Source organism: Aulonocara stuartgranti (assembly GCF_965226115.1).
Source record: "Aulonocara stuartgranti genome assembly, chromosome: 10".
Lineage (NCBI taxonomy): Eukaryota > Metazoa > Chordata > Actinopteri > Cichliformes > Cichlidae > Aulonocara > Aulonocara stuartgranti.
In genome coordinates, this window is record NC_138946.1 from 6,350,701 (window position 1) to 6,482,147 (window position 131,447).

General features: G+C 39.8%; 4 protein-coding genes and 1 long non-coding RNA gene across 9 annotated transcripts in view; 3 read left to right on the forward strand and 2 right to left on the reverse strand.

Moving 5' to 3' along the window:
• Nucleotides 1–29,752, forward strand: part of tmem132e (transmembrane protein 132E) — a 440,362-nt gene extending 410,610 nt beyond the window's left edge. For all 3 annotated transcript variants that reach the window (XM_082549921.1, XM_082549922.1, XM_082549920.1), the window contains exons 7-9: nucleotides 3,028–3,307; nucleotides 17,251–17,445; nucleotides 24,771–29,752. In XM_082549921.1, coding sequence (XP_082406047.1) covers nucleotides 3,028–3,307; nucleotides 17,251–17,445; nucleotides 24,771–25,841 — 1,546 coding nt within the window. In that variant the 3' untranslated portion in view covers nucleotides 25,842–29,752. The remainder of the gene's footprint in view (nucleotides 1–3,027; nucleotides 3,308–17,250; nucleotides 17,446–24,770) is intronic.
• Nucleotides 29,753–55,570: 25,818 nt separating this feature from the next.
• rad51d (RAD51 paralog D) lies at nucleotides 55,571–77,588 on the forward strand. Its single transcript, XM_082549302.1, has 11 exons — nucleotides 55,571–56,218; nucleotides 56,301–56,362; nucleotides 59,712–59,830; nucleotides 70,074–70,155; nucleotides 70,338–70,472; nucleotides 70,549–70,644; nucleotides 70,768–70,858; nucleotides 74,390–74,460; nucleotides 74,933–75,100; nucleotides 76,112–76,248; nucleotides 77,476–77,588. Exons 1-10 carry the CDS (start codon nucleotides 56,137–56,139, stop codon nucleotides 76,205–76,207), a joined length of 1,002 nt encoding a protein of 333 aa, XP_082405428.1. The 5' UTR covers nucleotides 55,571–56,136; the 3' UTR covers nucleotides 76,208–76,248; nucleotides 77,476–77,588.
• On the reverse strand, nucleotides 76,958–96,041 carry lig3 (ligase III, DNA, ATP-dependent). The gene is made up of 21 exons (XM_082549301.1): nucleotides 95,930–96,041; nucleotides 93,730–94,310; nucleotides 92,453–92,581; nucleotides 91,532–91,750; nucleotides 91,272–91,423; nucleotides 90,979–91,145; nucleotides 90,175–90,252; nucleotides 89,185–89,353; nucleotides 87,059–87,214; nucleotides 85,980–86,111; nucleotides 85,789–85,868; nucleotides 83,516–83,603; nucleotides 83,361–83,438; nucleotides 83,108–83,231; nucleotides 81,315–81,457; nucleotides 81,136–81,210; nucleotides 80,726–80,872; nucleotides 80,102–80,252; nucleotides 78,958–79,037; nucleotides 78,749–78,832; nucleotides 76,958–77,702 (listed from the first exon to the last, which is right to left on the reverse strand). Exons 2-21 carry the CDS (start codon nucleotides 94,280–94,282, stop codon nucleotides 77,469–77,471), a joined length of 3,039 nt encoding a protein of 1,012 aa, XP_082405427.1. The 5' UTR covers nucleotides 94,283–94,310; nucleotides 95,930–96,041; the 3' UTR covers nucleotides 76,958–77,468.
• Nucleotides 96,042–97,609: 1,568 nt separating this feature from the next.
• On the reverse strand, nucleotides 97,610–101,355 carry LOC309716046. 2 transcript variants are annotated; one of them, XR_014279356.1, is made up of 5 exons: nucleotides 101,254–101,355; nucleotides 100,490–100,555; nucleotides 99,984–100,139; nucleotides 99,439–99,531; nucleotides 97,610–99,140 (listed from the first exon to the last, which is right to left on the reverse strand). It is a non-coding gene; the product is annotated as an uncharacterized lncRNA (long non-coding RNA). The 2 variants fall into 2 exon arrangements; XR_014279357.1 differs by lacking the exon at nucleotides 101,254–101,355 and adding an exon at nucleotides 101,098–101,247.
• Nucleotides 101,356–103,945: 2,590 nt separating this feature from the next.
• tmem248 (transmembrane protein 248) lies at nucleotides 103,946–120,996 on the forward strand. 2 transcript variants are annotated; one of them, XM_082548621.1, is made up of 7 exons: nucleotides 103,946–104,308; nucleotides 106,056–106,214; nucleotides 106,932–107,220; nucleotides 111,370–111,520; nucleotides 112,540–112,723; nucleotides 113,713–113,894; nucleotides 116,136–120,996. In XM_082548621.1, the coding sequence occupies exons 1-7, from the start codon at nucleotides 104,306–104,308 to the stop codon at nucleotides 116,188–116,190; spliced, it is 1,023 nt and encodes a 340-aa protein (XP_082404747.1). In that variant the 5' UTR covers nucleotides 103,946–104,305; the 3' UTR covers nucleotides 116,191–120,996. The 2 variants fall into 2 exon arrangements, with proteins under 2 accessions (XP_082404747.1, XP_082404748.1); XM_082548622.1 differs by having other exon boundaries at nucleotides 103,947–104,308; nucleotides 113,713–113,856.
• The last annotated feature ends 10,451 nt before the right edge of the window (nucleotides 120,997–131,447 follow it).

Below are 131,447 nucleotides of genomic sequence, written 5' to 3' on the forward strand. Positions count from 1 at the left end.
TGCAGACATGTCCAATGACCCATGAGAGCCTAATGGGGGGCCCTTTTGTTTCTAAACATCATATAACCTGCCAGTGCTGAAGTGATGTGCTGTGGAGAGGAAGCGCGCTGAGATGAATGAATAATCACACCCAGCAAGTGGGACAGGTCTTGAGGTAGATGTGTTACGGTACAATATAATGCATTTTGATGTTAAAGTAGTCGATTCAAAGTGTTTATGAGACCTCTGGATAGAAGCGCTTAGCCTGGTAATCAAACCCATTCCTTAAATTAATGGACAGGTTATATACTTTGTCATTGGCTGACGGGCCAAAGCCTCTCCTGAATCTTAAATCTTCAGATAGTTAAGGCGAAGCAAAGATTAAGCAGAGGAGTGCTTTTTAAGCGTAAACTGGCAGATTGTCAAGCCTGCTGTGGGAAGTTGGGTAACTCATACATCTTGTTGTAGAGCAGATTGCACTCAGTGGGGGATGCACCTGGCATGCTTAACCTCACTGCCCAGGGCTCCTGTGAAATAAAAAGGGCATCGGTCCAAAACTCTGCTCCGTGGTGCTTATCATTCCTTCCCTGCTGGCTCCGAGGACTTTTTACTCATCGCCACTGCGTCAGAACAGATAATGTGATGGATTTGTACGGAGTGGTGCTGAGTTTGTCATCGGAGTTGTGTCAAATTATGAGACGAGCAGACCCCTTAAGAACAAAAGGCAGAAATTGAGACATAGCATCATGACACAGGACTGAGCGTAACTTAGCAGTGAGCAGATGCTCAGTTTGAAGAAGTGACAAGTTATGATTGGTGATGGTTTAGTCTCGTGGGGTTTTTTTTCTGATGCTCTTCATCTTTTTGGCAGCTTATTTGGCCAGAACAAGGGTACCGGGCTTCCATAACATTCTCAAACTCCACAACTACCTTAAACTTCTGCCCTTTCTTACTCCCAGTGTGAAAGAGGCTCCATCCATCCACCCATCCATCTTCTTTCATTTATTCAGTTCAGGGTCTGGAGCCAGTCGCAGCCGTTAGAGGCTGGGCACAACCTGCACAGGCCACCAATCTGTCACAGGGCTAACAGGTAGAGACAGACACCGATGCTCATATTCCACCTTAGCCTAAATTTTGACACTTCAACCTGAATTACTGAAGTCAAGGAAGAACAGACTGAACTCTGCAGACTAGCCTGCATGTTGAAAAGTGACACTAGAGTGACAGATAGGTCTGGATTTACAAAACGTGCAAAATAGTGTGTGAGAGGGTGATTTACAAAAGAACCAAGGTCTCAAACTAAGACATGATATTCAACTAATAGGGCAGGTGTAGCTCGTTCATTGTAATTGAAAAAGCATATAAATATAGGTTAGACATTACGGAGGCAGTATGGCAGACAGAGTCATTATAATTCAAACAGGCTTCAATAATGAGTGAAATGAAAACCTTGTGCGCTGTCTATGGTCCTGAAATTATAACGGTTTCCTTTAAAAAGATTTATTCAACTCAAAATTGAAGCATATCGACACAAATACACTGAAAAACAATCAAACCAATTCGAAACATCAAAATGAAAATGGACCACTGTTAAGACTTTCCAAGCCAGACTTAAGATAAGATAAGATAAGATAAGATAGAACTTTATTAATCCCTCGGGTGGGTTCCTCTGGGAAATTCGATTTCCAAAAAAGCACAGCACCGACAGAAGTTACAGAGTTATACACACACATATATATATAAATACAGAGACAATATAAATAAAATATACGAAGGGGATAAATAGAATAAATAGGAATAAAAATAAAAATACAAGTGAATTGCACATTTCAAGTATTGAGTCTATTGCACTGTTGACTATTTACAAAAGTATTGCACAAAAGGTATTGTACAGTGAGGTGAAGAGGCACTACAGCTTAGTTGTTCCCCCCTCCTTTGTCCTCCTGTTTCCCCTCCCTCTCCCCTCCAGAGAGGAGTTAAACAGTCTGATGGCGTGTGGGACAAAGGAGTTTTTAAGTCTGTTAGTTCTTGTCTTTGGGAGAAGCAGCCTGTCACTGAACAGACTCTTCTGGTTGTTAATGGCCGTGTGCAGAGGATGCCTGGCATTGTCCATAATGTCCATCAGTTTCTTTAATGTCCTTTTCTCTGCCACTGTCACCAGAGTGTCCAGCTTCATGCCGACCACAGAGCTAGCCCTCCTGATCAGTTTATCCAGCTTGGACTTCCATCCAAGTGCTCATTATGTTCAGAAAAGGGTCCAAAGTTAATGTTGTCGTCCCTCCGTTCTCTTGATTCTTTAGCGATGTGGAAGTCCTGCCACAGAAGCCACAGTAGAAAAGAACCTGATACCAAAAACTGAAGAGTTGCAAGAAGTTTTGTTACCTTTGGTGTTGCGTGACTTGTTCTAGGTTAACTGAGCAAATTCAGAATTTGGTAGCTTGGTAATGTAAGGCTTTAACACCGTTTCCTGTGGAATTCCAAATAAATTGACATGAATCAATAAATGTGTAATGCTTCCTTGGATGTGCTGCGGTGTCTCCTTCAGGCAGAAATAACGGGCACGATATTAAGCGTAAAAGCAAAAATCTGAATTTAGTGCAATTAGCAATAAATTGTGTGCTGTGAACGTTGATAAATAAGTTTGCAGCTTCCTTTTTTAGAAAGGGAATCCTGTGAAGGTACACTTGATTGATTGTCTATAGGGGCTTAAATATTGCTTTCATGCCATTTACAAATTCAGTGTATTTGTAATTTTTGTGTGTGATTGTTTGTGGTGTCATTCGAACCGCTTGATTTCTATTGTGTGGGTTATTTTTCTTTGTACTTTTTTGTTTAATCTGTGACCGCAGGAAAAACGGTTGTTTCTGCCGTAACAAATGATGGGGATCTGAATAAAGAGTGGGGAAGGTTTGAAGACTCAGACTGACAATACTCATACTCAGCTCATACTTTATACCCCTCTAATGTCCCGTGTTCTGGATTCTTAGCCCTACTGCTCAGTCCGATACAGCTTTAGTTTAACCCTGTACTTGTTCCTCTCTTTCCAAGGAGCACTAGAGACAGCGACGCGGACGACGAAGACGACGATCGCCGGGTGAGTCGAGGCTGCACCCTGCAGTACCAGCGGGCCCTGGTCAAGGTGCTCACACAGTTCCACACCACCTCCACAGAGGGCACTGACCAGGTTATCACCATGCTGGGACCCGACTGGCAGGTGGATGTCACAGACCTGGTGCAGGACTCCCTGAAGGTGGCTGATCCCAGGATTGCGGAGTTGGTGGACAGGACGGTCCTGGTGGGCCTGGAGCTGGGATCCACTGTGCTGAAGGTAAACTCCTTTAGACACCCAGAGATTCACATTAATCAACAGGGAACAGTTAGGAGCCTTGTAAATGACAGATGATGCATGCGTTAGCTTAAAAGATGAGGAACAAAGCACATTACTCTTTACAGTACTCTTACGCCAGCGAGCAGAAGGGCGGTTCTTTTGAAGACTCTTAGCACTTTGATTAAAGGATAATGCTAGGCCTCATGTCCATAGCTGAGGCCATCGTTGCTGGTTAATCTACTAACATTGCACAGTGCCAACCAAATCAGAACAGGAAAAACAGACCAGTAATGCCTGTAATAATCCCGCATTATTAAGGTAAACTCAGTGCATGCACAACTAAAGAAGCTGTGGTTGATAGTTACACCCAGAAGACAGACGATAAGCAGTGATGGTGGGTTGCTGCATACAATTCGGGGGTAATTTCGCAGCTCATCTTTGTTTTCACTTCTTCCCTCAAAACCCTTGTTTGTCGGTTTGATTGCTTCTTTTTCATCATGCCGTGTTCCCTAAATCTCAGCAATAAATTTGACTGCGGTTTAATAACATGGAACATAACGCTGAGGTTGTCATAAACAAGATTTATCCTTGAAGTTTATAGCCTCCAGCCCTTTCACAATCATGCCACTTTTTACCCTTTTTCCTTTTCACTTGTTGTCGATTGTGAAACAAAAGCCCATCAGTCCGTCTGTAAGCGTATGATGCTGTTGATGTCCGCTTCTCTCAAGCAAAAGAGCTGCTTGACATAAAGTGCATGTAAATGCGTCAACCGAGACAGGTTCAGAAGTCCTTATAAAGAAAGCGGCACAAGTTATTACTCCTGGGCTGTGATTTACGATTGCTTCACTGGTCATTTATGGGGACAGAGAGAAGTAACGGTTGGTGAGAGTTTTGCTCACCATGAAAGATCACAGTTTCCGCCTGTCAGGGGAAAGAATAGTTGCCTGATGGATGCATCTGATGGTGGTGAAATAGGGAGAGAAGATATGAGTTGCCATTCCATCATTTTAAATGAGCAGTAGATCATTTGTAATCTGTTGATGGGTATGAATAATTATATATCAATTTACCACCAGATGTAACTTGCCACATTGACTCAAAGCAATTGTACTAAATAAATAAATTAAGTTTTAAGAGACCGTGCCATCATTCATTTTGAAAGTTTTAAAAAGAATAGTACTGAATCCAGGATGGTATCATTCAGCAAATGTCCAGAAGTCAACAAGACGTCAGAGCTTTGCTGGCAGCTCTAAAGCTGCACTTAAAGCACACATGGCAGTATTTTGTGATCATCAGTATACACTAAATACTACTGACACCAATGGAAATGCTGTTTGCAGGTATTTCTAACACATTTTTAAGAAGTCAGATTTGTGTCGCCGCTGGAAAAAAACAGTGGCACCGCCATGTCGGCACCAGATTCCGTGATCATTCATCCAGGAATCATGGAGACAAATCAAGGCATTGTTTTCCCAGGGTTCTGTCACACTAGCAAATAAAAATAGGACAGCAACCTTCTTCCAACTAGAAGGTAACCACTTCACAGTGGTTGCCAACTGGTGGGAGGCAACCAGCCACCGAACAATAGTGTTCTAATGCAGGCTTAGTAAATCACATGATAGCGTGGGGCTAGGTTTACTTAATTGTGACCCACACCCATTTTCGCACCTTGGCACGTGTGATTAGGCAGAAGAACAGTAAGAGGACCACGGCCCTCTTTGGGACACTCCCACAGGACTTAAAAAATCTGGGACACCCCACCCATTGCTCTTAGAACTGAAGAAGCATCTCGGAACGTAAAGAAATCTAGACGCTTTTTTTCCCAAGCTCCTTAGACTAATGCATGTTTGCTGTTTAATTTATACATGTAGACAGAATGCCAGCATGTTGAAGTTAGTCTGAGTCGGTTTGATGAGCAACACATTGCTCTGCAATCGAGATCTTGACCCATCTGGTTATATTCTCATATAAAAGCAAGGTTGCCCAATGTCTATATCAGGGGTGGGTAACTCCAGGCCTCGAGTGCAAGTGTCCTCACCGTGAGACAACACAGCTGAATCACATGATTAGGTCATTACCAGGCCTCTGAAGAAGTTAAAGACATGTTGAGGTGGACCTTTCGTAATTTGAATCAGCTGTGTTGGATGAAGGACACATCTAAAACCTGCAGGACACCGGCACTCGAGGCCTGGAGTTGCCTAACCCTGGTCTATATCATTTTGCAGTTAAACTGCCGTCCTGTAGTGACGACGTCACTGTTTGTGGAGGATTTTATGAATCTTTTTGAATGTCGGCACAGTTTTAATTGACCTCAGATCAGCGGGCAGAATAGGAATGCAAGCACAGATCTGATCCAGGAACAGTTAAAAGGTCTGCGCCTTATAAACAATGAGCACTGATCATTTCTGTGCATGTAGATGACAAGAAATTAGCGATTTTCTGCGATTTATCACAGTCAATTCTGACTTGACCCCATTTACTCACGAAGTAGTAGCAAACGGATTCCATTTTCTCGCCATATTGATGCACCAAAGTTGATTTAAAGGCAACCTGGTCCCTGTTTTCCAAGCAACCATTTCAAAGCCAACAAGACTAATGGAAAAGACCGGTTTAGACATTTAGAGCCGCTCCTCTGACATCACCAGGGTGGACGTTATTCCCCATTTACTTTGCTGTAAGTTTAAGCTCCAAGCGGGACGTTAGCTCTTCATCAATATTATTATTAAGTCAAATGATCAGTAAGCACTCAGACAAAATTAAAACTCCAGCTGCTTCGAGAGTCCGCCTTCTGCCCCTGCAGCTCAGTCCCCGTAGGTGTTAATGAACAACTGCAAAGTGGAAGGCAACTTAATGGAAAAGTGCAACGTTAAAGCAACTTGGAGGAAACAGAGATTAGATGTCTGGGCACCAGCTGTTCAGTAAGACAGACCGACGGCTTACAAAACTGAAACTACAAAGAAGTTTAGAGATCAGAGCATGTTTTACTAAGAAGACTTTCTGAAAATGAACTGCATATATCTCAACAATGGTCCTCTTGCTGAATTTTTCAGTCTGTCAGAGGCTCAAATTATCTTTGAGCCTTATGAGGCTGATTCAAATTGTTCACCAGCTCATGAATAGGAATAAAGAGAGGAAACAGCTCTTCACCATTTAGTGCAGTATTTCAGACAGTCATTTGATTTCAGGCTTTTTGTGCTGGCAGTTGCTGATTATTGCATGAATTAAGCCCTTCTGTGTTACATCTGACAGGTCTCTGCTAGGACAGGGAAAAGGGAAAAAAACCCTGCCCTTCAAGAGGTTCAACCATAAATGTAACAGATGCTGTTTTTTGTGTAAATGTTATCTTTACGTTCCGAGATCAACAATCAAAACGATGACTTTCAATGAATATCCGCTAAACCTGTTGGGAGCCGTTGGGGAGGGGGTTTAATCCAGAGGATTACTGAACAATAGCTGCTTCCTAAAGTCAAAAGCCAGACTTGGACAGTATTCAGCGTTCGTCCTCAGATCCGCATTATTCATTTAATATGTGCAAACACGCAATCACCCGGCGACAGACGGCAAACTAGAAATAAAATTGAGTCTAATCTACAGGAATTTTAATCAGTATTTAAAATATATAAATATTAGCGCACCTTAACAATGTGAAAAGTTTCACAGACAAATTAAATGGATTTGCTGGGCAAATGGTGGCATTCATTGTCAAAGAATCCAGCTGGAGTTGCACAGATCTATACAATTAATTCATCTTTCTGTGTTTATCACAGTCTTCAAATGCAATCACATCTTTAGTGAAAAGTAGACGGATGTAAATAATTTAGCGGAGCTCCACAGGGGAAAGGATCAAACATGCATTAAAGTGTTCGACGGCTCAAGAACTGCTGAAATATGCAGGAATATCGGCACCCGTATCACATGAAAGCAAACCTGCTTACAAACCCGTTGCTGAAAATGCATACACGAGGGCGTGATTATACGGAAATGTATTATTAGTCCCAGCATCAATCCCGAGACGTGAGATGCACAAGAGCAACGTCTTGTGACTTAGGACATTTGTCATGTGTCATTTCCCCCTCCCATCTCTTATCTGTGTGCTTTAATCCGTCCAATAAAATTGAAGATGCCCCCCGAGAAGGTAATTTTACTTGTGTGACTATCAGGGACACTGGGCAGACCGCTCTGCTGCGAAGCTCTGTAGCCGCCGAGGGAACCCTTGCCTCGCAGGAGGAGGACGAGGAGGAGCAGAGGTTTATTCCGCAGCTGTTGTACCCACTTACTGAGAGTGTGGGAAGCTGTGTAATTGCCCGAAAGTTTACATGACAGTGAAAGTTGCAAGCAGAGAGGTCATGTTTAACTTTTTTCCACAGCGCTTCAAGAGGTATTACATTTGTATTTCATCAGTTCATCCTCTTGGAAGAGAAACGCTTTATGTTTTGTGCAAACAAGCATAAAGAGGGAAAAACATCTCGCCGCTCGTCGGTGTTAATTACCCCGATGGAAGGCATAATGAAAAATGCCCATCATGTCTGCGAGATGAAGGCGAGAGCTGGGAGAAGTCAGAGTGCAGCCAGACTAAATTGACCTGTCGTGCGAGTCCACAAAAACTAAAAACCTGGCTTCAGCTTATTGCGCGCTCTGAATATTAAATCGCATCAGAAGTTTTCGTGATTCGAGTTATGTGATGTTTTTAACCATCGCCGCCTCGCATGTGTTCTACAACAGCTAGGTACAACAACTGGGTTCGAGGTGAACTGTGAATGTGCTGAAGTGTATTAATTATGCAGTGTTTACTTCTCCAAAATAGAAAATCTATTTGCTGCAGAAAAATAATAAATAATACTACTTTTTTTTTTTCACTTTTTCTATTTACAGTACCAGTAAATTTCCAGCTGGTTGGAGCTCTCTGTATATTCTATAAAAACAAAGATAAAACTACATCCTCACTCTTTGGAGGTCCCAAGTGGCAGCAAGAGAGAAAAAGAAAGAAAAGCTGTTTGACTTGTAGAAAATGTAAAGCGCTTTCAGTATGCGGGGTTCATAGTATAATGTCACATTCTGTTTGATAAGATTCCCCACTAGTCTCAGAAATAATTTTTATGCATACTGTGTGCATATAGTGTCTCAATTAGTGGTAGCGGCATGCTCCTACTGCAGCTCAGCCTGCATGATTCAGACGTACTTCTACAGTGCAACTCTGACTTTCAGCCAGCGAGGGTTTCTTCTGGGGTAATAAAGGATAATGAAAGTCCAGGAGGTTTAAATTGCCTTGCAGATCCCTGCATCGAAACCTTTGATGAAACAGGATTTAGCTTTCACTTCACAAAAAAAAAGTCTATTGATAATCCTTTCTCAAGGTCCCTTTTCTCTCCAGACTGATGTGTAGTTTTCTGGAGGGGTGGGAGGATGCTTTATTGCCTGAAAGGTGACTTGTTTTCAGATGTGTCTGTGCTGCAGCTGACACTGGGATACCCATAAAAACTACACCTAGCATGAATAAATATCCCACTGGATATTATGTAGCATCCTACATCCCAAAGTATGATTTATTGAGCACACGATTTGAGGAGAAAAGTGCAGAGGTGTATTAAGGACAAGATGGTGGGATGCAAGTAATATGCACTAGTATGGGGGGGCTTTTTTTGGTCAGCGTCATTTTGCTGCTTGGGCTCACCATTGATCTTCTGTTTGCTCTAAGCATCAGCGAAACAGTGTAAAGCCTCGCAGATCGACAGAGCAGCCTCCAGTTTAAGAACATGTAAAGTGTGACTGCTTTCCTGCTTCACTTCCCCTGCCTGCAGCACCGATGACAAATCCAGCTGGGAGCTGGGCCAGAATGAGCTGCATAACCACAGCTGACCTGTCCTCTATGGCAGAGAAAAACGCAGATGAAAGACATCATCATTCATTTCTCGGCGCAGCTATGAATCAATGCTTGTCCCTGCTTGTTAAATATAGTCAAAATAGCTCTGTTTACTTTCTGGTGGGAGGTTCTGGCTTTTCATACAATAATTATCGCCCACTGTCAGCAAGGGAGAAAGTATTCTCGAGGTGAAAAGGATTGGCATTTTCTGCAGTTTCTCAGGCTCTTTTTTTTGTTCCTGATCGGTTAGATTTTATATGAACCACGGCAGGAGATGCAAATTGTGGATAAAATATTCACTCTGTTGTGGAAGCATATAAAGAATTGATCACAATGGCAAGGACATACCATATGTAGAGTATTTAAAATGATTGCTGCCTGCCTTGGCTTGATGGTGGGTGCTTAAAGTCACGACTATTACAGAGAGGGGTGGAAAAGGAGCTTTACAGTTATGTGTATATTGAGTTTATATGTGCACGAGCAACCTCAGTGGGTCTACAGCGCTATTTAAAAAGATTCCAACACAGGGTGTTTAACGTCTTGGGGCGCATCAACTATAACCTGTTACAGATCATAAAAAGTCGACATTTTTAAACAAAGTTATCATCGAAGGCCTTCAGGACTTGCGGATTGTCTATTGTAAAGCAAATTGTTTGCCAGTTTAGCACAGCTCAGCTCAGTGTGAGTCATGTTTCAATTCACTGGTCCACTGTGTTCCCTTCACTTACTTTAAGTCAGTATGACCTTCTGAAGGGAAAAAAAAAGATCTTACCCACCCCTGAGCTACACTAGCGACTCAGGTTATCGCCACACTGAATCCAGTTCATATTCTGCCAAATGTGTTCTGACAAATCACTGGGAGATCGGAAATATTTTTAGCCTTGGGTTTAGGGGAGGTTGGTTGTTCTGTTATCTTAGTCTGGAGTCAGGAACTCACGCTTGAGTTATGAAAAATTTTAAAACCAGTAAACATAGTCCCAACTCTTCCTTTAATCCTATCATCAGGTTAAAACAACTGAATAAATTACGGTTAAAGTTGTTACTGCTGTGCCTTTTAGGCTGCAATTTTTGGCTTTTTTTTTTTTTTTTTAGTTTAGTGCTGCCAAGTCCTTGCCACAAATCAGGCAGTTATTTTAAGCCTTCAATGGCTCGCTTATGCTGGAGTAAAAATAGGGCCGCAACAGCACCGTAAGTAATTAAGGTGAGTTTTCAGTGTATGCAGATGGTCACAGATTTGTGATCACAAACAGATTGCATGTAAGTCGACCTTAGTCAGTCCTTAAACTGATAGCAGACAAAGTCTATCTCACTGCCATTTTATTGCTGTCGTGATGCACCAAAGTTGCATTGTGCAGTGTTCCCACACCTGGTTCCTGTCTTCAAAGCAACCTTTTCAAAGACCAGCTCACAAGTTCGCTGCACACCCTCGCAGTCATTTTATAGGCGGTCGGCCTGAAACTGTGTTCTATAGTCTCACTGTAGTGTTAATGAATGGCAAAAATGAATGTTTATTTCAATGGTCACCAAGAACTACATGTACAGGGTCATGAAAAAGCATTTCCTCCCTTCCCGATTTCTTTACATGTTTTAAACTGTAGAACAAATGTTAATATTAGTCAAAGATAATCCAAGGAAAGAAAAACCACAGTTTGGAGTGATGATTTCATCATATAAGGTAAAAAAAAAAAAAAGGGGGGGGGGGAGAAACAAAGAAGAAAGAAAGCTATCCAAACCTCCTGGCAGGTAATTACCCGTTTCGTTGAATTATGAATTAATTGTGGTTGACCAAATTTTTTGAAACATCCTATCTTTCCTCGATCAAGGTTCTGGCATCCATGGAAGAGTTTCCAGGTGAACAAATAGAAAGGCTTGACTGACATTTGTCCAAAAAGACTGACAAGACAAAAGCTGAACTTTTTGGAAGAATAAACACTGATTCTGATTTTTGGCTTAATTACCATGAATTCTGCTTTCTATCAAAAGATCCTGAATGAGAATTTCCAGCCATCAGTTCATATCCTGAAGCTCAAGCTTACTTGAATTATGGAGCAGGACAATGATCCGAAACACACAAACAAGTCCAGCTCTAAATGTTTCACCAAAACAAAATGAAGGTTTTAGAGTAGCGTAGTCAAAGTCTGGACTTAAATCAGATTGAAAAGTGTTGGCGTGACCTCAAACAGGCTGTTCATTCTTCAAAACCCTCCAATGTGGCTGAATTAAAGAAATTCTGCAGAGACGAGTGATTGCAGTTTAAATGTTTCATTGCTGTTCTTGCTGCCAAGGTTGGCACAACCAGTTATTAGGTGTAGAGGGCAGTTACTTTCTTATATTAAATAGCTTGTTTTCCTTAAGAAATGAAATTAGCATTTTAAAAACTGCATTTTCTATTAACTCGGGTTACGTTTGTCTAATATTAAAATCTGATGATCTGAAACATGTAAATGTTACCAGTATGTCAAATGGGTAAAGACTTTTTTGCTACTCTGTATAAAATTTGATACATAAAAAATAAAATGTGTTACATGTTCCCTCGTTCAGCTGTTGATTGGCGGGGGATCATGATTTCTATTCATGCCTCCTCGATGTGCTTCTGGTGATAATTAGAAAATGTCATCACGACAACAAACCAAACTAGTGAACTTCACTACCAGTAAACAAGCTTTTTTTCCCTCCTTGTTTTCACAATCAGCAGCGCTCTTTCTGTGTTTACACACACATCGAATGTAACATGTAGCAGAGCCTTCTGTGGGGCTTTTCCACAGCCAGCGTTGGAAACATGGGAAATCAGTAACTGCGGTAAAGGAAAATGAGCCAATCTGAACGAGAACGAGAGACAGTTTGCTGCACTTGATAAGCAAATGCACTCAGGAATACATGACAAACATCAGAAACGGCTAACAGCCAGGGACAAATCTTTCTCCTGGGTTTTCATTTTTAATGTGTCAAAAGCAGAAGCTTCATTTTCCTCCAGAAGTACCAAAAGTTCTCAGCTGTTCTCACCCTCATTATTTTGAAATCACCAGATTGCATCATTGTCCCTGGAATAAATAATAAACCTGACTAGAGAAGTCCTCAGTTTTTCTCATTTGACATTCTGGATAATTATTTTGAGACACATTACAGACGTCTTTTTCCTGGGACACTTGGGATTCTGGCAATATAATTTTTTAAAAGACTAGACGGAAGAATCTGCTGCTCGTGTTTATGCCAATTATTTATAGATTTAAAGCTGACAGATTCAATTAACTTGAGTACCAAAAACCATCCTCTCCTGCAATTGAGCTATTTTCAGCTTCAGACGATAAAAATTCATTCATAACTAAATACAAACACTTAGATGTTGTTGACTAAACCGCTCTCAAACAACAAGTGCGTTTCATTTTTGCACATAATAAAGTTAAGAGCAGAATCCTCTCCGTGTGCCGTAACTGAACACAACAGACGTCAACAGAATACAAATCAGGGCGTATTTGATGCTGGAGAACTAAAATCTCTGGGTTTATGATGTTTTTGATCAGCGGTAAGACTGTAAACCTACTTAAACTTAAATATACTTTTATTTATTTTTTATATAGAAACACATACTGTGAGTAACGTGCGTCTGCCACCCACCACATCCTTTATAGCTTGAACTAATTTCCCTAGATGGGGAAAGTTTTTGACACACAATACTTGACAAAGAATATAAACAATCTAATGAAACGAGAAGAACGGCGTGTGTGTCGCTCGTTATGTAGTGATGAACACGCCTGGACGTTATTTGCAGGTGTTGCCGTCATCTGGCTGTGGAAGCGCAGGCTTATTTGTGGCTCCTAGACTTTCTAAAAGTACAATAGAGGTTGAGCCTTCAATTCTCCAGCTACAAGGCTTCCTATACCCACTCTACTAAAGGTTTAAAAGTATAGTCAGGGCTGGATCAGGATGACCCGTAAGCCTTTGCTATGCTGCTGTAGGCTCAGGTTGCTTGGGGACTTAAGATGATGCACTGAGCACTTCTTTACCCCGCTCTTTCCACACCTGATGCTTTTTCTTTTCTTTTCTTTCTTTCTGCATGTTATTAACTTCCCGAGATTAACGTTAACTCTCATGCAGCTTGTGTTTTGTCCTGTTTGTTGTTTTGTGGTCTCTGTGCTCTTCTTTTCCCTTCTCTTTCCCCTAAACCTTCAACCACCTGCACCCCAAAGTTAGCCTGTGTCTGATAGAGGTCTCTTCCTGTCAAAAGGGAGATCTTCCTTACAGCTATCACCTAGAGCTTCCTCATAGGATGTCATTTAGCTGATCGTTTAGCTTTTCACTTACAAACTTCTATAAATGAGACTGAATTGAATACATCTGAGCCAATCAAAAGTTCTCATTGTCTTGGTTCGGGGTAGAATGTCTGCTCTATAATAGAAGGTTAAAAAAAAATATCCTAATAAATGAGTTGTAATGGTACCAAGCCCCTGCAGTGCAGGAAAAGGGAATATTCTACCTCCCACAGCTACTAGAACTACGGAGAAGTTCCTGCGGTCCGAAGTTGACTATAAATGATATATATGGGATCCTCATTACCTTCGGAAAAACATCCATCCACAAGTCCAAGTTTGGCTCAAGGGCTTCAGAAATCCCCGTCTTTCCCATCCACTCCGACATATTTATTTATTTTCCAAAAATCTGTGATCTGTACATTACCTCCTGGTGATTATGCACCGGTGTCATAATGCAATGATGGAGAATGGAGGATTCATGTACAGTAAAAAGGAGTAATCGTGCCATAGACAGTGTCTTAGATATGCATCCTCGAGTAGATCACTGTTACTAACTATACCAATAAATCAGCTCTCACCAGTGCCTCTCTGGCCCCCAGTCAAAGAGCCTGCTCCATAAATCTCATTATCACATATGCAAGAATTCTCAGCGGGCACTGTGACAGTAATCATACATAAGAACAAGTGCTAGTAGTCTAGTCATGAGCAGATGTCCACAGTTTAAACATGCTCATAAGAAAAACGATGAATCAGCTCTTTCTGTGCTCATATTTATTCTTTGGGGTTTCGTTTATTTTATTTTATCTTATTTCACTTTTTGTTTTGTTTATTGTGACTTATGTGCAAAATTATGATCCTGTCTGTTTGAGTGTGGGTTTTTTCCCTTTATTATTTCATATTTCATATATATTCCTGTGTTTTTGATTTAGTTGAAAAGTTAAAAGATTTGATAGCTCAATTAGATTGATGGTAAAGAATCTGTAGGCAGTATAGAATGCAGAAAAAGGGGTTTATGAGATTATTGTCAGGGTGTATGTGTGCCAGATAAAGCAACAAAAATAGCTTAAACCGTGGGAGGTTCAAGTCTTCATACCAAACTTCAGCTTCAGCAGCTGATTTATAGCTCCAAGTGATTTATTTTTCTTAAGCTGAGTAAATGACAGCTGAGGAATAAATGGCTACATAATATACATTTCCAGCATGGATCATAACCGTGAACGAGATTACCTTTTTTGCCATTACAATTCTTTATTTTAAACAATCGATGTACAGTGTGATCTATTTGAATTGTGGGGGGGTTTTGGGAGCATAGTTGCCAATATTGATTTTAAGCAGTGTTAGCGTTTCTTTTTAGTCACTATAATTGGCCATTGAAAATATCAGCCACAGCTGACTGGAACGTGAAATAGCAGAAAATCAATTGTAAGTAAACAGATTTCCCTGGCAGAGTCGCACTCTGTCTGACCTCAGCAGGATTTATGATTAGACATGTTTTTACGCAGAAAGTGACTTCTTTTCGCTCAGGACGCATCCTTCAGCTCTGTCGGCATTCATCAAACAACTTCAGGCCTTCACCTGTATTTACTCTCCTCTTAAACCGAAGGAAGAAGAAATGAAAAGTGGAAATGAAAAGTTTGACAAGTCGAGCTAAATGCAAATGTTTTTGTTGTTGTTCCCAAAAAGAGAGTGATCCATCATGCAACTGAGTTTTCCTCCAGAAAAAAAAGTTTTTTCTTCTTCTTTTCTTTTAATTCATCCATCTACTATCACGCCTTAGGGTTCTGCACATTGGTGTATTTGTGGCTGCATGTGTGCATGTTTCTGGGTGCCCAGCAAACCATAACTCTCTTTTCTGGCGCATTAATCCATCACAGGCGAACAATATGGATATGGATATGGAAGTGGAATTTGACTACAGAATTTAATAGCTGCGTAGAAGATTTTTCCCCCCCTCGTATTTTTAGCCCGTATGCATTTACCGGTATGAAAGATTACTTTCGTTTCTTTATAAAATATTCACCAGTACTTTAGTAACTTTATAATACTTTACTGTGATATGAATGCGCCATAGAGGGAAAACTGTGTGTGTATGGGAAGCACATTCAAACGCAGAGCAGCTCTCGGAGCAGCATGTAACTGATGCCAGCCATTAACCTCCGTAGGTTAAAAGGACATTAGCAAAGAACACTGTATCATTACTGTATTAAGGCGACGCAAAGTTTGACATCACATCTAATTAGCCCGGCCTGCTACGTTGTAACAGTGCCCTGACTAAGAAAATAAAAGTGAAGGTGTCATTGGAGGTGATAACATGAAGTTGGGGAATGTGAATAGCGTTTATTTAAGATAATAAATAGCAATAATAGTTTGGAACAGCTAATAAATACCTTTTTAATTTGCTTCTATTACGGGAGTTTTCCTTTTAAGCTCAACAGAACTCATAAAGAATCGAACCCAAATTAATAAAACCAGACACCTGCAGATGCATCTGCTTCCACTGATGACTTGGCTCAAGCCTTCATATGACAAATTACATAACAAATTATTGCTCCAAATTATGCAGCACTTCGATGTGAGCCAAAGGCGACCAAACAGTGAAGAGCCATTTTATTTATATCAAATAATAATAATTTGATGGATTTATTTGAATCCAGATTAATGTCGTGCACTACAGGGCAGCATTTTTAATTAAGCGATATCACCCTGAAATATCCCCAGCTGATTACCTGTGATTACGAACAAGAGTGTCTTTCTATTAGAAGCTTTCTGGGATTATATGTTTATAAATGTTAAAAAAAATAGGCATTTATCTAAATATGAAGTCTTAAAGTTATTGCTTTGTTCTGTTAGCAAATTACAGTCATTGTTCTTTTATCACCTAATAAATCAGTGAATTCTGTAAAAAGATTCTTTTTTTTTTTTTTTGCATTTTATTTGGTGAATATGAAATAATCCTGTTATAAAAATGGAAAATAATGACAGGTTTTAGCAAGAAAGGTACAATTTTGCACATTAAAAAAGAACAACAACCAAAAAGTGTTGCGTGGTAACACATTTTTTAATGTGTGTCTCACTTTAACCTACAAATGAGCCAAACTTTGAGCTTTGACTTTTGTTTTAGCAGCATGACATTTGTATCGATGGGCATAGCTGACTTGCTGTTTCAAGGTTGCACTTGATGGTGATTGGAAAAGCTCGTCGGAGCACCAAACTCATCTCAGGTCTAGCTTCACATGCCTTTTGACTCTGGCTGGAGTTATAAAATGCTTGAGAGGAAAGGATTTCCCCGTCTGACTCTAAGGACAAGGCCACTGCTTCACTGAATGGCTCTTTACTTTGTTCCCGTCCCTCGTGACCTCTGGTTGCAATTGCAAAGTGAAATGATGATATTTTAAAAGTGCTTAAACTACTGGGTGCAGAGGCACCGTCAAAAGCACAGGATTACCCGCAGAGGCAGGACAGAATCTTTAAATGGTTTTGGCATTTCATTTGATGACACTTAGATGGGCAGAAGTGTTTTCTGCTAACAGTGACTTTGATAGCGTGCGGTTGCGTCTTCGAATTGTACCTTGTGTCTGGTTGATGATAGATTCTGTCTCGAGTGTGCCTTTTTTTTAGGTTTGTTTTCTCACTGTGATAGACAGCGAGGCATTGACACAGAAGAAAGTAGATGCACTGGAACAAACAACAGCACAAAGCACTTTAATCCAAAAGTGGCTTGTCATGGGCTTTATGCGCTTCAGAGAGACAATAAAGCTGTTGTCTATTCTGGACTTAAACGATGTCCCTGTGTCATGTGGGGATGCAATAAAAGCACATCTTTTTCTCTGCAGGTGGAGTCTCCTCTGGCAGTGGATGCAGTATTAGGAGAGGCGGCATTCTCGGTCACAGATGACAAGGTTTCCATCACAGAGCTGCGTGTTCACGCCATTTCAGGCCTGACCCTGTCACTGCAGCCCAGCCCCGGCAACAGCCACACCATGGTGGCCAAGGCAACAGGAATCCAGACACTCGCTGCTCCCAAACAGGTACAGAGACGAGTTATCACACAGTGCAGAGTCATTGTGCATTTTTAAACTGCTTTACTGTTAGGTTTAAAATCAAGCCGCAACCTCAGATGAGCCAAAAACGGCAGATTCTCAAAGGGGAAGGAATTCCCAGAGTTCACAGTAAAATTCCCAACTTTACTTCAACCCTTCATCTAGTTCTACGGCTTTACAGAGGTTTCACTTCTTTAAATTGTATCAAGGTCTGCAGTTGTGTCTGAGACTTACGCTGCTTTGAGAGAAAGGTGTGCTCGGTGTCACCTCTACTAATTTGAGTCACCGAACTCGACTTCTCAAGTGCATTTCTAGGGTTGTTAGAGTTTTGCTCTACTGCTGGTTTATTGTGGTTAATTTATTAGAAGCTAATCTAAAAAGGTGTTTCACTCCTGCCGAGTGAAATTCTTCTACCTTCTTTTGTATGTTATGTAACACTAATTAACAGTTATCTACAAATCCCCAAATCCTATAACAACTTTAAGCTGTGATTTAAAAAAAATAAAAAATCCCCCACAAAAAAAAGAAGAAATGCCACAATGATGCTGAAGTAAACAATGCCAAGTCTTTTCCATTTCACTGAAAAATTCATCCTAATTGGAGGCTGGCTGAAAAATGACCCTCGCTGCAGATGTTTGGTGTTGTTGGTCTTGTGGTATACGCAATTTCCTGGATCATTTCTAATTCAGAGCTTACAAAAACAAACAAAATACCAACACACTTGTACAAGTCAGCATGTCCACATGCAGTCCAATTAAACTGCCATGGCAACAGGACTGTGCTCAATTTTAAAATCTGTATTTTAGGTACATATTAACTCATCGGAAAAAACAAGATAGTACACACTCTTATTTAAGGTCTGAATATAATACCAAAACCATTTGAGTATTCCCATTACCAACAGCTTAATTCAGTAGCTCAGTAGGAGCCTGGATTATGTGCTACTGACTAACACCTAGCTCTTACCATTTTCCTTATTTATGTATCCAGTCTGGTGATATTAAGTTTACTTGTAAATATCATCAACTTACTGCATTTAGACATGAAGACATGCACAACATAACCTGCTGAAGTTCAAACCGAGCATCAGAAAAGGGAAGAAAGGTGATTTAAGGGCTGTTTATCTGTTGGGATTTTCCACCCAACCGTCTCTGGTGTTTGCAGAGAATGGTCTAAAAAAGAGAAAATATTCAGTGAACAGCAGTTCTCTGGGTGACAATACTTTCATTTTCACCAAAGCTCAGAGGAGAATAGCGAGACTGCTTCAAGCTGATAGGAATGCAACAGTAATTTAAATAGCTGGTAGTTACAACCGAGGTATTCTAAAGAGCATCTCTGAATGCACAACGCTTTGAACCTTGAAGCCACGGTACACCAGCAGAAAACTACAGCAGGTGCCACTCCTGTCAGCTAAGAGCAGGAAACTGAGGCTACGATTCACAAGACTCAACAAAATTGGACAACAGACGATTAGAAAAGCATTTCCTGGTCTGATAAAACTCAACTTTCAGACCCTGCCATCTGCGACTTTCAGATGGCAGGGTCAGAATTTGGCATAGGCAACACGAAACCATGGATCTGTTCTGCCTTGTATCAACAGTTCAGGCTGGTGATGTTGGCATAATGCTCTCAGGCATATTTTCTTGCCACACTTTGGACCCTTTAGTGCCAATCTAGCATCTTTTAAACAGCACAGCCTTTCTAAATATTGTTGCCGACCATGTTCATGTCTTTATGACCACAATCTGTCCGTCTTCTGATGGCTGTCACCAGCCATGTCACAAAGTTCACATCATCTCAAACTAATTTCTTGGACATTTCAGTGAATTCACTGTATTCAAACATATGGAAGCCTGCTTCCGCCCCCAAAAAAAAGTATCCATAACTTGAACTTTCAAGTTATTTTCTCGAAATTTCGACTTATTAACTCGAAATTTTGAGAACAGTGACTCAAAATTTTGAGTTAGCTCTGCCAATTAGTAATCTACGTGAATGACGTCATTTTCTTGTTACCCAGAAGGATATGGCGCAGAGGAACGCGCACTCAAAACTGGATCGCAACAAATTGGCGATAGTAACGCCATGTGATTCAGCTAATAACAAAAGGATTTCATCAGTTGTGAAGCCACGCTGAAAATACTCAGCAATTTGTGCATTCATGACTGGCCGTAATACTGGTAGCTTAGCTATAGCATTTGTAGCTGAGGGCTTCAGCTTCCGGGTAACAAGGAAATGACGTAATTCACGTAGATTACTGATTGGCAGCGCTAACTCGAAATTTTTCTCAAAATTTTGAGTTAATAAGTCAAAACTTTGAGAAAATAACTCAAAATATTGAGTTATGGATAATTTTTTTTTTTATTTTTTTTTTTTTATGGCAGAAACGAGCTTCCATACAAATAGCCTCCACAGTCACCAGATCTCAATCAAACGCTGTCAGTCAAGCATCTTCGGGATATGGTGGAATAGGAGAGTCACATCATGGATGTGCAGCAAACAACTACAGCAACTGTGTGGTGCTATCATGTCAATGTGGATCATCTACACCATGAAGAATTTAAAAAACAGGAGTCTAATCCAGTACAACTGAGGTGCACTTTATAAAATGTCCAATGAGTGGACATCAGTCAGGAGGTACTAGTTTGATTTTTGAACAAAATGTCGCCAGTTTGATGCAGGTTTAACACGCAACATAGACAACAAAACCATTTCTATGCTAGATTTTTTAAACTGAACCCAGCATTGTTAGCAAGGGCACCATGTGAGGGCAGCTGCAGAGAACTAATAAGTATCTTTGGTCCCATTATATATTACAAAACTGCATATTAGCCAAGCCTGGCAAAACACTTCTGATACGTCCAAATACATTTCCCAAAATGGGTTTTATTGCTCAAGTGAAAAGCACGAAGATGTCTGTGTAAGAGGGGGAAAGTCTTTGCCACTGTTTCTTCACACGGGAGCAAGAGTCTCTGCAATTCTAAGCTAAGAATTAATTGGCAGCCCTGCTTCACCTCGGGAGAAATGTGTGTATGTGTGCGTCTGACTCGTTTTCCCGCTTTGCCCTTTCTCTGGCCTGCAAGTTGCTAAAAACGCAACGACAACCACATCAGGCATCAGTGAGAGAGAAGCGAGCATTAAATTCCAATTCTTCTTGCTTTCCGCTTCTTGGCCACCTTGAAATTTAATTATTGTAATGTATTGTCCTAAGTGCTCTCCAAGGCCGGGCCATAAAAGGCAGCCAATTCCTCTGCCGGCAAAGCTCTCAGAGGACTACTGGAGCTATTTCAAGCCATTTGATTCCGTTTCACAGGAAAACTTACTAAATGTCCTCTATTACTCCAGAAATGAATGAAACACATAAACTATGTATGGAGCGAGTTGGACAATCAAGGTCTCTTTGCATTATTCTGTTCCACATGACAAAGTTCAATCCTCTTTGAACTGAAAGGCTTCAGCGTTTAAGGGATCTTTGTAAACCACTCCTGTTGCTGTTGTTGCTGCGTAGCGAAAAAGTACACATCGCACTTCTGCAACCTTAAATTGATGCAAATGTCACGGAATAATATTTGCACTGCTTATGCATATTTTATAATCCAAGCTGTTCATGTTGCGTTTACATCCATATATATATATTTCTAGATGCCACAAAATAAAAACTTGAGAAAGTTACTTTACTATCATCCATATTGGTAGCTTTAATTCATATCGTGTTGTTCAGATGAAAGAGTTTTGCTTACTATTGCTATACCCACATGTCAGTTCTGAGAAAACACAGAAACACCGTTAAAATTCTTTCTCCACTAAAGTGATGAGTGTAGTTATTCTCCTAGCTGTTACAATCAAGGGCAAAGGCATCCATGCAAAGGAGAACTGAGGTTGAACAGAGGACATGAATTTTTGACAGTGGAGTGTTTTTTCAAATAAAACATGGCAAGCTGCTCACTTACTTTCATCTCAGAAATTCATGAAAAAAGTAATTCTAAAACAGCTGGGTGATCATCTGCAGAGGAATGGTTTATTTGAGGAGTTTCAGTCAGGGTTTAGAGTGCAGCACAGCACAGAAACGGCACCAGTGAAAGTTATGAATGATCTTCTTATGACCTCTGACTGTGGACTCATCTCTATGATCGTTTTGCTAGATCTCAGTGCAGCGTTGACCACAATATTTTACTACAGAGATTAGAACATAACTTTGGTTTTAAATGAATAATAAATAAACTGCACCGGTTTGAATTGTTTGTATCTAATAGACTTCAGTTTGTTCATGTAAATGGGAAATCTCCATGACTAACATCAAAGTTAGTCATGGAGTTCCACAGGGTTCTGTGCTGAGACCAATACTTTTTACATTATAATTGCATCGCTTAGGCAATACTATTAGAAAACGCTAATAGTACTGCATTGCATATTGCAGGTGATACCCAGCTTTATTTATTCATGAAGCCAGATGATACAAATAAGCTAGTTAAACTACAGGCATGTCTTAAAGACATAAAGACTTCTAAATTCAGACAAAACTGAGGTTATCGCAGCGGTCCCCAACCTTTTTTTGCGCCACGGACCGGTTTAATATCAGACAATATTTTCACGGACCGGCCTTTAAGGTGTCGCGGATAAATACAACAAAATAAAATGATACGACCAAGACAAAAACTGTGTTATTTTGTAAATATAATAATAAACACGAATTCGCTGTGTAATTGTGTAATTTTATTAGCAGCATTGTCCTGAAATGAGTCAACAAAATTGAGAGTAACATCCTCCTCTCTGCCCCTTAATGCTCTCTGGTCACTATGGTAACGTGTAAGCATCTCTTTCAAAATAAGACGCACAACTACAACGCGGGAAAAGACCCAGGGAAATGGAGTTAATGATAAAAACCCTGAAAACCATAAATTTCACACTGGAGCTTCAACTCTAGTGGTCCCCCCGGGGGTTGACCAGGTCCGGGTTGGGGGCCGCTAGGTTATTGTACTTGACCATCTTATAAAGATGGTGTCTAGCCCAATACTTTGTCTTGATAGCATTATCGTGTCATCCAGTAGCTATGTGAAGAGTCATTTTTTACCATAATATGTCCTTCAGAAAGGAAATGATACAAATATGTAGGACTTTCATTTACACAATATCTCTTTGGATTAGCAACATCCTGTCTCAAATTTTGTCTCAAAATCCTGTCTTGAATAATCAGGCCCCATCTTACCTTAAAGACTCCACAGTATCACCCCAATAGTGTACTTTGCTGTCAGACTGCTTTTGCTTTTGGTTCTTAGAGTTTCCTAAAGTAGAATAGGAGGCATATATTACACAAATATTAGTTTACACAGTTTATGTTTATGTCTGAGCCACTTAGGACTGCATGATGAATTTTTAAAGGTGAATAATGTTAATGAAAATGTCGACAGGTAGAATGACACCCGAATAGCACATTAAAGGACCCTAAACCAATCTGTTAGAGGCTTGGACCAAACATAGGGTTGATATTTCCCTACTTGATTCCCTCCATTCTTTCGAACCAAAAACATCTTTTTTCCTTCTGTGCATTTGTTCTGCACCTACAAACAAAATCTTCCCTCTCTGTCAGTTTTTCCTAATGGTTGGTTCCTGATGTTTAGGCAAGCTGTGAACAAAAGGGACTGTCAGATGCATCCTTGATTACACGGACACCAATGTTGTGGTTTATTCTGCAGCAGATGAATGTTGTCAGGTAACTGCCGTGTTGGCAGTGGCACCCGGGCTTTTTATCCAATTTCTCTATAGGGGAGAGCAGACAGTGAAGAGTGATAGAAAATACAAAAATAAAACCAACACAAGAAGCAAACACAAAGAGACGGGCTCATCATTTGCAGCGCACACCACTGCTGTTTGCGCCTCATCTGTCTGTGCTGCCAAACGAACCTGCCTTGTAGCCTTCAGGACAACACAGTCATTTCTCTGCCACCCCTTCCTCCTCTGTGCTCGCAAGTGGTTCGCTTGTGTGCACATCAGAGGCAGGCCGTTTTGTGTGCATGTCGAGGCTTGTACTGAGCAAGGGGCACTGCGGATGCTCACAAATGCTCTGGAGATTTAGGAATTAGAGCAAGTCCAGGACTTCAAAGGCTCAGTTGGGAACAGGCATTCAAATCACGATCAATGCCGTGAAATAACAGGAACCGAACTGTTTAAATATTCTTTGGTGACGAATAAACATCTACAGAATGGGTTATTGTTTTATCAAAATTATACCTTTGCTTCACCTTGGCCATCAGTCGTCTCTCATCTTGATAAGCGTTGTTATTAACCCATAAATAAAGGGTCATCCTGCTATTACTCATAATAGTATTTAACAAATGCAAGTACTTCACACAAAATAAATGGATTTTCTGTATTTGGTAAAACTAACACATAGCATCATCATTATCTTACATTTATTTCTGCTTGAGATTTACAAAAATCTTTTTGCTTTGTTTTTTCAGTGGATCTATTACGTTCATTCCCAACGTTTTGTTTTGTGTCGGACTCTAATTTTCAAAATAAACCTTGTTTATTTCACACTGGGTGTTGGTGCAGCTCCCCAATCCGTCCACTGCCTGTAACAAGCTGTTATATAGAGAAGCTTGTTTCCACTGCTAAATATATAAATAAGTACATTTATATTTTGAGGGACATTTTGAGATAATAAAAGTTTGACTTGTCTCTGCTGGGCAGAAATGTGCTTCCACAGTTTTAGCTCGTCTCCCATTAAGGATGCTGTCTTCTGATTGGCTGAGTGGGGTACTGTGCTGACAGTTGATGACTAATATGACCATATTAGGGATAACTGTTCTTTACTGCATCGTACAGATGCAGGAGTTGAAAATTTGTGTTTAGAGCAGTCTGAAATCTGTCGAATGGCTACAAGTGGGGACATAAACTGACCTCAACATTTGAACTTGGGGTGTATTTAATATAAGCATCCATCATTGCTTAGTGTGTATAGATATTACCCAAAAGAAGGAAAAACACAGTACGTGTAAGAATAACCATAGCTGTTTCTTAATATGTAAAGTAAGTGCAGCTTGTTTATTGATTTTGGTGCAGTTTTTTATGTTCTTCACTTACTTTCTCCTGACATATTCATCGCGTTGAAATAATTAGAATAACTTTTCTTTGTTTTTCTCATGAACCACAAGTCAAATTACATTCTCAATGGAAAAAAAAAATCTTGATTTCAGATTTTTTTTTTTTGTGATCAGGGCATTTGATGCATTTTCAGAAGTGACATTTTGATACTGAAACAAGAAAAAGTTAATTTCTAGAAATTTAAAATGCATTTCTCTGTTTTTCTCTGACAGGAGGCCAGCTTGTCTGTCTGGATGCTTTTTAGTGACAACACAGCCGCCACTCTGACTTACTTTGATCCCAAAGACTACAACCTCAATGCCTCCACATTGGATGACAAAGTTGTGTCAGTAACCCAGGAGCCTCAGCAACGCTGGCCTGTGGTGGTGGCAGAAGGAGAAGGATCTGGCGAGATGGTGCGTGTGGAGATGACCATCTGTGAGGCCTGCCAGAAGACCAAACGCAAAAGCGTCATCGCATCTGCTGCAGTTTATGTCAAGGTCCGCTTTGGCCCCGAGGAGGACTCTGAGGAAGAGGCGACCACGGAGGGGGAGATTGAGCTGGCACCCGTCACCAGGCGTCCAATCGTCGATCCGAACATTAGTGGACGAATTTATGAGACATCTAACGAGCAGCCTGCCAGTGTTCCCATTGATTACACCAATTTACCTACTATGAGTATCCAAGAGGAACCGACTGAGGGTGAAGAAGAGGAGGAGGAAGACTTTGTGCATTCGTCTCGCAACATGACTGACCTTGAGATTGGCATGTACGCTTTACTGGGAGTCTTCTGCCTGGCCATTTTAGTCTTTCTCATCAACTGCATTGTCTTTGTGCTTAAATACCGCCATAAGCGGATCCCACCTGAGGGTCAGGCCAACATGGATCACTCCCACCACTGGGTGTTCCTGGGAAACGGCCAGCCGCTGAGGGCCCAGTGTGATCTGTCACCACAGCAAGTGGAAAGTCCCACTAACCCTCTGGAGGGCGTACAGACTTGTTGCCACGGGGACCACCACAGCAGTGGCAGTTCCCAGACTAGCGTTCAAAGCCAGGTACACGGAAGGGGCGACGGCAGCTCTGGGGGCTCTACAAAGGAGAACGGCGAGGATGCCAGTTCACCCACCTCTAAGCGCAAGCGAGTCAAGTTCACCACTTTTACCACCCTTCCCACAGAGGAGCTGCCCTATAACTCCATCCCGATAGCAGATGAAGAGGACATTCAGTGGGTTTGCCAGGATATGGGCTTTCAAGACCCAGAGGAACTGCACGATTACATGCGCAGAATAAAAGAAATAGCCTGAGATACGAGGTGCAGCGTCGAGCCCCACTCTCGGCTTTCTAAGAAGAACGTTCCTTTCTATTTTTCTCTTTTACACCTAAGTGAAAGATAATTTTTTCACAGACTAAAAGGTCAACTGTTGTTTTGGTTAGTTTCTTTTAGTTTGCACAGTGCTGTAATCTCATACACGCTCACACAGAGGAGGACGCGAGGAAGCCAAAGACCTGACCAGAGGATCTCGATTGCTAGAGAAATCTGTAAATCTTGGCTTTTGCAAACCTGTTTCACTGGGAAGCCGAGCCATGGGCGACGAGAGAGCTGCTGCGGCTCTCTTATTTTCAGGATCTGATTTCAATGAAAGCCTGATACGGACAGGTGTATGGTACCGGTCGTGGCTCGGTGGGACTCTGCAGTACTGTACCTATTCCAAACAAAGAGGCCTTTGATGAGTAAATAACTGTCAAAGACTCTCATGAAAGCTATGTTTTAAAAAAAATCATATTTTTTCTTTTGTTTTTTTGTTTTTCGCCAAAGTAGGAAAAGCGTTCTTTTAACGGTAAAACGTTCTTCATAGTTGTTGTTGGTGCGGCACACTCATGATTTGTACTCATGTTCATTCCTTACATTTTTCTACATTTCATAGGTAGTCAAAAGCAGTGCCCTACTACTACTAGTCCTCATGGTCCTGAACAAATCTTAATGCCTTATAATAAAAAAAATGGTCACAGTTCACTCGTATATCAGCGCGGACACCCTGTTTTCTCACGACGGCTAGAGCCAGTGTAGTAAGAGCTACTATGTAAAATACTACGACTGCTCTCCAGCATGAGGAATAAATACAAAGAGCTTGTGCATTGCGAGGATCTCTAACAGTCTTTGCATGGAAGGGGATCGTGAGGCACAATCAGCAACTTTTTTTCCAAATTTGTAAATGTTTATATTGTAATTATATAATCATTCATACACATAACTAAACTGAATATGTTATCATGCATTACACGCATGCCATGCCATTCCAGGCCAGGCTTACATACATGCAGACATTCCTCTCTAGTATATGTATATATTGCATCGAGCTGGAGCCAGTTCCAGCTCGAACATTCGACAAGCTGCTTACTCCAAGGTATACGAGTGGAAGCTGGTTGAAGTCTTGAATATTTTATAGTCTTGTGGTGGGCTGAAGGTTCCCCTCGGTAATGTTACAACAGAACTGTAGATTTTTATTAAATGGTATCACATCTGACTGTTGAACGAGGGGATTTGCTATGCATCAGACTTGTAATAGATTCTAATCTTTTGATGATTTACTTCCCTTCCCCAAGTTTGGCTGGCCCTCCAGCCTTTTGGAAAAATAATAAAAAGAATAACTTCTAATGGAAACATTCTCACTGAGCACAAGATCCTCTAAACTCTGCAGGAAACGCCATCCATCCTTAAAGAAGGTTACGGAATAAATCATTGATTCTCTTCCATCATTTAAGTCATGACCATCTCATGCTGTCACACTGTTTTCAGACACACCTTTATGTGGGCCCTGTTTCGATTCTCTATTCCGGTGAACTTGTGTGTAGAGGTCACAAATTTACTTCAAATATGAACGGTGCCAGAGCGTAGTAGCTTTTGCGGGGAAAATGCTAAATGTGCTTCTGTTACTCCAGCTGTGAGGATGATATGGGTGCGGGTGTGAGATCATGTAAATGTACCTCAGGCTTTACTGACAAATCAAAGCGGTTGAAATCAACACAGCCTAAGTGTTGTTGTGCAGAAGTGTTAATTGCTGTCTTTTAAATGTTTACTGACGTGGCTTTCAGGTAAGCTCAAGCAGAAAAAATGAAAGCTCTGGAGAGTTAAGCGTAAAATATCTGAAGACTGAAAACGTCGCCAGGCAGAAAGATGCATAGTAACCAGGAGCAGGGCTGATAGTATTTTTAATTACACTTGCCCTGTTAGCTTGTCTGCTTTATAGTACTTAGAGAGAATAACTAGAGGCGACTTTAAAGGTTGATGTTATTCCAGCTCTGATCTCACATAAAATAAGTTCTTTTCAGGACTAATGAGACAAGCAGATTTGAAAAATGGCTTTCCATGTAACTCTGCTTAACTTCTGTAGTGTGCATCTAAGGGCTTGGAGTTTTCTTTTGTGTTAACTGTCTAATTTGGATCCTGCAAATAAGCAAACAAATGTGACATGCTTCTTTTTGTGACTCTATTTGTCACTCAAAATGTATTTTGTTGCCATTTTACCGCCTTTAAGACCCTGGAAAGGGTCTGGGTAAAGACCCAATCCAGAATTCCTCTCACTGTGGCAGCTGTTATGCAATACCAGCTTCTTCAGATGAAAATATAGAATTAAAGACATACTTTATCTGTACTTTAAAAATTTCACTGATTGACAATCTGAAGACACGGTCACTCGTAGCAAATACAAAAGCTGTTACTTTATTTCCCATTGGAAAACCACATGTTTCAACACTCAATGTGACTACCTACCAGCAGCTGGATTAATCCTTTCAAGGGGCCAGTTCACCGCAAAATAAATACAAAGACATATTTTAAAATGGTATTTCCAGGTATAGAGGTATCAGCAGGAGCATTGTTCTCCTTCTCTTGAATATAATGAAACCAGATGGCTCTTGTCTTGAGGCGCTCAAGGTTGTTAAAACCTCAACAGCAATGTCTGTTTCAGAAATCCTGAACCAGTTCCTTGAAAAAACCTCTACAAACCTCGCTTGGAGCGATTTCTTCTTTCTACTGTCTGCAAACACTAAAAACGAAGCGTGCAGCTTGTTAACATTGCAGCTCAGCTGTAAATGAAGGCTTGACGCTATTTATGTTGTTTACATGATGTCACTCTGTCACTAGGGTGTGCATCGTGTCATGGGTAGATTGATGCTTTCTCCTGCACTGTGTTATGGTTGGAGGGTGTAGTTGGGTGAAGAGAAAATAGTTCCTGCTGTACATGTAAGTGCTCACCACAAGGTTTGTGGATCGCTTTGTGTAATCAGGTCATGATCTATGTGATGAGAGCTTTTTTTTTTTTCTATAAAACTGGGAAAATCCCAAAAAAATGACATGATTAAATATCACTACAACCCAGAGGTTTAGTGTAGGGTGAACTGTCCCTTTAATTCTTGTCTGAAAGTGGGCGTGAGATTATTTCTCATCACTAAACTGTACTTTTCCATATATTACTTGTATATAGACCCACAGCTGATCTACATAAATCCTGGATTGGGACTTTAAGGGTTTGATTTGCTGCATGCCCTCTCTGTGTTCCATGTGGTTGAAAAGAATAATGACCAATTCTGGTTTTAATAATTTTTAAATCTGTGTTATCGGCTACAAACGAGACGACGGTCCAAGCCCGACCTCCTTCAGCTACGACATCGACATGTTTTCCTGTGAACTAGAGAGAAAAATCAGTTTGAGTTTTGACTTCAAATGACGGTCTCTCAGGATGAATGTAGAATTCCTAACTAAGCCTGGTTCTTTTGTGATTAGTGTTAACCTGGTTAGTCTGATCTGGTGACTTTACAGATTAAGTGTCTAATAGCAGCTTCGGTTTTCACACGTTTCTTCCCCTCCTCGCTGACGTACTCACACAGTATTTAATACGTTATTTTTATTATGATTTTTACATCCTCCAGTCTCTTCCTGCTTTGGCAAAGTGTAGATATTGCTCATTTTGTATCTTCTTCAAGCTGCTAATAGAAACTTAGACTGCTTATAACATGTAAATGAAGATTTTGAATTGTATCCCCACCCTCACCCCCGCCCATGGTGAAATGTGCACAACGTGCACGGCTCGGTTGGCTGTGCCAAGTAACCACCACACTGACTATAATATTGTAATGTACAGAGCACTGTTAAATTTCCTGTATTCTCTTGAAAGCAAACCCTTGTATTTTCCCGTTATATGTAAAGTACTAAAGAAAATGCAATACACAAATGGCAGTGTCGTCTTTACTTTGCTTTCCATTGTTAACACGAGTGGGAATTTTTTCATCATCTTACATGTTTTTGGCACGATGTGTGCTCCATGTCAGCGTGAGTTATGTCAAGAATTCAGCCTCAGTAGCTTCATATATGAAGGGACGCTCTGACCTTGAAGGATTTTGGCTCATTGGGTGCCTAATATCTCACAGGGGGACCTGATTTATACAGCATGTGAAAGTAATGGTGTTACGCACTTTTTTGGAAGTTATCATTTGTTTATGCCGATTTAAAATTCAAACCTCTTTTTATCTTACGGGTAACAGATCCATTCAAGGGCAAGGATGTGGAGACAAAAGACGAGGTTAATTTAAAGCGACTGCTCTTTTCTTTGCGGTTTTTGTATTTTAATGATGCATCGTCTCCTAGTGCGCGTCTGCCCGTGTGTCCCTGATAGAGAGTCCAGCTTATACTTGAAGGTTATATATCAGTGCTTTTCACCCTGCCCTCAGCTGTGTGCATCTCCCGCAGCAGCAAGAAGCTTCTGCAGAGGTGGGTATAGAAACCTACTGTAGTGTGTTTCGTCTCATCCAGCGGCTCCCATCCATTAAAATCCATACTTGGAGGTGTTTACTCAAAGTCTGGAGTGTTTACTCCTTTAGTTCACTTCACTTGGGCAGCTAAGATCAAAGCCCTTTGAACTCAGGTGAGACGCAGGTCGTTAGAGAGCAGTAAGTGGGGTTTTGGAACTTGGGATATGGATGCTGACCGGATCGTTGGAAGCAAACGAATGCACGATACAGCGGAATACGCTCCACACTAAATGGATCTTTATATATCTGAGTCATACCAAATATTTTCAGCTGCTACTGCTGATCAAATATGAGTCAGTTGTGTCTGGTTCTGGGTTTTCTTTTAGGTGTAGGTGTGAAAAATGTATAAAAATCTATATAGAGAGAAAAGTGTGTATCAAAGTATGCCGATTCAAATGGTTGATTAGCTGGAGTTTATGAGCTCTTATGCATCCAAAGCTTAAATTGTCCTCATATGCGTTTCATTTTAGGATCAGCTTTAACATCTCTGAAGGACTTTTATTACAAATAAACTGTGTTTACATTGATCTGATTCACACAGCACAAACATTTGTCACATCAAGTGATGCCACAATAATAAAACGACGGGTCGTGTTTATCGTCATCCCATTTGCACCTTCTCCAGATTCTCATAACAGATTCAAAGGAACCTCTTACAAAGCATAAATACATTTTTAAGGAGAAAACGCAGCCCACTCTCGGAGGTGCTGCCACACTGAATCCATTTGCGTCTATGAGACTGAGTGCCCGAGGCGTCTGGGCTCTGGTGAGCAGTGGCCTCTCTGCAGCTGTCAGCAGCTTCTATAATCGTCCACCATACAGTGCGGGGCAATATGTGTTAACTTGCTGTATCTCACCTTTTGGTGATTGAAATCTATTATGTGTTTATAATAAAAATAGCATGAAGTACTATTAATACACATCTGACGCACCCCAGACATGGAAAATGTGACAAAGAAAATTAATCTGCTTTTCACTTAAATAACAGAAAGCTTTACCCGAGAGTCCTGTGGAAAAATGAGCATACCCACGATTCAGTACCTTCTAGAACCACACTTAGCAATAACATCAAGTAATTGTTTACTGTATGACTTTATCAGTCTCTAATGTTGTTGTGGACGAACTTTGGCCCACTTTGCTTTATAATGTTACTGCAGCTCATGCATTTATATATAACCTTCCACAGGTTTTCAATCGGGTTGAGGTCTGGAGTCCCATGGCTGAGGAACAAGCCCAAATCGTCGCCACACCACCACCATGCTTCACAGTTGGCATAATACAAGTGCATTATTCTTGCAGTTTTTCAAATCTGTAGCCATGCTGCCATGTTCTTTTTAGAAAGAAGAGGCTTTCTTCATACAAGCCACACTTATTCAGGCTTTTTCTAACAGACCGTTGTGAACTTTAACATTTAACATGCTAACTGAGGGCTTAGGTGTAGCTCTACATGGTCTGACCGTGGGGTGAATTTGTTAGAACATCCGCTGCTGAAAAGATTATGGCACCTTGTTAACACACACCTGAATGCTTCAGAGCAGCAACCTGCCAACATTTTTATTTTATAGAGGTGCTCATGCTTACTCATGATCACCTGATCAGGTGCATTTGATCAGTGGCTCTATTTACGCTCTTAATTCCCAGGGAAGCAGGAAGGGTGTGCTTTTTTGCAGGCTTGCATAGAGTCCTGTGGAAACTGTCTTGTTCACATGACTGTATATAGCAATGATGCTCAAATAAATCATTGCCAAAGTTTCAAATCATCAGTGTAAATAATCCCTGTGAGGCCTTCCGGCTGCTCAGTTTTGGATTTGTATAATTTCACCGAGAGCCAGTTTCCCCAACATGGTCATGTTGGGCACACAGCTCTGGCTGTGAGCACACAAGCTCCACCGATTGGTTGCTCAAATCTTTTGCCTGCACTCAGAAGAAAGCTGGGTGAGAGGGAGAAGGTTAAATCAGACCGAGGATGAAATAAGGGGCTGCAGGAAGGCTCAAGATGAAATAAATAAGAATTATTTTGAAGCATGACTCATGAAAAGCTACTTTAGTCCAAGAATACAAATACGGAGCTGGAAATGAACAGAGCACGTCCACTTTAAATAGCATCATATTGTTGATGATGAACTAACTCCTCAGCCTTTTTTAACAAACTGCAACAGTTTTGTAATATTCTTCTTTTTCACTGCCAGCAAATTGTTTTATACAACACATGAAGTGATCGTAAGAATTACTTCCTATTTTTCACCATGATGGTGATGGTGATGGATTGTTGCAGCATTAAACGTCAGTAAATCATGTTCTTGGGGTTAAATAACACATCCCCTCTATTTATTTATTTATTACTGAGTCAGTCACACATAAGTACTTAATGCCAGGTAAGTACACTATTTGCTGTTTTTGAGTAAAATTGGACAAAAAACTGTCATCGTTACCTCTAGGAAAAATAAAGCTACATATTTTGTGACTGAGAGCTGTAGGTAAGCAGGAAATGATATTATTCATGTGTGTTTTTACTATTTTTTTCAGAATTTACAGTCAGTCAGGAGAAATATGGCAGCACAGTCTCTCAAAATATCTTTGCACATACATGCGTTTTCAGATTTCAGCTTTAAGTAATGAGTTTAATGACGTGCACTTCAGACTAATAAACAATCTCCATAGTGAGGATGTCTACAGTTTCACTTCCTGCATTAACAGTCTGGATGCAGCTTTCAAATGGTCCGGCCATACTTACAGGCTATGGTATGATATAATGCTAATATATGGAAAAATGTACAGCGCACATTTATGCCATTTTGTCATCCGATTCTCTGCTGGAAATCTAATTTAGCAAAATTACGCACTTGATGCACAGACAAAGAGTACAAGTGCACCTCTGGCAATAACAGGACTTCTTTGTCTAACTTATTATTTTTCTGATGTGGCACGACTGGCGTTTCAGCAGTCGAGTAAATTTAGCTCAGTGGTAATTTGGTTCAGCGTGGAGTGCAGAGTTGACTCAAAGTGAAATCAATCTGCAGCCCCGCTGTGACTATACCAGCCATTTATGCCTTATCTAACCTGTAATAAAGGTTCAGTTCTGCACTGGGGGTGCCAGAGTACCAGAATTCACACCAGACCTCTAAGGAGGAATCCCACTGCCGAAGAAAAATGTATGATATCCGCAGTGCACTAATGCAGCACTTAAATACTTTGACTTTGGTTTAATTACAGCTATTTTCTTTATATTTTACAGATAGATTGATGGGAGGAAAAGGGGGGGAAATGTGAATTTCTGTAGCTGGTGTTGCAGCTATATTTGTGGCCCAGTTTTTGTGTTTTGTAATGGCTTTGTTATTTTCTTGCTGTGGATAACAGACCAGTCATAGACACTATGATCTCATGTCAAGATATTTCCAGAGTGGCTAGAATGAAACCTGACAGCAGAAATATCTTTAACTATATAAACCATCAACGGCAAATGTCAGATTTTGGTGTCAGTCCTTCCGAATCAAAGACACGGGCTTCTTTCTAGACAATTTTCAAAGAGGTTCAGCAACCATACAGGAAGAAATCCATCACAGGAGAGGCGGAGATAATAACTTCACACTGACAGCTGCCTCTATAGACTAGAAATACAATGCTGAGACAAGACATGTTGCATTTTACATAATAGGCGAGCGCCACAACTCATTATGTAACTGGTGAAACTATTGATGTGGCTTTGCTGTTCCTCGTCTCCTCTGGAGAGATGACAGTAAAACATCACAACCTGAAATGGACCCGAGAGAACATTTTTATTCCCTTCAATTATAACTCCTTTTGTGCAATATACAATGCAAGTTAATGGAAGTTGTGTGTCTGGTGCTTTTTAATGTTTCCGCTACTCTCAACTAGCTCCTTTTGGAAAAAAAACAACCGTTTTCTTATTAGTAGATCATGTTTGGTAGCCAGTTCTCATGAAGTGGTATAAGACAGATCAAAGTGCTGCAAGATTTGTGGACTGACCAGTTCAAAGCACATTGGTGTAATTATCCCACAACAGTAAAAGACAAATATGAAAATGCAGAAGAACTAACGGATACGTGATTTCCTGTTTTCTTTCCTGACATTTCCCAAATGTCTGCACCGTCAAAATGATAAAATATTTTAGTTTATATTGATAAACAGTGATCATACCATTAGTGATAAAAAGTTCACGAGGATTAATTTGCATCTGTAGAGCACTGTGCAAATGTCTCGAGCGACACCTTGTTTGTGTTTTGCTATTTTGCTGTACGATTTTACGAAGCTACGTTTATTCTAACACACTGTGAACTATGTTAAGAAAGCTTTCTTGTAATTTCTTTAAGTAGTCTTCTTGAAGGACATTCAAAGCTTATCTGTGGATCTTTGCTGCCTTTTGTTCCATTCTCTGTCAAGATTATCCCAAACTACTTCGATGTTGTTGAGGTCCAGGCTCTGGGGAGGCTACTCCATGACTGATGGGGTTCCATTGTGTGTTTTTCTATCCGAGTATGCTTTGACTGCTCTGGCAGTATGTTTTGAATCATCGTTCTTGTCACAGAACAGGTGTGGGTGTGTTGGGCCCAAATGCAGGACTCGTGAGACAGGATATAAACTCAAAAGAGCAGCTTTAATCTGGAATTCTCTTTCAAAGTAACACAATACAAAACCAGGCAGAGCTGGAGCCAGAAAAGCAAAAACTTAGAGACAAAGGGAAACCACACAACAAGGGAGCATATAGCACGAGGGAGGACATGACAAAAAACTGGGGAAAACTGAGGGCTAAAGTACACAAATGAGGCAGTAAGGAAGCAGGGAAACAACCGGTGAAATCAAGACAGGTGAACAGAATCTAACTAATGATACAAATGGATACACAACTATACACAACGCACATGAGAAAAGAGACTAACACACATTTTTGTTATTACCATTTTTATTATTACAAGACATGATTTAGAGTATAGACCTGTCTAGTGGATGGTTGTGGCTATTGATGAAGTAGCCACATCCATTAAATAATATTTAATGGTTGCAGCTTGCTAGCCAAGCATTCTAAAGTATAGTGATAACCAGTGTTGATCAAGTTAATTAGTAACTGATTACTTCTCCAAAAAAGTAATCCTATTACTTAAAAAAAAAAAGCAATAGACCTTTCAGTCCAATTCTATTTTTTCTGCATAATCCATCATATAAAATTGAATCTAATGAAAAAGTCTCTCTTTAAAACTTGTTTTATTAGTTTTTAATCTTTTAACTTTATGCACATTGCATCAAGCAAAAATTAATTATCATGCAACTGTCTTTGACTTAAAGAAGTTTGTTTCACATTTAAACCGATTGTCTGCATATTCGAGCATATAAAATAAAATAATTAGAGTGTGTTTACACTCACTCTTTCAAATAGATGCAAGTAAAACAGCAGAAAATAAATAAAATCAAAAAATTCAGCAGCACTAAGTCCTGTTGCTCTTAAATTTATCTTCACCTGTTTAGCAGGAGTGGAGCAGGTGGAGGTTTGCCCGGTGCAGCAGCGGTCATGTCAGTGGGAGGATCCGGGGTTTCTCTGTGAATTTCACATTCCCGTGGCAGTGTGCTAAATTGCTTGCTCAGAAGTTTAGGGGTTTTTTTTGCTGTTACAGTAACGCGTTACTCCCCATCTCTGGTGACAACTCAGCCTTTTATGCTCTCATCCAAACGTAGTCACTTCTGGCTCCAATAAACCAATGTGACATGTTGAGGTTTCAAAAAATGTGGATTTTAGAGAACTATAACTGCGGCCACCATTCTGGAAGCACTAATGATTTCCACATCCTTCCCATATTTGTCATATTTACTGAAGACCTTGAAATTGATCAAATCAAACTCTGCACTCTTCCATCCATCCCTGTGTACTTAAAACCACAATTAGATATTTCGTGCAGCTTTGACACAGACATATTGCACTTTAGGTAACAGACATAATTCACAGCTTTAAGTACTGTGAAATCATTAGCTGCTGTGAAGCAAGTGTGTCCTCCCACTACTTAACTTGCAGAACTCCAGCATGCATTACCTTTTTTTTTCTTAATCTGAGGGATTGGCTCTGCAGACCGAGCGCACCTTCCAGCTTCCTGGTCTTTTTGTTTTTTTTTAATTCCTCTGTCTGGGTGTTTGTTTGTTTCTTTGTCTTTTGGGGATTGTTTTGTTTCATAAGGGGGGGGGTCGTTTTTGCTACCAAGGACAACAAAACCACTTTTCATCACGCTGGGGAAGACGGCTTTTAAAACTTTTATTGAGGCTCAAGGTATGCCTTTGTAAGCATGTCATGTCTTCAGCCTTGGTTATTAAAAGCTTAGTAAATTGAGGGGATTGGAAGCTCACCTATGGGAAGAGTTTCAAGGCTTTCTTGTGTGTGGAATCATATATGCTCTTAAAGATTTAAAAATCATAAAGACAAACACTACAGCTGTTATAGATCTGGTTTTCATTCAAGCGACTTTATTACTTTTACTGAAATTGCAAAGCAGGCTTGGAGACCTCAACTATACGGCACACAAAACAAGCATTTATATTCTATTTATTTTAATGAAATACCAAATTAAATATTTAATTATTCTTTCACAAACACAAATTGTCTTTTTTTTTTTTTTTTTTTGTCTGGAATCATAACTTAGATGACAAGGTTCAGTTATTATTTGCTGGAGCTTGCATGCACAACAATAACAGTGTTGACAGCTCATACCATCACATCCTGACATACATCCTGAGTCACTCAGTTTCAGGGCATTTCTCAGTGACCAGTAGCGCACACTGATTGTTCAAGCGTATGTGTGAGGAAGTCTGTTGGGCTCCTCGTGCGTTTTTAGAAAACAACAGTCAGTGCGCAACAAGATCTCACTGATACCTGATATAATCTGCACTTGTATATTTAGACTGTTGCTCACTGCTATGTTAGCAGACACTCTGAGCAAATGCCACCCCAAAACACCTTCTAGGCATCATCCCTGCGGTGACCTAATCTCAGGGATGATGCTCTTTTCCAGCTGCAAAAGGGCTAACACATTCTGCTGGAAAATGAGAATCGTATTTAGACATTTATATATATGTGACATTTAATAACGGTAGGGGAAATAATTATTTGAGCTCCTGCTGAATTTATAAGCTGACTTCCAAAGAAATGAACAATCTCTAATTTTTATGGAAGTTTTATTTTAATGGCGAGAGACAGAATCAATCAAAAACCCAGAAAAAACACATTACATTAAAGTTATAAATTGATTTGGATATCATTGAATGAAATAAGTAATTCTGGTTCCCACAGATGGCCGTGTGCCCATGCTGCAGTCAATCACTAAAATCAATAAATTACACATATTCCCTGTCCACAGAATCAATGTCACCATTCTAACCTCTCCACCACCACGGAAAAGACCGAAGAGCTCGCAAAGGGACGTCAGGGACTGGACTGTCAACCTGCACAAGACCATCAGCGAGAAGCTTGGTGAGAAGGTGCCATTCCCTGATGCTGTTTAGCAAGAAATGAAAGAAAAATTAAATTACCATCAATTGCCCTCCATGTGGACCTCATGTGCTGAAACCACATGGAAAGATCTTGTTAATGGTCTGAAGAAAGTTGGGATCACAGTCACCAAAAACACCATTGGTAACACACTACGCATAAAGGACTGAAATCTTGCAACATCCGTATGGTCTCTCTGTCCAAGACGGCACATGTACAGAACCACTGTTTGCCAAAGAACACCATCCCCACAGTTAAGCATGGAGGTAGAAGCATTACGCTTTAGGGCTGTTATGCCAGGGCAAGAAAAGAGCATCTAAATAAGAGGCAAGAAGTCAGTGAGTGGCCTAGCTAATCTTCAGACCTTAGTCCTGTAGAAAATAAGTGGAGGGAGCAAACCTAAGGAATATACAGTGTCTTTTAGTGATGGGTCGGTCGCGAACGAAATGGCTCTCAGAGCCAGATCTTTGAAGTGAACGATGCGAGCCAGCTGTGGGTTGTTGTTGTTGTTTTTTTTCTCCTGCCCTCTCTTTCACTTTTTTCCGGTTCACGCTGCAAGTCACCCTTGTGTTTGCGCTGAGCAGAGACGGCACATTGGAAAGGTACAGTAAAGAAAATGAGTGACACCAAGAAAAGAAGCAAAGTCTGGAGCCATTTCAATCTTATTGACAAAACAAAGGCAGAGTGTAGCGTCTACAAGAAAAGGATATCATATAGAGCCGGCTCCACAAACAACATGCACAGGCACCTAAGAACTGTCCACCCATCAGTGCAATGGGAAGATAAAACACAGTCAGTTGAGTGTGATATTAATATTTCTAAATGCCAACCTTTCCCTTAATTAAAGATCTGGGCGTTCCCCCCCCCCCCCCCCTTTTTTTTTAATTTAATTTATATTTTACTGTGTTGTGGTTTGCAGCGTTTTGTGTTGTTTCACTTTAAATTTGTTTAAAAGGAAAAAGCTGAAAATGTAAGTAGTTAAAAGTTGAAATGTATGAAATGTAAATAGTTGGATTCTGTATTTTATAATTTATTTATTACATTTTATGTGGAGTGAATAAATAAAAGTATATTCACAGTGGCCCCTAGAGACAAAGCACGTACACACTCCAAAACACAACGGAAGTGCTCCAGGATGCTAGGGGCCGTGTTGAGCTTTTGTTACCTAGTGGCTACACAAGGCAGGAAGTACCAACAATCAAATTGGGTGTGTGGTAATAACAGGTAATTGAAGTTTTTTTTTTTTAATTATTTGAATATAAATATATATATTAGGGGTGCAACAATACTGTATAGATATTGAACCGTTCGATACAGTGCTTTCGGTTCGGTACGCATATGTAATGAACAATAAAAATGTTTAATTTATTTGATCAACTTTCCTTCTGACGATGCTGTCTGTGTTGAGCGCTCAGTGGATCGTCGCACCCCTAATATATATATATATATATATATATATATATTAGGGGTGCAACGATACACAAAATTCACGGTTCGGTTCGGTTCGATACTTTGGTGTCACGGTTCGATATTTTTTCGATACAAAAAAATGTTCATGCCTTTTTAATTTGTCATTTATTAAAATTATAAATATATATTTTAACTCAAAAGTACAGTTTTTAAATTTAACCCTAACCCTTGTGCGTGTTTTTTATTTTGACAGCGAATGCGCACCTGCGGACCACTTATGTGCAGCCCTGGTTATTTAGCTCGTCATATTGCAGCCACAGAAATTCTTTTGTCCATGAAACCATAAAGCTGCACTTTCTTTTTGCCTTATAGTCTGATTTGTCATAACTTCTCCGTTTTGTGGTAAGCTTTTCTTTGGCTGTCACTTCTTCTCCCTGACCTGTCTTATTTGGCTCAGCAGAACTAAAATATATATCTGTCTGTGAAGGTTCTCAGTCATCCAGGTCATCGTAGTCAAATATAAATCCTGCTGCTTTTACACACTCACTCACATAAGCTCAGCGATTCTCTGCGCGATCAACCTCTCACATGTTTAAGCTGCGGGAGATTTCACTTGTCATGTTTGCATAGTAAGCTAACGATTAATAAGACGATGTCAGAGGAATTGGTGCACAAATTATCATCACTCACAGATCAGTGCTGTCGCTCTCTATACACAGTTCGCACGATTGCAAAGTGAAAGCAAAAAAACGAGCGCAAATTCAAACGCGATTTCAATATGTCACATATTGACAGTGGCTCACCGATGCCAATGACATAATTACCCAGCTACATTTCTGAAAGAATGCAAAAGCATTGACATATATTTTTCCTACAATAGCCCGACGGGCAGGGCAGAGATAGATTTTGGTAGCCCGACTGAAAAAATCGCTAGCTCCGGGATGTCGGGCTAGCGATATTGCGAGCCCTATATCTGATTGAGGAATCACTCATCTTTGGAAAAGAGAGTTTATTACAGAGAAATGTCTCTTTCCAAAATAAAAGCTATACTATCCGCTTCTTCTGGGCTATATTCTCAGCAGCATAAGGAGAATCATGTGCTAACAGCTGTCTAAATGACTCGGCTAAAGTTAGTAGCATGCTTGCTTTTTTTGTCTGCTTCCACTTGTCTTTGCACTAGGATGATGTCGGCGTAAATGTGCAGTCATATTCGTTGTGTTCCCACTAGTGCTTTCAGGTTAATCTCGTTGAAATGACCTTAACGCCACAACACGGCAAATCTCCGTTAACGAGCTACCGCCGATCGCTCCGTGCATGGGGCTAGACGGCCAACACGTTAACGAGCTAACTGCGCTAGCACACTAGTTCACACCAATGTAATTGAGCATTGGGTGGCAAATCCAACATACTGTTTTACTTTAGTCCATGACTCACTTACCTTCAGGGTCATACGTCACATGAAAACCAAAATAATTCCAAACGCCAGATCTGAATGAGGGTGGGGGAGGTGCCCTGCGCTCTTCCTTCTGACTATGCTGTCTGTGTTGAGCGCTCAGTGGATCTGCGCTGGACAGTGCAGCCTAGGTGGAGTAGTCGAACACAGATTCACTGAGCGCTCAACACAGACAGCATCGTCAGAAGGAAAATTGATAAAATAAATTACAAATGTTGTATTGTTCGATACATATGCGTACCGAACCGAAAGCACTGTATCGAACGGTTCAATATCGATACGAATATCGTTGCACCCCTAATATATATATATATATATATATATATATATATATATATATATATATGTATATGTATATATGTATATGTATATATATATATGTATATGTATATGTATATATATATATGTATATGTATATATATATATGTATATGTATATATATATATATATATGTATATGTATATATATGTATATGTATATATATATGTATATGTATATATATATATATGTATATGTATATATATATATATGTATATGTGTATATATATATATATATATATGTATATGTGTATATATATATACATATATATGTATATGTATATATATATACGTATACGTATATATATATACATATACATATATATGTATATGTATATGTATATATATATACATATATATGTATATGTATATGTATATGTATATATATATACATATATATGTATATGTATATATATATGTATATATATATACATATACATATACATATATATGTATATGTATATGTATATATATATGTATATGTATATGTATATATATATGTATATATATATGTATATGTATGTATATATATATATGTATGTATGTATATGAGTGTTTGTGTATTAATACAAAAACAATAGACATATGAATTCAATTGTGTAATTTAAGTGATCTGGGTAGCTCTGTTTTGGAAGTACAGTTAATGCTAGAAATGTGCTTTGGAGTTTGTACGTGTTTCGTCTCTAGGGGCCGCCATAAATATTTATATATAAACATACATAAAGAAAACCACGTTTTTTACATTACTAATTCCTTTTGTGCATAATTTTATATTGTTGTTGATAATTAATTAATTAACTAAAGCAACAAAACAACCCAAAGAGCCGACTCTTTTGAGTGAGCCGAGCCGAAAGAGCTGTTTCTCTAAAAAGAGCCGGAAATCCCATCACTAGTGTCTTTAAAGAGCAGTGTACCAGATCCATAATGTGTGCAAACCTGGTGACCAACTACCACTGTGCTTGCTAAAAAGGGTTTCTCCTGATACTAAGTCATGTTTTGTTTGAGGATAAAATACTTAGTCGCTGATGTGCAAATAAATGAATAACTTTTATGTTGTGCTGTTATTCTGTTTTTTTTTGTCCATCCATCCATCCATTCGCTTCCGCTTATCCTTTTCAGGGTCGCGGGGGGCGCTGGAGCCTATCCCAGCTGTCATAGGGCGAGAGGCGGGGTACACCCTGGACAGGTCGCCAGTCTGTCGCAGGGCCAACACACAGGGACAGACAACCATTCGCACTCACATTCACTCGCACATTCACACCTAGTGGTAATTTGGATGATCCAATTAACCTATCCCCACAAGTTGCATGTCTTTGGACGGTGGGAGGAAGCCGGAGTACCCGGAGGGAACCCACGCAAACACAGGGAGAACATGCAAACTCCACACAGAAAGATCCCGGCCTGATGGTGGAATTGAACTCAGGACCTTCTTGCTGTGCAGCAACAGTGCTAACCACCGTGCCGCCGTGCTGTTTTTTTTTTGTTTTGTTTTTTTATGTTTGGTTGATATTGTCTCACTCATTGAACTGAAATGTCTTTCAAAGTGAGCAAACTTACAAATTCAACAGGGTATCAGATAATTACTTCTCTCACTGTACATAAAACACAGCATGAAAGACAGTGATAGGGTTGCAAAGTGGCTTGCGGGTGAGCAGCTGTTGAGGGCAGGCTTAAATAGTAAGGTCTGCATGAGTATAATATTTGCCAATTAGATGTATAGAATAGCTGATTTGACAGGTTTATGGACATGTTCTGCTAAAATAATGCACATTCTTCAGTTCCTGTACCAGTAAAAACACCAGTTAAACTGTGCTGGACTGCTTTTGTGGGTTGCAGCAGCCTGTTGCTCTACTTTATGAAGGATGACAGGTAAAGCCCGCTTTTTAAAAATTATTTCTTGTCTGTTGCCATTGGGTTTTGCAGCAATCTCCGTGTAATGACATGCAAATGCACCACTCAGACAGTGGAAATGTGTTTTTAGTCCATTGCCACCTTCACAGCAGGTCTGGGAAGCTCAGTCTGCTTTGAAGTCTGAGCTGAGCTCCTGATGAGTTCATGTCAAGTCTGCAGAGGCTCCAACGTCACCTACTTAGTGTCATGAATTGCAGAGCGTTGTATCACAGGCAAATGTGGCACTGTATGCTGATTTTTGATGAGAAGAAAAAAGCGATCTGTTTTGATTACTTAAGCGAAATTACATTTATTTGTAAAACATATTTTCTATTGTAGTTATAGTTGATTTTAAGGGATTTAATGTCCGAGCTGCAGTGATGTTAGGAACAAAAGAATACAAACTAAACTGCCTAAAATATAGACACAACACTAACAGTTTTAACATTTTCAGTCATGACCATTGCCCACAAACATGGTAGCGGTCAAGCACACACAGACTTAATAGGAACTGTTGGCAGCCTCTATTAAATGGCTGAGAAAGAGAGGGTTTACAGCCTCCGTGGGAGTCAGCGTCTTGTCAGGGTCCATCGGCAGCAAGCCCTCTGCAAGAAGGTGATAACCCTGAGCCTGTTTCCCAGCCAGCATGTCCAACTTAATCATGAGTAAGAAGAGGAAATGCAACGAAAGCAAATAAACCCTCAACCGCAACAAACCGACCCCATGTTTATGTAATCCACATGACAGCTTGATGAGATAGATTCACGTATATTGGGTGCACAAAAAGTAAACACAAAAAAGTGAAAAGAAAAAATAAAGAAATCAAAAGTTTAAAAAAAATGCTCCACAAACATAATTTCACTAATCTCCTGATTTGACTTCTTTTGTTGCATTCCTCCTTGTAAACACTACCAAAAAAATCTTTTTGAAATGTGCAAATAAATATTGGAAACTCTTTTCAGCATAAGAAAATTGCTTTGTTCTGTGTTTCCACTATTGAGCTCAGATTATCATATGTAAATATTGCACTATAAGCACCTGTCCCTAAAAAGCAACAAGAAGTTGCACACAGGGATAAATATATAGGGTCAAAATTGTAAATCAAAGCTCCATGAAAAAAAAAAGCCTACTCACGTACATTATCCAGAATATTTTCACTCAAAAAAGGTTTATTGGATAAGGTGTTCTTTACACATTCATTAATGTGTAAATAAAGATGAGAAGGACGGGAGGGGGGAAAAATCAATAATAATTTTTTCTATAGCGATATGATTTTATTTTTTTGTCCACCTGTAAATGCCAACAGCAGGCATTATTGTGTATTAAGGAATATATATTTCTTACCCACTGTAAGGTATGTGTGCTATGTTTGAAGCATTTTAAGTTCAGAGGAAGGATGCCGCATCTAACGTCTTCGTTAGATGGGATTACTGACATTACATTAGAAGGTGAAGGGTTAAACAACCACTGCATGCCACCATGCCCTGCTCTGCTTGTATATTAAGGGAGTCCATCATGTTACAAGACTGCCGAAGACATGCTTTACATAATTCATGCTTCATACATGATTCATCCCTACCTGTAAAACTAAGTCCAGTCAGGCTCCCACTGAAAAGAAAACTGTCGCAGTGGTTAGGATGCTTTGAAAAATGCAGATTTTATTAACAAGTTTACATTATAAGATTTTTTCACCTACCCAAGTAGCTGCAAAATGTAATGTTTCAGCTATGCAGGGTTGAGGCTGTGCTGTGAATTTGTTCTGGGTTATGGAATGCAAAGATAAAGCAGTTCACAAAGACGGTGTCCTTGGGTGTTTCGAAAGGCAACTATAAATAAAACTTTATCCTTAATATTATTGTTATTATTTTTTGTCCGTTCCTGTGGGAGGAGAGAATTTGTTGCAATGGCAAAAGATACATAAATGTGAAAGCATAAAAGAAGAAAACGCAGTGGCAGGTTGTCAGAGAACCTTCACAGAAGTAACAGAAGTACTGTAGTGTACCATAGCACAGCATATATACGCCAGTATATCAATTCAACAGCTAATGTAAATGCTTTCCTTTTTGAATAGTATTATATAAGCTATATTTTCATACGTTATTATTATGTATCCACGTTATCTTCTGCAGTGCTAATCCCACTGTTTTCCAAACCTCAATATGAAACAGACTATGTATAATCGTGACTTTGATTAAGTTTGACAGACTCAGCGCTGCTCTGCTAACGCTACGCCGCAGGTGACTGGGTATGAAGTACTCTCAGAATCCTTCACCTTTGTCTTGCAAGTCATTAAATCCAAAAAAGGCTCAAAAACTTGCCCTTTTTTTTTTTTTTAAAGAGAACTACAGGATAACGTAACATCTTCATGGTTGACATTTGCCTTCAGTCTTGATTTTTTTTTGTTTTGTTTCGTTTTGTAATCCACTCCTGAAATGAGCTTCAGTTATTTTTTCCCCATAGTTTTAGATTGTGATTGCTTCCTTACAGATTGCCTGATAGTTGTTGTCTTAACTTTTTCTTTCTTTTCTTTTTTTTTTTTAATAAAAATTGTACATTTTTTTAACACAGTCAGTCCCGAACAAAAGTTTAAGACCACTTGAAAAATGGCAAAAAAATCATATTTTGCATGGTTGGATCTGAAGGTTCCAAGTAGAGCTTCAACATACAACAAGAAGAAATGGAAGTGAGAAAAAACATTTTTTGAGCTGCAATTTATTGAAAGCAATGCTTAAACTGAAACAGGCTGTTTTTTTTCAAGTGGTCTTAAACTTTTGATTGGAACTGTATTATTTTTAGTACACCCAACCACCACATTAGCAACTGATAACTAAAAAAACAAAAGCTGTAGCTGAAAATCCGACATTTAAATTGCTTAAAATAACTCCAAAGCATATTTCTATCATCATGCAATGACAATGAGATAACATTGTCGTTGCACTGTATTTAGTATCACTGATAAGTTGCAATTAAAATTTTGTAAGAATAAGAGGCTCAAGTAAGGCAGCTGTGATCAGACTATTTTCAAAGCACAGTCTGTTTCTTTGTCTGATCAGAGTCCTTGCAGATAAGGAAGCTTCACACAGATATGTGGATAACCATGAATCCAAAATGGCTTCCCGCTGATGGTGAACCCGATTGCTTCTGTTGCTATCGTCTTCTGTGAGGTTGTTTGGCACATGACAATTTGTGAGTCTTTAATTGAACTAAAAATAGTTTAAGAGTTGTGCATGACTGATATTTTTTTAAATCAACATCAGAACAAACTAAAGTACCCCCTCGTGGTTCTCCAAAGTACACCCAGGGGTTTTAGTACCTCATTTGAGATGCACTGTTTTAGATTAACTGGAAGGTTTAAAGAATTCATTCGTTGGCTAAAATAGCAAATGAATCTTCTTTAAACACAGTGGAGCCTTATTAAAGTAATGGATCAACAAACATGCTCTGATCTTAAACAAATTCATCTAATAAATAACATAAATTAACATAATTTCTCCTACATTAAGTTGCAGATATAAAAATAAACCGGTGACCAAGTGGACGTGCTTTCCTTGCGACAGCCCTGTGTCTTCATAGCGAGGCTGTAAAAGAGTTGGCCTCCTGCGCCGATGAAGAACTACGGGTGCTTTCTACTACATCAATCATTCCTTGGAATCCCATGAATAATTTCAACACTCTTAATATGTTGTAGTAATTTTCATTTATTATTGATATCTAATAGCAAACAATGCACACTACCTGCTAGTTAAACAGGCCATCTTTAGCGAGCAAATGGCCTGGAAACACTATAAACATTCGTTCCACGCTGGATATAATAAATCATTTACAGAACTGGCTATGCCGCTCTCCAAACGGCACCGCCTATGCGATCTGTTAAGTCAATACTACCCCACAGTAGAGTTCTTTTTATTATTTGTCCCATTTGTTTCGAATAAGACAGGTAATCAGGTTTGGAGATTGAATTGTTGCAATAAAGGTGGTTATTCTAAAATGGCCACGGGGTGCAGCGATTGTTGAGGCTCTTTACACATTTAGGCCCAATAGACTGAATGTAACCTGCTGGGATTGATGTGCAGGTGTGATGTATACTGTTTAAAATGGAGCCATCAATAAAGACAAAAGTTAGCTGAGAACTCAATTGATGAGATGGGATCCTCAGAAGAGCTGTGTGATAGATGGAGAAATCTTCCTCCCTTTAAATTTCCCTTCTGTAATTTATCTTTCCTCCTTTTGTGGTTTCACCTGAGCGACATACGAGATTTATAGTAGCATCGGTACAAACTCTGGATTGTTATGATTATCAGTTTCCACTGAGCTCCGTTGATATAGCCTAATGAGAGTCCCCACACTGGCAGACAATCATTATTATTTTTGTTTTTCTTCCCTATCCATCCAGGGCCAGTGGTAAATCTTATAGTCTGCTATGTTAACAGGCTTCTATTAATTTTTCTTAGGGTTCTGGAGCTTTCAGAAGCATGAGGCTCACCTTCAAAACATCCCCCCATATTCTATCCTCAAAGCTCTGCAGTATTTTGCATTGCGCTTCCAGGAGCATCTCATTTTTGACCTCTCTGCCCTCAACAGCAAAGCCCTCCTTCATAACATGTGCAGTGAGTTTTATGCTGTTTTTTATAACTCCTCCCTTTGGTGAGGCTTTAAACGGTGGAGTCCAAAACCAGTAGGTGATGTCATTGACACTGCTGCCATCTTTTATATGCAATTTGTACTTTTAGCAGGAAAAATGTGCCTGACGAGACCAGGCTCAAGTTCCATCTGCTGGATGGTTCACACATGAGCTGCAGGCTTGAACTTTTCTCGACAAAAAATGTCCAACGGCTCAGACGTTATGTAGACTAACCTGCCAGCAAACAACAACAAACTCTCTGTCCACGTGAGAGAGAGCAATAAATTCACTGTAAGTGAGTAGACGTCATGTGCCCTGAATCCTGGAAGCTACAGTGTACCCAGGCGGCGCCCTCACCCAGACCAAACGACGGTATTATCAGGAGCGAGAAAGGGCAACGACTGACGATGTCTTGACATGACTGTTTCAGCGTGTTGGCTTCATGTGTGAAAACAGCCAAAGTCAATAAAACAATGAACAATATAACAATAACCACTTGACAGATTGCAGATAGTGTAAAAAAGGTACAGAGAGGAAAATCACAAACTGAGAGAGTGAAGAAGCAAATTGATGCACCAATAAATTCTAAATCCACAGAAAGTGAAATAGATAGAAACAGAGAACATATTTAAGCCCTCCACCTCTTAGTCACAGGCGCTTTGTATTTCCTGGCATCACTTTACAAAACACTCATTTGAAAATGTTGGCATTAAGTATGTGTGAAAAAGCTCAGAGGTTCACTCACCAGCTTTTCAGCGCTTTTCACATTTATCTTACACATATCTTCAGTAAACAGTGCTGATTCATATGTGACTATGTTAAGTGTATACATCTAATCAAGCTGGTTATATTAAAACCAAGGGCATGACAAAGCAAGTCTTTTCTTTTGCATCATTTTACCCTGAAATGAAAGCATCAACTGACCAAAGGTGCTCCCAGCATCTTCTGGAAAAAGTTCAAAGTCATCAACCAGCAGTGAAAGATCAAAGAAGCAATTCACATCTGACCAGCAGGTCAAAACTTTCACTTACATAAGACTGACAGGCAGAAATATTTGTACAGATAGTAATGTTCCCAGGAGAATGAATCATAATGGCTTTGGTGATTACCTGGCTTTTCCTCAGGCAGGGTCTCATTTGTATTTCAGAGTAAAATGCCTCTATGGTATGACTTTAGACCTTTGCAGTCTGTTAACTTGTCATTTTGTTCCATAATTAGGTCAAACTTTTAATTTGTCCAATTCACTCAATATTTTAACGGCAGTTTTATAGAGTTGAGAATTACTTTGGTATTTACATACTGGCATTTGTTCCAAAATCCTTAAAATAACCTTAAAATAATCCAAAATATGAAGAAGGCATTTATTAAAAGGTAAGCTGAAGAGAACTGAGACCATACAAACTTTCCCTGAAAGGGTCCCAAGTAATGGTGCTTATTAACAGCTTTTCTGAGCTAGCAGTGCAAAAAAAAAGGCCTCTTGATACATTGCTACACCTGAGTTAAGTGGGATTTCGTCTCATAACATAGGTTATAATATTGCTCATAACATAGGTCAAAGGATAAGTAGGCCTTGTTTAATTAAAGTGGACCTATTTAGTTCATTTTCAGTTCCAGATTTATCTTCTTGCACTTAAGTTCAAAATAATCAGTTTTGCTTTGATACTAGGTAAAGGCACAGCCTAAACAAACTCTTTTAGCTCCACCCCTATTAAAGCCACCCTCCCTTTAGGCCATCTTTCTTCTGATTGGCTGCCCCTCTCAAAGAACAGCAGATGGGCGGAGTTTCTGTGCTCACTGCAAAATCAACATGCCTGAGTCTGAACTCCACATGTATCCAGTTTTCCAGTTACCATTTAGTATTTGTACATCGACAGACCTCACTATCTGAAACTTTGATTTTGTTTAATATAAGCATCACCCCCGTGTCAGTGTAAATTAATGTCATAAAAGGAGGAAAATAGGTCCTTCCAAATGAAATGCTGTAACGTGGCTTTCACAGACTCCTGGCACAGATAAGTGTCTGGTGTTCTACAAGTGAGATTTGACACCACTCCCTGACAAAAAAAAGATCTGCTAATAGAAGCCGAAACATCTCAGACCCCAATCTCTGCTCCTCTGCATGTGTGAAATTGGGTGGAAATGTGATGACTGGGACAGCTGTGGTGTTTGTTGTGAAAACAAGCTACGCGTAAGTGAGGCTGAAATGGCAACATTGCTTCCATTTGGTAAAAATGGGACTGAGCCATTATTTACTCTGCTGGGTTGATATGCTGACAGATCACAAGGGGGTCTCTCTTTTTCTAAGCATTCATACTTCAGACATCGAAGCCATTTTAAGTTTTTTCCCATACTGTCCCATGCATATTAACTTCCGCTCACTGGGGTTGGTGCAGTTAGAGCAAAGATGGTGCTGCGGCCTCTTCATTTTTTCAATATGCTCTTTTAAGATCAATCTACAAACTTAAGTATTTTCTTTTTTCCTGGACATACCTAACACTTTACGAGTTTGACTGCATTTCAGTTGCCTTCTCCTACAACTGTTTTAGAGACCGTGTGTTGATAAGATTATCTTCCATCAAAGCAGATATTCTTTGCCATATGATTTCCAACAAACAGCGTCACTTTGTGTGACTGGCTTTTGCCTCAAACTAATTAAAAGCACCACAGCTCAACATTTAATTTCGGTAGCTTGAGAAGACGGTGAATGGGTTTTTTTAAACTCCTGTTTCATCTCACTGGTGACAGATTTTGTTTGAACTCATTCATTTATTCAGATGTTGAGAAATGTTTGAGCTCATCTTTTCATGTTTAACTACTGGCTGCAGTTCCTTCAAGTGTCTTGCTCTTCTACAGTAACACTGAAGGCTTCACTGTTCCAGTCAAGCTGCATTTGTATGTATGGTTTGGGTTGAGTTTGTTTAAGGAATTGGTTTTGTGATGTCACACCGGATTCGTTTTACAAGGCTTAACTGAAAGTGCTGAAATATATTTGTAGGAATTGCGGTTCAGAGTAGAACAGCAGAAAGAGAAGGGCAGAGCAGATCCAAACCGCAATAATACCTACATGTTGCAAAAAGGAACCTGAAGTCCTGGTAAAAATAAATAAATAAAAAACAGCAAAATATTTTTAAAATTTAAAATGTTTAACCGTGCATTCTAGACACCGTGCCATCACCCATGGGTCTGAACTCATCATATTGAAGACTCTGGACATTTATGTTGATATCATGTTGGCTTTTTGGAGCCAGAGATCGCCATAGTTGAAAGAGAGGGTGGAGTTATATGCACTAGGCTTACAACTAGCCTAGTGCATATATAACTAGCCTGCTAAAGCAAGCCTGATCAGCAAGCTGCACTCATAAACTCTACTGACATCACTCACAGACACACATATCTACTGAATGCTGCTTGGTTACATGTCATGTCTATGTCAGCACACTTCAGCCACACTCCTAACTTTAAAACCTAACAGATTCCACACAGGTGAGCAATATTTTTTTATATCTATATCTATATATATAGATATAGATATATATATCTCACCTGTACTCTCAAATGCCCCAAAGGCTTTTTAATGCTAGAAAGTTAGTCATTTTAATGTCAGAGGGTACGAGGATTGACTCACTTTTTGAGTCAGCCTCAAGTGGCTACTCCAGGAACTGCAGTTGTTTGTTTGTTTGTTTGTTTTTGGGGGGGTTCTAGTCCTGGTTGTTTTTTCTTGCTTGTAACGAATATCTTAGCACCCTGCCAGCAGCTCAAGCCATCTTGTCTCATTTGAAAACCAATCACGGTTCACAGAATCCAGCATGAGTCACTCTTGATCATCTGCTTAGTCAAATACAAGTTAAGCCTCCCTTTGCTGCGGCGCTGCGTCATTTTAAATAGCTTTCTAACTTTCTTTCACTAAATTTAGGTTTATAGTTACAAGAACACACACACACGTACAAATTTAAAACATTTCACCTCATTTTCTTCAACACCTCTGGCCCTTATCCTGCTTTCAGTATGAATGAGATCAACTTTAAGCCATATTAGTAAAACTAATGAGAAAATATTTTCATGCATGAGATTTAAGTTAAGTGCTTAAATAAAAGGGCGTCTTACAACATACTGTGCACCTCACGGACCAGTTTGTTTCCTTTATTTATGCCCACAGTATGTACACAAGGATTTGGTTCAGGAAACAAAAATAACCTTTCAGAAAAGGCCTTCGGTAATGGAGTGAACAGCAGAAACTAAACCAGTGCAAACCTAAACTTCATCATTTATTCAGCAAGTGATTAACCTGTATCTGCTCTTTATCCGTAACTTTAATGTAATTCATTTAGGAACATAAAAGGTTTTTAGAGGAATCTTTATAGCTCTCTGACATAATCATATTTTGTCTTGTATCCCTTCCATGGGATATCAGATCTAATAAATCTAATTTTATTTATATAGCACACAGCGAATGAAATTTTAAACTGAGCACACCCTTCTCCCTGTAGATTAGGAAAATTATTACTTTGAATAACTGAAGAAAATAAGATTTTTAGGTATAAAAAAATGACAGCTTGTCTGCATAGTGTCCTTGTTTCATACAGGCTGGGAAATATTTGCTTACAGAAGAAATTATATTGTTTATGGACAAAATAAAAGCTGTACTAATGATACTGCCCTTTCATTCCAGAAACACATCGGAGCAGAGCACACATTCACTGATAGAAATCGGGTAGATGTGCTGAAAGAGTGGCCAGCTGAGCATCAGTCAGTTCCTTTTTGAGCTTGTGATGATGAGCATGTGACAGAGTTATGATCGCTGTATTGTTCGGTAAGAGGTCACTCTTAAGATAAGTGCACTCAGGGCACTCAGGACACTCAGTGCCCAAAGTGCTGTGACTACTTCTGCACTTGAGATAACTCTGATTCTTTTTTTTTTTTTTTTTTTTTTTTTTTTTCTAAATGACATCAGAAACAGCAGTATGCGACATTACGTGATGGCAGAGCTTCAGTTCATCCTTTGTCATTTTTTTTTTTTTTTTTTTTTTAATAAATAGGACAGGGGGAATGAATGAGAGAAAGAGGGGGAGAGAAAGAAAGAAAACCAAAGGGGAGAAGAGACGGTGAGAAGGGGGGGGAAGAGAGAGAAAAAAAAAGAACTCCTGGGTCACCTGTATGGAGAAAAAAAAGGAGACAGCAAACAACAAAGAGCAACATAATAATAGAGAAAACAAAGCACCATCACAATAAACTAGCTAGTCATAGATATCAATATTTACTAAATAATAAACGATATTGTGCAGCACGCAAGATAGACAGCGCACAGTGTGCTTTGAGGCAGCAGCCAAGAAAGCTTTAGTCCGCGTCTGTGAATACCCATGTGTGCATACCTGTGTGGATCAGCATGCTTGCATTCCAAAGGTTTCTCCATGTAATGATCTGCTAGGGAGTGTGGGGGGGCCACAGCCCCGTCCTCCAGGGTGTGAAGCGGGTATGGAGGAGATCAAAACTCCAGACATCCAGAGGCCCCCAGAACACAAGAGACCATGGAAGACCAACAGAGGGGCAGCCGCGCCACTGTTCCAGTAAGAGCTGAGGAGAGTCCCAGATGAGGGCTCGCCCAGCAGCCGCGGAGCAGAAGTCAGGGGGAGTTGCAGTGACGCGCCCGTGAGCTCCGCCGGCCCCCAGCTGTGCCTGAGTGACCGAGCCCCAGGCCGAGAGGCCGGGGGCACCCCACCTCCAAAGGGGCCCGAGCGAGCCCCAGGCCCCAGGCCCCGACAAGCGGCCGCCAAGGAGTGAGCCGGTGTGTACCCGGACGCCCACCCCCAGACACAAAGAACCACCAACACACCGACACCTGAGGGAGTCCGCCACCGGCAGGGGAAGTGGTGGTGGGTGGAGATAGGCCTCCAAACCTTGGAGGGCCTGAGGTGTCCCCAGAGAGGTGGCGTCTGATACCCAACCTGACATATAGACACAGACATACAGGCACACACAGACACAAACATCCATTCCCACCCTCATGCTCTCTGATTCTTGCAGAAGGGACAAGGTAAAACCTAAAAAAATTCCTTCAAATCTATAGACCAAAAAAAACAAAATCCAAAATGGAGTTTGTGTGAGGCTTTATTTCCTTGAAGCAAAGAATAGAAGAATATAGATATTCTTATGTCACGGCTGTAACACTTGTTTCTCTTCATTTTCTTATTTATCACGTGTGTAATTTTATAACAGAATCGCTTTGGGATTAAACAGCATTTTGAGCCAAGGACGGAAATTTTGACTTGCTTTTGTTCATGAAAGTGAATTCAAGCGTCTCACCAGATAACAAAGGCTTTAATGCAACAGAAAAAAAGGGAATAGTTGAGTGTGGAAAACCATCCCCTGAGACAATAAAAAACAATTTACTATAAGCTGGAAAACTGCATTCAAATAAATACATATTTTTCTTTTCTGCCAGAATTTGTTTTTCATGTGATTGATTGATGCCAAACCTTTCACCCGTATAGACTGTCAGTTATTATTTTTATCCAAACTCAATCTGTGGAAGTTTGTCACTGGAAAAAAAAGCTAATAACTCAAAACTTTTTAGAAAATAACTCAAAAAGTTTTTCGTAGTTATTTTGAAATTTAGAGTTACAAAACTTTAGAAAATGCCAAAAATCTAAGTTTTCCACTTAATATGTTGAAAATTCGAGTATCTAAGTAAAACAAATACATTTTTAAAAAAAGAAAGGGCTGCAGAAACAATACCTTCCAGATCCCAATCACCTTGTTATCCACTAGAATGTAGCATTTTCTTTTAAATCCTTTTGCAATCAGAATTATGATCTCAATGTGCTGTTGTCCCAAACACAGCTTACTTCTTCAAGATCAGCTCTACAAATTCTCTACAGGCTCCCTTGTTCAGGGTTTATCTGCTTATTTCTTCATTTTTATTCCTGTTATTTCACTTATTACATTATATGTGGTATACACAGTATGACTATGTCTAAGACAGGACAGGCAAGAAAAAATGAGGGGGAAGACATTATAAAAGGATAGAGTACAAATAAAAATATACAAAACAAATATACAACACCTGGGACACTTCAATAGTCTTTTTGTGGTGTGTGTGTGAGAAAGAGAAAATGTACCTGAAAATGAGGGTGGGAACTTGCAATAACGCCCCCTTGGTGCCAGAGGCAGACAGAGATAAATCCAGAGGAACCCCCTCCCCCTGACACGGATGAAGTCCAAGCCACTCTGGATCACCAAGGGAGTTGGTCAATGACCACGCCAGAACATCCAGCCACGTGCCCTGGAACCAACATGTGCTTGCAGCCCAGTGGGGGGTAGCAGTGGCCAGCAGGGAGCAGTGGGGAGGATGAACCCCTTCCTCCATAACCATGTTCCATAGAGGCCAAGGCTCAGCAAGCCTCAGACACAAGCCCAGCCATGCACACACACTCACCATTCCCTCACTAACTCACATACCCACCCACCAAACCACTAATGACACGCGGAAACATACAGGGACATGCACACAGATCTAATGGAGATGCAACCAAAGCACCAAACAAACCGCCCGTAGACCACAGTACCTGGCAGGGTGTGTGGAACAGGGGTTTAGGAAGATGCCCCTCCAGTCAGTGTTGAATGTGCTATGTTGTGCAGGTGTGCTGTGGAGTGTGAGTGTACAAAGTTTACAAGATGAGTATTGCTGTATGAAAACTAGTGCTGGGTGTGACACAAGCACCCCTCTGCTGAACAGTAGTGCTAGTCCCCACCTCCACCCATCCCCAAGACCCTCCATGTTTAAGTTGCAGATAAAATTAAGGGACAGATAGCAGTGAAGGGTTGAATGGTGCTATGGTAGTAACCCCACCCATTAGTCTCTAGTTAACACACCTGCCCCCAAGGCTCTATGGTTGTGAAGCATAATGACTATAGTGTAATTAAAAAGGAGGGGCAGGTCACCGCAGTACAGCCAGCAGAGCCACGTGAATGGCTCTACCCACTGTGATCTACACCACTTACAACCCTCCATCAAGACCCTGCATGTATGAGTGATGTGTTCTATGAGGGAGGGAGAGCCGGGGTATGTTAGACCGGGAGGTAGAGAGCCAAGAAAATTTCTTTTTTTCTACAACTTTATTTCAGTTTTTCGTTTAAGTCAAAGATTTAATGAAGACAAATCGTTTAAGTCCACGACAGTTACAGGTGTGTTAAAATGCTATGCAAAAATAGACTAACGTACGCCTTAACAACAGTATACTACATTACCCACAAGCGAATGAGTGCAAAATATCCTACGGCAAGCAACAAGCCTTCGCGTATTTTCCCTCGCCTCCGCGTACGCTAATAACGAAGTTAAGCAGAAGTTTTTGTAGAAGTGTGCCTGTGTCAGTTCACCTGGTGTTGTTACGTTTTAAATGTTAGGAACGGTTATTTATACCGACTTTAACAACGCAAACAGCGGAAGAGTTTGCCAAAGTTAGCCGCAAAGCTAAAACAACTGGCTGGGAAAGCTAAAAACAACTGTAGCTAGCGGCATATGTATAGTTAGTTAGGTAACCTCTTTTTACTAGAAGCTTCATTATGCGTCCTGATGTTTTCAGTCACATATGAATTAATCTTAAAATATGCAAGACCATGGTCGTACTAAGAGAGGGGATGTGTCCTGGACTGGATGAAGACTTATTACGCGACCTTCGTGCTGCTGATATTAAAACAGGTGAGTTTGTGGGGCAATGTGTCCGTTTTAGCCTAATCACAGACAAGTTATCGATAACACATCTGATTTCTTGGTTTCACAGTGGAGGACCTGGTTTCATCAGACATTGAGGGCCTTGCTCAGAAATGTTCTGTATCCTATAAGGTATGTATACTTTAATCCTAATCATAGATCCCTAAAAACACGAGATAGTGACCCTTACAAGAGTGCACTGTCAGTTTCCAGCTTACCCAACATATTACTCCAATTTAATCGAGGTGCTGCCTCGAAATTATCCCTATCACAGCAGTTTATTTAGTGGTGTTAGGAAGGAATTTAAAGTGGGCTTGTAATGCTGCTCCTCATTTTCTGCCACAGTCCATATTAAACATGGCCAAACTTTCTTATAATGAGGTCCGTGTATGTACAAGTAATCCCTATGAGTCATAAGCTCAGGCAACTGCTTTAAACCTGCAATTTCAGACAGTTTTTTTTCTACTCTTGGCTGGGTGTGATGTCAAAGAGAGTAAATCTTCTTAATTTGGTCATCTCAGGTGCACAGCTTTTATGAGACCTGTTTGTTTGGTCCAGCCAGTCAGCAGAGAGTTGTCTAAAAGGGCATGTTTGAGAAAGTGGATGAACTAAGGAGCTGCACAAAGGTTAGATGGGAGATAAGATAAAATTTTGTGGGTGTGAGTCCTGCAAAGCTATTCTAGCATAAGTCCAAGAATTGAAATTCTAGATTAGGAAATTAGCTTAAAAGATGCCCTTTAAATTAACACAGAGATCACCCACATGTTATAGCTGGCATAAACACTGTAGGCCAGTATCTTCCTGAGCTTAGATACACACTACCACATGCAGCATGAGTTTCCCATTGTGTAAGTGGTTTATATTATTATGTGGGATACCTTCTTTTTTAAAGTCATCCATAATGGAAGCAGACCTCCCACTGGGTGCATTATATATATACCCACTGCAAACAAGCTCATTTGGTTAACAAGCCAGGAAGGGCTGTTTTTTATTACTGGGTTAAATCAAGGTTAAGCATCACATTTGCTTCCTATCCTTTCCTATATTTTTTGTCCAGATCTGCAGTTAAAACTGGTTTTATGCTTTGTGTTGATATAATAGAATATCAGCATGAAAAATGTATCTAAAAAGAAATGAAAGCGATATCTATATTTCCACAGAAAATGATAAACGGTGAAAAACTTTCTAGCTAAAAAAGAAGCTAAAAACCTCCTTCTGAGTTCCCCCACAAAGTCCTTCATTATCAGTCTGAACCTGCAACGATAGGTCAGCTCTCTTAGTTTTAAATCAGTGTGCAGTGAGAACCAGAAAAAAGGCAGAGATCATGAAAGAAATCCTGTCTAACTCAGAACTGGCCTTCTGGGCAGATAACGGTAAACTATGTTTTTTAGACCATGAATAGTGTTTTCCACCAAACTTTTCAGAGATATAAGAACACAAATGATCATGAAGGGTACCCGCGAGGGTTTTATAAATAAAAGTGTATCGGGGAGTACTTGTGTGGGTGGATGGGACACTGAAGCCAACCCAGACTTTCTTGGTAAAAAGATGAGTGAGCATTTCCGTCAGTCAACCATCCTCTGTGGTCTCTGTGTCTGGACATGCAGACTGAACATGTATAGGATGAAAATTTTGCAGCCCCAGGGGGATTAAAAAGCTAAGAAATTGCAAGAGAACATTTAGAAAGGTGCAAAATAAATTATGCCGTCTCCATACTTCTACACTTGCACCATATCTCTCCATATAGCCTCGCTGTAATTTCACTTTCTACATTTTTAAAGCCAGTTTCATGGAGGAAACCTGACTAATTTGAAAAACATCTTCCTGTTTCTGTACAGTAAAGCGTGTAAGAGAAATAATGACCAAAATGCATTTTTATAATGGAGAGAGACTTTGAAGATGTTTTCCCCATTAGATCATTATGCTTTTCAAATATTGTTTTTTTTCCCATCACTGCCTGCAGCAGGCTCAGGCTCATCCCAGTGGCCGAGCTAGACTTTCTAACCAGCTTGCTCAGCCTGCAGGCATCCCCTGAGCTGATTACCGGGCATCCCTGTGCTCCATCAGACTCCTGCTGTTGATCTGAACCGTTGTCCTGCCCACACAACAGAGATGAGGTCAATGCTAGGTCACCTATACATTTATCTGACTAAAGCGGCCTCCTACAGTTAAATTAAAGCTACACAAGACAAAGTTTTCATGTAAAAACATACCTGTCTCATGAGCCCACAAGCCAAATTTGGAGTGCCAACCTTCTTCCCACTAATTGAGACCCAACAGATTTGTCTGATTTCCCTAAATAAATTTCAGCTGTTGGGCATGAAGTCTAACAGGAAATCTTCTCTGCCCAGAAAGAGAGACTAATCAGAGTTTAACTCTGCTTAACAACATTAAGTGCTCTTTCTAGAGAAAGCTGGACTGCCCAGCATTTGATATTTTTGCGGTTGAGCTTCATATGAAGCATCACACATCAGCCTGGTTAGTGAGCAGTGTTCTTGTGCAGCTGTGATGCTGGAGGAGCCAGTGGAATACGGTCGGAGTTTTACAGTAAACTTGAAGCTAAACACAGCTCTGTGCACTGTCTATTTAGTGACGTCTGACATGCATGTTTCCTACATGTTGGTCGTGACTTTGCAATTCGAATTGATTGCTGGTGGTAATGAGAAAGTCAGACTTTGAATGCCACGTTACGACTGACTTATCTTGAGACAGTGTTGATGTGGTGGAGGTGGTGAGCATTTTCTAACATGGACGTCATCAACTGTGTTGAGAGTTTTTAACTTCAAAGTTAGGATACGATTTGCATCATTTTCACACACACCAAAGCATTCTGGGGCAGCTGGTGCCCTTTGGATGGGCGGGCATTATCATCCTGAAAAGGTCGCTCCTATCAGGATGGAAATGTTTCATTGTAGGTTAAAGGTGATCACTCAGAACAACTTTGTACTGATTTGACTTTATGTCAACAGAAGTGGATCCAAACCATGCAAGAAAAATGTCCCCTACAGCTTAAAAGAGTCAAGAGATCGCCTCACAGCTGGGGTCAAGGGTTCAGCTCTTTCCTTTAAGTTGTACTCATTTGTAGCGGCTGAGCTGGAATACTGGCAGAAACTGAGCTGATTCGCTAATTAAACTAACTGCTAGTCCCTGCAACCATTTGGATAGTATGCCCAAAATGAAGCTTAAAAAATAATCCACGATATCACTGTCTCAACTTGTTTTTTTCCATCTAAAGTGATATGACATGGAGCAAAACCAAGATCTGGCATTTACTTTAATTATGAAGCAAATGATGAATGAGGGCATTATTAAAAAATATCCTTCTAATCACATGAAGACAAGCTGAATTTTTGCATTTGGATTATAATTAAAATGGCCTAGAAATAAAACTCCCCAATCTGGCAACACTGAGTTTTTTGTGTTGCAGCTGATCCATGCAACATTTGTGTGAGCCTCATATGCTGTAATTTTTCTATTTCAGGCTCTGTTTGCCATCCGCCGAGTGCTGCTAGCCCAGCACACAGCATTTCCTGTGTCAGGTGCTGATCTGTATGAGGAGCTATTGAGCTCAACAGCCATCCTCTCCACTGGAAACCCCAGGTAAAGACAATGCTGCTCACACAGCAGAGCACGCTTCTTTGTGTTTCAGCGGCTGGAGGGGATTTAACGACAGGCTCGATGCCATAAGGAAGGTTCATCTCGGGAATCAAATATGCGTTCCTGAGGACACATTCTTAGGGTTTGAAATGCACTGGCTTTATTTTTTTTTATCTTTTCCACTGGATTAGAGTCTTTGAAAGTCTAATGCCATGATCTTTGATGAACAAAACTTTCAGTCTTTGCAAAAATAAATTTAAGCAGCTTTGTTGGGGGATAAAAGTTTTATTATGTTTGCCAGCTTTTCTGTTCATCTTTGCAAACCTACACGGACACTGCAAAGCATGTAAAGTCAATAGTATCATACATTAGCAAAGATGTTTTGTATCTTACATCGATCCATTTTTATCAAACTAGATTCTTCATTCTCAATCAGTGCTGAAATTCAGTTTGCGTTGAACTACGCCGGATTATCCATCTGGAACATGGCTGCTGCTGTTGTTAAAAATACATCTGAGCAAAAGAGTCTTTTAGAAAAAGGCCTGCGTGCCACATTCCTGCACTGAGGAAACATTTTAGCAGCTAAAGCTGACTTTTTTTTCTTTTTCTTTTTGCTTGTTCTTCCATTTGGCTGGTAAACGTAGCCTAAAGTGGTTTCTGATATATCAGCTGCATTAACTTGGCCTCCAGCTTGACTACTTTCCTCTGAAAAACAAACACCACTGGCAAGTCTTTCAGAACATTTTTTGTGGTACATCAAAAAATTAAATTTTCATGATTTGACAAAACCTCAAGTTCCCTCTGCAACCAGCACAACATTGTATTACAGCAGTACTTACAATTAACCTGTAAAACTGAGACACTGAATCCGATGAAAGGTTTCACACAGAGGTGTGCACTGGAATCCGAAATTCAGCTGTCTGTATGCCGTCAAAGAACAAAGCATTCCGCATAAATATTCCACTTTTGGATGGGAAGTACTCTTCAGCCAGGACACAGACGTATCTGGACGAGTCTGTGAATTGGGGCAGCATGGCATAATTTATAAGCTGCTACCTTTTCCACAGTTAAACTCACTGTTGTAGCATAATTAATGACCACAGGTGTTTTTTGACCTCCCCATGGTTCTTTTTTTGAAAAGTGGTTTTCATAAATTAGTTAGTGCCTTGGATTAGTGATATGAAACTGAATCAGTCGTGTGAGCACAGTAGTGGGATTTGTGTGTGTCTTGGCTGCGCTCTACTGGTGGAAAGGTGAACTGGTGAATGATGCGTTTTGATGTCCATCGTGTCAGTTTGTACTGTGAGTACGCTGTTTGCTTCATGCACAGACAGAGAAATGAAGCACACACTTACTTAGCTTTAAGTTTATTAGAGACTACAGCCTAATGTAGGTTTAAGCCTAAAACTGTCTGAGTAATAGTCATTTCTGTTTAAATTAAAATAAATAAAAAGTTAGAGTAAATATCACGAACACGTCTTGTTTTCTATGTGGTTTTTTCTTGTTTTTTTCTTCAGTACATGTGTGTTATTAACTTAAAGCCTGAATACAGTAGAGAGACAATCAGTAACATTAAAAAAAGGAATAATAGAAGAAAGAATATGATAACTTTTTTTGTCTGTTTGTTTTCTGTTTTGTTATTGGAGTTCAAAATTAAATAAAAATTGTTGAAGATAAAAAAAAAAAAGGAACAATAATAGGATGATGGGATATCTATCATAAGGCATAGGATTTAGATTTAACAGGACCCCAGTTCCCACCTCTCCCCCTTTAAATTTGTCATTTTAATCGCTTTAAAATTTGAATTACAACATTTTTAGGACAGATACAGATATTTAGTGATTTAAAAAGCCGATATTCCAAATTATCGGATGTTATATCCCAATATTTGGTATATCAGTTTAATTATGTACTCATTTACATAGACTTCCCTGTTAGTACAGAAAATAGTCCTTCCCAGTAGTATTTGTTTATTTTTCTTTTTTCACTCGTTCAAAGGCACTTATCCCTTTCAGAATCAGCATTATTTTTAATGTTGGGATTTTTTTTAAACACTTTTTTATTTAAAGGAAATAGTGATTGAATCTGCTGGCTGCTTCTGTGGAACATCTGGAATTTTGTAGTTATTCCCTTCCATAGTATCCGACATGAGTGGTTCCAACTTTTAATGGTGAATTGTTGTGTTGCTGTGCTTGGGCCCACCAACATGTGGTAAATTAGTTCTGTTTTCTTGCCACAGGCGGGTTGATTGTAGAAAAGACATTAATTTTAATGACAAATAACTAACTAGTGCTTCTTCTGTTTAATTTCAGTTTTAGAGAAGAATCCAGTTTCAATTGAAAAATCCAAATATTTCGTTTTTATATATTTTCTTAACCATGAACACTGGAGATGCCTTTAGTGCCTGAAAGTTGCAAAAGCCTTTAAACACTTTCCTTTCTTCTTCCAGTTGTTTTGATGTACACCCAGTGAAGAGGAAACTTTTTTTGGTTTGATTTCAACAACATAAATTTAATGTAAATAAAAAATCAGGTTAACTTTCCTGCTAAAACATTGTAAATATGGAAAACTTTCCTTGGACTGTCAAAAAGTTTTGAGCTCCTTGGCTATAGCTGAACGCTTACTGTACCTGTCTCATTAAATATCAAAAGGGAGCTACTTTTTGTCTTTAGCAGCACAGAAATACTCCCGAAACTTGCATTTAATAGACTTCAGTCGCAGCTCAAGCAATAAAACTCAAAAGCAGTTTAATAGTGAATGAATGATAAATAGTATTTGCTTGTGTGGCTGCTGAATATCAAACAATATGTACAAAGTAAGGCTAAACAAACCTTATCAGATTTTCTGGCCCTACACAAACGGGATGTGTGATGATGACTGATAGTGATTCAGAGCCATCTCATGCAGCCCACGAAGTAATTGTGCCAACACTCGATAGGGCGGTAATAGCAGAATAGCGTGTATCTGAACCATTGTAGAGATGTTTGGCTGTGATCAAGTGCTGAAATTCAGCACCAAATCAGAAGAGTCACTTAAAACCTCATTGAGAATGGCAGCGATTTTCTTCTGTCTGAGCCTTCTCATGAGGAATTCAGCCTTGAAGCTCAATGTCAATGGTTAGTTAATGAAGCTTAACACAAGTATTACACAAGTATCACAGCTCCCCTTAAGTAAGATCCTGCTAATTCCCACTATTTGTTTAAATAATCATTCTGGAACGGGGTATGGCCGGCAGAAAATATCTGTCGACGGGAATCTTAAAATCATCTTTTATAGAAAAGCAGAGTGCAACAAAGGCTGAGCCTCTTCATTGCTTCCTTTCCTTGGGGTCCAAGGACTGCACAGTCTTCTGAGCACACTGATGAGGGCAGCCTGTGGGAGATTTTGAATCTGTGACTTTTCAAGGGCAATCACTTTCATCCTTCTGAGTCCTTACAAGAACCTAACTTGACGATCAACAGTGCAGCTCTCACAGCACTGTTGTCACAGAAGGCAAGAATAATGCAAATACATCCATACCCACCAATTCTTCTCTTCAGAGTCACGCCATGGGTGGTGAGAACTGCTATCAAGCAGCCACAGGCTTCCAGCGATGCTTAACCTTCAAGCTGGAGGACCTTGGTTATGTAAATTAAACTGCATGTCTGTCACATCCGTCATCACGAGAAAGATGAGATTCCACAAACTGCACAGATCACTGATCTGAGCTTCAACAGACACAAATCAAAATGCTGAAAGAGAATAGTTCTCCGTTTCCCTGACTTGGATTAGGCCTGCTGTGAGACCATAAACTTGTTTTTTGGTTGGTTTTTTTTGGTAGAGATCTTCATTGAATTTTTCTTTTCTTCTGGGACTAGACTTCAACCGTGTCTGGAAAACTGCCTATGATAGAAGTCATGAGAATATAATCATTTATATAATCATTTTTTATTACTTTTGATTTTTACTTTCTTTGTCATTTCTTTTGTGAGTCCAGTTTAGTTTCAGCTATTTTCCAGAGTGGGTTTGTTCATTTCACTTTGGTTTTAGAGGTCTAACTGGAGATTTATTCTTCAGTATGAAATGTATGCTGTAGCTACATCGTAACCACAAACGCCTCTCAAACCCCGTGCCAGGGTTGGGGAAGTCCAGGCCTCGAGGGCCGGTGTCCTGCAGGTTTTAGATGTCCTTGATCCAACACAGCTAATTCAAATGGCTAGATTACCTCCTCAACATGTCTTGAAGTTCTCCAGAGGCCTGGTAATGAACAAATCATTGGATTCAGGTGTGTTGACCCAGGGTGACATCTAGGCCTTCAGGCCTGGACTTCCCACCCCTGCCCGATGCCATAACCTACAGCGTAACCTGACGTTCTCCTGTCTAGAAATGTAACCACACGTCAGGTCGACGCAGACCAGAACTATTGCGATTGGCCTCTTCATCAATTCCTCCTGTGCAAAATCTCATGATAATAAGAAATACCCAGCCAATATTTATAAAGGCTATTCTGATCATTGCAGTGGATGCATCAAGACACACTGGCAAAGGGTTAAACCAAACCAAACCAAGTGTTTTCAGGTATTTATTTATTTATTTTTGTTTGTCTTTGTAGTTTTACCTTTTATACCAGCGGGCCATGGGCCGATACCAGTCTGTGAGTCGTTTGGCGAGAGTTGAGGCTCGGGTGTGAAATATTGTTACTGGTTTTATTTTGTTGTATGTATCTGTGACACCTCAAAGGCCGGTCCGTGAAAATATCGTCGGACATAATCCGGTCCGTGGCGCAAAAAAAGGTCGGAGCGCTGTTTTATACCACCACAGTGGATTTGAAATCAAACAATGAAGATGTGATTGAAGTGCAAACTTTAAGCTTTAAGAGGTTTAACAAAAGTATTTCATTAACTGCTGAGGAATTGTATAGATTTTTATAGCAAGTGCCCCATTTTTAGATGCTCAATAGTAACATAATTTTATATATAAGGATTATTTTTAATACCTGAAAATCTTCAGCTGTCAATGGACTGCCTGCACTCTAGACTCCATAGACATTAACAAAGAGAAACTCTGCTAGGCCTTTACTGCAGCCACCAGCAGGCATTGCTTGTTTAAGAGTCTCTCTGCCTTCGGTGTTGTCTTTAGTAACTGAAAGCATGCTCTGTTGGGTCGACAAGAGGTGACTGACCTGGTGTTTGAAGAATTTCCCTTTCCATTCCTTTGAAAAATGTTATTTCAGTATGATTTAGGTCATTATCCGTTTGCACTGCGAAGCTCTGTCCCGTCAGTTTTGCAGCGTTTGCTTAATCTGAGCAGAGCATTTGCAGTTTTGGGAAGCTGACTGTTTGCCACCTCTCTATATGTCTTAGTTGGTTTTTCAATCTAACGATGCTCTGCTTCACTTCCATCGTCATATCTTTGTGAACAGTGAACAGCTACTAAATGCAACTTCAACACTTGGAATAAAGTTCAGGTTTTTTGGAAAGAACGAGTCTCATCCAGCCATAACGCTGCTTGTCAGTTAATTCTCCAATTACTTCTGAGCCTCTGAAAATGAGGGACTTTGTATAAAAATGGCTTTAATTACTGAACAGTTAATGCAATACTTTTGCTAAACCCTTTGAAATAAAGGTGGAATTTGCACTTCAATCACATTCATTGTTTGATTTTAAATCCATGGGGGAGATGTAGCGGGACAAAATGAGAAGACAAAATTGCCTCATTGTCAACAGACCTGACTGTATGATTAAAATATAAACTGATACTGCAGAATAAAATGACTCTATTTTTTTTGGTCATTAAAGTAGAAGTGATGTAAGAAGAATAAGAGGAGTCTACATGTGACTTTGTATTCTGTTACCAGCAGCTGTCAGTTTCTGAACCAGCTGACAGTTTTTGGTGTTGTCTGCTATCGACATATTTGGGGCAATACTCAGTAAGCATTTAGGCTCAGCCGTCAGCGTTGACACAAAACACAAAAAATCGACCAAAACACACCAAAAACTCTGTTTTTCTCGCCTGCAGCAGCTTCTGGTTTCCTCAACTTTCAGCTGACAGTTTTCTTAATATTTCTCAGTGAGGAGTCGTCTAAATCAGCGGTCCCCGCCCCGGGCCTCGGACCGGTACCGGTCCGCGAGAGTTGAGGCTCAGGTGTGAAATGTATGGTTTTCAGGGTTTTTATTGGTTTTCAGCGTTATTTTGTTATCGTTTTTATCGTTAACTCGGTTTTCCTGGGTCTTTTCACGTGTGTTATGAATAAATCTTCTTTTTTTCGGTACCGGTACTAGTTTTATTTTGTTGTATTTATCCGCGACACCTTAAAGGCCGGTCCGTGAAAATATTGTCGAGCATAAACCGGTCTGTGGGGACTGCTGGTCTACATGATTGGAGAATTAGCAATTTTATGGCCATTGGTCGTAGTAATTCAGTTTGAGAGTGAATGCTCTTCCTGTTCTGTATTTCATACATATTGCTTACCTTTTCCATTTAAATTAAGTGAAAATCGGAGCTGCATAAAATACTTTGTCGTTACAGTTGGGAACAAAGGTGCACACTATGGATTTTAAAATAAACATTGAGGTGAAGCCGCTCGAGATTTTATCAGGTTTCCATAAACCATAGCGATGATTTGATGCTTCTTAATGAAGTAATGCAGTGAGAGTTGCAGTTGGCTATTTTTACATTTTTATGGAAATGGATTTGTACCTTTTGACTTTTTATCTAAAAGACATGTTTTTCTGCTAATGGAGTTGTTCATCGTTTGTACTGATGACTCAGCTGGGAGAATCGTGCATCATTGTCTGTGCAGAACATGGCAGGGTGTTTGTACCTGCTGTAACCCCTGGCATCTTGAATTACTCCTCCCACCTGTCAGAATAATTTTAGATGCATAAGACATAACAAATCCAAGCAGTAATGAGCCCAAATGGTCATTTGAGGTGATTAAGAGATATTATAAAGGAGTTGAGAAACACTGCTTGATGTGTTCTGCTTTGGGAAAAAGCTCTGATAGCATCTTCAACTCTATTGGATTGTTTTTGCTTTTTCAGCGTTGTTTATGAGAACTTGACAGTTGCATTACCCCGTGAAGTTTGATGAAGTAAGCACTTAGCATTAATTAAAAAGAAAGATACCAAAATCAGCTGACTCATGTGTGAGCTTATCGGTGCCCCAGTAAAGGACGGAGCAGCCCTCCAAGCACAGATGTGGAATCATGCATTTCTGTAGTATTTCAAGCGTTAAGTTATGGACAGGGCTGTAAACAAACTTGACAGGCGTTCTGCTCCTGCTCGGCAGAACTCTGATGTGAAGTCAGGTTGTAAGGATGAGGTTAAAAAGCAGCTCCAGAATGATATGAGATGTTGACAGCAGGTTGTGAAACTTTTGACCATGGCCTTCCTTTTAATCACATCTGTAGCATCACATAAGTCGAGCCCGCTGCTCACTCAGTTCAGTAGGAAATTAATGGAGCTCTGGTGATATACCGCTTAAGTTTCTTGTGGCATGAACGCATAAAGAGAGCGGATACACCGGGGTCGAAGAGGTTGCGTATAAACGACCCAGGGCGTGCAAAAGGGGAACTCGGGGGAGATTTACTTGCACAGCAACAATGAAACCCACAGCAAGACTGACAAGTCTGTAAATCCTAAGCACACTCTCATCACTCACTATACTGATGTGAAAAAATATAGTTGAAAGTAGCATCTCTGACTGGCACTTGAATCTATTTGGGATGGAAACAGTTTAATATAGAAATATATAAGTGAGGAATGATTTCAGAACTGTTTGCAGCTCAAAGGGTGTCGAGTTCAAAAACCAAGTTTGGTGTGAGTAAATAAAAAAAATTGGTTATCTTGAGATATTATCTCACTTCCTGTTTGTCTGCTTCATGTGATAATAGCTCTACAGGACTGAGCTGCTGCGGTGAATAAACAGCCGGTTTTAGGAGCAGCCTTTTTATTTATGCCCTTGTTTTTTATTCATAGAGACAAAGATTCTTTATGAATAATTAAAAAAAGGAGCTGTTTTAAGTGTCTCAACTCTTCATGAAACTATCTTTGAACATTTAGACATCATAGCTGTGCCCACTATCAGTGACTGTCATCCTATGTGCTCACATCAGTCACCCTGAATACTGATGTGTCCCCAACAGATTCCATATCTTGTGGCCACAATTTTGTCATCACGTCGCCATGCATCGCTAACTCGAGGCCACACAATAATATGTTACCGGGATGGTTTCCACTGAGAATGATAATGTGAAAGATTTACTTTTAAAGTACTTAATTACACTTGAGAATATTTCTGCACACCATTTAAAGGCTATAGTTTCAGTTTGTGTTGCACATGAGATTTTATGATGTTCATGCCACAAAATTAGACTTTATATCTTCTGTTATTTATTTAAATTATACTTGTATGTCTCAAAAAAACCTTTCATTCATTCATTGATCCACGTCAAGCCCCTCCCTGAGCCTGATTCTGACTGAGGTTTGTTTTACGGTTGAGAGTTTTTCCTCCTCGTGTCAGAAGAACGTGTTCAATCATCTGATTGTTGGGGTTTCATCTCTAATATTATCCAGTCTTTAGCTTACAATGTACAATATAAAGCACTTTAAGGTGACAGGTGTTGTGATGTGAAGCAATATAAATCAAATTGAATTGAACTCATTCATTCATGACTTCAAGCTCTTGAAAATCGGAAACCCAGTATCTCATATTATTATAATATTCTATTTCAAGTTTGAGTAAGTTATTGTTCAGTGCACACAACCATACAATCATGGGGAAGACTGCTGACTCTGCAGTTGTCCAAATGAAGATCATCAACACTTTCCCAAGGAGGGTGAGACACAGATATTAATTGCTGAAAAGGCTGGCTGCCTGCAGCATTCCTTACCAAAGCATGTTTGTGGAAAGTTGGTTAGAAGTCCATTTAGAACTTTAGGAAGCGTCACACGGAGTGGACTGAGGCCGGTGTGACTTCATCACAAGCCACCACTTACAGACGACATCAGGACCGGAGCAACAGCTGTCACATTGCTAATGTTAATTCCTAATATCGAGCTAGTCCTGAACTAGAGGCAACATCAGAAGTGTGTAATCTGGGCTAAAAGGAAAAAGAGCTGAACTCTTGCTCAGTGGTCCGAAGTCCTTTTTACAGATGAAAGTAAATTTTGCATTTCATTTGTAAATCAAAGTCTTAGTCTCTGGAGGAAACATGGCAAGGAACAGAAAGGTGTTTGAAGTCCCGTGTGAAGTTTCTGCAGTTGGTAATGACTCGGTGTGGCTCATTTGCTGGTGCTTTTGGTGACTGGGCAACTTTATTTGGTCAAAGTCAATGAAGCCAGATACCAGGATCACTTCCCAGCACTGCTGAGGAGTTTTGTGGAGATACCGATTTCCTTTTCCAGCAGCGCTTTGCTGACCGTGCTACTACCGTGACTGACCACCCAACTAACCTGCACTGTGGGACCGCTATCAAAGCAAACCCTCAATACATTAGCAGGTGTAGCAAGCTGATCGCCTTCAAATGACATTGATGCTTTGGTGCAGTAAGAACTAAAACAGTTCCAACCAAGGACTATAACCTCACAGAAGTCGGACTCATTTTTGATTGATCATAGAAAATACTCCATGAGCCATCATCATGAAAACACTTGAGATATTTCACTTTACATGTACTGAAAATAAAATATTTGAAAATTTTTCTTTTGGACTTTTTCTTGACACTCTACTTGTGTCCTGATTTAAAGTTAGAAAATTGTATCTTTTTGTATCTTGTACCTTTTTTTTTTTTTTTTTTTTTTTTTTTTTTAGGTATATGTAAAACAAAGAAACAGACTTGCAATCCCTTTTGCTCTAGGTATAGATCATTGCTGCACATCTAAACCACATCAGACAATCTTAATTGTTTTAATTAAAAAGCGAATGATGTTTTGTGATTCACTAAAACTCGGGCTCTATAGATTTGCAACCTGTAGAAAAACAACAGTTCACTTAAGCACTGAGGAAGATACAAAATCCTTCAAAAAGCAGTTAATGAAAAACCAACGATTTCTGAATGAATTTGAAAGCTGCAGTTGGTGCCTGAGCTTGACAAGAAGCAGCTGGAATTAAGAATTGGCCGAGTATCTTAAGAGTAGTCTGGAGTCAGGCTCAGTTTGTATTATGTTTACCCAGCTGCAGTTTTTGCCGGCTCTACGGCTGCACTTAATGGTTTATTACATTGGATGGCAGTTGTGAGTAATGAATTGTACCTTGTTTCTTGCAGCTTAGATAAACTGCTGGATTCGGGCTTGTATACTGGAGAGATAACAGAGCTGTCGGGAGGCCCGGGAAGTGGCAAATCTCAGGTGAACATTTCCTACCTTACCTCTCCGTCACTGATAATTTCAGCCTCATAAATTCACTCCTTTTTAGAATTCCCCGTTCTCCCGTAGAATAAGAAAATGCACCTTCCAGAGTCGCTGTTTAACCGAAACAAATTGTTCATGTTAACTTTAACTATCCCCGACATGCTTCCCTTCGCTTGTAGGTGTGCTTTGGTGTTGCAGTGCACATTTCTTACCAGCTGAAACAGAGTGTGATCTATATCGATACGACAGGAGGGCTGGCTGCCAGCCGCTTGCTTCAGATGCTGCAGGCTGAAACCAGCAACACAGAAGAGCAGGTGAATTACCTGAAGCTGCATTGAAAATTTTGGGTTATTTGAAGGAAAATAAAAACAAGCAACTTCTGCTTTACAGATGGAAGCTCTTCAGAGGATCCACGTCTTCCGTTTATTTGACGTTTACGCTCTGCTCGACTGTCTGTACAGTCTTCGCAGTGGTGGGCTTCAGCAGGTTTGTTGACAATTGCTTTTTTATTTCGCTTAAAATACACCAGCAGTCTTTCTGTAGCTGGGGAACCTTTGTAGAAAGACGAATCAAATTTCAGCAATCTAATTTTGTCACATTTTGTATTAGGCGTCTGTTGGCGGCGGCTCTGTCAAGGCGGTGATTGTGGACTCTGTGTCAGCTGTTATCTCGCCTCTACTGGGAGGCAAACAGAATGAAGGTGATATCTCTCTCTGCTGGTCCATCATAGTCAATCATACCTCAGGCTGTTTTTACACCTTCAGCCATAAAACTGAAAATAAATGTCACAACACGTTTAAACACATCTGTGGAAGCATGACAGCCAGTCATAAGAAAGTGGCAAAATAACACACTAATATTTGTGGTGTCACATTAAACCGCAAACCATTACAGTTTAAGCATGAGCTCGAACCTCTGCTGTCAGTTATAAATAGAGCTGTTTTCATTAAATATGTAATTGCTTAAATTCGAGTCTGGCCTCTTGGGACTCAAAATAATTGAAATTCGTAATCCAAGTGAACTTCATTCAATTTGTAATGTTTGTAGAAAGCTCCAAAACTGTCATCTAATTAAACTGACAGTCAGTGCACCAAAATTCAAAGGTTCTTATCTAAAATAAACCTGCCTGTAAAAAGACATAACAATGCAAGCTATTAGCACTCTGCAATCTCTGCTGGTCTGTGTAGTGCAGCTCCTGATTGCTGAATAACTCGATTCAAAGAGAAAACCAGAAGAAGAAAATCCAAAAAATGAAATCAAACTATCGGATAACATCACAACACATGAAGACAATAACATTTCTCTTACCTGGAAACCTTTCGGCCTCATTTTCAACTCCACATTTTTATTCCTGGAATCCTCTGTAGTACTGTATTTTTCATACATAAGGCGCACCGGATTATAAAGCGCATTAAGCGAAACAAAACAGTCAAATAAGTCCAACTTTACTCAACTCATTCTTCTTGCTTCCTCTACTTCCGTACCATTGATTCATTAATGCTGAATTCTCTCGCAGCGGCTCTATTCCCATGTTGTTGCAGTATATTAATGACTAACCTCGTATTGTGGATGGATTATCTCAGTTGTTCTCCTGACTGAAGTTTGGTCCGTTTACAACATCCTGCCATGCGATTGCATTTGTCCCTAACCATCAGGAACCCTCACGTTAATTTTTATCAAGTGGAAAAAAGTTAGCGTTCATCCTCCAGCTTCACTGTGTTTATGTTATGCTAACATCGCTGTGTTGCTAGCGGTCACGTAGCACATCATTATATACCAGCTGTCCAACTTCAGTAACCCTACAAACGTCACTGCTGTTTAGTTTCCTGTCTTCATTTATGTTGGAAGTGATAGCAGAGCTGTACGTTTTAATTTTTTCAGAAATCTCTCAGTCAGAACATGCTATATCATGTTTAGGTGGAAACTAGCGAGCTAACTTCCTGCTAACTTCTAACTCTGTTAAATTTATAAATTCTGTTTTCATGGATGCCTGGATGTTAAACTTAATTGTTAAAACCTGGTAAAGGAGCAACACTGATTATTTTATTAAAGATGAAAGAATTTAGACAGTTTTAAACTCTCAGTGATGCTGCAGTATTCGTTTGACTTTGGAACCTGAAGAGATGGAGTTTAGGACCCAGATTACTCTGGGAGGCTCCTGACTAATGCTCCAACAATCCATCAAGCGGTGCGGCTTCATAGCTTCAAAGTCGTACTAAAACATTTTTTGACAGATTTTTGAGCGCCGTGTACCACATAAAATCGGTTCAAAGTCAGTAAGTACAACCAGAATTCATACATAAGATGCACCGGATTATAAGGCACTGTCGATTTTTGAGAAAATTAAAGGATTTTAAGTGCGCCTTATAGTCTGAAAAATATGGTACGTTTACATGTATTTGGCTCCTCTTCCTTTAAGGCCACCTTAAACCAGGGTTGTCAAACTCAGTTTTAGCTGGAGGTGCTATGTGTACAGAAGTATTTGGCTAAATCTCTTACCTCTGAATTCAGGTGTTTTCAGTCACAGGTGTATTAAATCAAGCACTTAGCCATGCAGTCTGTCTTTACACATATTTGTGAAAGGATGGGCTGTTCGAAAGAGCTCACTGAATTTGAGCACGGTATGGTAATAAGATGCCACAGCGTGAAATTTCTTACATCTACACTTCCTGTAGGTATGAGGTGTAGGTGGTATTGTTCATTTATCCTTATAGTTTATGTAGTTCAGTGATGTGTTAATGGATTAAAAGAGTAAACAAATAATTGATTTTAAGTTTGCATGCATATAAAAAATAAAAATGAAAAAGTTGCATAACCATGATTCTGTTCAATCAAGAACAAACACTGACAGTAGGTGTTTGTTTAGCTTACTGTTGGGAATGTTAATAAACCTACAGCCTGCAGTTTTCAAGAAACTACACTGATTGATAGGCCACATTAAAATTAGCAAAGGACTGGATGTGACCCACAGACCTTGAGTTTAACACATGTGCTTCAGGCAAACAACAGTGAGAGAGGAGTGTTGGTGAGGAAGCCATATTAAAGTTATCCACACTCGCTCACGTCATCCAGAGCTGAGAGTAGAAAACTGCTTGAAACAGTCTTCGGAGCAGGTTGAAGCTCGAGATCATTTAAATGCTGCGTTTAAATATGAGCATCCAGCAGAAAATAAGAAAAGCATAATAGGTCCTCTTTATAGATGAAGCAAATGCACTCCTTTCAGTAAATAAGGACGTCTTTGGTTTTTACAGCCCACCATCTGTGTAATTCATTGAATGTTTCCTATGCACTCCTTAGAAAAGGAGTCAGCCCTTTACTGCTGGATTATAATTCCAAATGTAATTTGTGAGCTCGGGCACACTGCTGCTGTGCTCAACTAATTACAGTAATGAACAGCACAGTGGAAAATTTGTATCCAGTAATTTGGGTTTGGCACACAGTAGAGTTCATATTACTTCTGAAGAAAAAGGTAACATTTTTAAGGTTTTAATTAAGGAATATTCAAAGCACAGAGTAATGTTTGGATTGTTATGGTTATGAATTTGGTAAAATATTAAACATGCAACAGATCACAAGATGATAAATTTAAAAGCAAAAACAGTCAGGAAGCAACTGAAAAACATTAAAAAACGCATTTTAAAAAATAGAGGAAGGTGAAAATCTCAACGTATGTTGACATGATCCGTGTGACTTTTATACTCGCTACAATTAAAGAGTGTTCCTTATATTTCATGCACCATTTCAGCCTTAAAATGATTGAAAATGAGTGGACCATCTGTAGTTACTTTCTGCCACATGATTACCACCACATGCTTTTGTCGTTTTATTTTGTCAGCTGCGACCAAGCTTATTTGGTAGTGCTATACCAAGACACCAGCCATCGGTTAGCCTGCTAATATGTGTAATTTAGCACCAAATGTAAAGGTTAGCTTGCTACTTTTGCAGATTTTTATTAGGAAACTTTGGAACAACAAGCTTTTACAGTTCGATGCACTGGTGAAATACAAATGTCTGTACCTAAAGTGACAGATCCGTCATGGGCATCGCTACAAGCTTCAACAAGCAACCGCAGCTTTTTTAAGTCAACTCGAGCAATTTTTAGGAATGCAAATTTCGCTGTAATAAATTTAGCTTGAGCTGCTACTGTTGAGTTGCTTTGAAAGTTCCTGTGACAGAGCCTGAGAGTATTCTGTACATGAACTAACCTCTCTACAACTTCCTTTGCCTCCAGGCATGTCCTTGATGATACAAGTGGCAGGAGCTCTTAAGACGATGGCAAAGGACTTCAACGTTGCTGCTTTGGTACGGATGACTCAGTCTTTGATGTGTGCTGCTCTAAATGCAAGATGCACTTCCAGTGTCAATCTAAAGTCTACACAAACTACTTCTTGTTATTCTTTCTGAGAAAACTAAACATTTTACTGCTTTTTTGGGTTAATAAATAGGATTATAATAATTCCAAAAAATAGTTTTAAAGTAAAATCAACCCTGTTTAGTGAACTGCAGGTTTTAATTATGTTTAAAAAAAGGAGTATGCACGTTTAAAAAGCATGCACCAAAGAAAACTGATCTTCACCTCAAGTGATGAAGTTATTTGAAGGGAGATAAAGATAATTTGGTAGCCTTTCAATAAAAGTGGGACGATCTGCTTGTCCCACTTATATCTTCCGTCTTCTAAAGCTTGTGTTACGCGTGGGAAGCTGTACCAAAGCATGGTGCGATAATCTCCTGAGAGTGAGGGAAGAAACTAACACGATGGTGTCTGGGCCCACAGGTAACAAACCATGTAACGAGAAGTGGCAGCGGGGAAGTGCAGCCCGGCCTCGGCGTTTCGTGGAGTCACATCCCGAGAACCAGGATCCTGCTGGAGCGAGTAGAGAAGGCGGCGGCTGTCAGCCAGCCCAGTCTGCGCTCTGCAAAGCTGATCAAGTCTTCCAGACAGGTACAAGAAGCAGCATTAACTTGCAGAGCAACCAGCTCAGTGTTGATTCTGTCGAGGGGTTTCGTTGTTGTCAAAACATCTTGTTAAAATGGAGACTTTGAAGTCGTGTTTGCCCTTTTAATAAGAACCGGTCTGGTTTGATAAAGACATGTTTTATTCCTCCGCCGAGACACGAGCCAAGGCGAGGAACGTTTTCCGTTTGTTTGTCTTCGAGATTAAAAACACTACCAGATCAGATTTGAGTAAAATTTCTGGAGAAGAGGAGCATGGGCAAAGGAGAAGCCTATTAGTGGGGATAAGGATCACTTACATTTATGCTTAGCGTCCACACTCCTCCTGTATTTAAACTGGGAAGGCTATTCCAGTAACGTAATGTTGCTTTATCCATTCCAAAACCAGTTTTGATGTTTGTTTGGGGTCATTGTGTTGATCCCAATTCTACATAAAGTTTCATCTGTCTAGCTGCTGATCTGAGGTGCTAAGTTCATCCACCATGAGAAATGAGTTGGTCCGTTATGGAAGCCACGACAGGTCAACTCGTTTTTCAGACTTTTTGGATGTTCACTTAGTTCATCCCTTTTTTTTTTCCTAGCACCACGAGTTCACCTTTGGTCTTCTTCAGTGGGATTTTCACTGTAATTTTCAGACACAGGCCTGTGTTTGTTAGTAAATGCAGATTATTTCTGAAACTGCACTAAAACATGTCTCAGTGGGGATTACTTTCATTTCACAACTGAATTTGATTTGATAGCATCTTAGTTTGAACGTATCCTCTCGGGTTTGATAACGATCACTGATATTTCTTCGACATCAAAGATCTTTTAAACCAACATTTTTGTTAAAAATAATGGGAGGAAATTCACTCTGCATTTTCTGCTCCGGAGTTATAAAAGACGGTCGTCAGCGGAAACAAAGCAGCTTCAGAATGAACCGAGCCAGTGAATATTTAATATTGTGGCAGCGTTGTGTTTAACTAGGTCTAAATCAACTGTCATGTGCTCTGTTTCTTAGCCTTGTCACATCAAAGAGGAATTTGACTTGCAGTGGTGGAGTCGCTCAGAAAAAGGGTCCTCGGGAAAGAGGAAACTGGATGAGACGGATTCCTGATGAGAGCAGCCGTAATCCTCTGCATAAATGTCACACCAAAGGTACACGCATGTTTCTGGGTCGAATTTGGGAGAAAGTGTCTTTTTGAAGTACTCTGCTAGCATTCAAGCGATAACTAAACTTTATTCCAATTAAAAACGGTCGCCACAGTTATTAGCTTCAAAATTGACCTATTTAGATACTGCCGGCGTCATGCTCTGTCAGTCATCTGCTGCAGCTTTGGCATACTGGCCTGAGATTTTATTCTTACCTGTTGGAAAATCGGGAGGAATATAAAGGCTTTTCTCGTGTTTCTTTCAGGCATAGCTGGGTAGGCTCATGCGAATTCTTCTCAGAGTGTGAATACGTTCGAACATTTAATTAAAGCCACCTCATAGCCTGAAGTATCCCACGGATGAAAAAGGCAAATCTGAATTATCCCTGAAAGCCATTCTGATGCAGCAGGCTGAAGGGAAAAACCTCTCAGCATTTCACTGGATCATACAAGGAGTCTCACGATCGAGAAAGGGAAATGTATTTGGTTTAGCTGGAGCAACGCCTTTTTAAAACAAATTCTCTCCATATGGTTTTGGGGAAATCTGGCACAAGCAGAGCTCTCCGGAGATTCGCGCATGTTCATAACTTGTAGCTTCGGAGGCCAGCATTTATGCCATTCATCTCTGTGACACCACAGCTTTTATTGCAAGTGGCTCCAATGCAAATCAGTGCGACGCTCCAAACACAAACCGATGAAAATGAGACACGCTGGAATGATGTTACAGGGACATTTTTATTGTCTTTGTCAGGTTTGTTTATTCCTAAAGGCAGACAGATTTGTTTGTTTTCAGTGCAGGAGCTGAGCTTTAATATCAGAGTGTTCTTCAGGCAGTCGAAAGTATTGCTTGATGCTTATTTAAAAAAAAAAAAAACTGGTTCATATCCTAGACTTGTGTGTAAAATCAGTGTCAAACTGTACGTTACTCATGATTTAGAGGCTATATTCTACATTGTTACAAAATATTCTACACCTCATATAATCATAGACTAATCTAGCACTCCACCTCCAACCTAAATGTGTGTTGCATCTGTTGGTCCGCATGAGCAGAAAGGTTCAAAAAGAATAAATTAAAATGACCTGAGAGCAGTGGCATTTGAAAACATAGACAGTCACGGTAACATCCCCAAACTTAGAGCTGCCCTCTGAACAAATAACATCACCAGAAAACCAGCAGTTCATGGCTGGGTGAAAGCAGTGTATAAAATGTAGTTTCCTCCTCTTTTATTAACAGGGAGCTACGACACGCCTCTTGCGGATACATTCCCAGATCCAGCTGGGGGTCACTTTCTGAGCCTGGCTCTGTTCTTCGGGTTCGGCCAGAGTGTGCGTGGCGGAGGCTGCGTCGTAATCTGGCACGAGGTCCCCGTCGTACGCCACGAAGTATCGCCTCAGCTTGTTAAAGTCCTGCACAGAGTCGGGCAGGAAAAGCTTCACGCCGCTGAAGATGTCCAGCAGTGTCTACGGGGAAAACAGTGAGGTCAGCAGAACAGACACCCTGCAGCAATACTTTCCCTACATTCAAGGGAGCAAAGTGCTCTGCTTTTCTGCACTGTTCAGGCTGTGTAATATTACCATGTCACTGATGGAAATGAAGAAAAAGACTATTTGATATAAAGACATAAAAAGGCTTTGTAGAGCTCAGTCTGTGATTAATATCAGTCCAACTCTAACAGTCAGTAAACCTTAACAGAATCTCTTCACGTCCAAAGAAGAATTTACAAACTCTGAATTTGTTGCAGTCTCACAGGGGACACCTGCATTAAAGGATGCACACCCAGGCCTTGTTGAAATATAAACTATTGTGGCAGTAATTAAGGAACAAACAGCCAGTTTCCGCTTGTGATTGCTTGAGATAGTGGAATGGTGTTAGTGAGGTGGCCACATTTCACAGAGTGAAGACAAACTCTGTAAAGGTCAGACCAGGATGTGAATAAACATTCAAGTTGGATCTAACAATCACAGCGGCTGCTCGGCCAATACTCAGCACAAACCGGCCTGTTGACCTGGTTCAGTTAATGACCTCATATACGCAACATTGTACATGTAAACTTTTCTTCAGAAATTGGGAATTATTGGCATAATTCTAGCTTCAAAAACAGTCCATAAGCTGGTTAAAGGTTCCCCTGCCCGTTCCTGTTTCTGTCCTTTGACAGCAGTTACCAGAGTTGCAAATATAAAGAGCCACTAAACCGCCAAATTTGGAATATTTGTATCTTTAACACTGTACTGAAAACGAGAAAAAAGTTTTAAAACTGTCAAGATTTTATTAGTCAGCTGGCCTCTGAGTGTTGTAATCTATAACCTGTCAAAGCCATAAACAACGCACTGATGCACTAATTTTAGAACAGGATTACAGTTTTTAACAAACAGTTACTTTGTTTTATGATTGTCAGACCTTAAAAGAAACTTAAAGATGGATTTAGTTTAATAATCCTAAATAGCATTCGTTTCTTCACATTAACTGCGTCCACAGAACACATTTAAACACACGTTGTGTTACTAACCTTGTCATTCCTTGGCTCCAGTTTCTGTGAGGTAGCTTTTGCTTTAGTTTGTCCGTTGCTGTGGACACTCTCACTCTTCTTCACCTGATAAGAAACAGTCTAACGTTAGGTCATCACTGCAGCTTTGGGTTTGCGCCTTGTGCAATTCTCGTGTTCTCTAACGATGAAACTTTTCTTTAATGTAGCACATGAGATGTAAAGAACATTACCTTCTTAGCACTGGGTGCGTCTGAGCTGGGAGTGCGAGGCTGGGATTTCACCGCCTTGGCTTTGGGTGGAGTGCTGCTGCCTGCAGAGTGCATGTTATTGATTACACTTATAACAAAGCAGCATTTGCAGCACTGGGGTCACTTTAAAGTGTCCACAAATTTATTTCTGCATTATATTAACTTGAATTATGAACCAATGTCTAGAATAAAGGACATGCATATAAACATATCTGTGTGAGCCTGCTTCTTTAAGTAGAGACATTAAAGGTGAACAGAGTTACTTTACTCTTAGATATCACTATTAAATTACTGCAGTTGATTAGTTACGATAAGAAATATTTCCTGTATTAGAAGTTTCTGAAATGTTGTGTTTAGTTGCGTAAACTAAGTTTAAAACAGTTAAAGCATCATGCAAATATTTATAAAGTTTTGCACGATGCGAGCAAACCTGCAGAATCTAGACAGGAGTGTTTGGTTTATGTGTAAAATTCTATTATCATTGGTGGAAAACAATTTACTGGTTAAAAAAAATATTTTTATCTTCAAGGGGGAAAAAAAAAAGCAATGCTCTAATAAATGTCCACTAACCTGCAGATAAATCTTAAAATCTCACATATGCATTTATGGAATTTTCTTAAATAAACATCTGCATGATTCCAGGAAGGGCAGAGACGCCTGCAAGTTGAAAGCGATTCATTTGAAATCTCAGGGTCCCTCCTCAGTCTCAGGCCAGACTGTCAACAAGCTCAGTGCATATTCTGCACATTGTGTTGCAGACACAGTCAAAGCATCACCTCAATCATAACTGGAGGGTTTTACTTATTGTGTGTGCAAAGATGCTAAACTTTAACCCAGTTACAATGAAACAACGAGGCCTCAAACATTTTAACAATACCTATTCTGCCTCAAATACAAGGTTATGAATTTACTGATTATGTAAACAAAGCTGTATCAATAGCATTGGTGGCATTTTAAAGGGAAGTTTCCAAAAATTAAAAACAAGAGTCTTTAACCACAAATAAATTGTGGTCATTTGAATCTTCACTTTTTAAAGTATTAAGTGTAACTCAAACCTAATCTTAGGTAAATCCGGACACACAACAACAATGTAATTTCCCTTTATGTACGTGACTTGTGAACTTACTCGTCTTCTTGGGCGGAGCGCCTTTGTTGGAGGAGGACGATGGCGAGCTTCCTCCGCTGTCCCCCCCCGATGAGCCCTTGTCATCGTTGGATGTAGACGGACCTGCTGTCACTTTGAAGTCGCAGTTCTCCTTCGATATGCGGTACAGCTCCTGTGCAGAGTGATGAAATGACAACATGGGCTTCGGCCAAGAGATGTAATGTTCTGTGTCAGTGGAGATTGAAGACCCGTGCCGGATTCAAATAATTAAGCCCAGGCATGTTTTACTGCCTCGGCCAATATTTCAACTCATCCGTCAATACTCGCGGGAAGACTGCAAATTTGCTCCTCCTCCCCGCCGTTTCAATCATACTTCATGCTGTCCCCCTGGGTGCTTTGTTTAACAGTGGGATTAATTATTCCATTCCTCCCGTCACCTGTATTACTACACATCCTCCCATTTTTCCCCCATCATATTTTACAATAGAAAGCAATTAGCAACAAGCATCCCTAGAAGATACGCCTCAGTTTTAAATGAATGGCTGATTTCTAAAACGTCTTTTGTGCCGTCTCAATAAAACTTCATCACTGAGCAGCGGCTAATTCTTTCTCAAGCACTACAAATCAAAAACGCTGATATCCTACTTTAAGCTGGTGCAAGTTGGTGGCGCTCTTCCAGTCCTTGTCATCGCGGATTCTCGTCATGCGGGGGAAGCGGATGGAGATGCCATCAGCGGTGTGCATTTCCGATTTGGAAAACTCTGCGCCTGTGATCTCCCACACAGGTGCTTTCTGTAGCACAGGAAACACATAATCATATATAAAAGCCACAAAGGGTCACTGCATGCATTAAAAACACCTCCCATCTCAGAGCCCGTCATTATCTCGGCGCTTTTCGGGGGTAATTCATTTAAAGGAATTCCTGTGGATACATGCAAGAGACGCTTTCAACTTCTAATTTCATTCAAAGGGTGTGCAGTATCCAGATATACAACTGTGCTCTGCGTGAACAGGCCTGCTGGGAAATCCAAATGTGCTGAGTAGTGACATCTCACCTCAGGATCGCGGATAATGAAATCTGGATAATAGTTCTTGATGATTTTCAACCAGCCAGGGATTTTGCTTGGCTCCTACATTAAGACACAAACACACACAGACACACAAAAGATTAATTTTCAATTTTATGATATCAGCTCAATATTCCTGGTTAACCTCTAAGTGGATTCTCTCTGACCTTGCTGATTTTGATCACATCCAGCTCTTTCTGGAGCCTGGCCAACATGGCGTCGTCGTAGCCTCCGGAGCACTTGGTGACTGTGCACCATTTCTTGGAGTCTGGGTCGTAACAGCCCATTAGAAAACTGGACATGATGCCCCCTGGTGGGTAGAAGAAGACGCGCAAGCATTAGGTGAACTGCTTCCCACAGAATAGTCTCTCCACCAGCACCGACTTCTCAAAACCTGCCTCTTCAAATTATCTTTTTTTCTCCTTCCCACTCACTTCCTACAGCCTCTTACGACAAGCGTTTCATCTGATTTATTGTTTCTGCTCTATTAGCTCGTTTTCAACTACACGAGTCGTTTCATTAAGCACGCTTTGAAAACTTGTACCTTTCTCGTTGTGTTTGTTATGTTGTTGCACACTCATTAGCCAGCCTCCTCAATGGCCCCTGCTTCAAATCTCACCTGCTTCTCTATTTCACCCATTGGCATCTTCTCCTTATGTAACAGCCTGTATCTGCACATTTTTCATATGAAATCCTCCAATTTGGTTATGTTTTCCCAGAGTAACGGAGCTGTCTTGTTAATTTCATCATCCTATCTAAACATAATACATGCAAGAATCGTGTATTTATATTTTTGCTTTGTGGCTGAACGTGAAGTGTCACACCTGCAGAAGGCTTGACCCCGTCTTTCACAGCAAAATTAAAAGTTGGGGGCAAAAGTAAAACTGTCTTAACCGTTCAAAGCTGTTTTCATACATGAACTCCAACAAATGTCTGGAGAATACAGTCAGGAAATCATCTGAAGCTGTCCTTTTTCCCCTGCAGCACACAGCAGGAGAGATTTCGCATCAGACTAATTCTCACTGCTGGAAAAAAATTGTTCAAGAGAAGTAGCTGCCTGACTGAAGCGTGTGTGGACTAACTGGACTATTACACACACGCTGTACTCGCACTGCACAGATCATCGCAATCAGATGTCACTTTGTTAAAAGCCTTTAATGTCCTGACTGCGTCAGACATTTCATTTCAGTTCAGTTCAATTCTATTTTTGTAGTTCCAATTCACAACAGCAGTTGTCTCAGTGGGCTATCGTACTGGAAGATAAAGACTACAGCCCAGACAACCCAGTATAAGCCTGTACTTGGTGACAATAGGAACAAAGAAATCCCCTTTAACAGGAAGCAGGAACAGCTATCCACCACAAGAGGGCGTAAAACAAAAAGAGCACAGAAAGAGGCCACAAAATAAAGAGAAATCAGTCAAAAGTTAACGGCGTGCAGTAGCGGCATTTAACCACACCAGGAGAGAAAAGGGGTGACTGGAGAAGTGCTCGGTGCATTATGGGAAATGTCCAAGCAGTCTGAGTCCATAACTAAGGAATAGTTGAGGGTCACCTGATCCAGCCATAACTGTAAGCTTTATCAAAAAGGAACATTTGAAGCCGAATCATTAAAGTAAAGATGGTATCTGTCTCCTGAACACAAGCTGGAGCTTCCACAGAACAGAGAGGCCCTGACAGCTTTAGGCTCTGCCTCCATTCTACTTTTAAAACGTGTAAAAATCACAAATAAACCAGAGAAAAGTGCTCTATTTGGATAGTATAGTGCAACGAGGTCTTTGCATTCCCACATGTGCTTTTGTTGGGTAATGTCTATAGTTCAGTGATCCATTAAATGTGTGAAAATGGCTTAAATCACCCCATTTTATGGCGAAACAGAATTGTCAGGGTGAATAAAATAAAGCATCAAGAATGGGAAAAGACTCCATGCCTAATGAAGCAGATGGTTAAGGCTTTACAGACCGTTTGAGCCTTTCCCGTAGAAGGCTCCCAGCACCACCAGGTCAGCTGTGTCTGCCATCGCCCCTTCATTCAAATAGTCCTTCTTTACTTTCAGCCAGTGGCGCTTCCCCGGCTCATAGGTGCTCTGAGACACGCAGATATAAAGCCTCATCATCGCAATGTTTCAGCTACACGTACAGTTTAAGCATAACTTGAGAAATTGAACAGTAAATAAATCTGATTACCAAACGCCGTCATCAATGAACCAACTCACCTTTACGTCTTTTAGCACCAGACCTTCAAGTCCCTCCCTGATGACACGAGTTATCATATCCGCCAGATCCCCTGCTCTCTGACACACACACAGACGCACACGTTTTTAACATGTGTACGCATACAGCACAAAGACGCATTCACAGTTATACTTACAGTGACGTGCTTCATCTCTGAGAACAGGATCCTGTTGGGGACTTCAACCATGTTGTCATGCAGGAACTTCCTGCGTTCACACAGAGGCCTGAAGAAGACAGAAAGCCAGCGGACACGTGAAAATCCACGTTTTCTCTCCGCAGTGCTCTAAAAGTTTGTAAACTTCTGGCTTTGCCTGGGATTCAAACTCCACTCGCACGGGTAAAATCCTCTGCTGCATCCCCACCTCCACATTTTTGCTCTTTATAGTCCTCACCTGATCTGCTGTGCTGGTGGGTTATTCCACGAAGAATCAATTAGTGCCTCCCAGCTGAGCCCCACAGAATCAGCCAATGTTTTGGTACAGTAATTTTTAGGATACCAGATAAAATCAGCCAAAACAAAATATGCCCACCTATGCTGTGGCGGTCCATTGTGAATAAGGGAGTGGCTGAAAGAAGCTTCTTCTTTTAACTTTAAGTATATTCAATAAAGGCATTCAAAGTTTTACCTTTATACTACGAAAACACTCAGTTACAGGCCTTTGAATTATCTAAGGGTGGGTGCAGCACTTTTTGAGAGTAACTTCATAAATTTAGTAAGTACAACGAAATTCTCAGGAGTGGAAAACACAGTTAAGCTCTGTGTAAATCAACTTTATACTTTATACCATTATTTCTATGAGCAACTCTGAGCATAAATATCATTACATGTGTCACAATTTTAATAGGAAAACTTCACCGTTTAACTTATATTACATACAGTTAGAGGAAATAAGCACTGGAAGTCTGGATGTTTAATCTGTTGTCTGATAATACACAGGAGGGCATTAAAAAAGTGCATTGTGGGTAAACTCACGGGGCTCATATCACCATGAGAGAGAGGTGATTAGTCAAAGCTAGTTATGACTTATAAAAGGTCCCTTTTTATGAACTCTCTGATGCCAGGCAATCAGATTCTGGAGCCAATCCCCTCTGGCAGGAGGGAGTATTGGAGAAGTGCTCAGTGCATTCTGGGAAGTCCCCCAGTAGTCAGTGCCCAAAGGAGCATAACTAAGGAAGGATTCAAGGTCACTTGATCAAGCCATAACTCTAAGCTTTATCAAAAAGGAACATTTGAAGCCGAATCATTAAAGTAAAGAACTGAAGTTTCCACAGAAGAGAGAGGCCCATGGCTCCATGCCCAGTGAAGTGGATGGTTTAGGCTTCACCCTGGACATAAAGTTTTTGAGTCACTCCCCTCTGGCAGGAAGCTGCAAACCCATCGGGATCAATACTTCACTGCATTCAAACAGCAGCTTCTTTCCATCTGCAGCGGAACTGCTCAACAAAGCCTCCTCCACTGATTCACTTTATAATCACTGTTTTCCATTAACACACCATTATGCTTATTCAGCCCATTAACATTTGCACATTGGACTCCACTGCACTCCATATACATTTGAAAATTTATATTTATATATTCTCATAGTGCCTCTATAGAAGAACAGCTTAAGTATTTGTCCAACAAATTGAAGATCTCTGGTTCGTTCCTGCGAGGAAGAAAAATCCATTTGTGGAAGGCATTAAAAAAAAAAAAGTATGTACCAAATCAAACTACCTGAGCACACAAGCATGATTTTGTGCTTTTGTATCAAACATTCACTCACATTTATACTTGGATGAACACAGTGAACAGCAAACTGGGGCTCAGCATCTTGTATGAGGATACTTAGGCATGCAGACTGAAGCAGGGATCAATCCCCAACCTTCCAATTAGCTCTACAGCTACCTTCGATATAAGGGAGCAGCTGAAAGTAGCCGTTATATATTTTACTTTTGCACCACTGTTACACAAAGTCACATTACTTGTTTGTGTTAACACTTGGAAATAAATGTGATTCTGGTTCTGAGGTTTGCATAAATTAATTTTGATTTTTAAGGATCCTCAGACACCCTGTTACATGAACTACTCTTGCTCAAGTGGATGTGAATTTGAAGGTCACTAGATGCTGAAGACTGGTCCTCAGTGTCCTTCATTAATCATTTCAAAGTCCCCCTGTTCCAGACATACAAGCTCGAGTACTGATAATAAGTTATTATTTTCTTTCGTTAGAAAAAAAGGACTGCAAATAAAGTGAAATCTTTCCATAAAACCACAAATTAACCACATAACAGCGAGTGAGCAAACCACAAGGACAGAGCAGCCTATTAATGTTAAAAACGACATGCTTGCATCATCCCCATAAGGGGTTACTCTGCACAGTGAAGTGCAAAGTCATTTCTGAGACAAAGGATGGATTGAAAGAGCATTACCTCTCCATGAGACTCACACCATTGAAGTAGATACAGTCAAAAACAAAAAGGCACACCTTGGCGTCTTGAAAGGCTGCTTTCTGAAGGGAGAGGAGAGGAAGGTTTGTGGGGTGACAAGAAAGCCAAGAGGGAGAAAGTAAAAAAAGCTGTGTGACAAAACAAAGAGCATAAAGTGGCTGCAGTGTTCTCACCTTGTGTACACCCAAGGTCCCGAAGGGCAGGGGTTTACTGGTCTTTGTGTCAATTAGGAGGACTTCAGCATCCAGTATCATGCTGTGGCCACCAGGAAAAGCCTGAGGGATGTATTCTTTGAAATGGGCCACCTGAAACATCAACACAGACACACACAGGGAGCTCAGTTACTGAGTGGAAACAAATACCATGTGACAACAACAACTATTACAACAAACACAAACCTGTAAAAACAATAGGTTTCATTAATAAAGTGCATTATTTTCAACCAAAAAATGTTTTAAAAAGCAAAGATCAAATGAGACATTTGATGCTCGTGGTTCAGGCTTGTACCCACCATCCTCTTTTATAACACTGTGGGGGATGATCTAAACAGTTCTCTGCCGTTATCATTCATCAGAATAAAGAACATTAGGTACCTTGGACTGTTGTAATTAGACTCCATTCCCACCCCCACAGAATGTTAACCTAGCATTAACATAAATTGCCTAATTACAGCGGCTGAGGCTGCATAATTAGCCATTTGGCTGATGGGCTGCAATGACAAGACGGTCACTCAAGACAAAATGTCTGAAGCCTTCAGGCTAGAGGACTAAAAGTGGACTGCAGACACCATAAAAACAAGTACCAGGCTTTAAAATGCCTCAGAAAGCATAGGCTGCACTTCCACATGAGAAGCCTGGAAAAATATGGTGTGTATACATCACGCACAAGAGCTACATGGCTTTTTCCAACTTGTGCCATGCTTGGCATCCTCTTCTTTATGATTGTTGTGAAGTGCGTTTTGTGTGCACCGAAGCAATTTCAAAGGGCTAATGAACATGATGCAGAGCTATTTATTCCTGCATGTTTAAGTCTCTGTGCATCATGCTGAGAAAGCAAATGCTGGAAAATCACTGTGGGAAATGTCTGAATTTCACGCTGGGAAAATACCTTTAAGCTGCTAATCCTGCCGGGGCAAACCTGAACACACTGCATCCTGATGAGCATTGTTACATTAATCAGTAAATAGCTTCACGGACCGGGAGCCCGCACATTTGCATCTGTGCTGTCTGTGCATGTGCGCGATAAGACTGACTTTGTGAGGCAGCACTGGTTTGAGGCTGCGACTGAAGTAGCTGAAGTTGTCTCCGTTCTTGTGGACCTGCACGCGCTCGCCATCGTACTTGATCTCAGAGTACATCCCGTTGGGGCATTTCTTCATGGCGTACTCGATGGATTTACACGCCTCCGCCTGAAACCACAACAAGGAAACAATCGTTTCTGAAGTTCTAATTGCTTTATGTGAACTTACTTTTCATGAAAGGTTTCCCAAGGTTGATCCAATTTAAGAAGACAAACAAGAAAAAAAGGTTATCAATCATGTAGGATTAACAGTAGATTCAACAATTTCCTTCACAATATGAGACCATTAATAAAAACATCCAGTGAGAATCACCAAGTTCGAAACCACGAGGGTGATGAAATTTTGTAAAACTTAAGTTTATGTCAGTATACGCCAAAAAGAGGGCAAACGGTGACATTTAAGTCTCCTCCTGGGATCTTTCAGGGTTTCTGTTGCTGGGAACCTCAGCAGCACACCTGGTTCATTAGAAAACCTTGAATTTCTTTAATCATTAGGAAGTTTTGCAGGCAACTACATGATGTGGACAGACAGAAGATGGCCAAAATTTATTTATTATTGCCATGACTTCAAAGTGACTACTCATTTACACAACACCAACCTAAATGACTATTTTGTATCCACTGAAAGACGATCTAGCGCTTCATCTTCTGCCAGCTCATGTTAGGAGAACAAAGTTAAAACTAATAACACCGAAGTTGCTCGCCTGTGGATCGTTAGAGAACAGCCTGTGCTAATCATTTGTAACCTAAAATGCGATGCGGGGATAGCTGCAGCGCATTTCCATTTTCTTTTATTTGGTGTAATTAAAGGGCCGCTGTGTAATGTGCAATTTAATGGTCTGTAAAACACATTTTAAATCATGCTGAATTAATATTTGCACTTCAGGATGGGTTGGGGACAGTTACGTGTCTGCAGTGCAGAGTTATCTGTAGGATCCAGCTGCTGCGTGTCTGGCTGTCGAGTAACAAACCATCAAAAAAACCAATATATTCTCTAAATATTCAGACATTTTAACTTAACATAAAGTAAACTTTGGCTCATGCTAAATCTTTAAGCAGGCTGCAAACAGACAGAGTGACTCAGCTGAATAGCCAGTCGTTCTCTCAGTGAATGTGTGAAGTTGGGACTGCTTTGTTTAGACTTGATGTATGGCCATCTTAACGACCGCTGCACAGAAAAGTACTTTTGCTCAGGATGAATGACGACAGACAGAAGAGCTGACCTTCTAAACTGAGGATTTTCTGTAATCCACATCTTTTCCTTGCATACAGAACTGCACAAAGCCTTTGAGCACACATCAGATTTAACACCTCTAATCACTACATTGTGATGTTTTTGCAGTGAACCACGGCAAACAAAAGTACGAGTTGCAAGATTTACTGCTGCAGAAGCCTTGAGGCATGCTCAGAGCTCAATCTACAAACAAGATGTTTGTCTATTTTAAAGAGAAACGTGAATGCTGCAGCACAGGATCCACATCATTTTCATCAAACCCCTGATTAACCCAATCCTCTTATAGACCACTCCCACCAGGCTAGAGCTGCTTCCTCACAGGTTAAAGGTGATCACTCCAGGTAACTTTATATTCATCTGTATCGTCACTTCCCTCTAACACACACCGGGGTCAGGGGTTAACTTTTTCTTTTAATTTGTTACCGTGTCTGTATCCCTAATTTATATCCTGGTTTATTTCCACAGGTAACATCCGTCCCGTCCCCTGACACGTGTAATAAATCGGCAAAATAAATGAGGCCATTGCTTGGGGAAAAGTATCCTAATACTTATGTAAATATTTTAATTTTGTACTGTGCATGTGTGTCTTGTGTGATTTATGAGGTCAGAAAGGTCAGATGACAGACATCCTCTATTCCCTAATTGAGTTAATTAAGTTGAATTAGCTCACATAGTTTTTAAATGTGACTGCTTCTTCTTCTTCTTTCTTTTTTTTTTTACATCACTGTGGTTCAAACACCTCAGCTTTGCATTCACATGAAGACTCGGAGATTAAAAGCAGACAAAGACCGTGTGTATGTGCATCTGTACTGTATAATTTGACACTTTTTATTAGGAATCCTTACCAACATGGGCTGGACGGGGGTCATAAGTGAGGCCTCGATAGTGAGGAGTTTCTTAGGTCCTGAACCATTGGACACCTCCTGCTGATTCTTTAACACCCTTTCAATCACGTCTCCCAGATTACGCGAGGCCTTGAAGGCATCGTAAGCGTTTGGATCCACTGCATCCAAGCTGCATAAAGAGGCAACAATGACAGGCTGCTATTAAAAAAATAAAAATCACAGATCACATGATGGTCAGCCTGCATCTGACTGAGAAAACACAGCAGTGTCCTTTCTCTCTAGGGCAGGGACGAGCAATAAGCTGAACTCAATTCTGCTCAATATTAATTTTGTCTCTTTATAAATTACTGGTAAAGTCCTTCACAACAGTCCCAGTTTGTCATGTGGTCCCCTTGGGAAAATTACTGCGCACCCCTGCTCTCTAAATGCCTTCACGCAGCATAACAGTGCCTAACAGATGCCCTCATTGTAGGATCAAGGATCGTGCTTTTTCAGTGCATCTGTAGCCTTGATTTATTACGTTTATTTTTACAGAAGCCCACATATCTTTACCTGAAATGTATAATTTATGACCACAAAGAATGAAAGGTTGGTAAAGATCATAAATTACACAGACAAGATGGTCATAGTCACCATAACGTTGCCCAACAGCCACAAAAATCCTGGTGTGCACTTTTTTTTGTCCTTTTTTTCTCTCTAATGAGGACCATAATTTACAAAAATGATGTTACTGTGATCAAAATGAATTGAAATGAGAGATTAAGAACAGAAACACGGATGATGGGAGTCACAGGGTAGTTTTTCCATAACCTTCTTCACAGTGACTTTTTGAAACTGGACGAGCTGCCCTCTTCTGGTCATTTGAGAGAATGCAGATTTAATGCAGCTTTAAAGCAACTGCCTCACTATTCAGACTTTCCATCTTTGCGTAAAATAAACCTGCCTCTGTCATGTTCAAAGAGAATAACTAAATAATCCAAAGATACTTACACGTGTTTAGCACCAGCGTTCATCTTCAAATCGTGCTTAATTAGGCGAACGATGCATTTCAGGTCATTACTGGTGCATCTGTAGGGAAGGGAAAATTCAGACTATTACTGTGAAGCAAATTCTGAAGCATTACAACATTTCGGGAAGACGAAATCTAAAAGCAAACAAATGACAAATATAAAATGATTGGATTAAAATGCCTTAAAGTGAATAAGGCTGCACACACCTCAGAAAGAACCTGCTTCGTTAGAGGCAGCTGAAAGACGAACACTTGAGCACTGCAAGTTCACTTTACTTGCTTTGCCCTATTAATGTTATAGTATGCTAGCAAACCCTTTAGTTGGTACAGCAAAAAAATAATGTCCATGTCTGTTTACAGCTTGCAAGATGCAATTTATGACAAACAAACATAGCCTGGTGTCTGCTGCAGCGGAGGGGAGAATGTCAAATAAAGATCTTGGGATAATGTACGCGTTTGTGTTAGACATGCCCGAGGCAGGCAATCGAGAAAGGAGGGAAAAGTACACAAATGCAGGCAATAGAAAAAGCCATAAGAAAAAAATAATAAGTGGAAGGAAATAATTGTACCATAAATACTGGAAAATGGAACCTCTAAGTACGTCTTCCTGCTTCTACGGAGCTATCGGAACTTTTACAGGCAGTAAAGCAAAGACGTCACGTGGAGAGGTGCAGCTACAAACACCAAGGTCAGCCTTATTGGGGTTATTTGTAAGAATTACCATATCTTTTAACATTTTAACACTCAGCCTGACTGATATAAAAAATGATTATGTGTTTTATTACTTTTTGGCAATATCCTCCAGCTCGTTCTGCTGCTCATCCTCCTTCGTCAGCTGGGAAAGTCGGGTCAGGGATGCGTCCACTTCTTGGATGGTAAGGAGACTTTTGGCAGCTGGGGGAAATGATTTACTCTCATCAAAGAACATCCTCACCGTCTCAGACACGTCACCCTTAAAAGGAAAAACGAAACAAAAACAGACACGATGTCAAGAGCCTGTAATTCTGCGTTCGTGTTAAGGGTCTGTCCACTTCGAACACCGAAATACTGTAAGAGTGACGATTTATGGACGACAGACCTGCTCCAGATCGCGCACCATGTCATCCTGGTTGCTCCTGAATATGCGGCTGAAGAGTTTTACAATCTGCTTGTCATTGAGGTTGTAGACGCTTTTCACAACACCCGGCAGGAGCAATTTCACAGTCAGGTAAAGATCGCCGTGGAACTTATCTAGGATGGAAGACAAAGGAGAAAATTCACAGAAATGTAAAGATGACGTGCTGGATTTTGTATATATACAGAAAAAGGTAGAAAAAAAAATAAGAGAGAGACAGCTACCTCCACTTGTGCCCTTCCTGAGGAACTTTTCAATAATCTGCGTCTTTGTATTGTAGCTGTTGTTTTCGGCCACCATGGCACAGAGCTTGCGAAACTCTCTGAAGAGGCAGTCTTTGTGCTGGGGGTCACAGAGCTGGGTGGACAGCGCGCTGCCTTGGCTGGCTTTGGCAGGGGAAGATGACGCCCCAGGGCTGCTGCTAGAACTGCCAGCCTTTGTTGCTGTAAGGAGAGTGAAGGGGAACAGTGCAGAGACCATGATTTATTGATCACTATGAAGGGGCCGGAGTGGATTCTGAAAAATGTCAGCCTTTGTACTTAAGCCCGAATTCTCTACAACACTGATACTGGCTGAAACCATTGTTTTCAGAGCACGCCACATTCATATTATTTTTATTCCTATTCTGGCCGTGGCCCTCAGACTGTAGTGCACGAGTTTCCCTGCCTATTCAATCCAGTTTATTACTGGTGGTTTACATCACCACTGGGAATATGAAAGCAGTTTTGCTTCCACCTGTTTATTGCTTCAGTTTGCTGACTTGTGGATACCTGTAATTGAGCTATAAGCTGCAAAGGGAAACTACTAACAGAAAACCGCTTTAAAGATCCCACATAAGTTTGTTTACTTTTCTAAAGTGTTTTCATTTTAATTTAATTTAATTAACGTATGCATTTAGGTCCATTATGGAAAACTGCCAGATTTAGCCTCACAGGCTCATTTCCACCTGCAGTCCCTGGCAGGTTGACAACATTCATTCTATGCATACAAAAGACCCAGAAGCATGTAAGTGATGTGCGTATTTGGTTTACACAACTGCTAGTGACTATCTTGTGAATTCTTTGCATGTTAACGCGTGTAAATTAATAATTAATAAGGACTGTTTTTTCTTTTTTCTGAGTGACTTGAATTTCGACATAACTCACCAGTGAAGCCTGAAAACTTCCTTGGCGCATTGACAGATGGGTCAGCGGGGGGAGCCATCAGCTGACCGGTGGTGTTCAACTTGGCCTGCACCTTCTTTTTTGGACTTGCATTAACTTTGGCCATCAAGTCTGCAAGACAAGGCGAGTGGATTTAGAAGAAAGAAGACCTGAGATGCCCTAACTTATTTATTTAATGTTGACAATATACTAGTGAGATCACACATAAGTGATGTGTATGGGACCTAGCTGTCACAAGACTACATATCAAAGAGTTTGCTGTATAATGCTATATGAATACATAAGCCAGGGCATGCCTACAGTCTTTATGGCTGTTTGTTCATTATCCTGTAACCTGCATTTAACAGCCTACACAAGGAAACCAGGAAATTAATCATTTTCCTCAAGAGAAGCAAAGAAAGCACAAGTTGCATGTATGTGCATGTATGCCCTAAATCTATACACAACCTATGCAAGTACCCAACGCTGCTTACAGCATTTATACTTGTGTCTCTTTTGCACTGCAACCAAAATGCTAGCTGTTGAGTTTCTGGCTTCAAGTTGATCCACTGTCTTCCAGTCAATTACAAAAAAATCAAAACAATTCACAATTACAATAATGTTCAGTTACATTTCCAGGAAGGCATACATCAGGTTACAGCATAGAGTTTCAAAGGGGTTTGCTCCTGCATAGATTTAATATAGATGCATAAATCCAAATTAAATCTCATTTTCCCTAATGACAGTTTAACTATAAATAAATATACAATAAATGGGCGAGTCAATTACTGACAAATATTTTTGACACATTATTGCAGCTTTCACTTGACAAACACTAAGTAAACATGTTGCCATGCCTTCACTGAACGGCCATCTAATTATCTGTACGGGTACAACAAGTAAGTTGACACTGGGCGGGAAGATGTGAGCCACACCACTGGTTTCATGTCAGTATCCCACATGTATTCACAATACTACTAGTATATCAGTCAGCTGCTGCACTTCAACTGATTTGCGGGATTGTGAATTGAAATTTCAAGAATAGATCAGGTCACATCAAAAGTGCACTGCAGCTGAGATTCACTGACTGTTGACTTTATGAACACAGGAGCTTGATCTGATTCCAACAATGGGTAAAATTTTCCTTTGGCCAAGGCTTAAATATTGCCTGTGAGCAGTAGAAGGGTTTAAATATACAATAAATGTATGTTCACAGACAATTTTTCTGCATAAAAAGCATTTTAAAAATGTGAAATTTACATTTTGAGTGGCTTTTGTACCTGAAACGTGTTTATTTATGATCTCCTTGTCAGCATCCTGTAATTCCTCCCAGCCCTCCAGGTCGGTGATATCCTCGATCTTCTTCGTGGTGGCTCTGGCTCTTTCCAGCTTTTCGAATATACACTTCACATGGTACCACTCTTTCATCTCCCCTGCAGACTCACTGAAAGGGTTTGGCACAACTTTGCCTATGCGCACTATTCCCTTCTGGATTTTGTCCTTGCATTTCTTACATCCTGCTGTGCCACGTTTGGCATATTCAACGAGAAACCTCTGATCTGCCATATCCGGCTGATTGGAGAAACTTTGATGCAGGAAAAGCCAGGGAGGATAGTTTGGGAGAAGACTGTGCTTTTGGGATACCGAGGATAATGCAGAGATTTTCCTTGTAAAATGTAACTCATGAAAAGACAAAGGTAGACGCTCAGCACATGAATAGACAGAAAAGGCCCTACACAACCTGAAGTGTTTCTGACATCTAACAAGTTTTCCACTGGGATTTAGGACTACGCAGATAGTCTTTTGAAGCAATAAAATGAGAGTTTTCTGCATTAAGTTGCAATGATGAACAGTTCAGAACCTAAAAAAAGCAAAAGGATATAATGGTTAATGACACAGCTTTCTTTTAAATACAAGGTACGTCAATATACTAAAAAAAAACCTAATGCTAACAGCTCTAATAAAAGGTTCACTGACTCAGCAATATGTTATGCATTCATTGCAAGTGTAAATTTCCTGATTCCAGTTAGGCAGTAACATTGCTTCCCACTGCACATTCACAGGGCTTCTGCAGGGTTCATAAAGGCAAATTTATTACATTGGATCCCTTTTTAAGGCAATTTAATACAATTTATAGTTGTATAATCCAAAATATTAATGATAAATGGAAAGCTAGTAGGGCCAGTATGACAAAACATTATTTGTAATATTTCAGCACTTACATAAAATTCATATAAAAATGTTTTTAACGACACAACTGAATTACTTCATGCAATGCTGACCTAAATCAGTGCGACTCTGGAGCCACATGAGTCTCTTTGATCCCGCTCTTGTGGCTCCAGGTGGCTTTGACAAAACAATTAGCAATCCCTGAAGAAATGGACTACGAATCCAAAAAACAAACAGAAAAACAAACAAAAAAAGCCCACAAAATGAAACTTAGACTGGTCGTTTTTTGTTTGTTTTACTACTTTTAAAGCTATTGTGTTGTTATACGTTTTATTTATTGTCAAAATAGGCTACTTTTGCATTTCAAAAATTTTTGTTGGTAATAAAATAAATAGATTAAAAAAATAACACTTACAAAAATTATATACAAATGGCATTATCATAATGAAAATACTAACAGTTCCAGATAAGCATAACTAGGCTGCAGCAGAGTAGCCGCATGTGGGAAAATAATTTTGTTTCCTCCACCTATTAGTAACGTTGATAGGCTGACTTATAGTAATGGGCTGTGTAGCCTTCTTTATAAGGCTCCAATATCTTCTGTGGCTCCATTCAGAGTTTTTAAGTAAAAAAAAAAAAGCCCTACATTTCGACGATAAATTACACAGATTTCAGTAGGCAGTAAACAAGGAAAAGGTCAGGATGCTCCATGCATACAAACATGACCTTACAATTCTCTAACACAAATCTACAAAAAACAAAAGAGCACACGGATTATCCTGTTGGACAGAACAAAAAAAGTAAAAGACTATTACATGTCATATATAAGCTTTGGAATAATGGCAAACAGCTAAAATTTAAAGGATTAACGAACACAGATGTATCAAAGTGCTCTAGAGTGTCACTGGACAGTTTTTCTATCTTGTTTATTCTTTACTGTAGTGACTTTAATGCAACACAATGTTTTCAGTTCAAGGCTAATAAAGGATTTTGGAAAAGACACAAAGTACACGTTGACTTATTTTAATATTTACGCATATTTGAAAAAAGAAAAAAAAAAAACAGCGTGCCTATTCAGTTACACAAACGTGCATTTTTAAATGTTAACGTTAAGCGCACCTCCAAAACATCCGACGTGTAAGTTTGCTGACACGAAGGCAAGTGGATATGCTCACTAACGTTAGCATTAGCAATGCTCACTTTGTTCTACGCTCGAAGGAAATTATCACGTCGACTTAATAGACTGCACACCAGTTATCACAAATACTTTAACATGCTACTAAAAGTGCTACACGTGTTTATGTACTGTACCTTAGAGAAGCCGAGTAAACGGTAATAGGACGCTTTAAACTGCTAGCACTCCTCATTGTTGTTAGCCAACAGCCCAGCGACGTTAAGTCAGCGTAATTGCAATTTAAATATGCAAAGCCTTTCCGGTTTGGCTCCGCAAAAATAAAAGTACTGAAATCTGTAGTAGTTCGATTGAGAACAGTTCCGACTATTTACGACTCGTATGTAACTCCGTTGTACTAATTGCAAGAAACCGTCCTCTTACAAAAATAGTAAGAGGTGCCCTAATTTGTGTCCAAAAGGAAACTTCGCGCTTTATTTTAAAAGACAAGCAACCATTTCCGGAAACTCTCTGCTTAACCCCGATTAACTTGACACAACTAGCAATCCTAAAGGGGCTAGTGTGTAGGCTAAGAAGCATGGGCTGCAGCCTTTTTTTCCTTTCCAAAAACTTTATTTATACAAATATAAACAGCAACGTATCAATAACAATGACAGTATATTACCAAAGTTACATTCAAAAAGAGGTAAATAAAGTTCCAGGGAACAGTTGAAACGTAATAATGAGAGAATAATGAGAGGTAAAGAGTAAAAATTACATAATAATATTTGGAAACTGTGATAGAGATCGCACCAAAGTTTCTTCTGCATTCGATTTGCTTTGATTAGTCAATAATTTTATACATATCAAGTACTGTTAGGGTCGTTGCCGCCGTTTTAGTTTTCGAATCTCATCTATGCTAAAACTAAAGAATGATATCCATTAAAAATATACCAACATTTTTTTTAATTAATTTTATTTTTCCTACATGAAACGTCCCCAGAATTATCAGAAACTTCGCTAGAAAACAAATGTTCACAAAATAAAACAGCTGTATCACAAAACATGGGCATTTTACCTGTTTTTTGTTTTGTTTTTTTAATTAAAAACTATTGCACATTAATCCCGCATATTTTGGAATACATATACTAACAAAATAAATGAGAAATAGTTTATTTATTTAAATCACAGAAATAATCAATATTCAGTTTAAACCTTCCCAGGCTTTAAATTACTATTGCTATTTTAAAGTATTATTATTATTATTATTATTATTATTATTTTAGTCACAATGCAGTATTTGTCTGATATGTCTGGTCCATGTTCTATATTTGTAACATGGAATTCATTATAAGATAACAACCTATGGACTGTGGACTTCAGGAAGCACACAGCCCCCCCCCCCATCATCCTGACTGACACCCTCATCACCTCTGTGGACTCATTCCGCTTCCTGGGTACCACCATCACCCAGGACCTGAAGTGGGAGCCCACCATCACCTCCGTCATACACTCAAAAAAAATGAAACGTTGACTTTAATTAAAATTATTTTGTCAACAGGTTCCACGAAATTGAATTATGTTAGTTCAAAGCAAAAATCTTTAGTTCATCTAATTTAAAAAAACTACTTAAGATTAACAAGACATATTTAAGACTAACTAAATCAAGTTATGTTGTATGAACATAGATGATATATTTTCAGGTTAGATAGTTTAGATTAGTTACTTCAACACATTTCTTATTTGTGGCAGTAAAATGTTAAATTTAAGTTAGATTAATTCAAATATTATATTTTCAGCCACCTTGTGCTTTATTAATTAGTTTTACATAAATCTATTTTGTCAACAGGTTCCACACAAATGAATTAAGTACATCCAACTTATTTTTTAAAATTTATTTTATTGCCAACACATTCAGTGAGCATTTGTGTAAACCCAGTCCAAAATAAAACACAACAGCTCATTAGGGTTAGTAATTAACAGTATGTAGACAGATGCAACATCAAGACTTTAAATTAAATGTCTGTATCTACCAGAAATAGAAGAAAGAAAAAAAAACGCATTGAAGATCACATAACACATTGATAAGATGACACTTGAGTTAAGCACATGTGATGCTAGTAAGGTCTGTGAGTGTTTTTTTCTTTTAGTGTCTAAAATGGATAGCAAAGTTGCTATTTGCAATGATTGCTTAGGGTCAGTCCAGTAACACAATGCCAATGAAGTGCTTGCCTTTAACAATGCAAAGTGAAGTGTCCACCTCAACAGCCACAATTTAAAAAAAAAAAAAAGTAACAACAACAATAATAATAATAATAATAATAATAATAATAATAATAATAAATAGTCCACTGATATTAGCAATCAAAGAAAATTACATCACCATCCCAAATAAAACTAACAAAACATGCCAACATTATGGTCTAACAATAAAACAGCTTGTCAGCGTTCAGTTTTTTTGCAACAGCACAGCAGTAACCATTTAACACTCGCCACTGTCAACATTTATTTTACCAGTGTTTGGGCAAAAAACTTCAGATGTAAACATTTTAACATGGAAACAATTGTTCGTCTTTAAAAGTCCACAAAATATACATTCATCCTGCATTCCCAACTTGGATGATCTGATATCCTCGTGTTGGTGTTGTTCCCAGACCATCATGAAAATGTTGTTCCAGGTTCAACATTGCAAGTGACCAATCACATTGTTGTGACGTTATTCTATTCCAAGCCATTTGTGCATTTATGAAATTCCAATGTTGCAAGGACAATATCAATTCTGCTTACTGTTTATTAAAGGGTTACGGTTAGGGTTAGGGTCAGTTGATCGGCGGACAGAGGCGGTTTCACGCAGCTTAAGTACAGTTTTTTGTTTTACGCCGGTTTTTCCCGAAGTCGCAAAAGTATGACGTCACAACATTCTGATTGGTCACTTGCAATGTTGATCCTGGAACAACATTTAGTATGATGATCTGGGAACAACACCAACACGAGGATATCAGATCAACCTCCTAACTTACCCTTATTTTTAGTATGTATTGCAATTACCTTTACAATGCACACAATGTAACACAAACTGAATATGAACATATTTCCACCTCATAACAATATGCCTTGAACGCTAATATACACACCACCCTTCAACATTTCTGGTGCAGTATCATCTCTCAATTAAATCCTTTAAATCTCAATACTTTTGATTGTCTCTTAGCTTTCAGTCTTGAGGTTAACTGAGATTCAGTGCATATATCCCACCCATTAAGAGTGCACATGCAGAGGCCAGGTCTTCCAGGTCATGCAGGACACACTAGATGGTTATACCCACATCGGCTGGAGGAGTGCTGGCATCAGCTCTTTCGATGGTAAAGATAGCAAGGGTAATTTGTTCCAGCTCCCTCTGAACAGCTGTAGCTTAGACACAAAAACATAGAAAAATGGCATCCAGTTTTAAAAAAAAGAAAGAAAAAGGGCCAAAGCTACCCTTTAATGACGTAAACACAATATTAGGAACATGCACCCCAGTGTGCCACTATTTTAGACTACAGGTTCAACGATAAATATAAATAGTTTGGGTATACAAGAAGATTTCCCAAAACATTTAAACAGGTTCCATGCAAATTACAACAACAACAACATTACAACATGCAACAACATTAGTTATTCAAAATTTGGTTTAATACAGATAAAAAACTAAACTAAAATTACCAACCAATTATTCTTTGAAGAGGATGCTTGGGTCTTCATTCAGGTAAAAAGGTAGTGCCCTGAGGACACACTCCCTCCCCTTTTCAATGGTTTCCTTCTGTAGAGAGTGGCAGAGATACAGGAAGAGAAAACAGATATACTTTAGGATGACAGAAACTCACATTATACGCAAAATGAATGACATATCCACTGCACAGATAGACATGTACACAAGACCAACTAATCATCACATGGACATGAATAGTTAACCTGTTGGGCAGGGTTTCCACCACATTATATATGTCCATAATGGAGGTAAAGACAAACTAATACATCATCTTTTTTGCATTCAAAACATAACATAAAAACATTCACTTCTGGTTTAACCTAAATCAAGGGATCAGATTTTACATATGTTTAGGTAATTTAAATTTTCCAACGTTTTGAGTACCAAACTTTGTCTTGCTTAATATAAATGTAAGTGCACTGTGCAGCTACCATACACTAGCTGTTTAAATTTGAAAATGATCTTATTAGCCATAATATTTTGCTACCAACAGAATAACGCACCTGTGTGGCTGGGGCCAAAGTTTGTCTAATTTTCTTCCCTGCAACGCCTCCTTTTTTCTTGAAGACTTTTATGAGCTGGTCAGTGTATTGGTCAAGTTGTGTAAAAAGCCTTGGAACATGTGCAGCAGTAGTAATCCTCACATATTCTGCTTCCACCTGAAAATATGTCAACAAACACAACATACTGTACTGTAAATATACATACTATATGTACACATATACAAACTAAAACTAATGTAGTAAGACCTCATTAAAGCTATAATTTTAACACAAACATTTACACAAAATGCTAATGGAGCCATTACAGCTTTTATTGTTATTTATCAAGTTCCAAAAAATATTGATCACAGCTGATCTGAAAAGAATTTCATGCCTCAGGCCCTTGAACTGCAACCTTTACCATGGTTCAGATGTGGAGAAGAAATAACAGGGGCATGGGATGGGTCACAAAAGAAAACTTAACTTATAAAACAGTTTTGTTTTCAAAAGTATAACAGTTCACATACCACATACAAGCTCAGCAATACCACATACACCACATCAGTATAGGAGGGAGCAGGTAAAGGCAGGATCTGAGATTTATAAAGAAAAAAAATAATTAATTCCTTAATTTCAAGAAGCAAATTATTGTTTGAATTACAACTAAATAAAATACTACTCAGAAGAAAAGCAAGAGATTGACACTGCCATGTGCTAACTTTCTATAGAAGCAATTATCACCAGGTCTGTCGACCTCCATTGTCTGTCCACTCATATGTCTTGAATAATTTTATTAAAAAAATTAAGTGTGTACTTTCACAAACTGTAATTTATAACTACATTGATATGTATAACTCCGCTAGGAAACATGCTGTATTTACAGACCATTTTTACATAATACAGATTACTGATAGAGCAGAACAATGGTGTCACAGTGGCTTTCGCCCTTGACTTTTTGGATTTTAAATGTCACTTTATGCTATCCTTGCTATCCTATTCGATATTTCCGACTCTCGGATTACAGAAAAGGAATCCCAAGAAAGCAAATGGAAAAATAACCCCTTGAAAGAATAACCCCATGAACCCCTGTAGCTAATCCCTTAATAAAACAAAAAACAATAAAAATGTTTCTTACACAGTCCACAAAATAAGCATGTCCAGGACCCAGTAAAACTAATGTAAAACAAGCACACGCAAACGATATAACATGTCTTGTAAGACAAACGCAAAATATAACCATGCTGGACATATAGATACTACACAACATAGTCAAAGAAAAAAGTGGTCTTACCTCTCAAAGAAACAGCAGCTTGGCGCCAAAACAGCCTTTTTCAGTTAAATTTGAAGTCTTGCGCATGAGCAGGCACAAGCCGTGAAACCTTCTTGTTCTGCGCGGTTTCATTACAACTGTTTTTTGCATTACTGCCACCTTGTGGATATACAAGGTATATCGATCCTAATTGACTTAACTTAAATGTTATGCGATCAAGTAACACATTAGTATTATGTACGTTGAATAATAGACACAATTACGTAGACTTGATTAGAAAAACATATGTTAACTTAACAAAAACATATATTTTAAGTAAAATGAAAATAAATAATTAATATACACTGAACAATCCACCTCATTCATTTTTTTGAGTGTAAAGAAAGCCCAGCAGAGGATGTACTTCCTGAGGCAGCTGAAGAAATTCAACCTGCCAACACGGACGATGATGCAATTCTACACTGCAATCATCGAGTCCATCCTCACCTCCTCCATCACCGTATGGTTGTCAGGGACAATCAGAGGCTGCAGCGTGTTGTGCGCTCTGCTGAGAAGGTGATTGGCTGCAGACTCCCATCTCTGCAGGACCTGTACACCTCCAGGACACTGGGGCGTGCAGCTCGGATCAGAGCTGACCCTTCTCACCCTGGACACAGTCTGTTTGACCTGCTCTCCTCAGGCAGGAGGCTCCGGTCCATTCGCACCAGAACATCTCGCCACAAGAGCAGTTTCTTCCCCTCTGCTGTTGGACTCATGAACAATAACCATATGACTGTTCCCACCACTAACACATGACCCTACACTGTGTTCACTGCATCATTCCATGTTTGCACTGATCACCACCTGCACTTATGTATATATCTATCTACTTAGCACTTTTAATTTTTATTTTTATGTTTATGTAAGCGTTGTCTGACAGTATGTTTGCACTAAGTACCGCAGCAATTTCCTAATGTTGTAAACCTGCTCAACATTTGGCAATAAAACCCTTTCTGATTCTGATTCTATCTTCGAACTTGGATGACATCATTGTAGATGATCCATTTCTGGATTAAAATAATTTTGTGTTTTAGTTGAATAACTTTATTGTTCCATATGTAAGATCTGTGTGTTGAGAAGTTGTGTTTAGAGGCCTAGGTCAATGTTCCCTGTTTATGGAAATGATGTGTAATTTCTGGAGTAGTTGCTAAGTTGATAGGCCGCAAACTGCAGTTATGGGGAAAAGATCCATTCAGCAACAGGCTTCTGGTAGCAGTCATTTTTCAAGCACCAGCCGCTTTAAAAAAAAAAAAAATAAATAAAAAATACACATGTGCAAGTTCGTCTTTTGGTTTAACACCGTTTGTAACCTCCATCGCTTCTCAACGTGTGCCATCAACGAGTTTACCTTGTCGTAAATCCTTTACAGGATCAACTGCTTTAGCAAAACAGTAGCGCTTTATGGGCAAACTTGACTTTGCTGTAAGATAAACGAAAGCATGTAAAAAGCGATTTATTTCAGTTCTGGCCAACTGCATTTGCCATATTTGCGAAAACTGAAAAGCTTGTTTTGGCTAGAAACAGGAGTTTCTAGTCCTTTAGCGACCTCTGCTGCGCCTAAGGCTGAACTGCAGGAGGCAGTATATTTTCTGTCCAGGCACGAATTTAAGACTAATCCATGCAGAAAATACTAAAACATATATTTGGTGTGTAAATGACACCTGTCCTGAGACAGGTGTAATTATACAAAATATTAATTAAAATGCAAAATGTCTCTTAAAACTATTTTCTCTTGTTCCAGCTTCGTGATCACTAAATTGTATTTCAAATGTTATTATTCAAATAAGTTATAAATCCACGTTTTTATTCTGATTTTGTGTCTGATTGTTGAACCACTGTTCAACATATTTTAAAAAGTCAACGGTAGACCGAACATATAAATCAAACATTCTCTTCTGTTTATCCTTTTCAGCGTAGCGTGAGGCGAGGGCTTGGAGGCTTCCCAGCTTAAATCAAACATTCCAAACATAAAAAAAACCTCCAACAAAAATAAAACATTCTGCTTTTCTGAGTATTTATTTGTTATATGCCACGACTCTACATCTAAAATGAAATATATCAATTCAACCTGTTATCTTGTGCAACCCCGTTACTCTAATTTTAGCCCTGTTACCGTAACAGTTAAATGTTTTTATTAGCCCACAATAGTGTATTTGAGCAAAGATTTGAAAATAAGTGCTGAAAACTTTTTTTTTTTTTTTAAAGAACAAAGCAAAATGTGTGTCTATTAAAAAGTAGGGCTTATTTTGATGGTAATATAAGTTAAACAATATTAATATTGACTTTTTCAGGTTTTAGAGTATTAGTTGTACCAATACTTGCATGACAGACGCCAATAAAATATCTTACTAAAGGTGTACCTTTGATGCCTGAGTTGGAACAAGCTATTTTCTTGATGGTTTATTATTTGGTTTTCGTAAATACATAACATAAATAACGGATCAGTTTTTTACGACTTTTCAACCCTTTACAATGGGACATTTGGAAACATGACAAAAGAAAGAAGAAAAAAGAAAACGTCAGACGTTCCGTTTCAAACCTTTCGTTTCCTATGGTACCTTAACGCTGCAAAATCGCTTGTACTCTACGTAAATTACGTAAGCCTGCGCATCACCGATGTACTGACGTCTATTTTCAGGCGCAGGTTCTATGAAAATAACGCGACGGCGGCGGTGCGGTGCGACGTTTTTACTACGCAGTGCGGGGGCGCGGACGATATGTCGGCAGAGGGAGGACCCGGAGACATTGACGTTGTTCCAGGCTGTACGAGAAAAAATACTTCTCATTAGTGCAGCGGTGAGCTATAGAGCAAAGAATGGGAAGCAGTACACACGGTGTTTGGTGTGCTGAAAGCCCGGCTGTCTCAAGCGAACACCGATTTTTGCTGTTCCGCGGGATATTCAGCAGGGACTAGCTTCAGGAAAGCGAGTAAGCTAGCAGCACAGGCTAGCTTCGCAGAGAGCTAGCTGCCTTGTTATTGTGATACCGAAACGAACCTTCCAGCTAGCATCCGTCAGAGGAACACACGGGAAAAATGGTAAGGACAGCTTGTGCGTGCTTTCCATCTAATTTAGCCAGCTTTGTCACTTTGTCGAGGTAGCTAGCGACCCGAGTCGTAGTATGTTACCGAGAGCTTGTCACCTGCCTGTCGTTTAAACACAGGGCTGAATTAACGCACGTCTGCAGTTTTAAACGATTTTCTGTCATATTATCGACGGTTTCTTCTGGTAGGGCGTTAATTGTAGAATTAGATGTTCACACTATCTTCCCAATTCTGTTGCATCAACATTTTGCATTAATTCTTTGAAATATTTCAGTATACAGTTGGATGTTTTGACAACTTTAGAGAACGATAAAGTCACATGGCTCCAGCAAATACGCGGAAATGTCCTTGCTTACTGTACTGCATACTCGGTACAGGGCAATGAGTTCAATAAACATGCATAAAAAGCTCACACGGGATCCTTGAACGATGTAGAGGTGCTGTAATTATTTGAGCCAACGGTTTATCTTAGTTCCTCATCGTGGTAAACATCATGTCAAAGGCCGTGAGCATATTGCCTGCATAGTTCCATCTGACTGGGTGTGTGTGTATATATATATATATATATATATATATATATATATATATATATATATATATACTCTGTTCCAAAGCATCAGTGCAATTTTCAAAGTTTTATTTGATTGAGTGAGAGGATTTTTTTTTTTTTTTTTAAAGGTAGCTCTGCTGCTAAATGTCCTGTTTAAATAATTCCACAGCCAAAGCAACTTGCTGAACCAGTTAAGTGCCGTTTTCGAAGAACCTGTGGGCAATTTGTGTATACCAGTCTGATTTGACTCCGGTGTCATTTAACAACATTAATTCCGTCTTAGTTTATTATCCGAATATGATGAACTGTATCAATGGGTCTTAACCAGATACAATGCTGAATAATTTTTTTTAGTGTTATTTCATGCTGATGATACGCAGTATTTATATGATGCACAGTTGTACAACAAAATACACAATAAACCATAACCATAAGTTAAGTGTGATTGCAGAGTTGGCGTGTTTGAAATTGGTTGAAATATGTAGCACATTACTTTATTACAACTGGTAATTTAAGTATTCACTTCCCTATGCTTCCCTATGTGTGATGTGTAAAGTACCAAAATAACACCTATATGTGAGACATTCTTAGATTCTAATGTTAGAGATCCTGCAACTGCCGTTGGGCTGTGCAGGGCTCTCTCTCTTCCGGAAGATGATTGAATAAAGAATTATAAATGTTTTGACCACTATGAGTCGGGTTTTCTCTGTTCTATCATGGGGATCAAAGAATCTGGTTTTAATACAAGACAGATCATCTAAATGTGGTTTGCCTAGAATGCTTCACTAGTTATGACTCTGGTGGCGAACTGTCTGCCAGAGATGGCCTCATTTGCTTAAATTTCAGACAATGTAATTGTATGGTGCAGAGTAACTCTGAAGCATAATTTTTAAAGGTAGATTTAAGTGTGAGCCCAGCATATTTGTTGCTGTTTAGTCTGTGCACAATCTTAAACTGGACTCTAAAGCAAACGTCTTTTTTTTTTTTCTTCATTTGAAACTGTGATCACTGCTAATGCTGTGTTTAAAGCATTTAATGCATCACTTTGTCATCGTGAGTGACACGTATGCTCATATGCCTTGTATCAGTCATTTAAGTTGGGTTTGTCTCTTAGTGCAAACCTCGATGCAAAGCAAGTCACACTCTCTCTCATACTTAAATATTAGCTAATCTGTGCTTGTCTGTGTGCAGGTGTACTTGTTAAATCCTATAGAGAACCTGAGAAGCTACATCAACAACCGTCCACCTCTGGTCATTTTTATGATCAGTGTAAGTGCAGTGGCCATCGCCTTCCTGACCATCGGTTATTTCTTCAAGATTAAAGAGATCAAGTCTCCAGAGTTAACCGAGGTAAGGCACACCCGTGCAGTTTTTTGAAGTAGATGAAATTATGTGGTCCTAAAACGGTAAAGTGTGATCACTGCTAATGCTGAATGTCAGGTGGTGGCCTTTGTTGCCTGCTTTATAACTAAAGGGTGCATTTTTTTTTTTTCTTTTATTAAAACCATGCTTCAACTGCACTACAGGATGTAAGGCTGAGAACAGCTTTCTTGTAGGATAAAGTGGGATATATATGTATCTGACCCCTTTTCACCTGGCTCTGATGTGAGTCAGATTTAAGGGGCATTTGGAGCACATGGTGCTCTGCCAAGCCCAGTTCAAAAGAAAATGATTTGGATCTGCACATTTCATGGATTCTTCTTTTGGTCATGCACCATCTCTCAGTCAGGATTTATGAAGTTTGATCAGGTAGCTTTTAGATGATAAAGCTGACAATCAAACAACCTGCACTAAGCAACTAGCTCTGCCCTAGCTCTCGGCATGCAGAGGGAACAAGTTATGATATAATATACACATTCTCTGCACAGTGTGCAGCATGTAAATCTGAAAGGAGGCATATGCAAATGAAAAAGGTTGTTCTAGTTAAATAATTGGATGCATTGTAACCAAACTAAATATTGCACATAGGTTAAATATTGTCTACAAATACATACAGTAACAGCAACATTGTACATGAATTTCTGTTGTCATGTCTGGCAGTTAAAAACATATTCACTGTTTTCACAGGACTGGAACACCTTTCTGTTGCGCTTCAATGAGCTGGACTTTTGTGTGTCAGAGAATGAAACGATAAAGCACGGCCTGAACGAGTCGACCACGCCGGAGAGCATGGTGGTGACTAGCGGCCAGGCTCGTTCCAGCACTCAGGTTCCCCTACTGCTGGAGGACTCGGGGCCCATTAACATCTCAGTCCCCATCACCCTCACGCTGGACCCTCAGCGTCCATTTGGAGGGTATTCTCGCAATATCACCCACCTGTATGCCACGGTGCTGGGGCAGCAAGTAGGCCTCTCAGGTAGGTTCTCATATTTCTTTGCTAGGTTTGATTGCTCTTGTAGCTTCGATTAAGGAAGAAGAAAGATTGTTACTTGCCACTGCAGGTGGTAGATGTACGCCTAATACACGCCAGCTCATACAGATGTAGAGTAGCCTAAAAACAATGTTTCACAACAATATGTTGGTGTTTAGGGGTCGTTTAAAGGTTTGAAATCAAAATCGGTCAAGTTCTTAATTGCCTCTATATTTCCCCTAAATTTGTAAGAGGTATTAAATGTGTACAAGGTATTTTAAGACTGGTTAAAAAGCAGACCCTTTTGTCGAAAATCAATAGGATACAGCTAAGTCAGCTGTGGCTCAAACGGCTGTAAGTGTACTATACATCTTCAACTTCCTTGTTTAGTTTGGCCAGCATCCAAAAGTTCAGCGATTCGCTTTAATTTCATGTAAAGGCGAGCCTTAAATACTGTGCTGTTGGGATGATTTTACAGTTAGCTGTATACCAAGCAGCAAAAATATAATACCTTATATCAGTGTTATTTTCTCTTATTTCTTAATTTTCAGGTATTAAAAAGCATTTGTTTCGATTGTTTAAAATGGTGCAGGAGTCTTGATGTGACAGGTGGTGATCAGGCCTTTCAGGCATTGCTTAGCAGAGGATATCTTTGTATCTAACAAATTAGGAATTCCGCATTTGCTCTGAACCCTTTCATGGAAAGGCAAGTTTGGAAACTCGGATGAATTCTACACTCGTTGCTCGTGCTATGCAACAGGTGTTTTCTTTAATTATCATGGGAGAAACCTGTGTTCTCTATAGTGTGGAGAGTTTTTGCGTTGTGGCTGCCTTTTTCTGATGTCAGATGCATCTTCTGTTGGGCTTTTTACTTTACCTCTCAGTGCTGTGACTTTACTTCAACATGGTGAGCAAACAGCAGAGGTGTTGTGTAACGTTAAGCTGATCCCGGCGAGCCCACCAAGTGAAACATGAATTCCTAAAATGCTGTGAAGCTTCTGAATATGTCTGCGGGCTTATCTGAGTGTGCGTTAGCAAACTTTTCCTGATGATGCCCTCAGGGGTCGGTGCGTTGGTGGTTCTTGGTGTCCGGGGCTGGGCGCTCAGGTATGTACCAGCTCACTCCCAGTGACTATTTGGCCTGGTGCCTGTTGCTCGGTCAGGCCTCTTCCGGGGCAAAGGGGGCCCTCGGGACTCCGGCCTCTGGGCCTGCGGCTCGGTTCACTCTGGCACAGCTGGCTGCCGGCAGAGCCGGCGGGCACGCCACTGCAGCCCCCTCTGGCTTCTGTTCTGTGGCTACTGGGTGACCCCTCATCTGGGGCTCTCCTCAGCTCTTCCCAGGAGGGTGGCACGGATGCCCCTCCGGTGGTCCTCCTTGGGCTCTCGCACTCTGGGGCCTCTGGATGTCTGGAGCCTGGATCTCCTCCATGCCTGCTTCATGCCCTGGGGGACAGGGCTATGGCTCTCTACATCCTCTAGCAGACCATTGCATGGGGAAACCTTTTGAATACAAGTGCGCTGATCCACACAGGTGTGCACACGGGTGTTCACTCTTCATAGACATAAACTACACCTTTATTGGCTGCTGTTTCCAAGCAGCCAATAAAGGTGTAGTTGGAATGCTGCACAACAGCATTCAATATTTAGTGTTTACTGCTGTTTACACTTAGCTAGATTAACGTGATGGTGTTGTGTTTAGTAAGTTGCTCTGTTTTTTTGCTTGTTTTCTCTTCTTTTTCTCTCAACAGGTGATCCAGGAGATTTGTTTTCTCTTCTTTCTCTATTTAAGTGCCCTTTCTCACTGTCCCTCTTCCCTTCTGTTTTTCTTTTCCTTCATCTTTCTTTCTCCCTTTCCTATCCCTCAGTCAGGTCTGTCCCGTCTGTAACAACTGAAAATAAAATAAAATAAATAATAACAACAAAGGTTGATCAAATGGACCAATACGGCAAGGTCTTGATGATCCATTTGGCAAAGTAAATCCATTGGGTATCCTTGTTGGTCTTCAGACATCAATTCTGACGGCTAAAGAACCAAATGGGACAGGCAAAAAAAAAGAAGCAAACTTTTCCTTTTGTCTAAAGTGCTCATACACACTGAAAGACCATGTGTGTTTTCTTGCTGCTTCACTTCTGAGGTGCTGCATGTTGGAATTAGGAAGGCATGTTAAAAAAATGTGTGAAACATTACACTTGGCAGATTTCTGGCTAACAGACTCTGCTTAATGTTGCCAACTTTCAAAGTTCAGGATTTACTATGTCCACATGAAGTCCAATTTTTTTTTTTTTTTTTAAATTTTTTCTATTACTTAGAGGCAAAGTTTTTAGTCAAATGAATTTTTTATATTACTTTAATGCAGCGCTTGTTTGGAGAGAGTGTAAGCCTGGTTATTTGGAAATGGCTACAGTTTACAGAATGTCACATGCAGTCAGAACGCGGTGCTTTTAAACAAGGACAGCTATCAGGAAACGGCTGTTATTAGTGTGTAAGAGGGAGTGTGTTTGTGATTGTTGAAAAAGGGAAGATTGTGGCTTCCTTGCATTTTGATTGTTCTAATTATATGAGTGAATTAAGTCTTTTATCACAGGAAACCAAAACAAATGATGATAAAACAACCGAAAATGTACTTTGTACATGTCCAACTGTATGAGGCTGGGGATACATTAATGTTAATCAGTATTCTCATAAAGAGAGTCAAGCAAACATACCTGTATGTGCATGTTTTCTGACAGTGTAGGTGAAACATTGGCAACAAATAACAGTTTTTACCCAAATTATAAGAGCTGCTCATCCAAACTACATCACACTCAGCACTGAACTTTGTCACAAATTTGCATTTGGGTAAGCAGCAGTGTGCGTGTGAGTACCTGCCAGGTCTGGAGTGAAACAGACGAATGGCGGTGAAAATTGTCAAAGACGTCTGTTGAATTGTCAGTAAGATCAATTTTGCATTTAAAATAAATAACGGTGATTCAAGTTTTGCTGTGTCTGTTCGGAGTGACCCATTCTCTCCTTTTAAGGTTTCTGGTTGCAGGTTCCTGTTGCCTCAGTCACTTTGCGTCATTGACTGTAGTGTTGAACGTGTCATTTTAGATTCAAATTCACCCTTAAAAAACAAGTAGTCATCTGCAATTGTCTATTCAAAGAAAGTGATTTAGTTCCTGCTTACACAAACCAAAAATTATTGTTATTGTCGATGTTAATGGATAATGATGAACTATTATTGTCACGCATACAGCTGGTTGGAGTAACTTTCTCAGACTTTATGCTGTTATTTCTTGTTGGAAAGTGGAGGGTGGGGTTTGCTTGAGTCTTTCTTGAGGGCAGAGATCCAAACGCTGGCATGACTTTCTGAATGAAAGCGATTGTGTAACATAACATCAAAATATACTCATCTGAACTGTACTGTCTTACCTCAATTCTCGTTTAAAATTATATACTGCAGCCTTATTTTGTAAATTACATTTCATAAAGAGGCCCTAGTTTGTGTTTTATTTTATTGTGCCGGAGTTGTGATTGGCTGAGCTGTTAGCCAGGAACAGCATTATCTTGAATTTGAATGGCAACAAATGTATTACTCGGAGAGAAAAATCAAATGCAAATGCTGCATATTAGTTCTATGACAGGTTTTTTTTTTTTTTAGTATAAATGCTTATTTTTATCATTGTACATCAAAGTTTCTCATCTGTTTAAACTAGAGTTTATAAAGCACGAGTTGCCTAGTAGAACAGTTTTTGGACTTAGTGAGAATTTCTTTTGTTTTCTCTATTGTCTCCTCCATCTGGATGAACACGTCAGTCCTAAATCACACCCAGGAGTCCACTCAGTTTGACTGATAATCCTCTAATCTCCTTTGCAGTTTGAAAAATATTGCATAAGCCTACAAAATCAGCCTGTCATTAGTTATCAGGGGGTAGCTTGGTATGAGCCTCCTGCTGCAGGAATTGCATTCATACTGTTTGGACTGTTCATACCTCTGATATTCGCTTTAGAGCTCAGAGGTTTTTAGCTTGATCTTGGGGTCATGGAAATGCAACACGAGGTTGCCTTAAAAACATTACATTGTGATTAAAATGTAAAAGAAATGAGTTGGTGACATCTTGTCGTGAAAAGTTTAAAACAATCTGCTGCTCTCGTTGTCTTTGTTTTGCCTGTAGGCCGAGAAGCTCATGAAGAAATAAACATCACGTTTACTCTGCCCGTATCCTGGAACTCGGACGACTGTGTTCTGCACGGTCACTGCGAGCAGGTGGTGTTCAGCACTTGCATGACCATCACAGCGGCCAGCAATATCTTCCCAGTCACAGTGTGAGTTGGACTGCCTCCATAACTCAAGGGAACAAGCGCACTAAATTAGTCTTGAGCTTTCTGATGCAGACTAAATGAAATGTAGCTTTTCGGAGTTTATCATTCAGTAAAGGCAATAAGTCTGCGTTGCCTTGTTTTACAGAAACATGCATTTTTGTTGTTGTTGTTGTTTGTTATTTTGAACCATTTGAGAAACCACAAAATGTGCAGTAATGTGCAGCTTCCTTTTGTAGCTCTGCAGTTAAAGTGATTTGCAAGTACTTTGTTACTACAGCGTTACATTTTGCAAATGATTGACTCACAAATATTTTTGCAGGGCTTGTGCATGCCCATGCATGGAACAGACGTATGCCGCTCAATTTGATTAATTGAATCTGTCAAGATAAGCAAGAGGTAGTCAAGGTGCAAATTGCATCACCTTGCATGTTGCAAATATGATGAAATGTGGGTCTTGTTAAAGTGTAGAGGCAGTGTGAGTGAGGCTCCATCAGACAAATTAAGCTTCATTTGTTATCTTTTACTGAACTATGCCAATTATCAGTGTAGTAGCAGTATTTTTATTATTATTTGTAGACAGTCATATTGTTTCATTGGATCAGTTGCCTTGGATACTGCTTTAGATCCCTCTGGTGGCCCAGTTGTAAACTGCATAATATGAAATTATACATTAAAAAGTTATAAATTGTTATCCACAATTTTTACTTTACTTATTTATTACTATAATTATTTAAAATTGATCAAAACCTCTTGATATGTCTGCTCTTGTGCTTTTTTTTTTTCCCCCCTGTCAGCAGCTGTGGTATCTGTGTGTTGCATTTGTTTTCCTTCCTGTCCTGATGGATAATCTGTTGTCACCCAAATAAGCAATTTTTCATAATAAGGCTGTTTGACACAAATAAACATAAGAAAATATACAGAGCAGATAAACAGCAACAACATCTGTACGTTTCTCTGCTATAATATGGTGTGAACAATTCCACTGCACCAGTTAACAAAAGCCCCTGTGTTTTTGTTTGCAGGCAGCCACCACACTGCGTGCCAGAGACGTACACCAATGCCACATCTTGGTACAAGGTGTTCACCACGGTCCGCGACTCAGATACCAAGTACAGTCAGGACTACAACCCCTTCTGGTGTTACAAAGGAGCCATTGGCAAAGTGTACCACGCACTCAACCCAAAACTTACCGTGATTGTTCCAGATGTGAGTCACCACAGCTCCTCAGTTTTTGAATTTCAACAGTAGTTCTTTATGTCTCATTTCATTTAAATACGTAAAGGTAAAAAACAAAGTTTCTGTGATATGCATCCTTTTAGTGTAATTTCCCCATGATTTAAACAAGTAGGATGACTGAGAATAAGAATGGTATACTTTGTTGATAGTATTTTTTTAACCCATTGTAACACAGAGAGATCATTTAGAGGTAAATGTTCCTAAACCTGTAGTTTATTCTGAAAGGCATTTAGATCTGTACTGATGGGCGTAGGTTGTTCCAGGAACAGTGAGCTGCATTTGAGCTGCAAATGTACCAGCAAGGCTGGAATTAAATTATCATTAGAGTGGACCTAATATGCTTTTCCCCAATATATGTACTGGTACAATGTTATAGGCTCACGTTACATACCGCCAGAGTTTCAGATTAATCAGGTTATCGTACGTGTGAGTAATCCATGTGAACCAAAAGCTCAGGCCTCAGACTGCTATAAACACTCTCTCACATCAGTCTTTTGCACATTAGTCCCCCCCGACGGTTCAAAACTTTTTATAAGGGGCAGCCAATCAAAGAAAGTTGGGGTTAAAGAACAGGAAGTTTTGATGATGCATTTTGAGGAGGAGGCGCAAAGTGAAGTTCAGAGGAAAATCGTATACTGTTGTCTGAGGTATTGACGCAGGCACCACAGTAAGTATGAGCAGCAGCTGAAGAATACACCTGAAAACTGCAGACATGTTAAGACCTCTTCTAATGAGAAATGGCTGATCTGTTTAACATGGAGCTGCAGCTGTTATGAGAAAACACACATGCATGCAGTAACTATTATACGTATTTTTTTTAGTGTACCACCTTCACCAAAAACTACAGGTAACTTGTGCAGTGAGCAATAAAGAAATCAAGCTTGTAGCCTTCTGCTTGAAATAAAACCCGAAGTTACTCTGTGACATTAAACTGTGTCTTTTAACGCTTGTCTTACTAGGACGACCGTTCCCTCATCAACCTTCACCTGATGCACACTAGCTACTTCCTGTTTGTCATGGTCATCACTATGTTCTGCTATGCAGTCATAAAGGGGCGGCCTGGCAAAGTGCGACAAACCAACCCTGACTTCTGTCCTGAGAAGGTACAACAGACACCAGCAGTGCTATATGACTTCAACAGGTAGTTTCAGTCAAGTATCAACTGACCAGTGATCGGTCAAAGACTCGCTCCAATCAATGACTCTGCTGATTTCCTGCTATCTCTGCTTTTTGTTTGTTTGTTTTGGCACATGAACTCCTTACAAACTCCAAACCAAATGAAAGAATATTTAAGCTTCCCTTGAGAGCATAATAAAGACGTCCGAATGCTGTAAGATTTGGTGTAAAAGTCTGGGTGAACATTATGGTAATGATCCTTGACTGTGCCTGGTATATGAAGTAGTTGCATCTCGCTTACAGAGGTGAAGGGAGTTCATCCTCCTTGATCTTATTGTTTGTTGCATGTAGCACAGTTCGTTTTCCCCATACACATAGCGAGTTCACACCAGTTGAGAGAGAGTGTATTTTAACATAGCTGTTATTTTTGTTTGCTTGGATAAGGAAGGTGGGGCAACAGCTGCAGATTTCTTTATCTAAGAGCTCATGTTGGGACTCTTAGTTTGAAATATTGAAGGGAGGAGCAAAACAAACAGAGTGCAGTTTGTCTGTCTTCTTGGTGTGTTTACCTCTGCATGACTCTGCCTTGGTTACACCCAAACTGGCACTCCAGTAACTGGCAGTTTCCCGCATATTCATTGGTCTGTGTGTTTTGTTCTGAAGTGGAGACCACCAGCAAGCAAACAGATGGACTCTTTGATGTCTCTAACGTAACAAACACAAGGAAAAATAATATGTGTGTTTATGTAGCATCGTCTCCAGGTTAGATTGTTGGAGCTTAAATTTGTGAGGCACATAAATGTCGAACACTCAGATCACAGAGACTATAAGCCACATTTAACCACACATTCATAACTATACAAGCAGCATACAAGGTTCTGTTCAACCTCTCATCTACTGACGATTCACCAGATAATTTGAGATCCATGTCTTTGCACTGTGGGAGGAAGCTGGAGGAACCCCACACAGGCACGGGGTGTAGCCCCAGCTTGGGTCTAAACCAGTGATGACCATTACACTGGTGCTTAACATCAACTATACACTGCTACCTCTCCACACTGCTGTATTTGGTGTTCACACATATGGACCTGATATTTTGATTGCGCACCTGTCTCGTTTTGCACTTACAAAGCTTGATCTGTGACAGCGTGCTGACCTGCGGGCAAAGCTGTTCAGTTCAGTCTTGCTCTGTTTATTTTCCCTTCATTGCTGGTGGGAAGACAACAGCAAACAAACAGCAGTTTGGAAGGATTTCACAAATGCAGCACCATGTTTGCAGTTTTTTTTTTTTTTTTTTTCTTGGTGGTCCAGTGGTTTAACACAGAGCTTGTCCTGTTTGCTTCTCTTGCTCACTTTCCCCACTGCTTATGTTTGCTATAACAATTGCTGGGAAACTTTACTGCACTTATGGGATCTTAATCATTTTCTATCAATTTATTTACTGTTGTTGTTGTTGTTGTTGTTGTTGTTATTAATATTGTTAAAGTTCCCCTATATGTCATCACTTCTATTTCACATGTGGAAGTGAGACTAGAACAAAAAAGTAGAGTTGAGTAGCAGAAATAGTTCATGTTATTTGTCGTGATCCTTTTGTCATTATTTTACTAATGACTTCCTGTTAAGTGAAATTATCTTCTCAATTGTATTTGCTAGCGATAATTTAGCTTCTATTGTTTGGAAAGCAATGTGAAAGGGGAACCTAATGTTGCCTTATACATAAAGGAAAGGTTCATACTCAGAGTAGCAGGAAGTCCAGCTTACTAATTTGATTTGTTAACTTAATTTCACTCTGGCATCATGTCTGTTCTCTGTATCAACAGATAAAGAAGCCAGAGTATCTGTATCATATCAGAACTGGGGAAAAAAACCCATGGATAGTTGCATCCCGAGACAGATATGATGAGAATTGGATACTGTCTGTGTACCACTTTCTTAAGGATGCTGAGATTTAAATTTTCAAAATAAAATAGCACAAAACACTCAAAATATTGCAGCAGAAAACAACAGGGGATGCATTGGAACAGTCACCAATAGCTGATAAAGTCCAGTCGTGTTTCCCAAATAAACATCAGTGAAGTGCATCGATCATCTGGGGGTGGGGGTGGGGGGTTAAATGCTTGCAAAATGCGTCTGTGTGTAAACAGACAAGTAAACAAGACTCTTGTCTTCCTCTGTCACACTTTCACCGCTCTTTGCTACATCACCAGATTTTGGTACCATAAATTTCTGTAATTACTGAAACTGAATTCCGTTTCTTTTATTGCAGGTGGCGTTGTCAGAGGGTTAAAAAGACATCAGAGAATGGCAGGACTTACCTGTAACATGGACACAATTAAAGAAAGAGAAGAAATTAATTAAAAAAACAAAAACACGACTTACCAGTTGCCTAGTGGACCCTGGAAATACAATAAGGGACACAAAAGCTCTGTGAATGCATTACTCTTGCAATGTTGGGTTTCTCCAACCAAAGATATACAAGTGCCTGTATCTGTGGTGTAAATATTTCTAGGAACTCTTTGGTTTTGTTTTTTTCCCTTTTTGTTATTTCTTTTGATTTTTGCCTGAGCCCCCCAGTGCCATGTCCAAACATGCAGTACAGAAACAAAGCAGAAGGCCACATCCAAGAGCTACTTCTTTTTTCTGGGGCGATTGGGACTCACCTTATGAAGCACGATAGACAGAAGTGTTTTATCAAAGTGGTAAATGTTTAGATATCTTAAGGTCAAAGTGGTTTTGTCGCCCTGATAACAAAGCGTGATGTTTAATCACCTGGAACATGTTTAAGGAAACAGAAAAGCAGGTAAATAATGATTAAATCCTCAGCGTGCGCTCACCATAGCAGCTTAAGCGAGGAATGGAATAAAGTAGTACTTTTCTCTGCACCAAATTTGATGGTTTAATTAAAATTCTAGTTAGAATCGGGTTCTTTAAAGTCCATTTAGACATCTAAGTGACATTTAAGTGATTTAAGAATTTCACATCTTCCTTTTACGAACTGCTTTTGATTAGCAGTTAAAGAATTACCAGAACTTCCTGTTGTTTGTTGTTGAAATTTGTCACATATTCTTTTCTTCTTCTTTTTTGGCCTTATGCTTTCCTCTGTCAGTTGCTTCTTCACTCACCTGCCTCTTGAATTTAATTTGCTGCCAGTCACTGTGCAGCAGTTTTGGTGTTTGATCCAGTCCTCTCTGTCGCACCCAGGAGATACAGAACATTTGATCTTGCCTTACCTACGGTGGACTTGCTTGCTTGAAAATAGGCGTGGGTCATCACTTTTGTCCCTTTCCCCACATTAACTCTCCGCCCCTTTCTTCCACAGCCAAATATCACATTTTATTTGTTCTGGTATGATGAGCCTGTGGTTTGAAATAAAGCTTGTGCTCTTTGTCCTGTTATTGTAAATGTCGGGTGACCCTTGAGTTACTTTATATCAGACACTTTAGTTACGTCACCTTTTTGAAATGATAAATTATATGAGTTGCACATGTTAAAGTGTTTTCATAGATAGTGCACCTTTGGATGTCTTGCACATTTTGTTATTATCTCCTGTGATTATTTCTTTTCATGTAAATAAACTAATTGGCCTCCATGTAAAAAATAAATATGATAATTAATTCTGCTGCTCAGACGTTTACAATAACCATCCTTGTTTGTTTTAAAGAAAAGTTTTCATCTAATATAATGTGAAATGATAAAAAATACTGTAAATCATTTAGTGAATCCTTTGGTTATTAATAACTTGTCATTTTTAATACATCTATGTAGGTGTTCAGAAGCCCAATTTCAGCAACCATTACTCCTGTGCTCTTGGGACTCCATATATTAACAAATGCAAGTTAATCATGGTAAAAGTTTGACGTTTCTATTATATGTAACGCATCAGTCGCAGAGTCATAGTGACTGAAAAATGTGTACTCTGACTGGTTGGCAAGTGGTTTCAGGAGGTTGCTGGCTGATGATCGGTGAAATTGATCGCAAAGGGAGTGCTGCACCAGAACCTGGCAGATCACTTTGGTCTGCTATAGCTTACATGAAGTAGGGAGATTTCACAAGGTGCAGCTTTTAGTTTGACGGTGGACTGTTTCCATTTTCAGTTTGCATCATACTGTTCGGTTTCACTACCATTTGGCAGTTAGTTGGCAAGTGTTTACAGACATGTTGTTCTCCATGCAAACTACAGGCAATTCTTTGACTCTGCTTGCAACCAGCAAGGTAGTTTTTGGTGTTGCACTGTATACCTTGGTGCAGTTTCACCTAATGACAGGCAGCCTCAGGCAATCACTTGCTAACCAATAAAAGAATACACGTTTTTCTCTGTTAGCCAGTGGTTAACGAAGGTTGCGGACACCTCTTTCATACGACAGTGTGCACTACTCCCCCTAGAGGACAACTTAAAATGCCTCCAAGCAGAAGAGAAAGAAGTAGGAGGAGTTGGTCCACCACTGAGTGCATCAGAGTTTGAGAAACGCTGAAGTGGCAGTTTCATTAAATGTGTTTTTGTAAGAGCGAGGTGCTGCTGGTCTCTGAAGGGAGTAGTAAACACCAATGGTCTTCCTGTTCTTAAAACAGGAACACTGAGTTTCACAATAAAATTGTGTTTTTTAAGGAGGCATCCAAAGCACTCTACTAGCCAAGTGTGTTGCTTCTTTAATGATAATACTGGTTTTTGGATGTAATGTATAACAAACAATTTGCGTTTTACCAGAACATACTTTCATTTGAGAATACATTATACCATCAGAACAGAGGGACTATTGCAACATTTCACTATTAAGAACTGTAGCAAATAAGAATGTACTTTTCTTTCAAAAAACAAGGGCAAACTTCTGAGCAGCAGTGAGAATACCATTATCATATTTATCCATTTATTATATATTAATTATTAAACTAACATTTGTATTATTTTGAATGACATGAAACTGTGCAAAGACTCATTTTGTGTGTGAATGTATGAGAGTGAGTTTTGGATGAAGTGTAGCTGCAGACTGCAATTCTCTGAAATCTCGTTTCCGAGTGTCTGATTTTTGAAAAGGATTCTGTTTCAGAGACAAAACAAGTCACCTCCCCCGACTTCCACCTGCAAAACTTTCAATCTGTTGCTGTTTGTTTGCGTTTCTCTCTGAGAGCAGCACATATTAGATCTGCAAAAACAAAAAGACAGTGCTGTATGTCTGCTGGTTTGTTGCATTGGTCTGTGTCCAGAGAATTGAGTAAAAACCTTCCTACAGAAGTAAAGATTGCCTGTTTGTAATTACGTATTTTGTTTCCTTTTCAATAGCATTTACCGATACATTTAACTTACCTCTGCTATATTTTTGCTCCATAATTGATGTACTTGTTGAATGTACTGTTTTTATAAGCAGCGTAATCTAAATCTGAGATGCAAGAATTCCAAGTGATTCAAAATATGTTATATAAATATATAATTTTTTTTTTCCAGTTTGGGAGGCTTTACTTGAATTGTGTTGTTTGTTTTGATTGGTTTTCATAGTGTAAGGTTTTCCCGTCATGTTGTTGTATGAAACGCTGTACTTAACATTTGCGTTTTTCGTGTGTATGTCAGTGAATGACTGGTTTTGGTTGTAATGGTTACGATACCCCCCAAACATACACACAGAAAATGATGCTAGAAAAAGTCTTCCTAATTCTATTGTTCAGATGATGAGCATGGATCTGTTGCGTTCTCTCATCCATCTATTGTGCTCCCACCTGCTTTTGTTTGTTTTTGTTTTCTTCTTTTGGAAGATCTTATTGGTCTGTTTGGGTATGGATGGGTAGCCGGGATTGATTTAAAGGAACTTGAAGTTGTGAATGAAGCTGTCTTAACACGTATCACTTGCATTTACCTGCTTCATATCCTTTTCTCTGCGATTTTCACCCCCCTCCCTTGGGTTAAATTTGCATCTCTGACTGCAAAAAATGCCTTAACATTGTCTTTGCTTCATCTATCACATATTGTAAATCGCACAGGAAAAACTAAAGCAAATCTTAACTATTGTGAAGTGTACATTTAAAGGATTTTAAAGGAGCAGATGCTTGCTGTTGTAGTTTTCAAATTACTCCACTATATCACTAATGACGTGAAAACAGTTGCGCCATATTCACCTTAAGTTGCACCATGTCGCTGTGTATGGAGGACTGAAACTGCCAAAAAAAACACAAAGCTCAGTGAAAGAAGGTCTTAGTCATGCAGTTTGCTGAGAAAAAAACAAGGAAATTTGAGATGAAATTGGTTGCAAAGACTTATGCGGTGCTGCATTACAAACCTTGCGATTGCTTTGCACCCTAATAGATTGCCCCAGTTGCCCATATCTTAGAGGGAAGATGCAAACTTGCCACCTTACTACTGGGTTTCTTACCAACCACAACAGGTTGCAGCGGTAAGGCAACTAAAGCAATTGAAAGTTTTTCAGTGGAGTTTGCAATCAGTTGTACCTCCTGGTTGCCAGCAACCACTTGCCAACCAGTTAGGGAATGCAAATTGTTCCCTAGCGACTGGACGGTTGACATGGCTTTGCCAACCAGTTTCCACGCCTTTGTCACATCTATATGCCGCCTGATTGGAGGGAGCTGTTTGTGCAGAAAGTTTACCTAGTAACACGCACTGTATGACTCCTTCAGATGTATATTAAAGCAAAAAATGACTAAAAATAAGAAAATAAAAAAGTAAATTATGAAACAGGTGGCAAATGAAAAATACAAATAATATAAAAGGAAAAGCAAAAAAAGTGAAATTAATTCAAAGAATACAAAATGACAAAAACATTTAAACAAATCAGCACATTTAACTAAACGACGCCTACATTTATTTTAATTTGTTTCATCTGTGCTGTTGGCAGTTTCAAGCTACCATACCAGTGTTTTGTGTTTTTTGCTATAACATGACTCCAATAAAAGGTGCCCTTCCTCCTCCCTGTCATCCTTTTTGTCATGTTAGCAGCGCTTACAGGCAAATATTAAGCCAACTCTGTGCCTTCTGCACTGTCGAGCTGCATCCTCCTCCCTGTACATACAGTAGATAGGACCATAGGTTTTAATGTGGCTAGGATGTCATTCAGACCCTTTTCCTCCCCAGTGGAACTGCTGTAAATGAATTCAAGTTTAAATAAACAGTCTCTGAAGTTCAACCGCTCTTCGTCTCTGACTCTCCCTTTATCCCCAACACCACAGCATTTATTAATTTAGATTAGGGAGATTAATGATCTCCCAGGGAAAATAAACTAATTTGGCTCTACCTAAAATAAGAGGTCAGAGAAATATTAAGATCTGTAAGCTCTAGCTCTCTCTGCATGAAATAAGGATTGTACTGGTGATGTTAACGTATTTCCATGGCATCAAGACACTTTAGCATTACGATAAAGTACATGGCATCAGTTTTTCCAAGTTCTTCACATTATCTGTGTGACTTAAAGGGCAGATGGCAGCAAGGCAGAATTACCAAGTAGGGCCTGACCGCTGGAGATGAAGAAATGCCAAACTAGCCCTCGAGACCCAAATTGCCAAGCAATCCCCTGAATGGACAACTCATGAAGAAGGTGAGGCTCCAAGAATATTTAAAGCAGAGCTGAAGTTCAGCCAATCATTTCGTTTCAATGGTTCATTCATGTAAAGCAGGGATGGGCAACTCCAGGCCTTGAGTGCCGATGTCCTGCAGGTTTTAGATGCAAAGCCACAGTTGGATGTAGAGGACTTTTACTCATGGAGGTAATATAAGTATTGTTCTGTGATGTACCAGTATAGATGTGCCTAGTCATCATATATGTTCTCTTGGCTTCTCTGGTGACTAGAAAGTGCTATGTGAACTGGTATTGGTGTCATCCTAAGGGAAACTCCATTTACTTATTACCAATTCACCTATGTTAACAGTGCATACAGAAAGTATTCAGTGCTTCTCGCTTCCACATTTTGTCATGTTATAGCCTTATTCCAAAATGGATTCAATTCATTTTCACTTCAGAAATCTACACACAATATCCCATAATGATAAAGTAAATCTTGCAAATTCAGTTAATGCAGTTAAAACCACCCCCATCACCTCTGTGGACTCATTCCTCTTCCTGGGTACTACCATCACCTAGGACCTGAAGTGGGAGCCCACCATCACCTCCGTCATTAAGAAAGCCCAGCAGAGGATGTACTTCCTGAGGCAGCTGAAGAAATTCAACCTGCCAACACGGACGATGATGCAATTCTACACTGCAATCATCGAGTCCATCCTCACCTCCTCCATCACCGTGTGGTACGCTGGAGCCACTATCAGGGACAAACAGAGACTGCAGCGTGTTGTGCGCTCTGCTGAGAAGGTGATTGGCTGCAGACTCCCATCTCTGCAGGACCTGTACACCTCCAGGACACTGGGGCGTGCAGCTCGGATCTCAGCTGACCCTTCTCACCCTGGACACAGTCTGTTTGACCTGCTCCCCTCAGGCAGGAGGCTCCGGTCCATTCGCACCAGAACCTCTCGCCATAAGAACAGTTTCTTCCCCTCTGCTGTTGGACACATGAACAATAACCGTATGACTGTTCGCACCACAAACACATGACCCTACGCTGTGTCACTGCATCATTCCATGTTTGGCACTGATCACCACCTGCACTCATGTATATATCATGTATATATCTATCTATCTACTTAGCACTTTTAATTCTTATTCTCATTTTTATTTTCATGTCTATTTAAGCTTAATTTATAACAGTATTTATAACAGTATGTTTGCACTGAAGCACTGCAGCAATTTCCTAATGTTGTAAACCCGCTCAACATCTGGCAATAAAACCCTTTCTGATTCTGATTCTGATTCTAAAAGGACTAGATGTTAAAATAAAAAAACAAAATATAACATCCACCACATTCATAGCCTCTGATCACTACTTTGTTGAAGGACCTTTCCCAGATGTTAAAGCCTTTTTGTGTCTCTTTGCGTATGGTCCTAGAGAATTGGCAACACCTATTTTGGGGCAGTTTGTTCCTCTTTGCAGAAACTTTCAAGCTCCATCAGGTCGGATGGGGTGCATGCATTCACAGCCATTTCCAGATCTCTCTAAAAATGTTCAGTTTTATTCAAGTCTGGGCTCTAACTGAGCCATTCAAGGTAGTGATCCCCAGTCTGAGGTTAAGCCTGGAGCAGGTTATTATCAAGGATGTTTATGTGCATTCATCTTTCATTTCCTGCTGCCGAAAAACATCCCCACAGCATGATACTGTGACCACCATGCTTCACTGTAACAATGATTTCGACCAAACGATGGGCACTGCCTGGTTTTCCCCAAACATGATGCTCGACATTCAGGCCAAAGAGTTCAATCTTTTGGATGGTCTGAGAACCCTCCTGGTGCCTCTTGGCAAACTCCAAGCCGGCTGTCATGTGCCTCTTACTGAGGAGTGGCTTCCATCTGTCCACTCTGTCATACAGGCCTAATTGGTCGAGTGCTGCAGAAATGGTTGTCCTTCTCTCCACAGAGAAATTATGAAGCTCTGTCAGAGTGATCATAGTCACCTCCCTTCTATGCCGTTTGCTCAGATTTGCCAGTTGGCCAGCTCTAAAAGAGTTCTGGTGGTTCCAAACAACTTCAATTTACACATGATGGAGGTCACCGTGCTCCTTTAGTGCTGCAGAAATATTTCTGTACCCTTTTCCATAAACCAACATCCATTGGACAGACACAATACAAACACTAACCTTTTGTCAGTGTACTCCTCAGTCATATGTTGGCCATGTAAACTGGAACTGGCCATCAAAAGAGTATGATTGGATATTTTCTCTCTCTTTTCACACCATTCTCTGTAAATCCTAGAGATGCTTGTGTGGGAAAATTGCAATAGATCAGCAGATTCTGAAATACTCAGACCAGCGGGCGCCAACCATGCCACAAAGTCACTTAAATCACAATTTTGTTTCTTTTTCAACTTCAGCATATCTACTTGATCTTCTCTGCATGCCTACATGCATTTAGCTGCTACCGTGTGAAGTGCAGAATGGATGTTTGCGCTATCGAGAAGTGGCCAGTGAGTGTATATTTAGTCTTTGTTAAGATCACAGAGCTGCTTGGAGCTGTGCGATGGTAAAATCTACAGCGTGTTCATCATCGGTGCTCAGCCTGACCCTAATTCAAAGGACAAAGAAAAACAAAATAATTCTAACTGACAAAAAGTGTGATTGGAAAACATAGGGTTAGGTTTAGGATTCTTTCCCCTTTAAGTACCCACCACCTGCATTCATGTCACTTTTCCATCAGAACCAACTCTGAGACCGGCACAGTGTTTCAGGACCACTTACATCCTGTGCAGCTTTCCATGCGCCTCTTTTCCTCATTTGCACCTATTTTTGCAGAAATTCAAACTTGCATTCAAAACCTGGACAGATAGAAGCTCATAAGTATTGGAGAACATTTGGCTCCATTGATTTCCTCCTGTCAGTAATATAATCAGAAACAGCAACAGCGTGCTTACCCAGCTCCGGACAGTCTACCAGCAGGAACAACGCATAGTGCATAAGCCCAACATGCGTCAGTGCTGACAAAAGCTTATTCTTATTTTGTTGTGCATAAACTATTTAAAGTGCATAAATGAGTCTTTTTATTACACTGGGTGATGTTCTGTCTTCACAAACAAACAACGCCACTGTGTTTATTTTGAGTCCTCATGCGCCATCCTGCTGTCGTAAATGCTCAACAGAGCACAGTTTGTGTGGGCTTTGGTGTCATCCAGGGATTTTCAGACAATAAGAAAAAGAAAAAAAATGCCAGACTTGTGTTTAGAGGAAAGGATGAACACTTTATTTTTTAATTCAAGAAGGCAAGGCATCACATCCCGTGTCGATGAATGCAATTTATATGAAAAAATGGCAAATATGATTCATGCAGTATCAACCACAACACGGAAACTAATCCGTGCAAACAAGGAGGAGGCACAGACTGTCCAGCAACAGAGATGTGATACATAAAAAACGTGTAATTGGATGAAATAACATGTAATTTTAGTCTAAGGCGGATGACTATAAATCAACCACTTAGCAATGCTGAGAAAACAGTATGTTTACTGCTGTTTATGGAGTGGGAGGAGGCAGAGAAAAGCTACACAGTCAAGAAAGACATTAAGAGGCGGTTATTATCCATCATCTGTTTGTGAAGCTCAGTGCTTGTAATGAGGTCCTTAATGGGAATGAAAGTCAGTAAACAAGGAGTGATTAATGTTTTAAATTCACATCCTGTTACTTATTCTGATAAATTCCCACAAAATTAAGAGGGAAAGCCAAATGTCTGCACAGGAGCCAAATGAATGACTACTATGATATGGTGTAATGTGGCGAAACCTCCCTCCAAAGTGTGTTTCATCTATTATCAATAGTCATAACCTGAAACTCCAAAACACTGCCAGGCATAGAGCCAGAAGGTCTAAAGCACCATGTCAGTTTTGATGCCAAGTGTTCCCACTCTGCTCTCATTCACGAGCACAGCAAAGAAGCAAATGAAGCTGGTTGGCTCTAAGCAAAAGAAATCTGGCATGTATTTGCACACCTGTAGGAAAGAAAATTTCTGGGGAAAAACTAACAGAAAATCATTGCCGTCCTCCTTAGTACCACTCGTCTTTTCATTTTTAGCTCATTATTTTAGTTTCCTGTCCTGAAACTTTGCTCACAAAACAGCAGGCAGCAGCTGTTTTCAGCAGAAAAGCTCAGATAAGAGTCGTGCACTACAACTAGACCATGCAAGAAACCGTTTTGCAGGAAATGAGATAAACTGTTTTTCTCAGGAGTTACTGACGTGCAAAACAGAGGTCAAATGTGAGTGAATATCGGGTAGGCAGTAGAGTTGCCAAAAACACAACTCCAGATGCATAATGATTTAGCTCCACGTCTGCTGGATGAATAGGCAGCTGCATGAGGTCATAAATTTCACCGTCATGTTTTCAGCTTGTTCTGCTGCCTTAAAGTTGCCAATCAAATGCATATTTAGTAAATGCTACAGGAGACATTATTTTCTTACCTGTGCAAAATAGATAAATAATAATAAAATATCAGATGACTGAGGGCTCACAACCACACAGGAAGCAAGTGACGATAAAAATGTAACAAAAACAGAGCTCGGGTATTGTAATTATAATCAGATCCGGAGAGACAGCTGCACGAAAAACAAAATAAAGAAATCATAAACCACCATGCCTCTCGACATTTAATTCTGGTGTTTCATTCTGTGGCAAAAATGAGGATATTTACCAGTAATTTGTTATGATAAATAAAAAAAAACCCCAGTACACCACATTTATAAGTCACCCATTTTTAACTAGAGATATAGCAATCAACTGGGCATGGACAGCGTGGTCGACATGGAAACAGGCCAGTCAGCAAAGACATAAAGTTTGCTAGTTGTGAATATTTTTGTGAATGAACTGAACAACAAGAAGTCTTAGCAGACTCAAGTCACTCTCACCTAACTGAACACAGACATAAAGAATCTAACAAAGGCTCGGAGCCAGAAACATGCTAGCAGCCTCGGTATTAGCAATGCATCAAAGCAGTTACAAAACAAGAAAAAGGAAAAAAAGAGTTGGTGTCTTCTTATTTGGGGAAGTTATAAACCAAATACCAGAAAATAACAGAACAGATATTTGTTTTCTTTAATAAAGCTGTGGCACCTGCTTTAGTTCAGTGGGTAAAGTACAGTATGTCCAGTAAAGGCAGAGCAAGTCAATATCTGCTAATTATTTCAGAGCAGAGCACTTTAGTCAGTTATTTCAGTGACAGAAGATTTTTAAAATTTAGTGCAATTTAATAAAATGTATTTAATTATGATTATATAGTTATTAGAAAGAATCAAATCAGGAATCAGTCAAGAAAATCACAGTTGGTGCATCTCTACTTTTAACTCTGTTAAAGCTTTAGGTCTGCATTATTAGAGGCGTGGCCTTTCTGAGTTACAGGTAGGTGCTGACTCAGCTGGCCTTATTCGTAGTTGCACTAAAAGGCTATCCAGTCTTTATTTAAGTCGATGAGAGAAAATCTAGCAATTTAATTGTACGTAACTAAAAGGTATCTGTGTCTGTACCATACACAGTCTGTGGTTGCAGCTTGATAACCAAGCTAACAAGAGACAACTTACTGGAGATAACGTTTTGTCCAAATGTGATCCACAACAGCAACACTGTGATGGACACGATGCAAAACTGGGATCCTCATATTTAATGAGTGGCAACATCATAGCTGCTACGTCCATCTTTTGTATACAGTCAAGTAGGGAAGCAAGCACAATAGGCCTGTGTTCTGGTCTTACAAAGCCTATAATGGTCTGCTGTAAAAGCTCCCTCAGTAAATAACAGTTGTGCTGTACCGAACGTTTTTCTGATATTCATCTTTTCTCATATCTGTAAACTTTGCAGGTAAAATACTGGAAAACACACTTTAGCCTCTGCAACCATAATAATATTGTTAAATCAGTAGCTTTGGCAGTCGTAACTGAACATTACTACCTCAATTTACTAAAAATATAATGTTAAGCCCAGGTCATTTTTCTGAAAGGGGGTAATTCTCTTCATCTGTAGCTTGCCGCTGCACTGTGAAGTTAATGTTGCTCTCTTCTATAGTCTAATCTTTGATTTATACGTTGCTCTCTTATGGGAATTACATGAAACACGAGCTTCTTGCAACATTATGCTTTCACAGGGGAAGCAAAGCAATCTCTGTGGAGAGTAGAGTTCAATTTACACCACCAGAGGGCAGGGTTAGCAGATAAAGAGTTGAGAGACTGGATCAAAAGAACCTGAGCTCCAATTTCTTTGCCTTTCAGACGCTGTCCTTCAAGGTCTGAGTGTTGAGTGTTTTATAGCACTAAAATCCTGGAGAATAACACTAACATATATAAAAAGACATAAAAATGAGACACTCCAATCAATAAAAGCTGTAGTGCTGAAATGGATGCAAGTGCTTGCATTCAGACATTTTTCACTGACTCTTTGCCCTCCTGGTTTAATCTGATGAGTTGGTTAATATTCAGCCAAAGTGTAGGGATGAAATTTAGGCGTCAGCGCGAACCATTATGAACAAGAACGTTTGTAAAGGTCACTCTTACTCTTGACTCCCTCATTTGCACGGAGTTTCTGGGTGACTGGAGAGTTGGAGTCTCCTTGCAACGCTTGTTAAGAGACCATTAATCAGATTTCTCCAGGCTCGGTATGCAATTTGAGATTGTTTATCCTTTTGTCATTTGCACCCCTACTCTGAATCAGGGCGGCGTAAACAAAGGGCTCAGTTCTGACTGTTGCTTAATGGAGAAATCAAGACAGTCCAACACACATTTCCTTCTCTCTCCAGATAAATTTAATCAGAAGTTAACGATCGACGGCACAGCTGGTTAAAAAAAGCCTTTTTTGTTTCAAATATTTATAATAATGCAAATGAAACTTGCAATGAGAATTAATGAGCTTGTACAAAGAACTACAAATTGCTAGATGGAGCCACTTTGCTCTTGTGGGTCGATTTTCACTTAATTTGGCCTAAATTGGCCTAAACTTTTTAACTTTTAACATTTTAACTTTAAGAAAAAAAAACTTTTTCTTGTTTTCCTTAAGCTCAGAGAGTGAAATGGGTGCAGAATTACCAACCAAATGAACAAAGCACGCTCTACCAGCCGTTAATTTAAGAATAATTCAGATTTAGTGAAATGTAGGTCTCATTTGTCTGGTCTGTCATTACAGTGTCACGGTTAAACATCAACTGCCAGACAGTTCACAAAAGAGAAAATATTGTATCGTGAGTATGTTGGACCGATGCTTTAGCCATGAGATCATTATTGTGTTTGTCATGGGTGGTTTTAAACAGATCAGAACACTTCACCTCACTCACGGTCGTTCAGTTCCAGTGGGGTTCATTTCGAAGCATTTTTAATGCGACCGTCTGCCAAATTGGTGTGTGTTATAAACCATGTCCTTGACTGTGTTCCAGTTTTCGTGACTAAAATTCTCAGATTTAATTAGTCTGTTGCTTAGCACTAATTAGCAGGAATCGTGTTGATGCACTCATAGAGTTTATGCTTGGTAAACAAGCTTGTTAGCTGATAACTAACATCACAGTGTCTTTTGTAAACAGCCTGTGGTTCGAAACCATTTCAGCAATTGGGCTGCATGATCTGATCAATGTATTTTGATAATCACCTGTTATTTAGCACTATCTACCCATGATCTGAGTGTCACTACTGGCAAAGGTAATGTTGCACAGGTAGTCCAGCTCGTTCAGGATGCACGACATGGCATGGCCTCGTGTGGCGAGAGTATGGATGCAGTTCCTTGAGGATGAAGGAAATGATACCACTGACTGGCCCCCATGCTTGGACCACCTGTATGGCATTACTTTTCAGGCCATCCGACACTGCCAGGTTGAACCTGTCCAGGATCCCTCACGACACCATCCGTCATCTCATTAGGAGGGTGCCCTAATGACATCATGTTGTCAGGCATGCATCCAAGAACTTGGAGGTCATACAAACTACTAAGTAACATTTTGAGTTGCTGCAATTAAATTCAGTAAATGGACCAGCTTGCTGAAGCGTCTTTAACTGTGATTTCTGGGGTGTTTTTGAATTCAGCCCTGTGTAGGTTGATAATTTTCACTTCCATCAAACAACTTGGCATCCTTTCATTCCCAGCACATTACCCAGTCCATATCAGTATAGATATGGCACATTTTATTTTCTCATTGAGACTGATATGTTTTCAAAGTGTTCCTTTAGCTTTTTTTGAGCGGTGTACAGAGCCCAACCCAAGAGACTGTGTCGACTGAAACAGGTGGTAAATATTCTTTCATGATCGGAAATGATCTTGAAATCAAAGTACAAATATTCAAAAAGAACTGAACTGATGCTGTTAACAGTTAACAGAGCTGGAAAAGCTCTGTTCTTCCATTTGCGACATGTACACATACATGTATTCTAAACACTGCTACTATAATTATCATGTTCATAATGTATGCAAATAAAAATGCTGGCGTCATCCACTCGAATGACAGGGATGCACTCTGCCACATTAACAAAAATCTGGAAACATGGTAATTCTCACGAGGAAAAGTCGAATTTTCTCTATTTGGTAATTTTATGGTGCATCATGTCATTGCTAAAAATCAACACTTGAAGGGAGAGTGAATACAAATTGTGGGTCGTGGTGTAATTTTGGTGTCCCTCTCATATCATCTCTCAGAGCAGCTGCAGGCATTCGGTGCATTTTTAGTAACTTAAAGGGAAAGTTCACCCCAAAGTCAAACGGTGACAAAACACCGGCTGTACAGATGAAGCTGCAGGAGCTCCTTGGAGTGCAGCAGTAATATCTCTTTTCAGAAGTGATGACTTTGCTGATGCAAAACTTTGTTGTGAGCAGATTTATGGTGGGCCAGTGTCATCGGTGCCTTCACCGGAAGGCAGAAAGAAAGAGATTAGGAAGTGAATCTGGCTTAAGAGTTGTTTTAAAATGATGCTCTTGTGAAACTTGAGTCAGTCATCGACTGACGGTTTGCTCTTCCTCTGCGGCTCAGCAAATAAACTCCTCACCCTGCAGTTGTTTGGTGTGAGGATCAATCTGTTTTCAAATTCTGCTAGATGTCTTTTTGATCCAGCACCCATCCTGTGGAACACTGGATGTGCCCATCTTTTTCATCTTTTCTTTTTTTGGGAGGGGGGTTACAAATGTGAGATATCAGAGGCCTGGCGTGATTTTGGAACATCTTTGCATTGAACATTATTGTGCATGAATCATACCTAAGCTCTCTTGCTCAATAATCAGGTGAATACAAAGGAAAACCTGAAAGAAAGCTGCCAGTCGCTTCAATTAAACAACAAAACACAATGAAGTCATTTTACAGAGGCATATCTGAGTCTGTAGAAAACTCATTACCTGTAACATAAGGTTCAGACATTATTTATAACTCCACTGAGGGGACAGTGTGCTATCAGCATCCAGAGTAAAACTGCCAGTATGCATCATTACCCACAGAAAACACGGTCACCAAGGTGTTTGTATTTCAGCAACATGAAGTCAAATTTCGGAGGTAAATGGAGTATTTATTATGCACTGCGTTTTATATTCAACCTTTGGACCCAGGGGTGCACTGAAGCAATAATTCAAGCTGGGAGTTTAAATCCACCCGTGGCCACTCGGTGCTCTCACCTCATGCGAATCGACTAACCCGATGTGTTATTTAAACCGTCACAGCTCAGTTTGTCTTCTGGCCAAAAAGAATTCACTTTGGAAAACAAGCTTGAATAAACACGGAGAGATAACACACAGCTGAGTGATACACTCAGCTGTGTGTTATCTCTCTTTTTGACAAATGAATTAAACTTAAGTTAGAAAGGAAATCTGTATATATAGCTATATATGGGAAAATGACACCTTTTATTAAGATATTACCGTATTTTTCGGACTACAAGGGGCACTTAAAATCCTTTAATTTTCTCAAAAATCGACAGTGCGCCTTTTGTATAAATTCTGGTTGTACTTACTGACCTGTAAGCACAACCACAACCACAATCTGTCAAAAAATGTTTTAGTATGACTTTGGTAAGCTATGAAGCAGCACTGCTTGATGGATTGTCAGAG

Coding starts and splice junctions, on each gene's coding strand:
- rad51d (XM_082549302.1), top strand. CDS start 56,137: ATGGTCGTACTAAGAGAGGGGATGTGTCCTGGACTGGATGAAGACTTA. Junction 70,156..70,337: donor CGGGAAGTGGCAAATCTCAG/GTGAACATTTCC, acceptor CTTCGCTTGTAG/GTGTGCTTTGGTGTTGCAGT. Junction 75,101..76,111: donor TGATCAAGTCTTCCAGACAG/GTACAAGAAGCA, acceptor TCTGTTTCTTAG/CCTTGTCACATCAAAGAGGA.
- lig3 (XM_082549301.1), bottom strand. CDS start 94,282: ATGCAGAAAACTCTCATTTTATTGCTTCAAAAGACTATCTGCGTAGTC. Junction 90,253..90,978: donor CTGGAGGATATTGCCAAAAA/GTAATAAAACAC, acceptor CCTTCCCTACAG/ATGCACCAGTAATGACCTGA. Junction 89,354..90,174: donor AACGCTGGTGCTAAACACGT/GTAAGTATCTTT, acceptor CTCTTTATGCAG/CTTGGATGCAGTGGATCCAA.
- tmem248 (XM_082548621.1), top strand. Junction 111,521..112,539: donor AATATCTTCCCAGTCACAGT/GTGAGTTGGACT, acceptor TTTTGTTTGCAG/GCAGCCACCACACTGCGTGC. Junction 113,895..116,135: donor GTGCTATATGACTTCAACAG/GTAGTTTCAGTC, acceptor CTTTTATTGCAG/GTGGCGTTGTCAGAGGGTTA.